At 51.3% G+C, this 143,856-nt stretch overlaps 1 protein-coding gene across 1 annotated transcript; it reads left to right on the top strand.

Annotated features, from left to right (window-relative positions):
• Positions 1 to 61,564: 61,564 nt before the first annotated feature.
• LOC147737568 (uncharacterized) lies at positions 61,565 to 118,478 on the top strand. Its single transcript, XM_086936481.1, has 2 exons — positions 61,565 to 61,639; positions 114,725 to 118,478. Exon 2 carries the CDS (start codon positions 115,643 to 115,645, stop codon positions 116,963 to 116,965), a length of 1,323 nt encoding a protein of 440 aa, XP_086792607.1. The 5' UTR covers positions 61,565 to 61,639; positions 114,725 to 115,642; the 3' UTR covers positions 116,966 to 118,478.
• The last annotated feature ends 25,378 nt before the right edge of the window (positions 118,479 to 143,856 follow it).

Below are 143,856 nucleotides of genomic sequence, written 5' to 3'. Positions count from 1 at the left end.
CATGGTTGCTACAGGTTGTACCGTTTTCAACCAGTTTTATCATACTTTATTTCTCTGGTTATGGTGGTGATTTCTTTATTCCACTACTAGGAGTGTAACTATTATAAGATCAGAGGCCCTGATGAATGCCAAGGGATTAAATACCCATCAGGCAGAAACATGTTGGCCCATTTTTAGACAGATATTTGTCACTGTCTTTTTTGCACTGTTCTGGTTTTTTAATTAGGAGGCGTGTCTTGTCCGCAGAATAAAGTTGTTAGAAGGAGGACATTCCATCCTATTTTAAGTCACTAATTTTCCTGTTGCACTTGTCTACTTTGCCATCAAAAGATCAGTCATCATGGACGGTTTGTTTATTTTGGTGGACCAAATCCTAGAACAGCAATAAGGTGCGGTGTCTGTTGTCCCAATGATCAGGGGACCAGCCTAATATGCACCAGGGTTTGGCCAAATGATAGGACTGATCATTGAGTCTATTTGATGGAAACCCTATACTAACTGTTTTGGATTAATCAGCCATATACGAACAACCTATGATGTACCGGTCTCTTCTATGCATGTAGTGTTCACCCCTCTCTCTCTTCTTTCAGTAATACGCTCTCTCTATGTGATACATACACTCTGAGATCCTATGGACTCGGTTGCGACAGTGCAGCTTTAGAATTTAGCTGGTAGACCCCCTGTGTTTCGTGTGTTGTACATTTAGTAGGTGCTGGGGATAAAATCAGGTGTGGGTCTTTAAACTATATATCCCTTGGACCCTCTTTCTAACTGTTTTGGTTTTTGTCTGCCCATGGAGAAAGCCCTTCCTTTACACTCCCTTAATGTTGTCTTGGGACCCCCTCACATCCCTCCCTGAAGAATCCAGAACCAGAACTTTACTACCTGGTAACTATTATGTGCTACTTCGCCCATTGATGAAGAACTGTACGCAACAGATGCAGCATTTGCACCAGATCTCATGACAGGCAGCATCGTCAACCTCCTGCAACATGACACGCTGTGGACACCTCCGCTCTAGTGTCGCGTGGGATCTTGGCTGAGAAGAGAGAACTTATTTTAAATTTTCTTTTGGTCTGACATATTTCCACTCATAACTTTGGGCATGTTTGACCTGCAGAAAAGTGTCTGAGAATGTGGATTTTATCTAGATATGATCAAATCCCCAAAACTCACAATCACCATAAGTGTGGTAACATATTAGTATAATCGTGGCATTTGTCATGAGGCCAAAGCACTTTAGATGGAAAGGCCTCTCCGCCAATCTGATGGCTTCTTTGCCTTTCCTTTGACGGCAAAGCCCCACTGCCAGCATCCTTAGGAAGCAGTGACGGTCTACAGGGACTTTGATGAGTTTCAGAAGGTGTGGCTGAGCGAGACACAACATGGCAGGAAGGAAGTTTGGAGAGCTGTTCTCTCTGGCTTCTGTCCCAGCCTGTGTGGGTCTTCCTTCATACATCTAGAAATCCAGCTCGCCCCATCTGATGGCTCCAGTCCAGGACCTCCACGCGCGTCCCGCGCGCAGGAGGACCTCAGATGCGACACGCCGGCACTGTTGTTCACACACCAACACAATTGTAAGTCAATCCGTAAATAGGTTCTCATGGCTCTCTCTGCTGAGGCGGATTTGGATGGCTTCAGCTTCTTTGTCCTAGCAGTGCCTTGACACCCTTGGGCAATTGTTAGCGCTCTATAAGTCATTCATTCATCCACACTGGACTGTAGTTGACTGATTGAGGCAAAAAGGAGTTAACATTCAATTGAACAGACTAACATTCGTGTCACGAAGTCACAATAATGTCAATGAGATAAAAAAAACTAAAGATCAGTTCGGTTTTCGAAATAAGTTCAGCCTTTGAAGCAGAAGGCATGAAACAAATGCAATCACAAAAATACAAAAGGTACAAATAATTTCGATGTTCTTTAAGGAAACTCCAATTCTCTTCATTTATTATGACTGAGCAGAGCTATAAGTCCAAATAGAATTGAGATCACTGGTAATCATCTGCTCTGAGCTCTGAATTAGGACAGGGCTGGTTCCAAGCCTGGGTCTGTAAAAGGATTTGGAAAGTATGGGACGATTTGGAAGGTGTGAGCACTGCGGAACCTTCTGTCGACGTATTCCAAAGGGGCAAAAAGTGTTAGCACAAAGCCTCACCCAGAGAGGGATAAAGAAAGCAGAGCGGTCTGTACCTCTCAAAGTCCAAAGGGAATCTAACCAAGATATTTGAAACAACGTGAGATTTAGATGCTTTTATCTCGATCACGCCACCGCCATCCAATGAGAAAGCAGTGTTCAGGTGCTTTGCAACATGGCTCCCAATTCCCAAGGTTTCAGCTCAGACAGCAGTTCTCAGCCTTGAACAACACGTCACTCCTGGTACAGGCTGAACAGGAGGCTCGCTTGCAGCATGTTGGACATGTTCTGGGCAAAACGTCTTTCCCAACCATGCTGTCACCTCCTAATTCCTACTGACGAACCCACAAGAAAGCACCTGCAAAGCAAACGTTACTGCAAGGAAAAGTGAGAAAAAACAACTTCAAGTTAAATAAAATGCAGGCCTAGTTAGGCTAACGTTAACATGATCACAAAATGTGTTATATAGCTCCAGGCACTCAACATTATACACAATATAGTATAACACTCTTGTCAGTGTCCAATGTCTTTTATTCAGACATTAAATCTCCTCTCTTTACTCCACATATGTTATTGTCTTCTGTATTTGAATTTCTTCTTTATTCATACAGCACCATGGATCATGTCATAAGTTTCTTCACTTAACAACACCACAGATTCTGCCCATGGATCATGCCAACACGTGTTTCGTCCGTCATTATTAGAATTCGGACTTCATCAGGGCTTTCAACAGTTGATTATTCATCAGGCTTAACCACAGGCTTGCATATTAGGCAGTCCTTAAATATTATTTGTCCCACAATCAGTCTCAAAAGTCTGTATCAACACGGCTCAATAATAAGGTATAGTCAACCTCAAGTGTGAGAGGTTCTTAACAGAGTTAAGTCGCACAGTGCATATATCGTCAAGTACACGTAAATAAGGCACTTCTGTGATGTGTAAGGGTGGGGCCTAAATACTGCTGCTGCGGGTTCGAGAAGTATAGCTTCGGAATGTTGCATGTGACAGGAAGGCTTGTGTCAATGGAAATAATGCGGAATATTGCGGCACTTCTGGTTCACAAATTAGATCATCCACTGACATACCAGGTCACTTTAAACAAAGTCTTTATGTTACGTGTAAGACCGCGTGTTAGCCTGGCCCTCCCCTGGTACACTTGACACTTGGCACATGAATATTTTGGTACAGTTGTGTGACACGGGTCAGAGTGCCAGAGTCTGGTGTCTTTGCGCTGAGACAGATCACTAGGACTTTAAGGCACCATCTAGGGCTGTATGGAGGTCACACGGCTCAGTGCATCTCTCTGGGGCCGCCATCTCGCAGTGCATGGCAGCCATCTTGCAGTGCATGGCCGCCATCTTGCCGTGCATGGCCGCCATCTTGCCGTGCATGGCCGCCATCTTGCCGTGCATGGCCGCCATCTTGCAGTACATGACAGCCATCTTCCAGTGCATGGCTGCTAGCACTGCACCGGCTCCCACTTGCACACATCGTGTAACCCTCAGCACAGTGTCCACCAGGGGTGGGCTGGACACAAGCACTGACTCCGCTGGTGACCCGTTGTGTGCGACTCCCATGGGTTAGGACAGGACAGCTCACAGACTGACGGACAAGGGGCTGTTTCTGGCGGTTCAAGGTCCCAGAGGTTGAGATGACAGAGTGAGCCCTGCTGCCCTGTGAATGGGCTACAGATTCCGCCTGGGGGGTTCAGACGAGGCACGAAAGCTGCTGCCTGCAAAGCCCCCACCATGTGCTAATATGTGTGCTGTGTAATTTCTGAGCAAACTATGGGCAATCTTGCGTAGTAGTGATAGAATTGTGTTTTGCGACACTGCATTTCTTTATTTTGCCAGGATCAAAGGTCTGGGTGATTGGCTATTCTTACATCTCGAGAGTGACATGGTGGGCAGAGAGCAGGAAATGGAGGCATGTATTTTTTTTCACTGAGATAATCTGGTTGGGGTTCCCAGGCATGCACTGGCGCAGCTCGCTGAAGAAGCTACTGCCCAGACTAGAGGGAGGCGAATCCCTTCCCAACATTCTGGTCATACACTTGAGAGGCAATGACTTGACTTTCATAGGTAGGAAGAGCCTGCTGCAAGAGATGAAATCCTCCATGTGTAAGTTGAGCAACCAATTGGGGGCATCGGAATTATGGTGGGCTGAGATTACTCTGCGTTTAGTTGGCAAGGGGCCTGGTTGTCTGAGGACTTGGGAATCTTGGGTAGGAGAGTAAACAGTGCCATGTGCAAATTCACTGAACAGAGGGGTTTTGGTTTTTATCAGGCACGTCTTTTGCATGCCAAGTCCACTGGGTGTTTTGATGAGGATGGGTTCCACCTGTCTAAAGTGGGCATGGGCCTGTTTTTGTTGGACCTGGGTCATGCCCTAGAATCAACTGGGTGTAAGTAGGAATGCCTGCCTTGGTGGAGGGCCCTGGGTGTGATGGGGGCCACAGCCAGATCTGTGGCGGAGTTGCAGGGCGATCCAGAGGCTGAATGGTACATCGTGTACCCTCTTCAAGAGCACAACTAGGGTGCAAATGCCAAATAGCCCCAGGAAGTCCCTATGGCAGGACCCTGGAGGAACGACGGCACCCCATTAGTCCTGCAGGCGGTTGTAAACCTGAGCAACCGGGGGCTTGCCTGGATACTTCTGCCCCCTCAAGGGGTGTGAGCAAATGGGTGGACTGATGGTCCACGGGATGTAAGGGGTAATCCCCCTAAATGGTGAGCACTAATTGGTTAGGCCCACGGTGCAATTTGGCTCATCAAGTGGGCAGGGCAGCTTAGGGATGTCACTTCTGCCTGCCCATATTTTACTATGCAAATAAACCTGCAGTAATATTTTCTCCAAAAAACAATGGGTCTTGTGTGTTCTTTATTATGATCTTGCTGTGTTTGCAAGAGGGGTATGTTGCTGATATTGGCACTATGAGACTGCCCGAGGCCCACGCAGGGGCCCCCCTGTATGGGCGGCCACCTTATTGCCACATGAAGGCACATAGCCAGCCGGGCTAGTGTTTGCATGTTTCGCATAATTTCCGGTGCACCAGGGGGCGGGAAGCCCGGTATATCTACATGTCCCGCCCACCTGGGGATCCTTTTTCACTAAGGTTGCACGCCGTTTCCCTCCCTACCTCTTACACGACGTACCAGTGGTAAGGTGGCAAGTGTTGGTAAGCTGTTAAAGTGTTATTTTAGGTTGCAGGCAAAGTTACGGGATGATCCAGAGGCCGAATGGTACATCGGGGTACCCTCCTCAAGAGCACAACAAGGGTGCACATGCCAAATAGCCCCAGTAAGTCCTTATGGCAGTACCCTGGAGGAACAACGGTGCACCGTTAGTCCTGCAGGCGGTTGTAAACCTGAGCAACCGGGGGCTTGCCTGGATACGTCTGGCCCCTCAAGGGGTGTTAGTAAATGGGTGGTCTGGTGGTCCACGTGATGTAAGGGGAAATCCCCCTAAATGGTGAGCACCAATTGGTTAGGGCCACAGTGAAATTTGGCTCATCAAGTGGACAGGGCCACTTAAGGGTGTCCCTGCTGCCTGCCCTTGGATTGCCTGAAAATGAAGCCACTATGTTGGCATATATTTTATTATGCAAATAAACCTGCAGCAATATTTTCTCCAACAAACAATGTGTCTTTTGTGTTCTTAATTATGATCTTGCTGTGTTTGCAGGAGGGGTATGTTGCTGATATTGGACTATGAATGAGTGGAGTTTCTGACTCAAGTGTTCAGATGAGGTGAGCGAGCTGCTGCCTGCAAAGCCCCTTCTCGGGTGGGCGTGTGCCCAGGCTGCAACGAGTCTGACATCACTCTGAGAGGTGCAGAGAATGCCTTTTGTTGGAGTGCAGCTGAAATCCACTACTGCCTTCATAACATCTGGGACGTGAAGTTTCAGCAACAGTTCTGCATCCACCATGAACATAATGTGTATTTGTAAAGTTCATGTTCACCCAAGGGTATCTGGGCGATGAATAATAGATGTTTATTGCTACCGCTCATTTTATCCAGCTCAGAAGAATGAAAGGCTGAGTGGACCCACTGGGATTTAAACCTGTAGCCATGAGGTCGAACACATGCCCCTACAGCGGACGCATTATTCCAATAAGCCACCGGACCCGGCATGAACGAACATCTTTCTCAGAGTGTAACCATGTTGGAAGATTAACCCAGGACCACTAAAGATCAAAAGGTGCTGAGGGATGCTGATTGACCAAATAAAGTCCAATTGCCCCAAACTCTAATAACTCAGCTCAAATGTAAATTTTTATAAAATGGTGGAGACAGCAGACTCTTCCGCCTGGACGGGGTCATGCTGGCTACTGTCCTCAAAGTAGGTTTGAAGTTGTTCTTCCGCAGACTCGTCCACAGGATCCGCAGCATGGGGCAGATGTGATATTAGACAAACCATGCCCGCGCGCTCTGCCTGTAGCCTTGAAAGCGGTGCAGTGCCACACCTATAACCAGAGAAAGTTGGGAGATTGCCGCTTCCTTATTACACCAGCTCTCAGTGATGAGTCCTTGAGCGGCCAAGATATCTTTCAAAGTGTTGGAGGGTTTACCTTTGATCAGATTCATTAGATCAATAGAGCATTTAAAAGATAAGTTGCAGGCAATTATTGTAGCAAAACATTTTTGGGTGGTTGTGTTCCACTGCAGGGCTCCTTAAAATGTATGTAATACACCTATCAGTCTCCAAGGTACCGACTGTCAAAAGAAGAGTCTGAGGATCACAATTCCTGGATTTCTCTCTCTTACTGGCCTAGAGAACCAATGTGCTGAACCGGAAGAGCGCTGGCCCGGCGGCTCGATGCAGCAGTGAAGACGCAGAGAGTAAAGCGCTACATGGGGCAAGCCAAGGGTCTCCGTAAACCGCCCATAGCAAGGCGCTGGGATTGAATTGTAATTGCATTTATATAGCGCTTACTGTCCCTGACAAAGCATTCAAGCGCTTTCCTCCAGGCCGCACCCTGCTCAGAGCCCGGGGTTAGCAGGTTGGCCAGTGGGGTTGGTTCCTGGGATTACTCGTGGCCGCTCATGGAGACCATTCCGTGCCTTCACTCCGGCTTCTTTGGGGTGTGGTTAGGGATTTAGGTATGATCGTTAGTGGGAGAAGGCATCTGTGAGTTTACGGAAATGTTTGGTAAGGTTAATAAATGTCCTAATAACCTACAGGAGAGGAGGTAGTGCTGGGTTGCAAGGGTGTCCCTTTTCACAAAAAAGGAGGGTAAGTGAACTTAAAAATTTGTTGTGTGCAATTTTCAGAAATACATTCATAGAGATTAAGGCAAACATGCATGTGACTTAAAGAAGGTTGTTCTCAGTGAGAAGAGGCGTGCAGAGGACCGAAAGGGGAGATGGAGTATTTAAAAAGAATAAGGACAGATAACGTTTATTTATTTATTTATTTTTTGTTTTTTGTTTTCATTTCAAAAACCTTTATTGTATATTAAAAGCACGATACATCAATGCCATGAGTCCAGGCAGCTGTGTGGCAAGCATTATACAGATTATGGCCATCTTCCCATGCTCAGGATCTGACATGAGGCAACAAATTGTACAGAAAGTAATTGACATTAACTTCAACCTCCCCGATGAACATTAACCCCAATAAGTCACTAGAATATGCATTTCCAAAGTAAGAAGTAAGTCCAGAATCCAATGCAGATCAGTGAAATGAAAACGATCACAGCTGTTGTCAAAAGATCTAGCTGGCGAGACATACATCCTGAAACAATAAGACCCATGTGAGGTCGGTGTGTGGGTATTTAACATTATAAAAACATCACATTGTATACACAGGGGGGGGCGTCCCCCCATTCGGTTGAGCTGATGATAGTCCAGGTGCAGACATCCGCTAGAAGACTACGACGCACCGGCGTCTCCAGTAGATAATTCCACATGCCCCTCACCACCCCCCTCCTGTTGACGAAGTAGGAAAGACATAAGGGGGGCCCAGACGTCTTTAGTCTTGGATCGTAAAGGCAGTAATCTTACATGATTATGCCGAATTACTGCCTACACGTCTGAGCATCCCCAGCACACTCAGGGTGAAAATTTCAAAAACACAGTTGATGGACAGAATGTAGAACAATGTCATACATGGCTTGGTAGTTCGGACTGGACTGTTGCCATGAGGCACAGGGTCAGAGCTGATTTGCATATAGCCAGTGTCTAACCCAGGGTGGTGTGGAGTGCAAAAAACGATGGATTTAGGCCCAGATCCTTGTACTGGGGTGAATGTATGACATAGTTCTACATTCTGTCCATCAACTGTGTTTTTTGCTATCTAGATATCCCAACACATGTCTGTGCTGTCTGGGGTCGTTTAGGCATCGTACGTTCAAGGTGATAAGCTTAATGTGCTGGAGTGTCCTGTCCTCGCCCGGGAAGACCATAGCTATACATGTGCATTATCTCTAGTCATGAGCATTTGGAGTGTGCAACAAAAGACAGTAATGGATTCTGTGATTCAAAGTAAAAGTGCGGCATAAATACAATAATTGCATCGGTATGCAGTGTGATATGACTTGTAGTGATCCCTCCCTCCCCCCACCCACACCGGCTTCCCCAACTTGCCGGGTAGCATTTTCCCTCCCCTGAAACTGTAACTTAACAGATTAACAGTAGATTCTCAATTAGGTAGTAGTGAAGGGGTAGCAGGGGTTCGCCCTATCTCAAGGGAAGAGTCACTAGGGGCAATCGACCCGCCCATACATCTCCCTACTTTTACCCACTGGTAACCCAGCCTACAGCTGAGAACACGAGTGTGGGACGGAGATGGATGTCTGAGCAATATATTGAGCGCAAAAAAAGAAAAGGCAAACAGTATAGCATTCTTATACATCACCAGCAGTTCAGAATGTGGGATCAGAGTCCACGAAGCCAAAACCTCCACAGGGATCAGTCCAAGCTAGAAGGTTCAGTCCGGTCGAGAGAGAGGAGAGGGCGATCTGTAGCGACCACTGGGAGCCGCCGCGTCATAGTTCACCTGTTTATGCCGTTTAAGGTAGTCCTCGGCCTGCGGCGGGGAACCAAAGAAGTGTTGCTTTCCATGGTGCATGATCTTGAGCTTGGCCGAGTAGAGCATGGCATACGGTATGTCCAAAGATTGCATCTTCTTCTTGACAACTGCAAATTTGCGGCGCGCTTCCTGTACCGAAGCGGTAAAGTCAGAGTAAAAGGATAGCGAAGTATTTTCGTAAGAGACATGCCAGCCACAGAACTGTGTCCCTGTTGCGGTAATTTAGGAACCTGGCGATGATGGGTCTTGGTGGGGCGCCAGGGGGGGGGGCGCAAGAGAACAGTGCGCCCTCTCCACCGTAAGGTGAGCAGGGAAGGAGTCCCTGCCAAAAAGGTCGACTAGGAGTTTCTCTATGAAGTCCTCCATACGCCCTGTATTGGTTGACTCCTCAGGGCCCAAAATTTGCACGTTGTTTCTTCGCGACCTGGCTTCGAGGCCCTCATTTTTTTCCGCGATGATTTTGAGTAACTTGTCCATTTGGGTGACTTGGCATCCAGTATTAGTGGCAGTGTCCTCCAGACCAGAAACACGACTCTCCGCCTCCTTCTGTAGAAAAAGGTAGGGCTAGGACCTTTCTCAAGATTTGCCCGGCGCTAACCGCCCTTGTACCATTCAAGTTTACCAAGCAATGAGGCAGGCGCCGGAGACCAGAAGGCAGGAAACAGAAGTTTATTCCGACGGAGCAGAACACATCAGATCAGACAACAAGGTATCATGTCGAGGTGCTCTAACAGCCTCTCGGAGGCCTGGCCTCTTATACACTGGTTTATGGCATGTGACCTTCCTCTAATACAATCAGATCTTTGTAAGGCAAGAAAAAGACATCCCCGTAATCCTAGTGCTAATCCCACCCCCATATACCTTCACAATAGAGGTCCTCAACCTGCTGATAAGAGGAGGGGGCCATCACGCAGCTGAGTGTTCCGTCGAGTCTTAGGATGTGTGCGCCTGATCATATCACAGGGGGTGGGGAGGCCTGGATCAATAGAGGGTCCTTTGAAGGAGAGCGACCTCATACAATAAAGGGCAGTAAATGATATCTCCCGGCTTAGGCAATGGCCTCGGACCTGTGTGGACAGTCGGACACGGGGTGAGGGGCTATCAATGGAGTGGTATTCATGCCGCGTGGACAATCCAGTGCAGGAGGGAGGTTTGTCAACAGAGGGGCATTCATGGGAGGAGAGGAGGTGTTGGTCAGGCGCTAGCGTGACTCCCAAGGACAGGGTCATGCAGAAGGGTCCTGCTCGTAAGGAGGAGGAGGGAGGGGGAGCCAGGGTGCGCGGAGGATGCTTGCTGGGTCAGAGGGACGTGCTGGCGATCGATCGTGGACAGGGAGACCATGATACCTAAAATGGCTGCCATGCACGTAATACATGGGTGACCTAGAATAGCTGCCGTGCATGTAGTACATAGGTGACAAGCTGGCGCAGATGATGTTTAGATCGCAAGTCAAAATTCCACAGTCCTCCCTTTTAACATATCTCGCCAACTTGTCAGTTTGAATTTATTCCCATAAGGCCACGTATTTCTACTTCATAGAGGGGACTCATGTGCTCGTTTCGGAAGTCCAAAGTCTTTGGGCACATACAGTTAGAAACAAGGCCGCACAAAGGTGGCAGACATTGGATACCTAAACAACACCCACATAAGATCACAACAGGTATCAACACAAAGGAAAACAACTTCCAACCCCAATTCTTCAAAGTGTCCCAAAACCAGTTCCCAAGCGACCATCCTTCTTGTTCTTGGTGAACCTCTGAGGAAAGTCTGTGGAGGTGTTCAATGGCTTTGTAGACTGAAGGCGAGTTGTCAGGCACGTATGTGCAGCAGCTGGATCCGATGATGCGGCATGCTCCTCCTCGGTCGGCTAGGACCACGTCTAGGACAAGTCTATTTTGGAGGGTCACGAGGCGGACCGCCTGAAGTTCCGCAGTGTTGTTGGCGAGGATACCGGCAGTGATGTTGATCGTTGTTTCTACTGCCTGGGTCAGGTGCCGGATAGCACGGCTGTTTGCCATTGGGCCCCACAGAGGAACAAGTCCCTTTGCTGCATCTAGGAACTGTGCTCCGGTGGAGTCGGCTTGCCCAAGGTCGTCTGCACGCCTCTGCCTGTGATGGTTGGCAGGGGCTACATATGTGGGTGGGAGAACGAAGGCAATGTAACAGGTACCCTTCCAACCCTTCGGGAGCCAGGTGTAGGCCTTGGTGCCACACACAAAGTACATGTTTGGAGAAGCAACAAAGGAAGGAGGGTCAGCTGAGTCCAATGTTCTGGTGGTCTGGCAGGCGCTGTGACCCACCAGCTGCGTTCCATGGCCTTCGAGACACACAAGACCTGTGACATTGATGACAGACAGAGCCACAGTCAGTGTTGCGGTAGTTTGTTTTTGTAGATGAGAAAAGGTGGTCCTGGCTGGATTGTGGAGCACCTGTACTTCGACTCGTTCTTTGGCTGGAATGTTTTTGATGAAGGTGGCGCCTGTGAGCGCAGGACACAGGGCAGCAGGAGTCTTTCCGGTTCTGTTCAGCCAGAACCCAGAGTAGAAGTGTGACACTGTCCGGCCAGAGGTGGCGTTATCCTTGTGGCTCTCTTGCATGAGGACCAGCCAGGCGAGGCAAGAGCCGTGAACTGAGAAGGGTGAAGGGATGAAGGGAATAGAGTGTCCGGTGGCATGCGGGAGCAACCCGCAGATCCAACAGTTCGTAGCATTGGCAGCAATGTTGTGTTGGTGCAACAGTTGCACAAAGGAATTGTTCCAGAATTCCCTGCGCCTTTCTCGGAGCTGAGGCGACAGAGAGATTAGGTGATGCTCTTTCAGGGGGGTCGGCTGCACAGTAGGTAGCAATGCCTCATGAGCCGGTGTGCTTTCCTCCAGAATCCAGAAGGAGGTCATGAGGAGGAGGCAGAAGAGGAAGACAATGAAGAGTGCGATTGTCTTTGATTTGTGCAAGTTGTCAGTCTTTGGATTTCTATACTGGGCATTTCCTGTTGCTTCCATCATCTTCTTATCTGGCGCTTCCATCATCTTCTTATCTGGCGCTTCCATCACCTTCAAGGGAGCTCGGTAGCGGGCAGAACCACAGACTTCGTTTAGCTTCTCTCCCGGCAACCTTTGATTGTGTTTAGGTCACCGTTCTGAGATTTAACTTAGTCCGTGGCCTACTTAGCCGAAACTCCCCCCTTTCGACGCAGGAAATACCCTTCTCTGGACGGCACAGTGGGATCGGAGAATTTTGCAAGTTCGAGTGCCCCAGTATCGGGATAACAGTCCAATATCGGTCGGTCTTTGCTCAGGAGCTCTTCTTGGGTGCTGACGTTTTCTGTCGTGGCCAGGTTTGCAGAGACTTTTCGGCAATGATGCGCATGCAGCCAATGCCTCTTCCCCTCCACTCGGAGCGCCGTTCGGGTGGTGATCAGCACTTGCCAGGGGCCCGTCCACCGAGGTTCCAGACTCTTGGTTCGCTGGAAATTTCGTATCAGCACGAAATCTCCCGGTTGGATGTCATGGCCGGGGCCCCTGGAAGCATCGGGGATAGCCTGCTGCACCTGTTGATGGATGACAGACAACGTTTTAGTTAACTTGCACAAATAATCAGATAGTAGGACGTCCGGGACGTCATGTATGGAGGTCGGTTTGGGAGCAGTCCAGAGATTCATCGGACGCCCAAACACGACCTCGTAGGGGGTTAAATGGTGCTTGGTGGGAGTGGAGCGCATTGATAACAAGGCCAGTGGGAGGGCATCCGGCCAGTTAAGTCCAGTGGTGGCCACTATTTTTGCCAGTTTCAGCTTCAGGGTGGCATTATGGCGTTCCACTAGACCAGCGGATTGGGGGTGGAAGACCGCATGAAATCGTTGCTTCACCCCCAACCCTTTTAGGATTAATTGGATAACCTCAGCTATGAAGTGGGGGCCGTTGTCGCTCCACAAAATTCGACAAAGGCCATAGCGAGGGAAGAATTCCTTCAGTAGTACTTTGGCAGTAGTCATGGCAGTGTTGTCACGGGTTGGATAGGCTTCCACCCATTTGCTGAAGGCACACACAATGACTAGTACATACTTCAGGTTTTGGCATCTCTCTAGTTGGATGTAATCCATCTGAAGGACCTCAAAGGGGTGATTGGGGGTCCCGAACCCTCCCCGGGGTACTACAGTCCCTTTCCCGGGGTTGTGTTGCAGACAGATGAGGCACTGCTGAACTAGGCGTCTGGCTGAGTCGGGGATTTTGTCATTGTGCCAGACTTTGGAAATGAGTTCGATCATGGGTGCAGATCCTATGTGTGCGGGGGAGTGAGCCATTGTCAGTATGGGAATCAGATATGAGTCGGGCAGCAACCATTTGTTTGCATCTTTTGTTCGCCAGCAACCCTCTTCGTCCTTCAAACCCACCCTTGCCCAATTAGTCAATTCGTGAGGGGTGCTGGCCGACTGTATGTCTCTGATCATTTCCCTTGTGTCACTCCATTTTTCTGCTTGTGACCTAGTCACATATATGCGTGTCACTGTCCTATTCTCAGCTGTGGTTCGTGCAGTGATGTCGGCTAATGCATTCCCTTGTCCGACTAAGTCTGTCACTCTTTTGTGTGCCTGACATTTGATCACCGCTAATCGTTTGGGGAGGAGAACTGCCTCAATCAGAGCGGACACTAAATCTCCGTGGAGGATTGGGGTGCCGTGGGACGTCAGGAATCCCCTCTCCCTCCACAGGAGCCCAAAATGGTGGACCACCCCGAAGGCATACTGGCTGTCCGTATATACGTTCGCGGTGGTCCCTGCGGCTATGATGCATGCTCGGGTGAGGGCTATCAGCTCCGCTGCCTGGGCAGATCGTTGTGTGATGCAGGCTGTCTCAACTACTGTTTGGGCTGTCGTCACTGCATAGGCAGCTGAAGTGGTGCCATCTGGGAGTTTGATGCATGAGCCGTCTACCCATAGCTCTCCATCGGGGTCAGGAAAAGCAGTGTCTCGGAGGTCAACCCTACTCCTAGTCTGTTCGTCTGTGAGGGTCACACAGTCGTGTATGGGAGGAACGTCGGGGTCGTTTTCAGGCAGGGGTAACAATGTGGCAGGATTCAAAGTCGTGCATCTCTTAAGTGTGATGTGGGGTGCAAGCAGAGTCAACTCGTACCCTGTCAGTCGTGCGCTAGTCAGGTGTTGGGTCTTTGTCTGCTTCAAAAGGGTGTCAACTGCATGGGGCACTAATACAGTGAGGGAGTTGGAAAGTACGATTCCCTCGCTCTGACGGATGGAGACAGCAGCGGCAGCTACTGCTCGAAGGCAGGCAGGTAAGGCTCTGGCTACAGGATCAAGAGTGGCGGAGAAGTAGGCACAAGGGCGCTGCTTAGGGCCAATCGATTGAGTCAGGACAGACAATGCGCATCCCTCCCTTTCGTGGGTGAAGAGGGAGAAGGGTTTGGAGTAATCCGGCGTTCCGAGGACGGGTGCTGAGCAGAGTGCATCCCGTAATTCCTTAAAGGAGGCTTGACACTCGGTGGTCCAAGGAAGCGGGGAGGGGACATCTTTGGTCAGCAGGGCAAGTAATGGTTTCACAATGAGGCTGTAATTAGGCAACCACTGTCTGCAAAAAGAGGTTAGGCCAACCAAAGAGCGGACCTGCTTTTGCGTTTTTGGGATGGGGGTGTCTAGGATAGTTTGGATTCGGTCAGGGGTAAGTTTCCTCCCTTCCTTGGACAGAAGATGGCCTAGGTAAGTTACTTGTGGCTGGCAGAACTGTAGTTTCTTTTTGGAGACTTTATGGCCATTTTCTGCAAGGAAGTGTAGGAGTTGGACGGTGGCTGTCGTTGCAAGCGGGGTGGTGTCGGCCGCCAAAAGGATATCATCGACATATTGGATCAACACCACTCCCTCTGGTAGCTGGAAGGCATCCAGCTGTCTTTTGAGAGCCTGGCTGTAAATGCTGGGACTTTCAGTGTACCCCTGGGGAGCTCTACAGAATCGGTACGAGCGAGATTTTAAAGTGAAGCCGAAAAGATAACGGCTGTCTGGATGGATGGGGATAGAGAAAAATGCGTTTTTAAGGTCGATAACAGAGAAGGTGGTGGCAGTGGACGGGATGAGGGTCAGAATGGTGGTGATATCAGAGACCACAGGATATTGGGGTACAACCACTTTGTTAATCTCTCGTAAGTCGATGATGAAGCGGTACGCTTTCTCATCTCCTTCACCTTGTTTCTTAACAATAGGTAGGATTGGGCTGTTGCAGACGTTGCTAACCACTTCTTCAACCACTCCTGCATCTACCAGAGACTGAATGATCGCTACCAGTGCCTTCTCACCCTCTGGGGATATCCGATATTGCGGGAGTTTCGGGAGCATAGCGTCCTGTCGTACAGTTATGTGGATAGGGTCAATCATCATTCGCCCCACATCAGAGTCATTTTTGGCCCACAGGTACGGAGGCAGGGTGTCAAGCAGGGACAGGTCAGCGTTAGTTATGCAGCACATGTGTCGTGGGGGACGGGATCTGGCCATGTCTGGGTTGTCGTACAGGATGACTCGTATTCCATCTGGGGAACACCTAATGGTAGCTCGAAAATGCTTCAGTAAGTCAATGCCCATAATGGCGTCAGGGGAGTTGGAGGAGAGTAGAAATGTCGCGTCAGCAGTGTTGCTTTCTAGGTCAAAGGTAATAGGCACGGACAGGGGGTTAGTGGAGGGCGTCCCATCGAAACCTATCAACGTTATGTGTGAGCCAGACAAGGGTGCCCTTGGAATCAGTCGTTTTGATAACACACTACGTGTCGCCCCAGTGTCTACCAAGAATGGAGACTCTGTACCCAAGACCTTAGCGGTGACATAAGGACCTTGCTGGTCAACACAGAGCTCGACTGGATCCCTCCCTTGCCCCTGGCAGTCCTATGCAAAATCAGGGGCATTTTCACCTTCGGATAGCTGATATTGATTCTGTCGGGGACGGTCAAATGTATTCAGTCTTCCTGATCTGTCATTGTTAGTGTCGTTGGAGTTCCCTCGTCCCTGTACTCTATTCCTCGGACCACCTGCCACATCCCTGGAATCCCTATTTCTATTCATCTCTAGCAAAACCGGACACTGGGTTTTCCAATGGCCGAACCCTTTGCAGAAGGCGCATTGGTCATTGCTAATATCTCTCCGTCCAGTGTGAGATGTCGGGGTGTGATCCTTAGGAGGTAGATCTCTGGGGGCGTTTGATTGGTAGTTCCCCCTTTGATGTTCCCGTCCTAGAGCTATACCCTGTATCTGGGCTATCATTACCCTTTCCTTCAAATCTTTCTTCTTTTTCTCGGACGCCCTATCATTCTCATTCTTTTGGTGCTCGTAATACTGAGCCATCTGAAGGATAGCTGCGGGTTTGGAGGCCCCCCAACTACTCTCACTTGTCTGTAGTTTTTGGGAGACTTCTTGAGTTAGCCCTTTTACATAATTTTGCACAAACAGGTGCTGTCCGGTTGCGGTGGTCATGTCCTGGCCACTGTAGTCGGAGAACACTGTCTCAAATCGGGAGAAGTATTCTGACACATCTTCCTGGGGTTTCTGTCGACAGGCCGTGACTATCGACCAGTCTACTTTTCTTTCCGGGACCAGTGTTTTTAATTTCTGAACTATTTTATCTGGGAGTTCCAGTATGTCCTTCACTGGTTTACTCCCTGGCTCTCGCTGTCTGTCTAGTTTACCGAGTTGGTCCCAGGTATGTCCAAACAGATCCGCGTGGTCAGCCTTCCGGATTTGCTTCCACACGTCAGCTGGCAGACATAGCCCAAAGAACAAGTCAATATCTGCTATAGTCATTATTGTTGAACCCAAGGCTGTACCCAATTCGGTATAAAATGCTGTCGGGTTCTTTCTTAAGTCGGGCAGGGTTTGCTTAAAGGTTAGGATATCTTGTCGGTCCCATGGTTGGTATACCCAATTGTACACAACCCTTCCCTTTGCATTTTCATTATTAATATCATCGCTCGTTCCCTGGCCCCGTGGCGGGATCCAGTAAGGAGCCGCTTCTCTGATAGGCATCATAGTATTGGCTACTTCTGCCAACCTTGCTTCAGGGACCGTAACCTTGGCTTCTGGTTTCTGTTCCGTGAGGTGGCGGAGGACCTCAAGCATTTGCATGAAGAGCTCCGTCGCCTCACGTTCAGTCCCATCTCCAACATCAATTTTCCTATACAGCGTTGTTAATTTAGCGGGTCCCTTACTCTGATACCTATCTTCATACGCGTTCAGGGTGTAGTAGCTGAATCGCAAGATGAAATGCCGTCTGTGACTGTCGGCATGTGAATTATATACGCTCATTGTATAATCTTCGCTCTCCCTTCGTTCTACTAATGTCTTTGCTATTTTGTCGATCCCATCCCGCTCATCTTTGCTCAACCTATTTAGTCTGGCCGGTGATTGTTTGCTAGACTCGGGGTCGTCTGATGAGGTTGTTAATGTGGCCGGTGCAAAGGCCGTGAGGGCTGGTGCACTAGCGCTGAGATCGCTTTCGCTCACACTCGGAGCGTGGAAGCTTTGTCGGCAGGGGGCATATGGAGGGGGCATGTAGATGGTTGGGGGACCTAGTAGTAGCTCGTCGTTCGCTCGTTGTTTGGAGGGCAATTCAGGGTAGAGCGCAGAGGGGGTCCTAACAGGACATTGGCCTGTCGACCCTGATTCTTGGTTTTGCATAGTTTCCTTTCTTTCTTTTATTTCTTCTTCTAGTTGCTTTGCGGCTAGGTGGGCTGCCTTTCGTAATTCTTTCCCTATTTTTGCTTCTTCTCTTTTCTTTCGTTGTTCCGTTTCTTTGCGCCACATGCCGATACTGTCGAGCATAGTGGGCGTGGTCTTATTCTTCTGGAGCGCTATTTCTAATGTTTTTATTTTATTTTCGTCAAAGGAACCTATCAGTGGCCACTGACTTTCAAGGTTCTTTTTCGTATATTTATGCCATAGTTTAGTGTAAGCTATAGCGACTAGTCCATACTTAGTGAACATGTCCTTATTAGGGGTGCCCTCCAGTGGAGCTGGATGGTTCATCTCTAATAAGCGGTCCGGGCTAAACAGGCTACCAACCAGTGGGGAGAAGACAGGCATGACGGATTACAACGGGGACAAAAGTCTGCACTACCTATCTTATCACGGCGGACAAAGACTAGACAGAATATTTCTATTCTACGTTGTTTGGAGGCCGTGAATACCTCAAAAGAACCAATACCGAATAATCGGCCAATCAAACAATCCAGTGGGGAGAATAAGTGGGCACGAAAAATTATCGCTACCCACCCTTTCTCTACCTGCAAAGAGAGGCCTTGTTCTTCCCTGTTTGCAGACAAAGAATCTCCAGACAATAATCCACGATCGATAGTTCGGGAAACAGTGGGGGAGGAAGATAGGTACGACGGATTACAATGGGGACAAAAGTCTGCGTTACCTATCCTTCACTGCTTGCAAAGAGAGAGCCTGTTTGTTTTTCCCCGTTTGCAGACAGTGAATCTCCAGAGGGTTTCAACAAAGCGTAATACTAGTATTATCCAAAAACAATTTCCTCAATTCGTCGTGTTTACACGACCTTACCCGGACCGCATGGACGGTTTCCTGTCCTCTGGATCCAGCGCCCGATCGTCCTCTCGCCTTCGTGTTGTTCGCGGCACTCCTGATGGTTCCCAGTCAGGACCGTAGATCACTCGAGAGAGGTCTGTTCAGAACTAGTGAAGGTCGGATGATCGGCTGTCAGACGAGGGTCTATCGGACACGAGCTCTTCCCGATCGTTGCAGTCGTTCACTCTGTCATCGGGACCTCTCCCACTGGATCCACGTGTCACTGATGGGCCCCACGCTTTGGGACGCCAATTGTAGAAAAAGGTAGGGCTAGGACCTTTCTCAAGATTTGCCCGGCGCTAACCGCCCTTGTACCATTCAAGTTTACCAAGCAATGAGGCAGGCGCCGGAGACCAGAAGGCAGGAAACAGAAGTTTATTCCGACGGAGCAGAACACATCAGATCAGACAACAAGGTATCATGTCGAGGTGCTCTAACAGCCTCTCGGAGGCCTGGCCTCTTATACACTGGTTTATGGCATGTGACCTTCCTCTAATACAATCAGATCTTTGTAAGGCAAGAAAAAGACATCCCCGTAATCCTAGTGCTAATCCCACCCCCATATACCTTCACAATAGAGGTCCTCAACCTGCTGATAAGAGGAGGGGGCCATCACGCAGCTGAGTGTTCCGTCGAGTCTTAGGATGTGTGCGCCTGATCATATCACAGGGGGTGGGGAGGCCTGGATCAATAGAGGGTCCTTTGAAGGAGAGCGACCTCATACAATAAAGGGCAGTAAATGATATCTCCCGGCTTAGGCAATGGCCTCGGACCTGTGTGGACAGTCGGACACGGGGTGAGGGGCTATCAATGGAGTGGTATTCATGCCGCGTGGACAATCCAGTGCAGGAGGGAGGTTTGTCAACAGAGGGGCATTCATGGGAGGAGAGGAGGTGTTGGTCAGGCGCTAGCGTGACTCCCAAGGACAGGGTCATGCAGAAGGGTCCTGCTCGTAAGGAGGAGGAGGGAGGGGGAGCCAGGGTGCGCGGAGGATGCTTGCTGGGTCAGAGGGACGTGCTGGCGATCGATCGTGGACAGGGAGACCATGATACCTAAAATGGCTGCCATGCACGTAATACATGGGTGACCTAGAATAGCTGCCGTGCATGTAGTACATAGGTGACAAGCTGGCGCAGATGATGTTTAGATCGCAAGTCAAAATTCCACACTTCAAGCGAGTATCATGCTGGCCAAGTTTCGCCTCCACAGTGTCCATTCCCGAGTTAAGCACGTCAATTTTGGTATCGATCGAGGTGAGGCTTTGTTTCATGCCCAGTAGGAGCAACTTCCAGTCTTCATCGGGTGGGGCCGTGGCACCAGAGGCGGTCAGCGCCGTTGATTGGGTTTCGGAGTTCTTGCGGGCCTCGTAGGGCAGTTTGGATTGCCTGGAGTCCGGCCGCCCCATGGTGTTGGTTCAAATAGGGGGTACCCCGGGTGGCAGTGCAGCGTCAATGGGAGTACGATGAAATAGGGGTAGCAGGGGAGTAGAGTGTGGCAGAGTGGGGGGAAAGTTAACAGCGCAGGTAAGGGATAAGTCAGCTTCGGGGCCCCAAGGTGTAAGTGCTGATCACCGGCGTTCATAGTAGCTGATTGTGGTTCATGAAGCACTGCCGCACAGGGCGCCGAAGAGTCCAATGGACAGTATCTGTGTCCCTTGGATAGGGGGGAGGGGGTGCAGGGTGATGACCAGACTTATGTTGCCAGCAATGCCGGGAAAGTGAAGCGCTGTAGGCCCTCTTGTCGCATAGAGTCTAGCGCGAGACAGCAAGGATCAATGGCATCTCTTATGATGGGATTGGGCGTGGGACGGCAGAGAGTCACATCCCATCTGGAGCAGCGGTGCCGCTCGTGAGTCTTCTAGGCAGCACCGGCCGAGCGGGAGGAAGGGGATGTATGGCAGCGTGTATGGAGCGCATCAGAGGAGAGGAACCAGGCCAGGGAGTGATGTAGAGGCCGGTTCAAACGGCCCGTTGACAGAGCGGTGAAAGTGTAAGTGGTAGTCTCCAGCCGATATCGTTAGCTGCCCTCCACCCATTAGAACTGCCCCAAGGGGCGGCGTTGTGGTGCACCCAGGCTCCACCAGCCCAGGCGAAAGCGGCAGGTACAGGCCAGTGAGGGGGGGCGGATGTGCAGCGAAAATGCCCCCGGCGTCACAGACACGTATGTACCTTATCCTCCAGCGGTCAGATAGGGTGAAGGGCTCCCCGCTTTGCGTGGCGGGCGCTGGTTGCAGGCTGCCGGGGAGCGCGATGAGAAGGGCCCAGGCTCCGGCCCTGAAGTGCGTCACCGGCCTCGCGTAGGCCCGGGCACAGCAGGGGTTCCTTGCACGGTGCAGCGGGGATTAGGCAGTTGCCGGCAAATGTCTCACCTCGGCTCCAGGCTTGCGGCTGTTGGTTCTGGGCAGCGGTTCAGGCGCCCAGCCCATATCGATGCGGCCCCCTGTCCCGGCAGAGTCCATGTAGGCCCCAATGCCGCTGAGTAGATTTCGAAGCTCGCCCAGGCACGAGCTCGTGCGAAAGGCAGCAGGGACCGTAGAGGGGTAGAGTCAGCTGGATCATGGTGCGTACCACCCTTTTCTGAATCGTTTTGTCCACCATAAGCGTGGAAGGGTATGCTCAGACATGAGTCCCTTGCTCACTGCACCATCAGGATTCAAGCAAGCCGGGCCGAAGACGGCTGTAATGCCAGAAACCGGTCCCCGGAAGCTTGTTTCCTTTCCAGTAAAAGAATTGGCTTGGTAGTTTGGTCTGCCCTGTTCCCATGATGCACTGGGCCAGGGACAGACTAATTTGCATGTAGCCAGGTTCTGAGCTGGGATGGTGCAGTGAGCTAAAAAACGGTGATGGATCAAGCCCTGATCTGTTGACTGGGTAGGAGTGTTCTGCTTAATTCAGATACTCTGTCCATCACCACCCCCTTTTCTGAATCGTTTTGTCCACCATAAGCGTGGAAGGGTATGCTCAGACATGAGTCCCTTGCTCACTGCACCATCAGGATTCAAGCAAGCCGGGCCGAACACGGCTGTAATGCCAGAAACCGGTCCCCGGAAGCTTGTTTCCTTTACAGTAAAAGAATTGGCTTGGTAGTTTGGTCTGCCCTGTTCCCATGATGCACTGGGCCAGGGACAGACTAATTTGCATGTAGCCAGGTTCTGAGCTGGGATGGTGTAGTGAGCTAAAAAACGGTGATGGATAAAGCCCTGATCTGTTGACTGGGTAGGAGTGTTCTGCTTAATTCAGATACAGATACTCTGTCCATCACCACCCCCTTTTCTGAATCGTTTTGTCCACCATAAGCATGGAAGGGTATGCTCAGACATGAGTCCCTTGCTCACTGCACCATCAGGATTCAAGCAAGCCGGCCCGAAGACGGCTGTAATGCCAGAAACCGGTCCCCGGAAGCTTGTTTCCTTTCCAGTAAAAGAATTGGCTTGGTAGTTTGGTCTGCCCTGTTCCCATGATGCACTGGGCCAGGGACAGACTAATTTGCATACAGCCAGGTTCTGAGCTGGGATGGTGCAGTGAGCTAAAAAACGGTGATGGATCAAGCCCTAATCTGTTGACTGGGTAGGAGTGTTCTGCTTAATTCAGATACTCTGTCCATCACCACCCCTTTTCTGAATCGTTTTGTCCACCATTAGCGTGGAAGGGTATGCTCAGACATGAGTCCCTTGCTCACTGCACCATCAGGATTCAAGCAAGCCGGGCCGAAGATGGCTGTAATGCCAGAAACCAGTCCCCGGAAGCTTGTTTCCTTTCCAGTAAAAGAATTGGCTTGGTAGTTTGGTCTGCCCTATTCCCATGATGCACTGGGCCAGGGACAGGCTAATTTGCATGTAGCCAGGTTCTGAGCTGGGATGGTGCAGTGAGCTAAAAAACGGTGATGGATCAAGCCCTGATCTGTTGACTGGGTAGGAGTGTTCTGCTTAATTCAGATTTTCTGTCCATCACCACCCCCTTTTCTGAATCGTTTTGTCCACCATAAGCGTGGAAGGGTATGCTCAGACATGAGTCTCTTGCTCACTGCACCATCAGGATTCAAGCAAGCCGGGCCGAAGACGGCTGTAATGCCAGAAACCGGTCCCCGGAAGCTTGTTTCCTTTCCAGTAAAATAATTGGCTTGGTAGTTTGGTCTGCCCTGTTCCCATGATGCACTGGGCCAGGGACAGACTAATTCGCATGTAGCCAGGTTCTGAGCTGGGATGGTGCAGTGAGCTAAAAAAACGGTGATGGATCAAGCCCTGATCTGTTGACTGGGTAGGAGTGTTCTGCTTAATTCAGATACTCTGTCCATCACCACCCCGTTTTCTGAATCGTTTTGTCCACCATAAGCGTGGAAGGGTATGCTCAGACATGAGTCCCTTCCTCACTGCACCATCAGGATTCAAGCAAGCCGGGCCGAAGACGGCTGTAATGCCAGAAACCGGTCCCCGGAAGCTTGTTTCCTTTCCAGTAAAAGAATTGGCTTGGTAGTTTGGTCTGCCCTGTTCCCATAATGCACTGGGCCAGCGACAGACTAATTTGCATGTAGCCAGGTTCTGAGCTGGGATGGTGCAGTGAGCTAAAAACGATGATGGATCAAGCCCTGATCTGTTGACTGGGTAGGAGTGTTCTGCTTAATTCAGATACTCTGTCCATCACCACCCCCTTTTCTGAATCGTTTTGTCCACCATAAGCGTGGAAGGGTATGCTCAGACATGAGTCCCTTGCTCACTGCACCATCAGGATTCAAGCAAGCCGGCCCGAAGACGGCTGTAATGCCAGAAACCGGTCCCCGGAAGCTTGTTTCCTTTCCAGTAAAAGAATTGGCTTGGTAGTTTGGTCTGCCCTGTTCCCATGATGCACTGGGCCAGGGACAGACTAATTTGCATACAGCCAGGTTCTGAGCTGGGATGGTGCAGTGAGCTAAAAAACCGTGATGGATCAAGCCCTGATCTGTTGACTGGGTAGGAGTGTTCTGCTTAATTCAGATACTCTGTCTATCACCACCCCCTTTTCTGAATCGTTTTGTCCACCATTAGCGTGGAAGGGTATGCTCAGACATGAGTCCCTTGCTCACTGCACCATCAGGATTCAAGCAAGCCGGGCCGAAGACGGCTGTAATGCCAGAAACCGGTCCCTGGAAGCTTGTTTCCTTTCCAGTAAAAGAATTGGCTTGGTAGTTTGGTCTGCCCTATTCCCATGATGCACTGGGCCAGGGACAGGCTAATTTGCATGTAGCCAGGTTCTGAGCTGGGATGGTGCAGTGAGCTAAAAAACGGTGATGGATCAAGCCCTGATCTGTTGACTGGGTAGGAGTGTTCTGCTTGATTCAGATACTCTGTCCATCACCACCCCGTTTTCTGAATCGTTTTGTCCACCATAAGCGTGGAAGGGTATGCTCAGACATGAATCCCTTGCTCACTGCACCATCAGGATTCAAGCAAGCCGGGCCGAAGACGGCTGTAATGCCAGAAACCGGTCCCCGGAAGCTTGTTTCCTTTCCAGTAAAAGAATTGGCTTGGTAGTTTGGTCTGCCCTGTTCCCATAATGCACTGGGCCAGGGACAGACTAATTTGCATGTAGCCAGGTTCTGAGCTGGGATGGTGCAGTGAGCTAAAAACGGTGATGGATCAAGCCCTGATCTGTTGACTGGGTAGGAGTGTTCTGCTTAATTCAGATACTCTGTCCATCACCACCCCCTTTTCTGAATCGTTTTGTCCACCATAAGCGTGGAAGGGTATGCTCAGACATGAGTCCCTTGCTCACTGCACCATCAGGATTCAAGCAAGCCGGGCCGAACACGGCTGTAATGCCAGAAACCGGTCCCCGGAAGCTTGTTTCCTTTACAGTAAAAGAATTGGCTTGGTAGTTTGGTCTGCCCTGTTCCCATGATGCACTGGGCCAGGGACAGACTAATTTGCATGTAGCCAGGTTCTGAGCTGGGATGGTGTAGTGAGCTAAAAAACGGTGATGGATAAAGCCCTGATCTGTTGACTGGGTAGGAGTGTTCTGCTTAATTCAGATACAGATACTCTGTCCATCACCACCCCCTTTTCTGAATCGTTTTGTCCACCATAAGCATGGAAGGGTATGCTCAGACATGAGTCCCTTGCTCACTGCACCATCAGGATTCAAGCAAGCCGGCCCGAAGACGGCTGTAATGCCAGAAACCGGTCCCCGGAAGCTTGTTTCCTTTCCAGTAAAAGAATTGGCTTGGTAGTTTGGTCTGCCCTGTTCCCATGATGCACTGGGCCAGGGACAGACTAATTTGCATACAGCCAGGTTCTGAGCTGGGATGGTGCAGTGAGCTAAAAAACGGTGATGGATCAAGCCCTAATCTGTTGACTGGGTAGGAGTGTTCTGCTTAATTCAGATACTCTGTCCATCACCACCCCTTTTCTGAATCGTTTTGTCCACCATTAGCGTGGAAGGGTATGCTCAGACATGAGTCCCTTGCTCACTGCACCATCAGGATTCAAGCAAGCCGGGCCGAAGATGGCTGTAATGCCAGAAACCAGTCCCCGGAAGCTTGTTTCCTTTCCAGTAAAAGAATTGGCTTGGTAGTTTGGTCTGCCCTATTCCCATGATGCACTGGGCCAGGGACAGGCTAATTTGCATGTAGCCAGGTTCTGAGCTGGGATGGTGCAGTGAGCTAAAAAACGGTGATGGATCAAGCCCTGATCTGTTGACTGGGTAGGAGTGTTCTGCTTAATTCAGATTTTCTGTCCATCACCACCCCCTTTTCTGAATCGTTTTGTCCACCATAAGCGTGGAAGGGTATGCTCAGACATGAGTCTCTTGCTCACTGCACCATCAGGATTCAAGCAAGCCGGGCCGAAGACGGCTGTAATGCCAGAAACCGGTCCCCGGAAGCTTGTTTCCTTTCCAGTAAAATAATTGGCTTGGTAGTTTGGTCTGCCCTGTTCCCATGATGCACTGGGCCAGGGACAGACTAATTCGCATGTAGCCAGGTTCTGAGCTGGGATGGTGCAGTGAGCTAAAAAAACGGTGATGGATCAAGCCCTGATCTGTTGACTGGGTAGGAGTGTTCTGCTTAATTCAGATACTCTGTCCATCACCACCCCGTTTTCTGAATCGTTTTGTCCACCATAAGCGTGGAAGGGTATGCTCAGACATGAGTCCCTTCCTCACTGCACCATCAGGATTCAAGCAAGCCGGGCCGAAGACGGCTGTAATGCCAGAAACCGGTCCCCGGAAGCTTGTTTCCTTTCCAGTAAAAGAATTGGCTTGGTAGTTTGGTCTGCCCTGTTCCCATAATGCACTGGGCCAGCGACAGACTAATTTGCATGTAGCCAGGTTCTGAGCTGGGATGGTGCAGTGAGCTAAAAACGATGATGGATCAAGCCCTGATCTGTTGACTGGGTAGGAGTGTTCTGCTTAATTCAGATACTCTGTCCATCACCACCCCCTTTTCTGAATCGTTTTGTCCACCATAAGCGTGGAAGGGTATGCTCAGACATGAGTCCCTTGCTCACTGCACCATCAGGATTCAAGCAAGCCGGCCCGAAGACGGCTGTAATGCCAGAAACCGGTCCCCGGAAGCTTGTTTCCTTTCCAGTAAAAGAATTGGCTTGGTAGTTTGGTCTGCCCTGTTCCCATGATGCACTGGGCCAGGGACAGACTAATTTGCATACAGCCAGGTTCTGAGCTGGGATGGTGCAGTGAGCTAAAAAACGGTGATGGATCAAGCCCTGATCTGTTGACTGGGTAGGAGTGTTCTGCTTAATTCAGATACTCTGTCTATCACCACCCCCTTTTCTGAATCGTTTTGTCCACCATTAGCGTGGAAGGGTATGCTCAGACATGAGTCCCTTGCTCACTGCACCATCAGGATTCAAGCAAGCCGGGCCGAAGACGGCTGTAATGCCAGAAACCGGTCCCTGGAAGCTTGTTTCCTTTCCAGTAAAAGAATTGGCTTGGTAGTTTGGTCTGCCCTATTCCCATGATGCACTGGGCCAGGGACAGGCTAATTTGCATGTAGCCAGGTTCTGAGCTGGGATGGTGCAGTGAGCTAAAAAACGGTGATGGATCAAGCCCTGATCTGTTGACTGGGTAGGAGTGTTCTGCTTGATTCAGATACTCTGTCCATCACCACCCCGTTTTCTGAATCGTTTTGTCCACCATAAGCGTGGAAGGGTATGCTCAGACATGAATCCCTTGCTCACTGCACCATCAGGATTCAAGCAAGCCGGGCCGAAGACGGCTGTAATGCCAGAAACCGGTCCCCGGAAGCTTGTTTCCTTTCCAGTAAAAGAATTGGCTTGGTAGTTTGGTCTGCCCTGTTCCCATAATGCACTGGGCCAGGGACAGACTAATTTGCATGTAGCCAGGTTCTGAGCTGGGATGGTGCAGTGAGCTAAAAACGGTGATGGATCAAGCCCTGATCTGTTGACTGGGTAGGAGTGTTCTGCTTAATTCAGATACTCTGTCCATCAACACCCCCTTTTCTGAATCGTTTTGTCCACCATAAGCGTGGAAGGGTATGCTCAGACATGAGTCCCTTGCTCACTGCACCATCAGGATTCAAGCAAGCCGGCCCGAAGACGGCTGTAATGCCAGAAACCGGTCCCCGGAAGCTTGTTTCCTTTCCAGTAAAAGAATTGGCTTGGTAGTTTGGTCTGCCCTGTTCCCATGATGCACTTGGCCAGGGACAGACTAATTTGCATGTAGCCAGGTTCTGAGCTGGGATGGTACAGTGAGCTAAAAAACGGTGATGGATCAAGCCCTGATCTGTTGACTGGGTAGGAGTGTTCTGCTTAATTCAGATACTCTGTCCATCACCACCCCCTTTTCTGAATCGTTTTGTCCACCATTAGCGTGGAAGGGTATGCTCAGACATGAGTCACTTGCTCACTGCACCATCAGGATTCAAGCAAGCCGGGCCGATGACGGCTGTAATGCCAGAAACCGGTCCCCGGAAGCATGTTTCCTTTCCAGTAAAAGAATTGGCTTGGTAGTTTGGTCTGCCCTGTTCCCATGATGCACTGGGCCAGGGACAGACTAATTTGCATGTAGCCAGGTTCTGAGCTGGGATGGTGCAGTGAGCTAAAAAACGGTGATGGATCAAGCCCTGATCTGTTGACTGGGTAGGAGTGTTCTGCTTAATTCAGATACTCTGTCCATCATCACACCCTTTTCTGAATCATTTTGTCCACCATAAGCGTGGAAGGGTATGCTCAGACATGAGTCCCTTGCTCACTGCACCATCAGGATTCAAGCAAGCCGGGCCGAAGACGGCTGTAATGCCAGAAACCGGTCCCCGGAAGCATGTTTCCTTTCCAGTAAAAGAATTGGCTTGGTAGTTTGGTCTGCCCTGTTCCCATGATGCACTGGGCCAGGGACAGACTAATTTGCATGTAGCCAGGTTCTGAGCTGGGATGGTGCAGTGAGCTAAAAAACGGTGATGGATCAAGCCCTGATCTGTTGACTGGGTAGGAGTGTTCTGCTTAATTCAGATACTCTGTCCATCATCACACCCTTTTCTGAATCATTTTGTCCACCATAAGCGTGGAAGGGTATGCTCAGACATGAGTCCCTTGCTCACTGCACCATCAGGATTCAAGCAAGCCGGGCCGAAGACGGCTGTAATGCCAGAATCCGGTCCCCGGAAGCTTGTTTCCTTTCCAGTAAAAGAATTGGCTTGGTAGTTTGGTCTGCCCTGTTCCCATGATGCACTGGGCCAGGGACAGACTAATTTGCATGTAGCCAGGTTCTGAGCTGGGATGGTGCAGTGAGCTAAAAAACGGTGATGGATCAAGCCCTGATCTGTTGACTGGGTAGGAGTGTTCTGCTTAATTCAGATACTCTGTTCATCACCACTCCCTTTTCTGAATCGTTTTGTCCACCATAAGCGTGGAAGGGTATGCTCAGACATGAGTCCCTTGCTCACTGCACCATCAGGATTCAAGCAAGCCGGGCCGAACACGGCTGTAATGCCAGAAACCGGTCCCCGGAAGCTTGTTTCCTTTACAGTAAAAGAATTGGCTTGGTAGTTTGGTCTGCCCTGTTCCCATGATGCACTGGGCCAGGGACAGACTAATTTGCATACAGCCAGGTTCTGAGCTGGGATGGTGCAGTGAGCTAAAAAACGGTGATGGATCAAGCCCTGATCTGTTGACTGGGTAGGAGTGTTCTGCTTAATTCAGATACTCTGTCCATCACCACCCCCTTTTCTGAATCGTTTTGTCCACCATTAGCGTGGAAGGGTATGCTCAGACATGAGTCCCTTGCTCACTGCACCATCAGGATTCAAGCAAGCCGGGCCGAAGACGGCTGTAATGCCAGAAACCGGTCCCCGGAAGCATGTTTCCTTTCCAGTAAAAGAATTGGCTTGGTAGTTTGGTCTGCCCTGTTCCCATGATGCACTGGGCCAGGGACAGACTAATTTGCATGTAGCCAGGTTCTGAGCTGGGATGGTGCAGTGAGCTAAAAAACGGTGATGGATCAAGCCCTGATCTGTTGACTGGGTAGGAGTGTTCTGCTTAATTCAGATACTCTGTCCATCATCACACCCTTTTCTGAATCATTTTGTCCACCATAAGCGTGGAAGGGTATGCTCAGACATGAGTCCCTTGCTCACTGCACCATCAGGATTCAAGCAAGCCGGGCCGAAGACGGCTGTAATGCCAGAATCCGGTCCCCGGAAGCTTGTTTCCTTTCCAGTAAAAGAATTGGCTTGGTAGTTTGGTCTGCCCTGTTCCCATGATGCACTGGGCCAGGGACAGACTAATTTGCATGTAGCCAGGTTCTGAGCTGGGATGGTGCAGTGAGCTAAAAAACGGTGATGGATCAAGCCCTGATCTGTTGACTGGGTAGGAGTGTTCTGCTTAATTCAGATACTCTGTTCATCACCACTCCCTTTTCTGAATCGTTTTGTCCACCATAAGCGTGGAAGGGTATGCTCAGACATGAGTCCCTTGCTCACTGCACCATCAGGATTCAAGCAAGCCGGGCCGAACACGGCTGTAATGCCAGAAACCGGTCCCCGGAAGCTTGTTTCCTTTACAGTAAAAGAATTGGCTTGGTAGTTTGGTCTGCCCTGTTCCCATGATGCACTGGGCCAGGGACAGACTAATTTGCATACAGCCAGGTTCTGAGCTGGGATGGTGCAGTGAGCTAAAAAACGGTGATGGATCAAGCCCTGATCTGTTGACTGGGTAGGAGTGTTCTGCTTAATTCAGATACTCTGTCCATCACCACCCCCTTTTCTGAATCGTTTTGTCCACCATTAGCGTGGAAGGGTATGCTCAGACATGAGTCCCTTGCTCACTGCACCATCAGGATTCAAGCAAGCTGGGCCGAAGACGGCTGTAATGCCAGAAACCAGTCCCCGGAAGCTTGTTTCCTTTCCAGTAAAAGAATTGGCTTGGTAGTTTGGTCTGCCCTATTCCCATGATGCACTGGGCCAGGGACAGGCTAATTTGCATGTAGCCAGGTTCTGAGCTGGGATGGTGCAGTGAGCTAAAAAACGGTGATGGATCAAGCCCTGATCTGTTGACTGGGTAGGAGTGTTCTGCTTAATTCAGATACTCTGTCCATCACCACCCCCTTTTCTGAATCGTTTTGTCCACCATAAGCGTGGAAGGGTATGCTCAGACATGAGTCCCTTGCTCACTGCACCATCAGGATTCAAGCAAGCCGGGCCGAAGACGGCTGTAATGCCAGAAACCGGTCCCCGGAAGCTTGTTTCCTTTCCAGTAAAAGAATTGGCTTGGTAGTTTGGTCTGCCCTGTTCCCATGATGCACTGGGCCAGGGACAGACTAATTCGCATGTAGCCAGGTTCTGAGCTGGGATGGTGCAGTGAGCTAAAAAAACGGTGATGGATCAAGCCCTGATCTGTTGACTGGGTAGGAGTGTTCTGCTTAATTCAGATACTCTGTCCATCACCACCCCGTTTTCTGAATCGTTTTGTCCACCATAAGCGTGGAAGGGTATGCTCAGACATGAGTCCCTTGCTCACTGCACCATCAGGATTCAAGCAAGCCGGGCCGAAGACGACTGTAATGCCAGAAACCGGTCCCCGGAAGCTTGTTTCCTTTCCAGTAAAAGAATTGGCTTGGTAGTTTGGTCTGCCCTGTTCAAATAATGCACTGGGCCAGGGACAGACTAATTTGCATGTAGCCAGGTTCTGAGGAGGGATGGTGCAGTGAGCTAAAAACGGTGATGGATCAAGCCCTGATCTGTTGACTGGGTAGGAGTGTTCTGCTTAATTCAGATACTCTGTCCATCACCACCCCCTTTTCTGAATCGATTTGTCCACCATAAGCGTGGAAGGGTATGCTCAGACATGAGTCCCTTGCTCACTGCACCATCAGGATTCAAGCAAGCCGGCCCGAAGATGGCTGTAATGCCAGAAACCGGTCCCCGGAAGCTTGTTTCCTTTCCAGTAAAAGAATTGGCTTGGTAGTTTGGTCTGCCCTGTTCCCATGATGCACTGGGCCAGGGACAGACTAATTTGCATACAGCCAGGTTCTGAGCTGGGATGGTGCAGTGAGCTAAAAAACGGTGATGGATCAAGCCCTGATCTGTTGACTGGGTAGGAGTGTTCTGCTTAATTCAGATACTCTGTCCATCACCACCCCCTTTTCTGAATCGTTTTGTCCACCATTAGCGTGGAAGGGTATGCTCAGACATGAGTCCCTTGCTCACTGCACCATCAGGATTCAAGCAAGCCGGGCCGAAGACGGCTGTAATGCCAGAAACCGGTCCCCGGAAGCTTGTTTCCTTTCCAGTAAAAGAATTGCCTTGGTAGTTTGGTCTGCCCTATTCCCATGATGCACTGGGCCAGGGACAGGCTAATTTGCATGTAGCCAGGTTCTGAGCTGGGATGGTGCAGTGAGCTAAAAAACGGTGATGGATCAAGCCCTGATCTGTTGACTGGGTAGGAGTGTTCTGCTTAATTCAGATACTCTGTCCATCACCACCCCGTTTTCTGAATCGTTTTGTCCACCATAAGCGTGGAAGGGTATGCTCAGACATGAGTCCCTTGCTCACTGCACCATCAGGATTCAAGCAAGCCGGGCCGAAGACGGCTGTAATGCCAGAAACCGGTCCCCGGAAGCTTGTTTCCTTTCCAGTAAAAGAATTGGCTTGGTAGTTTGGTCTGCCCTGTTCCCATAATGCACTGGGCCAGGGACAGACTAATTTGCATGTAGCCAGGTTCTGAGCTGGGATGGTGCAGTGAGCTAAAAACGGTGATGGATCAAGCCCTGATCTGTTGACTGGGTAGGAGTGTTCTGCTTAATTCAGATACTCTGTCCATCAACACCCCCTTTTCTGAATCGTTTTGTCCACCATAAGCGTGGAAGGGTATGCTCAGACATGAGTCCCTTGCTCACTGATCCATCAGGATTCAAGCAAGCCGGCCCGAAGACGGCTGTAATGCCAGAAACCGGTCCCCGGAAGCTTGTTTCCTTTCCAGTAAAAGAATTGGCTTGGTAGTTTGGTCTGCCCTGTTCCCATGATGCACTTGGCCAGGGACAGACTAATTTGCATGTAGCCAGGTTCTGAGCTGGGATGGTGCAGTGAGCTAAAAAACGGTGATGGATCAAGCCCTGATCTGTTGACTGGGTAGGAGTGTTCTGCTTAATTCAGATACTCTGTCCATCACCACCCCCTTTTCTGAATCGTTTTGTCCACCATTAGCGTGCAAGGGTATGCTCAGACATGAGTCACTTGCTCACTGCACCATCAGGATTCAAGCAAGCCGGGCCGAAGACAGCTGTAATGCCAGAAACCGGTCCCCGGAAGCTTGTTTCCTTTCCAGTAAAAGAATTGGCTTGGTAGTTTGGTCTGCCCTGTTCCCATGATGCACTGGGCCAGGGACAGACTAATTTGCATGTGGCCAGGTTCTGAGCTGGGATGGTGCAGTGAGCTAAAAAACGGTGATGGATCAAGCCCTGATCTGTTGACTGGGTAGGAGTGTTCTGCTTAATTCAGATACTCTGTCCATCATCACACCCTTTTCTGAATCTTTTTGTCCACCATAAGCGTGGAAGGGTATGCTCAGACATGAGTCCCTTGCTCACTGCACCATCAGGATTCAAGCAAGCCGGGCCGAAGACGGCTGTAATGCCAGAAACCGGTCCCCGGAAGCTTGTTTCCTTTCCAGTAAAAGAATTGGCTTGGTAGTTTGGTCTGCCCTGTTCCCATGATGCACTGGGCCAGGGACAGACTAATTTGCATGTAGCCAGGTTCTGAGCTGGGATGGTGCAGTGAGCTAAAAAACGGTGATGGATCAAGCCCTGATCTGTTGACTGGGTAGGAGTGTTCTGCTTAATTCAGATACTCTGTCCATCACCACCCCCTTTTCTGAATCGTTTTGTCCACCATAAGCGTGGAAGGGTATGCTCAGACATGAGTCCCTTGCCCACTGCACCATCAGGATTCAAGCAAGCCGGGCCGAAGACGGCTGTAATGCCAGAAACCGGTCCCCGGAAGCTTGTTTCCTTTCCAGTAAAAGAATTGGCTTGGTAGTTTGGTCTGCCCTGTTCCCATGATGCACTGGGCCAGGGACAGACTAATTCGCATGTAGCCAGGTTCTGAGCTGGGATGGTGCAGTGAGCTAAAAAAACGGTGATGGATCAAGCCCTGATCTGTTGACTGGGTAGGAGTGTTCTGCTTAATTCAGATACTCTGTCCATCACCACCCCGTTTTCTGAATCGTTTTGTCCACCATAAGCGTGGAAGGGTATGCTCAGACATGAGTCCCTTGCTCCCTGCACCATCAGGATTCAAGCAAGCCGGGCTGAAGACGGCTGTAATGCCAGAAACCGGTCCCCGGAAGCTTGTTTCCTTTCCAGTAAAAGAATTGGCTTGGTAGTTTGGTCTGCCCTGTTCCCATAATGCACTGGGCCAGGGACAGACTAATTTGCATGTAGCCAGGTTCTGAGCTGGGATGGTGCAGTGAGCTAAAAACGGTGATGGATCAAGCCCTGATCTGTTGACTGGGTAGGAGTGTTCTGCTTAATTCAGATACTCTGTCCATCACCACCCCGTTTTCTGAATCGTTTTGTCCACCATAAGCGTGGAAGGGTATGCTCAGACATGAGTCCCTTGCTCACTGCACCATCAGGATTCAAGCAAGCCGGGCCGAACACGGCTGTAATGCCAGAAACCGGTCCCCGGAAGCTTGTTTCCTTTACAGTAAAAGAATTGGCTTGGTAGTTTGGTCTGCCCTGTTCCCATGATGCACTGGGCCAGGGACAGACTAATTTGCATGTAGCCAGGTTCTGAGCTGGGATGGTGTAGTGAGCTAAAAAACGGTGATGGATAAAGCCCTGATCTGTTGACTGGGTAGGAGTGTTCTGCTTAATTCAGATACAGATACTCTGTCCATCACCACCCCCTTTTCTGAATCGTTTTGTCCACCATAAGCGTGGAAGGGTATGCTCAGACATGAGTCCCTTGCTCACTGCACCATCAGGATTCAAGCAAGCCGGCCCGAAGACGGCTGTAATGCCAGAAACCGGTCCCCGGAAGCTTGTTTCCTTTCCAGTAAAAGAATTGGCTTGGTAGTTTGGTCTGCCCTGTTCCCATGATGCACTGGGCCAGGGACAGACTAATTTGCATACAGCCAGGTTCTGAGCTGGGATGGTGCAGTGAGCTAAAAAACGGTGATGGATCAAGCCCTGATCTGTTGACTGGGTAGGAGTGTTCTGCTTAATTCAGATACTCTGTCCATCACCACCCCCTTTTCTGAATCGTTTTGTCCACCATTAGCGTGGAAGGGTATGCTCAGACATGAGTCCCTTGCTCACTGCACCATCAGGATTCAAGCAAGCCGGGCCGAAGACGGCTGTAATGCCAGAAACCAGTCCCCGGAAGCTTGTTTCCTTTCCAGTAAAAGAATTGGCTTGGTAGTTTGGTCTGCCCTATTCCCATGATGCACTGGGCCAGGGACAGGCTAATTTGCATGTAGCCAGGTTCTGAGCTGGGATGGTGCAGTGAGCTAAAAAACGGTGATGGATCAAGCCCTGATCTGTTGACTGGGTAGGAGTGTTCTGCTTAATTCAGATACTCTGTCCATCACCACCCCCTTTTCTGAATCGTTTTGTCCACCATAAGCGTGGAAGGGTATGCTCAGACATGAGTCCCTTGCTCACTGCACCATCAGGATTCAAGCAAGCCGGGCCGAAGACGGCTGTAATGCCAGAAACCGGTCCCCGGAAGCTTGTTTCCTTTCCAGTAAAAGAATTGGCTTGGCAGTTTGGTCTGCCCTGTTCCCATGTTGCACTGGGCCAGGGACAGACTAATTCGCATGTAGCCAGGTTCTGAGCTGGGATGGTGCAGTGAGCTAAAAAAACGGTGATGGATCAAGCCCTGATCTGTTGACTGGGTAGGAGTGTTCTGCTTAATTCAGATACTCTGTCCATCACCACCCCCTTTTCTGAATCGTTTTGTCCACCATTAGCGTGGAAGGGTATGCTCAGACATGAGTCCCTTGCTCACTGCACCATCAGGATTCAAGCAAGCCGGGCCGAAGACGGCTGTAATGCCAGAAACCGGTCCCCGGAAGCTTGTTTCCTTTCCAGTAAAAGAATTGGCTTGGTAGTTTGGTCTGCCCTATTCCCATGATGCACTGGGCCAGGGACAGGCTAATTTGCATGTAGCCAGGTTCTGAGCTGGGATGGTGCAGTGAGCTAAAAAACGGTGATGGATCAAGCCCTGATCTGTTGACTGGGTAGGAGTGTTCTGCTTAATTCAGATACTCTGTCCATCACCACCCCGTTTTCTGAATCGTTTTGTCCACCATAAGCGTGAAAGGGTATGCTCAGACATGAGTCCCTTGCTCACTGCACCATCAGGATTCATGCAAGCTGGGCCGAAGACGGCTGTAATGCCAGAAACCGGTCCCCGGAAGCTTGTTTCCTTTCCAGTAAAAGAATTGGCTTGGTAGTTTGGTCTGCCCTGTTCCCATGATGCACTGGGCCAGGGACAGACTAATTTGCATGTGGCCAGGTTCTGAGCTGGGATGGTGCAGTGAGCTAAAAAACGGTGATGGATCAAGCCCTGATCTGTTGACTGGGTAGGAGTGTTCTGCTTAATTCAGATACTCTGTCCATCATCACACCCTTTTCTGAATCTTTTTGTCCACCATAAGCGTGGAAGGGTATGCTCAGACATGAGTCCCTTGCTCACTGCACCATCAGGATTCAAGCAAGCCGGGCCGAAGACGGCTGTAATGCCAGAAACCGGTCCCCGGAAGCTTGTTTCCTTTCCAGTAAAAGAATTGGCTTGGTAGTTTGGTCTGCCCTGTTCCCATGATGCACTGGGCCAGGGACAGACTAATTTGCATGTAGCCAGGTTCTGAGCTGGGATGGTGCAGTGAGCTAAAAAACGGTGATGGATCAAGCCCTGATCTGTTGACTGGGTAGGAGTGTTCTGCTTAATTCAGATACTCTGTCCATCACCACCCCCTTTTCTGAATCGTTTTGTCCACCATAAGCGTGGAAGGGTATGCTCAGACATGAGTCCCTTGCCCACTGCACCATCAGGATTCAAGCAAGCCGGGCCGAAGACGGCTGTAATGCCAGAAACCGGTCCCCGGAAGCTTGTTTCCTTTCCAGTAAAAGAATTGGCTTGGTAGTTTGGTCTGCCCTGTTCCCATGATGCACTGGGCCAGGGACAGACTAATTCGCATGTAGCCAGGTTATGAGCTGGGATGGTGCAGTGAGCTAAAAAAACGGTGATGGATCAAGCCCTGATCTGTTGACTGGGTAGGAGTGTTCTGCTTAATTCAGATACTCTGTCCATCACCACCCCGTTTTCTGAATCGTTTTGTCCACCATAAGCGTGGAAGGGTTTGCTCAGACATGAGTCCCTTGCTCCCTGCACCATCAGGATTCAAGCAAGCCGGGCCGAAGACGGCTGTAATGCCAGAAACCGGTCCCCGGAAGCTTGTTTCCTTTCCAGTAAAAGAATTGGCTTGGTAGTTTGGTCTGCCCTGTTCCCATAATGCACTGGGCCAGGGACAGACTAATTTGCATGTAGCCAGGTTCTGAGCTGGGATGGTGCAGTGAGCTAAAAACGGTGATGGATCAAGCCCTGATCTGTTGACTGGGTAGGAGTGTTCTGCTTAATTCAGATACTCTGTCCATCACCACCCCGTTTTCTGAATCGTTTTGTCCACCATAAGCGTGGAAGGGTATGCTCAGACATGAGTCCCTTGCTCACTGCACCATCAGGATTCAAGCAAGCCGGGCCGAACACGGCTGTAATGCCAGAAACCGGTCCCCGGAAGCTTGTTTCCTTTACAGTAAAAGAATTGGCTTGGTAGTTTGGTCTGCCCTGTTCCCATGATGCACTGGGCCAGGGACAGACTAATTTGCATGTAGCCAGGTTCTGAGCTGGGATGGTGTAGTGAGCTAAAAAACGGTGATGGATAAAGCCCTGATCTGTTGACTGGGTAGGAGTGTTCTGCTTAATTCAGATACAGATACTCTGTCCATCACCACCCCCTTTTCTGAATCGTTTTGTCCACCATAAGCGTGGAAGGGTATGCTCAGACATGAGTCCCTTGCTCACTGCACCATCAGGATTCAAGCAAGCCGGCCCGAAGACGGCTGTAATGCCAGAAACCGGTCCCGGGAAGCTTGTTTCCTTTCCAGTAAAAGAATTGGCTTGGTAGTTTGGTCTGCCCTGTTCCCATGATGCACTGGGCCAGGGACAGACTAATTTGCATACAGCCAGGTTCTGAGCTGGGATGGTGCAGTGAGCTAAAAAACGGTGATGGATCAAGCCCTGATCTGTTGACTGGGTAGGAGTGTTCTGCTTAATTCAGATACTCTGTCCATCACCACCCCCTTTTCTGAATCGTTTTGTCCACCATTAGCGTGGAAGGGTATGCTCAGACATGAGTCCCTTGCTCACTGCACCATCAGGATTCAAGCAAGCCGGGCGGAAGACGGCTGTAATGCCAGAAACCAGTCCCCGGAAGCTTGTTTCCTTTCCAGTAAAAGAATTGGCTTGGTAGTTTGGTCTGCCCTATTCCCATGATGCACTGGGCCAGGGACAGGCTAATTTGCATGTAGCCAGGTTCTGAGCTGGGATGGTGCAGTGAGCTAAAAAACGGTGATGGATCAAGCCCTGATCTGTTGACTGGGTAGGAGTGTTCTGCTTAATTCAGATACTCTGTCCATCACCACCCCCTTTTCTGAATCGTTTTGTCCACCATAAGCGTGGAAGGGTATGCTCAGACATGAGTCCCTTGCTCACTGCACCATCAGGATTCAAGCAAGCCGGGCCGAAGACGGCTGTAATGCCAGAAACCGGTCCCCGGAAGCTTGTTTCCTTTCCAGTAAAAGAATTGGCTTGGCAGTTTGGTCTGCCCTGTTCCCATGTTGCACTGGGCCAGGGACAGACTAATTCGCATGTAGCCAGGTTCTGAGCTGGGATGGTGCAGTGAGCTAAAAAAACGGTGATGGATCAAGCCCTGATCTGTTGACTGGGTAGGAGTGTTCTGCTTAATTCAGATACTCTGTCCATCACCACCCCCTTTTCTGAATCGTTTTGTCCACCATTAGCGTGGAAGGGTATGCTCAGACATGAGTCCCTTGCTCACTGCACCATCAGGATTCAAGCAAGCCGGGCCGAAGACGGCTGTAATGCCAGAAACCGGTCCCCGGAAGCTTGTTTCCTTTCCAGTAAAAGAATTGGCTTGGTAGTTTGGTATGCCCTATTCCCATGATGCACTGGGCCAGGGACAGGCTAATTTGCATGTAGCCAGGTTCTGAGCTGGGATGGTGCAGTGAGCTAAAAAACGGTGATGGATCAAGCCCTGATCTGTTGACTGGGTAGGAGTGTTCTGCTTAATTCAGATACTCTGTCCATCACCACCCCGTTTTCTGAATCGTTTTGTCCACCATAAGCGTGAAAGGGTATGCTCAGACATGAGTCCCTTGCTCACTGCACCATCAGGATTCATGCAAGCTGGGCCGAAGACGGCTGTAATGCCAGAAACCGGTCCCCGGAAGCTTGTTTCCTTTCCAGTAAAAGAATTGGCTTGGTAGTTTGGTCTGCCCTGTTCCCATAATGCACTGGGCCAGGGACAGACTAATTTGCATGTAGCCAGGTTCTGAGCTGGGATGGTGCAGTGAGCTAAAAACGGTGATGGATCAAGCCCTGATCTGTTGACTGGGTAGGAGTGTTCTGCTTAATTCAGATACTCTGTCCATCAACACCCCCTTTTCTGAATCGTTTTGTCCACCATAAGCGTGGAAGGGTATGCTCAGACATGAGTCCCTTGCTCACTGCACCATCAGGATTCAAGCAAGCCGGCCCGAAGACGGCTGTAATGCCAGAAACCGGTCCCCGGAAGCTTGTTTCCTTTCCAGTAAAAGAATTGGCTTGGTAGTTTGGTCTGCCCTGTTCCCATGATGCACTTGGCCAGGGACAGACTAATTTGCATGTAGCCAGGTTCTGAGCTGGGATGGTGCAGTGAGCTAAAAAACGGTGATGGATCAAGCCCTGATCTGTTGACTGGGTAGGAGTGTTCTGCTTAATTCAGATACTCTGTCCATCACCACCCTTTTTTCTGAATCGTTTTGTCCACCATTAGCGTGGAAGGGTATGCTCAGACATGAGTCACTTGCTCACTGCACCATCAGGATTCAAGCAAGCCGGGCCGAAGACGGCTGTAATGCCAGAAACCGGTCCCCGGAAGCTTGTTTCCTTTCCAGTAAAAGAATTGGCTTGGTAGTTTGGTCTGCCCTGTTCCCATGATGCACTGGGCCAGGGACAGACTAATTTGCATGTAGCCAGGTTCTGAGCTGGGATGGTGCAGTGAGCTAAAAAACGGTGATGGATCAAGCCCTGATCTGTTGACTGGGTAGGAGTGTTCTGCTTAATTCAGATACTCTGTCCATCATCACACCCTTTTCTGAATCTTTTTGTCCACCATAAGCGTGGAAGGGTATGCTCAGACATGAGTCCCTTGCTCACTGCACCATCAGGATTCAAGCAAGCCGGGCCGAAGACGGCTGTAATGCCAGAAACCGGTCCCCGGAAGCTTGTTTCCTTTCCAGTAAAAGAATTGGCTTGGTAGTTTGGTCTGCCCTGTTCCCATGATGCACTGGGCCAGGGACAGACTAATTTGCATGTAGCCAGGTTCTGAGCTGGGATGGTGCAGTGAGCTAAAAACGGTGATGGATCAAGCCCTGATCTGTTGACTGGGTAGGAGTGTTCTGCTTAATTCAGATACTCTGTCCATCACCACCCCCTTTTCTGAATCGTTTTGTCCACCATAAGCGTGGAAGGGTATGCTCAGACATGAGTCCCTTGCTCACTGCACCATCAGGATTCAAGCAAGCCGGGCCGAAGACGGCTGTAATGCCAGAAACCGGTCCCCGGAAGCTTGTTTCCTTTCCAGTAAAAGAATTGGCTTGGTAGTTTGGTCTGCCCTGTTCCCATGATGCACTGGGCCAGGGACAGACTAATTTGCATGTAGCTAGGTTATGAGCTGGAATGGTGTAGTGAGCTAAAAAACGGTGATGGATCAAGCCCTGATCTGTTGACTGGGTAGGAGTGTTCTGCTTAATTCAGATACTCTGTCCATCACCACCCCGTTTTCTGAATCGTTTTGTCCACCATAAGCGTGAAAGGGTATGCTCAGACATGAGTCCCTTGCTCACTGCACCATCAGGATTCAAGCAAGCCGGGCCGAAGACGGCTGTAATGCCAGAAACCGGTCCCCGGAAGCTTGTTTCCTTTCCAGTAAAAGAATTGGCTTGGTAGTTTGGTCTGCCCTGTTCCCATAATGCACTGGGCCAGGGACAGACTAATTTGCATGTAGCCAGGTTCTGAGCTGGGATGGTGCAGTGAGCTAAAAACGGTGATGGATCAAGCCCTGATCTGTTGACTGGGTAGGAGTGTTCTGCTTAATTCAGATACTCTGTCCATCACCACCCCCTTTTCTGAATCGTTTTGTCCACCATAAGCGTGGAAGGGTATGCTCAGACATGAGTCCCTTGCTCACTGCACCATCAGGATTCAAGCAAGCCGGGCCGAAGACGGCTGTAATGCCAGAAACCGGTCCCCGGAAGCTTGTTTCCTTTCCAGTAAAATAATTGGCTTGGTAGTTTGGTCTGCCCTGTTCCCATGATGCACTGGGCCAGGGACAGACTAATTTGCATGTAGCTAGGTTATGAGCTGGAATGGTGTAGTGAGCTAAAAAACGGTGATGGATCAAGCCCTGATCTGTTGACTGGGTAGGAGTGTTCTGCTTAATTCAGATACAGATACTCTGTCCATCAACACCCCCTTTTCTGAATCGTTTTGTCCACCATAAGCGTGGAAGGGTATGCTCAGACATGAGTCCCTTGCTCACTGCACCATCAGGATTCAAGCAAGCCGGTCAATGATGTAATAAAAGATGTCATTTGTGATGTAATAAGTAGGGTTATTAGCAGTGCATGCTGTGGGTACCCCTCGGCATAACTGATCCTTTGGATTTATGGCAAAGCCCCACTGGATGGGGCTCCCAGGGCTGAAATGGGCAGTCGAGCAACCCTTCTCCCCATTAAATTGAGGCTGGGCCTAGGGGATGGAGTTCCTGGGGCTAGGAATGGCCCTGGACGGGGGCCACTTGCCCACAGATCCTGTGGGGCGGTGGACCCTGGGGATGAAATCAGCCCCTCTGAAATGGCATGGGGAGGAGTGCTGCGTGCCCTCTCCCCCATGATTTCTACTTCATGCAGGCCTGAGGGATGGGGTCCCCATTGTTAAAATTGGCCCCTCCACTTCAGTTTGGGTGTCTGGGCCTGGTGAGATGGCAGTCCCCGGGGCCAAAATCGGTCGAGGGAGGGGGCTGCTTGCGATTATGAAGATAATTATCCCCCTGGAACCTGGCCCACCTTGGGGGTATTATAAAAAACAAGTGCACGAGTCCCCACTTGTTTTTTATTTATTTTGCTGAATTAAAAATGTTTTTGGCCCCTGTGGACCCAACCACTAGACAGGGTCAGGGTATTTCAACTCTGCCACCTTTATTTTGGTGACAGCCAGTCAGATCTCATTTAGAGATCTCTGGGACCCGCAGACCCTCCGCGTCCCTAGCGATCTACATATCTTTTTTCTGTAATAACTCAAAAGCTACTGAACAGATTTACACCAAATTTCAAAAAGGGCTCTTTCTGGACCAAGAGCTAGCTTTCCGACAAATTTGGTGTCATTTTAATATCTCTGTAACCTTTTTTTGTGTGAATTTCTGAGGTTTTTCAAATTCTTTTTCCTAACTATAACTTCCCTGTAACCTTTGTGTTTTTTCAGGCAATTCATATGTTTTCTTAACTAGTAGTCTCTTCTGTAGAGTGTTGGAGAAAGCGGGCGAGGCCTCCGACCAGCTCTCAGCAATTGCGCTATGTGGGACATACTGTAGGTAACAGGATGAGTTCTTGGCCCCCAAAGACTCTCAGCATACAAGGGGACTTCATCCTCCAAACAGTGGTGCGCCAGGAGGCGTTTGCAGAGTGGTGGAGAAAGGAGGCGGAGCCGTCTACCAGTCTTCTACCAGCTCGCAGCAATCCCACTGTGTGAGACTTACTGGAGGTAAAACGAGAGGTTCTTAGCACCAAAAGACCCTCAGCATCCAAGGGGATTTCATCCCCCAACCAGGAGTGTGCCAGGAGGTGTGATTGCAAAGTGGCGGAGAAAGGGGCATGGCCTCTGAAGATCTCTTTGCAATTTCGCAGAGTGGAACTTACTGGCGGTACCAGGAGGGCTTGTTTGGCCCCAAGGACCCTCAACAGCCAAGGGGACTTCATCCCGCAACCAGGAGTGCATCAGGTGGCACTTTGGCAGAGTGTTAGTGAAATAGGGCGCAGCCTCCATCAACTTGCCTGGCCATCTTTTTTATTTTTATTTTATTGAAGGAGAGGAGCCCGCTCAGCCCCCATTTGATGGGCCACACCAAAACTTTCCAGACACAAGTGGACGTAATTGTTGATTTTTGTTAGGGAAATTTCATGAAGATTTGTCAACCGGCACCAAAGATATAGGCAAGTCATAAAACACTTTTCATAGGTCCTAACTATATCTACCTTCTGATGACTGTCAATAGGTAGGTAGGTATATAAAATAAGTATTACCAAGTATTGGTCACCACCAAGTAGTTATATGTGGGACTGCTAATAACTTTGGCACTGTTTTCAGAACCTTCACAAAACTTTACAAAAAAAAGTCCATCCACCTCAGCTCCTTATTGGAAGGTTTCAGGGTGATCCGTCAAGGGGACGACCGAAAAAAAAGGTGGCCCCAAAACACAATCTCCCTATGCATTTTCCATAGACCTCTTTAAACAAGACTATAGCAAAAACCTATGAACGGAATTGCACCAAATTTGGTGGGAAGCTAGATCTTGGTCCAGAGAATGTGCTTTTTGTGATTTGGTGTAAATGCATTCGAAGTTTATTAAAAATTATGGATAAAAATTAATTGCATATTTAGGCAGTTGGTGTCCAGATATGCTCTGATTGGCCAATTTAACGGGCAGTAGTCAATCCTGATTGGTTGGTTTCATCCTGAACAATATTTTCAGGCAGTCATTACAAGATTCAGGGACATGGTTCTTTTGTCCTGTAAATGAATTAAAAAATATGTAATGGGGCTGCGTGGGCACACCCAAAGCCGACAGGGCTTGTGGGGGGATCCAATGGACCTCCCCCTTTTATTGGCTGGCCACGGCATGCTGTGGCAGCCGTTACAGGACTCTGGGACATCAAACCCATTGAAAGGCTTCATAGTGAATGGCAGGTTTTGAGGGTTACAAAAAGGAGCACTTATAAAGGGTGATAACAGTTGCAATATAAATCATTTGTTGGCGGTACCATACTAATTTTAGGAACTGTGATGAGTTCTAAGGTGATTTTACCCTCTGAAAAATGCTGACCTGCTGGTATTACATGAAGTGTTTTCAAGAAAACTGTTTTCTTCTGATTTTTTCACACAGGTGCTTGAGAAGCTTAAATGAGAGCATATTTTCTTAAGAACAACTGGTGCGCTAGCAATCTTACTTATGACAAAAGTGTGGCACACCTGAAGCCATCTTGATTGAATCAAAATTCATTAAAACATTCTGATATGTGGACTGAAACATGCACTTTCAACACCAGAGGCAGACTGCCAGTTACCTCCCTGTTGGTGTGTGCACAGCTGAATGCCATCTTGATGGATTTGAAAACTGAAAGCATTTCCTACTGAGGATACTGCTGCAAATGAAACATTTCTGAGCTAACAAGATGGAAAGTTTCAATTCTCTTAAGGAGACTCAGGCGAGGATTATGCATATCTTTCTTCACTTTATTAACCCAGCAGCCTTCAAAGAGCATCTTAATAAAAAACAACATTAACAATATTTCCAATGAACCACCAGGTAAAGTGTCCCCAGAGCAACCATTGTCCAATCACATAACAGTGCGTTGTATATATGAATGTGTGTCGTCCCTTACTGTTCCTCTTCTTCACTGGAGGAAGTTAACCCTTAATGCATCCTGTACTCTGGTTTCTGATCGTTCATATGGAATTGAAAGGTCACCCTTGTTTTCCAGTTCTTTACAATGACTTCGCACACCAACAGTTTAATATTTGCATGGATTTATCCATTATCACTTCTGCCCCAAACAACTATGAATGACAAACATTAGACCAAGACGAAATTATGTTTTCAAAATCAATGAAACCATTCATCAGCATGACTTACTATCAAACGAATCATCTTAGGGAGGTCAAGGAGCTCTCTCCCGATGTCTCCACGTGCGATAATACCCGCCTCCGTGTACTTAATTGAATCAAAACTTTCCTTCTCATTAGCTAGGAAGTATTTTTTCTATAATAGGACCCGAGGCAAGGATTAACTTACCACCAAAGCTGCGGCATCCGAAATAGGTTTGAAGTAAAAGTTGATTCTGATGACCAGGCCGCAGCATTTATAATGTCTTCTAATCTACCACCTACTTGGATGGCCTTAGACGCCATGGCCCCACTCATGGAGTGGGTCCCAAACCTTTGTACATCGATTCCGGTTTCCGCCATGATCCACTTTACCCACCTGGTAAAGGTTGGAGAGGATACCACTTTGAGAGCTTCCTTCCAAGCACTCAGTAGATGTCTCTCACCTGCCGGTCTAATTTCTTCATCATATCCTCATATGCCTTAATGCTTCCTACCACACACAGTTATGGATTGTCACTAAAAGCATGTAGGATACCAACCTGGTATTCATCTTTGTCCACCTAGAGATGGTAAATGTAACAGCCTCTAGTGTGAAGACCTTAGCTGAAAAATCCAGTTCCCTCACATCTGAAATTCTCCTGCATAAAATTAGGTATAACAAGGTCCAGTTTTGCAGAAAGTTTCTTTCTGTTGGCCAGGCCCGATTGTGCCAGCTCTGCCCCAAAAATTAGACTATGATTAATCTCTGCCCCCATGGGATCCATATGTCTCTCCAAACACCAATGAAACCATCGTCTTCAAGCTGATCTGTTCCTCTGCCCATAGCTCATCTTGTTGGATGCAGTTTGCAGCGTCTTCTGAAAGGGGTTTGTCTTTCCAGCATAGCTGGAAATTCTCCAAGCATGAGGTTGAGATGGCCCTGCAAAACTAGCAGGTGGTGGCAACCCTGAGGACTTGTTAGGATCAAAGAGACTAAGGGTAACTCTATCGGGGATCCCATGTAAGTTCCATCGGTGTCGGGAACCATGCCTGTGACTTCCAGATCATTGTCACTAACACTATGAACATTTCTGCTGCCTGACCTGAGCCGTTACTCTGGGAAACTTCATGAAAGGTGAGAAGGCATAGGGCACTCGACCCGTCCTGGAGGAAAGCGTCCGGTGCTTTGGGATCTGAACAGCAGCTCATATACCGGGGTAACTAAAAACTCAGTCCAGATGCAAACAGATCCAAATCCCATGGACCCCATCTGTCCATGAAGACCAGGAAGTTACTTTGATACAGTTGGTGCTGACTGTGAAGTATCTGGAGTTCTAGTCCACCTCCGTATTCTGGATCCCTTGAAGGTGCTCCGCCATCACCAAGGTCTGTCTTTGCAGGCAGTAATGCCAGAAGTTCTTCGATAGTTCCGACAGGGCCCTCTAGTGAGTGCCTCACAAGCGGTGATGTACTGGTCTGCTGACGCTTTGTCCATCCCCAACAGGATGCAGCAGGAGATCTTGCCTCGGGTGAGGGATTTTCTTGAGAAGGATCGACCCAGGAGTTCCAGGTGGTTGACGTGTAACTTCAGTTCCTCCTTCATCCATCTGCCCCCCCCCGCTGCCCCCATGGAGACGTCACTGCGTCTGATTCCCCAGCCCCGACTGCTGGCGTCTGATTCTATGGCCATGTCCAGAGTGGCTCCATATATCACTCTGCCATTCCAGCCTCCATATGATCTATCCACCGCTGGAGTTCTGTCCTGGATCTGACTTCCCCGCCCCGACTGCTGGCCTCTGATTCTATGGCCATGTTCAGTGTGGCTCCAAATATCACTCTGCCATTCCAGCCTCCATATGATCTATCCACCGCTGGAGTTCTGTCCTGCGTCTGACTCCCCCGCCCCGACTGCTGGCCTCTGATGCGATAGCCATGTCCAGTGTGGCTCCAAATATCCCTCTGCCATTCCAAGCCTCCATATGATCTATCCACCGCTGGAGTTCTGTCCTGCGTCTGACTCCCCAGCCCCGACTGCTGACATCTGATTCTATGGCCATGTCCAGTGTGGCTCCAAATATCACTCTGCCATTCCAAGCCTCCATATGATCTAACCACCGATGGAGTTCTGTCCTGCGTCTGACTCCCCAGCCCCGACTGCTGGCATCTGATTCTATGGCCATGTCCAGTGTGGCTCCAAATATCACTCTGCCATTCCAAGCCTCCATATGATCTATCCACCGCTGGAGTTCTGTCCTGGATCTGACTCCCCCACCCCGACTGCTGGCATCTGATGCGATGGCCATGCCCAGTGTGGCTCCAAATATCACTCTACCATTCCAAGCCTCCATATGATCTATCCACCACTGGAGTTCTGTCCTGCGTCTGACTCCCCCGCCCCGACTGCTGGCATCTGATGCGATGGCCATGTCCAGAGTGGCTCCAAATATCACTCTGCCATTCCAAGCCTCCATATGATCTATCCACAGCCGGAGTTCTGCCCTGCGTCTGACTCCCCAGCACCGACTGCTGGCCTCTGATGCGATGGCCATGTCCAGAGTGGCTCCAAATATCACTCTGCCATTCCAAGCCTCCATATGATCTATCCACCACTGGAGTTCTGCCCTGCGTCTGACTCCCCAGCACCGACTGCTGGCATCTGATTCTATGGCCATGTCCAGTGTGGCTCCAAATATCACTCTGCCATTCCAAGCCTCCATATGATCTATCCACCGCTGGAGTTCTGCCCTGCGTCTGACTCCCCAGCACCGACTGCTGGCCTCTGATTCTATGGCCATGTCCAGTGTGGCTCCAAATATCCCTCTGCCATTCCAAGCCTCCATATGATCTATCCACCACTGGAGTTCTGCCCTGCGTCTGACTCCCCAGCACCGACTGCTGGCCTCTGATTCGATGGCCATGTCCAGAGTGGCTCCAAATATCACTCTGCCATTCCAAGCCTCCATATGATCTATCCACCGCTGGAGTTCTGTCCTGGATCTGACTCCCCAGCCTCGACTGCTGGCCTCTGATTCTATGGCCATGTCCAGTGTGGCTCCAAATATCACTCTGCCATTCCAAGCCTCCATATGATCTATCCACCACTGGAGTTCTGTCCTGGATCTGACTCCCCAGCCCCGACTGCTGGCATCTGATTCTATGGCCATGTCCAGTGTGGCTCCAAATATCACTCTGCCATTCCAAGCCTCCATATGATCTATCCACCGCTGGAGTTCTGTCCTGCGTCTGACTCCCCAGCCCCGACTGCTGGCATCTGATTCTATGGCCATGTCCAGTGTGGCTCCAATTATCACTCTGCCATTCCAAGCCTCCATATGATCTATCCACCGCTGGAGTTCTGTCCTGGATCTGACTCCCCAGCCCCGACTGCTGGCATCTGATTCTATGACCATGTCCAGAGTGGCTCCAAATATCACTCTGCCATTCCAAGCCTCCATATGATCTATCCACCGCTGGAGTTCTGTCCTGGATCTGACTCCCCCGCCCCGACTGCTGGCCTCTGATTCTATGGCCATGTCCAGTGTGGCTCCAAATATCACTCTGCCATTCCAAGCCTCCATATGATCTATCCACCGCTGGAGTTCTGTCCTGCGTCTGACTCCCCAGCCCCGGCTGCTGCCCTCTGATCCTATGACCATGTCCAGTGTGGCTCCAAATATCACTCCTCCATTCCAAGCCTCCATATGATCTTTCCACCGCTGGAGTTCTGCCCTGCGTCTGACTCCCCAGCCCCGACTGCTGGCCTCTGATTCTAAGGCCATGTCCAGTGTGGCTCCAAATATCACTCCTCCATTCCAAGCCTCCATATGATCTATCCACCTCTGGAGTTCTGTCCTGGATCTGACTCCCCAGCCCCGACTGCTGGCCTCTGATTCTATGGCCATGTCCAGTGTGGCTCCAAATATCACTCTGCCATTCCAAGCCTCCATATGATCTATCCACCGCTGGAGTTCTGCCCTGCGTCTGACTCCCCCGCCCCGACTGCTGGCATCTGATTCGATGGCCATGTCCAGAGTGGCTCCAAATATCACTCTGCCATTCCAAGCCTCCATATGATCTATCCACCGCTGGAGTTCTGTCCTGGATCTGACTCCCCAGCCCCGACTGCTGGCCTCTGATTCGATGGCCATGTCCAGTGTGGCTCCAAATATCACTCTGCCATTCCAAGCCTCCATATGATCTATCCACCGCTGGAGTTCTGTCCTGGATCTGACTCCCCCGCCCCGACTGCTGGCCTCTGATTCTATGGCCATGTCCAGTGTGGCTCCAAATATCACTCTGCCATTCCAAGCCTCCATATGATCTATCCACCGCTGGAGTTCTGCCCTGCGTCTGACTCCCCAGCCCCGACTGCTGGCCTCTGATTCTATGGCCATGTCCAGTGTGGCTCCAAATATCACTCTGCCATTCCAAGCCTCCATATGATCTATCCACCGCTGGAGTTCTGTCCTGCGTCTGACTCCCCCGCCCCGACTGCTGGCCTCTGATTCTATGGCCATGTCCAGTGTGGCTCCAAATATCACTCTGCCATTCCAAGCCTCCATATGATCTATCCACCGCTGGAGTTCTGTCCTGCGTCTGACTCCCCCGCCCGACTGCTGGCATCTGATTCTATGGCCATGTCCAGTGTGGCTCCAAATATCACTCCTCCATTCCAGCCTCCATATGATCTATCCACCGCTGGAGTTCTGTCCTGCGTCTGACTCCCCAGCCCCGACTGCTGGCATCTGATTCTATGGCCATGTCCAGTGTGGCTCCAAATATCACTCTGCCATTCCAAGCCTCCATATGATCTATCCACCGCTGGAGTTCTGTCCTGCGTCTGACTCCCCCGCCCCGACTGCTGGCATCTGATTCTATGGCCATGTCCAGTGTGGCTCCAAATATCACTCCTCCATTCCAAGCCTCCATATGATCTATCCACCACTGGAGTTCTGTCCTGGATCTGACTCCCCAGCCCCGACTGCTGGCCTCTGATTCTATGACCATGTCCAGAGTGGCTCCAAATATCACTCTGCCATTCCAAGCCTCCATATGATCTATCCACCGCTGGAGTTCTGTCCTGCGTCTGACTCCCCAGCCCCGACTGCTGGCATCTGATTCTATGGCCATGTCCAGTGTGGCTCCAAATATCACTCCTCCATTCCAAGCCTCCATATGATCTATCCACCTCTGGAGTTCTGTCACTGCGTCTGAGGTGGTGCAATCGTTCGGCGTGGAGCTTGTCTCCTACGCCGACGACACGCAACTTCTCATATCTTTGACCCAAGCCCCATCTAAGGAAGCTGATAACTTTAACGCCTGCATGACCAAACTGGCCACTTGGATGACTGAGCATTGTCTGAAACTTAATGGGACAAAAACGGAGGTCCTCATTATTGGAGGCAATGAGGTCAAATGGACGGCAGAGTGGTGGCCCAGTTGCCTGGGACCTCTGCCCTCTCCCACACGAGAGGCGAAGAATCTAGGCGTATGGGTTGACAATAAGCTGTCCTTTGACAGCCACATAAAGAAAACTGTAGGCAAATGTTTTGGGGTGATGAAAACGCTCAATCGCACCCTTGACCTGCTACCTATCAACTCCAGGCGTACCATGACGCAGGCACTGATAACGTCCCGTATAGATTACGGCAATGTGCTGCTCTTGGGTACATCGGAGAAAAACATTAAAAAACTACAGGTTTTACAAAACTCTGCAGCACGCCTGGTGTTAAGGCTTCCCCGCCGAGCCCCTTCAGGCCCTTCTCTAGTAGCCCTCCACTGGCTACCTATCAGTAAGAGGATTGTCTATAAAGCTATGCTCTGGTGCCATAAGATAATTCATCACAGAGCACCGGCCTATATGTCGGGTCTGGTATCTGTGTATGAACCCAACAGATCTCTCAGATCCAAAGGAATGGGTCTGCTCAGAACTGCCTGCCCCAAAAAAGCTAGAATGGGGGGCAGATCATTCCGCACCTTAGCGGCTAAGCACTGGAACCTCCTGCCTCTGGATATCAGGCTGGAGAGTAATGAATTCTCTTTTAGGAAGAAGTTGAAAACCTGCCTCTTTACAGTGTGAATGGTTTCTCTCTCTACTATTATACTCTCTCTCCACAGCCCGGGGACACGCCGGGAGGCGTCACCAGGCGCTTTACAAACTCCTTTAAACTAAACTCCCCAGCCCTGACTGCTGGCATCTGAGTCTATGGCCAAGTCCAGAGTGGCTCCAAATATCACTCTGCCATTCCAAGCCTCCATATGATCTATCCACCGCTGGAGTTCTGTCCTTGATCTGACTCCCCCACCCCGACTGCTGGCATCTGATTCTATGGCCATGTCCAGTGTGGCTCCAAATATCACTCCTCCATTCCAAGCCTCCATATGATCTATCCACCGCTGGAGTTCTGTCCTGCGTCTGACTCCCCAGCCCCGACTGCTGGCATCTGAGTCTATGGCCAAGTCCAGAGTGGCTCCAAATATCACTCTGCCATTCCAAGCCTCCATATGATCTATCCACCGCTGGAGTTCTGTCCTTGATCTGACTCCCCCACCCCGACTGCTGGCATCTGATTCTATGGCCATGTCCAGTGTGGCTCCAAATATCACTCCTCCATTCCAAGCCTCCATATGATCTATCCACCACTGGAGTTCTGTCCTGCGTCTGACTCCCCAGCCCCGACTGCTGGCCTCTGATGCTATGGCCATGTCCAGTGTGGCTCCAAATATCACTCTGCCATTCCAAGCCTCCATATGATCTATCCACCGCTGGAGTTCTGTCCTGGATCTGACTCCCCCGCCCCGACTGCTGGCCTCTGATGCTATGGCCATGTCCAGTGTGGCTCCAAATATCACTCTACCATTCCAAGCCTCCATATGATCTATCCACCTCTGGAGTTCTGTCCTGCGTCTGACTCCCCAGCCCCGACTGCTGGCCTCTGATTCTATGGCCATGTCCAGTGTGGCTCCAAATATCACTCTGCCATTCCAAGCCTCCATATGATCTATCCACCGCTGGAGTTCTGTCCTGGATCTGACTCCCCCGCCCCGACTGCTGGCATCTGATGCGATGGCCATGTCCAGTGTGGCTCCAAATATCACTCTGCCATGCCAAGCCTCCATATGATCTATCCACCACTGGAGTTCTGTCCTGCGTCTGACTCCCCAGCCCCGACTGCTGGCATCTGATGCGATGGCCATGTCCAGTGTGGCTCCAAATATCACTCTGCCATTCCAAGCCTCCATATGATCTATCCACCGCTGGAGTTCTGCCCTGCGTCTGACTCCCCCGCCCCGACTGCTGGCATCTGATTCGATGGCCATGTCCAGAGTGGCTCCAAATATCACTCTGCCATTCCAGCCTCCATATGATCTATCCACCGCTGGAGTTCTGCCCTGCGTCTGACTCCCCCGCCCCGACTGCTGGCATCTGATTCTATGGCCATGTCCAGTGTGGCTCCAAATATCACTCTGCCATTCCAAGCCTCCATATGATCTATCCACCGCTGGAGTTCTGCCCTGCGTCTGACTCCCCCGCCCCGACTGCTGTCATCTGATTCGATGGCCATGTCCAGAGTGGCTCCAAATATCACTCTGCCATTCCAGCCTCCATATGATCTATCCACCGCTGGAGTTCTGTCCTGGATTGGGTGACAGCGAAACCTGCTCTGAGTTTGTGAGGCCTTTCCTGAGGCGTGCTGCTTTTAGCCTCTGTGGCGACCTGACATGTAACGGGCCCGGGAAGACGGCCTGGATCGGCGATGATAGAAGACCCTTAATCCTGTCCAACTGGTTGAGAGAGATTCTGTCTCATCTCTTCCAGTAGGCGTTGGGAAGCTGAGGTAATGTCTATGGGAAACCCCAGTAAAGTGATCTTCCGGGATGTGTTCAACTCTGATTTCTGACCGTTGATTACAAAGCCCAAATCCTGTAGGAGTGCAATAGTCATTTTCAAATTTTGCATACTTTGGGAATGTAATTGATCCACCAGAAGTTTGTCATCCAAGTATAAGATCAGCCGGATTCCTTGCGTCCAAAGACCTCCTGTAGGAAAGTGCCTCTTTTAGATATGGTCACCCCCACTTTTTACCCACTGGTACTGATGCTCTTGGTTGGAAGTGCGCGGGGTTCCTGCTAACCAGGCCCCAGGCCCATTGCTCATTCCCTAAAAACTTCACCAATGTTAATTGCGATCCAGAACAACAGTCCCCTGAACACGCTAACAGTGTATCAATTATATCAATATCTGAATGCGAACTCTAATTAAAGTGTTCGACCCTCCGGGCACACTGTGAGTGACACTATGTCACAGTTCAATCGAATCTTTGTTTTATTAAAGAGAAATCAAATAATCCGAAAAGTAAACAAAAATTTGATTTTAGGTTGCTTCTTTCTTAATGTTTTATTTTTCAGTTCATATGTTGTAAATCACATATTTATCTTGAAATAACTTTTTTCGAAAAACAATGAGATTTTTATCCACATTATTTCCTTACCAATGCATTTCGTGCCAAATTGGCACTTCGTCAGGAGAATCTTGCAAAAATGATAGTGCATTTAATCAATAAGCGTAGTATAAGACATAGTTCATGTAGATTTATACTGAAGTTTGTTGGTTATATACCTGAATCGGATCCCTGCCCTAAAGATACATGTGTCGGGTAAATATTGTCAGAAAATAACTCCAAAAACTAATGGTGAAATAGTGCGAGAAAACAATCGTGTGAACTTAAAATATCCTGTGCAAAAATGCTGGAGGCAATTGCTTAACGGAATAATTGTGTATAGAACTTTCGATTTCGCTGCTTGCTTCTATGTCCCAGTAAGCTCCTGAAAGTTGTAATAGGCGCCATTGCGGCTGGGGTCTTGATATTGTGAACATAGACAAAGGCTTCAAAGTCGCACTTTGAAGCCTTTGTCTGGAGGCACATTACAAACTGTGGAAAATCCTTTACAAAGATTAAATCAAGCCTGTGCGCAACCACATCAACACGTTTTCAATTATATCAATAACTGTGTGACTAAAAGCTTGAGTCTTTGCTGAAACATGCGCTTCAGTTTATTCTCAACAGCCTTGTGGACAGAGACTTCTCCAGGGCTCAGAAACAAACAATAGTACAGAATTGGGAATGAAAGGTGTACAACAATAGCATCCAATGTCAGTTTCCCATTTTGACAGACTAACTTTGAAGGATCGGCTCGTGTTGCCTACTCGAGCCTGTGGAAACCCATGCTGCTGTCTTAAATGTGTCACCTCGGTTGATCAGTAACAAACTAGTGCATTTTGAGGAAAAATTATAATAACACTCATGGATAAAATAAACTTGTCCGGAGTTAAGGCATGCTTGTTCCTTGTGAGTTCAGTTGTGACATATGAACCTAGACAGTCAACAGGGACTTTGCTAAGGTGAATTCAACATAACGACACCCCCTTAATGTTGCCAGGTACTCGAAGGTATGTAATAAAAAACAAAATACCTATATTCAATGCGTGAAGATCCTAGGGGAAAAGAGATGCGTAAAAAAGAAAGAGCAATTATGCTAAGTATACAACCTCTGTAAAAGCAAGTTTATTGTGCTTAGGTGACCAAATCTGACCGGGAAACCACCTTAAATCCAGTTGTATTTCTGTGCCAAATGGGATTCAATAGGGTCCAATTTCAGACACACAGTTAAGACTGCACATATCTTGTGTCCAGAAATAATCCCTCCTATTCACATGATATGGATCCTGGATATGTTTCCCAATGAGAAGTCCCTGAGGATGGGTAAATAAAGGAAAACAGCCTAATTACATATAAGAATACACCCAAAGGAAAAATAGCTGGGGCATATTCTATATACTTTGAGAATATGGTAATGTTGCCCCATGTACCTTAAACGAGGCTTTAGTAATAGTGCAAGTTTATTCAGTCATGAATACACAAAATCTGTGGTGCATTGCACACACTCGGTGCAGGTTGTGTTGAAGAAAATAACCGGCAGCCATATCCTTGACGGTATTAATACGGGACCTTTCCCTAATAAAAAGGATGCTATTGTTGCATACCTTTTATTCCCAACTCTGTAGTATTGTTTGTTTCTTAGCCCTGGAGAAGTCGCTGCACACAACTGATCCCGGCTACTCACTACGGATGGGTAGGTCTGGGACCTGGATGGTGCGATCTACTATATTCTGCCTTACAACCCGAGGGAGCACTGACGTGGCCCAACTTTCTGAATGTAGAGGTTGGGTTTAGGAACCTGTACTGCACGTTCCTTTCAGCGCAAGGACGCATCTACACCTAACTAAAGGTACCACAGGTATACATGGCCCTTTCTTCCCTGAATCCTGTTTACTTTGCCTTATTTACACACTTCTTGGTCCTGACGAAGCGCCCTTGGATCCCTTATGGACCTACAAGAAGCGCAAAACATGTTGACCATTCTATCTTTTTAAAACACATTGACACGGATTCTGAGAGCAGCGGGAAGACACTTATCCCCCCTCCACATTTATTCTAAAGAGGAGCTCCAGCATTCCACTGCTGTTTAACCTTACCATTCGGACCCCTGAATAAAATTAGGTTCCAGGTACCGACTTGTGATTTTAACTCACTCACTCACTGTCCTAGGCCCACATACCCACATGCACAACTGCAGCGTCTACTTAAAAGATCTCTGATAAAGAGCCCTCTTGCGGGGCGCGTGGAGGACAGCAGCGCCACCCCCACGAGGAGCAACGCCCGATTATGAAGCATGACATCGCAAGGGTGTGTGAGGGCACTATATCTAACGGAGGAATTCCCCCATCACCCAAAGCAACCCAACTTTATTGAGATTGACCACTCTTGTATTTCATTTCCAACCAGAAAAGGTTGTGACTTTCTTTGACCGTAGGAACGGGTACCCCTAGTCTTCAATATGCTCTTGTTGCATACCTTTTATTCCCAATTGTTTTGCATTGTTTGTTTCTTAGCCCCGAAGAAGTCGCTGCACACAACTGTAAACGCAACGGAACACGTGTTGGGTAAGGCAGTTGTGAATAAACTGAAGCGCATGTTCCATCAAAGACTCAAGCTTTTGTCACACTGTTATTGATATATTTGAAACTCTGTTAGCGTGTGCAGGGGACTGATGCTCTGTTTTACCAGTGGATATCCACACGTTGGGGAGGAGGGTGTCTCTCCCTACCCTTATGCACCGTGATCCCCACTCCGTACTAGAGCATGCTTACCTGCGTATGGCCCAGGAGCGGCAATACCCTATAGAACCACCTACCAAGCAATTTCAATGTAATTGTAATCCAATAGACATGGACTGTGGCACCCCTGTAAGTCCCTGTAACTGATAACCCTAGTACCCAGGGCATAGGTACTAAAGAGGGTCCCTAAGGGCTGCAGCATGTATTATGCTACCCAAAGATTTTTCCCACCTCGCTGGACATGTCCTAAAATACACCAATACTGGTCCCCAGTCCACATCACATTAGGTGACATACTCTCCATGCAACTCTTACCCACCCCTGAAATCGCACTGTTGGGCTATGTGGCTAACTTCCCTCGGAAAGTCAGGAAGCTGACGGCACAGGGTTTCCTGTTAGCTAAGAGGGAGATTGCTTTGCTATGGGGCAGCAGAAGAGCTCCGTCTCTACAGGCATGGCTCCTAAGTTTAGCTTTTTGAAATGTCAATTGCGAGGAATACTTTACACTGGTCCCTAGCTCATTACATCCAATGGACATTTGGGGCCCATGCCAGGCAGATTGCCATTGCAGAATGCGTTAAATGGTGCAAGACGCCAAAAACACAACATTGACCACTCCCTGTGTACAATGTCCACATACACTGCCTGTGTTATATGTAAGTCACCCCTACAGCAGGCCTTGAGAGTCCAAAGGCAGGTTGAATTACATTACGTGTGGGGGACACCTGCATGAGAAGATATGCCCCTGCGATGCCTACTTTTATTGTTAGTCGTCACAAGTTTTCAGGAAGCCATTTTGAGGACATATACTGGGTACTGCTCTTTACGACTTACCCAGCTACATGACGGCTTCACTGAAAATACTGGTGTTTGGTATCAAAGACCTTGTGTTCATAAATCTGTACTGATGCTGGCATCAGATTTATTGGAACATGCACACAGAGGGCACCTTAGAGGTGCCCCCTGTACCTCTACCAGTTTCTTAGTCAGTTGGCTGACTGTTATCTTCCAGCCTGTCACCACAGACAGATTTCTGGCCAACTACCAGGTAGAGCCTGCGCTGTCAGAGAAGAATGCCTGCTCGGCAGTAGGCGTTATCACCAATTCTAGCAGGATGGCAAGCAATTTAGAATATTAAGACCATTGGTTTGAAAGCCTCTGCCCTCTTTGAATTGCAACGCCAGCTTCCCCCAGAGCTAGGGAATTCCACTCATTGCCCTAGGGCCTGTTTGGCATCCCTGTGGTGGAAAATGAGTTAGTCAGGAGGCGTGTTGCACCCAGAGGCTAGTCACACCCCTTAAGCAGGCTCCATGAACTGAACAGCCAGAGAAGGGCTTCACCATCTTGTTGTGGTGAAATAGGGACTTCTGGGTCAGGAATATGCCCACTCCTCAATGGACGCGGTCATGTTGTGGGTGTAGTTACCCTAGGGGTAGCTAGCCCATTGGCTTCTACCTTGTACTCTCCTAAACGCCCCTAAATTTAGTATTTAGGGGACTTCTCTACACTGGATCCTACTTCCTGGGAACTGAAGAAGGACAAAGAAGAGACGACACCGCGAGAACAAAGGACCTGCACAGAAACTGGCGAAACTCTGCCTTGCTGCTTGCTCCTTAACAATTGCAAAGACCTGACTCGCATCCTCCCCAAAACTTGGAGGGCTGCCCAGCACTTCGACAACCAGCTATCATCTCATGGCATCTGCAGGCACCAACCGTATCTATACGGTTCACCATGTTGCTGGCCATCGTGCCCACCGAGAAAGCATCACTTCAGGAGGCGGTCTTTGTGTCTCCAGGAGGTCGAAAAGGGGGTGGTGATGGACGGAGCATCTGAACCAATCAAACACTCACACCCAGTCAACGGATCTGGGTTTAATCCATCACCGTTCTTTAGCCCATTCTGCCACCCCAGTTCAGACATGGCCATATGCAAATCAGTCTGACCCTGTGCCTCATGGGAACAGTCCAGCCCGAACTGCCAAGCTATGCCTTCCCTGGACCAGATACAAGCTTCCTAGGACCTGAACTGGGGTGGCAGAGTGGGCTATAGAACAGTGATGGATTAAACCCAGATATTTTGACTGGGTGTGAGTGTTTGATTGGTTCAGATGCTCTGTCCATCACCACCCCCTTTTGTACCGCTTTGTTCGCCATAAGTTTGCAGGGTATGCTCAGACGGGAGTCCCTTGCTCACTTTGCCACTGGATTCAAGCAAGCCTGGCTGAAGATGGCTGTAATGCCAGAAACCGGTCCTAGGAAGCTTGTTGCCAGTCCAGGGAAGGCATGGCTTGGCAGTTCGGGCTGGACTGTTCCCATGAGACACAGGGTCAGACTGATTTGCATAATGGCCATGTCTGAACTGGGGTGGCAGAGTGGGCTAGAGAACGGTGATGGATCAAACCCAGATATGTTGACTGGGTGTGAGTGTTTGATTGGTTCAGATGCTCCGTCCATCACCACCCTCTTTTGTACCGTCCAGGAGGTAAGGCTCGTCTCTCAACTGAGTTTTGAGATGCCAGACCCTACAGGAGCTCTCCCTGCACCAATACCCTACGCACCAGGGCACTTGCACCATCCAAGGCGTCTTTTGTGTCCTGCCCAAACACCTGAGCCTTCCTGCACATCGAGGGACATCAGGACAGATGAGACCCATGACCAAAGTGGCCCTGTTGTTTTGTTTTCCTTACCTCTGCAGATCCATCAACAACCATGAGAGCCTCGAATACCAATGACCAGCCTGCCAAGACCCTCTGCACCCGAGCTCTGTGACTTCTGACTGTGTCCCCTTGGTCTAGGCACCGCATGACCTGAGCCCTCCTTCACGTTCACCTGGACTTGCCCCCAAGTCCCTCCTTGCAGCCCTTGTAGTGTAGTGCTTGAGGCCGCCATCCCGACCAGAACCTCTGCACCCAGACTCTCTGAATGGTGGTACTTTGGCCCTCAGCCCGAGCACCTTAAGTCCCAAAGAGCACCTCCGAACTCTGCCTCCAAATACCTGTTTGCTATCTCTTTCTTTCTCCCATAGGATAACACTGTTATGCTCGAGGCTCATGCTTCAAAACCGTTATTTGAGTATTTTTCTTTTGTCTTCTAAAATGATATTGTCGCTTGTTCCTAAGTTATTCCAAATATCTTGGTGTCTAAATTCTTGGTCTTGAATTTCATATTGAATGTGTGAAACATTTATTGACTATGTGTAGGATCCTTAGTGTATCATCTTATCCATTGCCCCTTTAATAGTGTGTTTCTCTTTTAATCTTATGTTCATTCTCAATGTGCACATGCATTTACTGTAAGGTTCTGTTATGGAATTGTTTATCTGTAAAAGACTTGTACTGGTTATTCTAGAGAGGAGCTTGGAGCTAAGAGCACTGTGCTGTTCTGCTAATAAATCAACCTCCTATTTTCCCTGGATTCTGCCTCAATTCTTTACACTATGTGTGAGTGGAACAAATGCATAACATGCTTCTCTGTTAAGCTGTAGCTGCTCGACCACACTCACACTAGTTGAGCACTTGGGATTATTAAAGTAAGTCTTGTAAACCAATAAGGGTCACCTGGACTTTTTGCATGGTGTGCCCTTACATTGGCATCACTACACAAAAGGCAGATTCGTGCACCTCCATCACCAGGCAAAGGAGCTTGGTAAAGTGCTACAGAGCGGATGAGAGGCTGAAGGGGAGACCTCGGAACTCTTAAATCTGTCCCCTCCAACCAAATTGGAGGACTTGGTGGTGAGGAGGGTATATAGGGACAGGAAGGTAAGCATTCTTTAAGGCAAGTCTCACAATCCAGTCCCCCGCCAGGAGGACATCTCGTAAAAGATGGATACACTCCATCTTGACGAGTCGATAGACTAGTTACTCGTTGAAGTCCCTCAGGTTTATGACCAGTCTGAACCCTTTGTCCTTTTTTCTTTACTAAGAATATGTTGCTAACAAACTATTTTGTATGTAATACAGACCTGCAAATTGTGGCTTTTCCAAAAAGGTCCATCAACTCGGAGTCTATCAGACTCATCTTCTCAGGTGAGAAGATCAGAGGTCTCAGACGTACCACCTGGGTTGGGGATCCATAGAACTCCAGGTGGTAGACAGAATCCATGGGTCTGAAGTGATTTTCCTCCAATTCTGAGCAAACCATAGGATTCTCCCCCTAGGTTTCGAGAGAGAGAAAGAAAGAATATTGTTTACCGATAAAGCCTCCTGGTGCACTGGTGTGTAGAGGCAGGCACTCACTGTGAGATGAGAGCTTATATGTGTGCTTCAGAGAGCTCAAGTGTTTGAGATTCTTAAGAGCCAAAATAAACTATCCTATTGATGACCTTACAGGAAGTGCCTTTGAAAATGTCAGAGAAAGAGACATTGGTGAAATTACAGGAATGATGGGTACACAGGTAACATCCAAATAATTATTACAGGCATCCAAATTAACATTACACGGAATGTATAATCTGTGCTGCCGTCAAGGTGAAATATTGAAAATGTAGAGTTATCAAAATGTAGGACAGTGGGTTTGCTGAACTCTATGAAGTTAATAGTGTCTCCCTCTTTAGTTGTAAACGGCTACTCCGCACACAGTGGAGTGCGAGCAAAGTCACATAAGGAGTACTAAGACCCCCCTCCCGTCTCCCAGTTATAAGATTCAGCTAGGTGTAAGTGAGACTTCAGCACGACCTCTAAATGTGTGAGTGTCACTCATGTTGAGTGAGACTTGAATGCTCTGATGTGTGTGCCTGTCGGATCTGATGTCACTTCCCAGACAACAAATGCAACTTGCTTGACAGTGCTACGAAGCCCTCCTGCACCCGCACATCGATGATCGGAGAGATGGTTACCACTTGGCCGGTCTTTTATCGGCATGGCCAGTATTTTAATTTTCCTGGCAGTACAAAAGTAGCTGGTATTGTTTCCTTCAATCAGTGTAAACTTAAAATATCAAATATAAGCAAAAATCACTTGTTCAATGTTTTCTAGAGCTGCCTTTATGAATCAAGACTGATAGTTAATGTAAACAAAGACAGCAAAACTGTCAATAATGAATACAAAAACTTTTACACAAAGTCTTATTGAAGAATAATATACGTGCCTTTGCAAAATCTTGAAACATGACCAAAAGGTGGTAACTCTAATAAGAGCCTGTATGAAGGAGTCTGACATTTGTTGGTGCTGGAATACCTTCTGTGACAGTCAAATCTGATTGTTCTATCTTATGAAGTTATTGAGACTGTAATCTACTTCTTTGTTTATTTTATAAGTGAACCTTTGAAGGGAGTGAGCAGGTAAACAAAGCAGACAAATGAAAAACGTAATTTGGTGCAGAGTCGGAAAGTTGTTTGAAACACACAGTCCTACCAAATATAAAAAATTACCCACAGAAACACGAAAAATAGAAAACATTGTCCAGTTTAATTCTAGCAGTTTCTTACATTTTCATATAATTAATGAAATTCAGGCTGTAATTTCCAATTCACTCTTAACCCCTTAAGTGCCGCTGACGGCCAATGGTCGTCAGCAGCGCTACCTCCCCAGTGCTGCGCACGACCATTGAACGTCCATTCAGCACTAGTTCTAATGGACAGCGCAGCACTGGGGAGAAATGTTTACACGCAGCTAAGGTGTTAAAGACTGGAGGCGGCGGTTCAGTCTGCGGCCACAAGAGGGCGCTCCTCGCCTGCCGATGAAACCCACTGAGCTGCACATTGGCTGAAAGGGAGAAGGGTTTCCTTTTCCGGGTCAGCGGCGGCAGAGACAGCACCAGCAGCGGGTATGACATCACTTCCGACCACTCCTGGGGTGTCCAGCCTGCTGCAGAGGAGGAAGGAGTCCTGTCTGTGTGTGCAGTTACCTCCATCTTCAGACCCTCACAGACCCCCCCACTCAGACCCCACATCTGCCCCCCCTCAGACCCCAGATCTGCCCCCCCAAGACCCCAGATCTGCCCCCCTCAGACCCCAGATCTGCCCGCCCCCTCAGACCCCAGATCTGCCCCTCCCCAGACCCCAGATCTGCCCTCCGGCCCCCCAGGGGGAGGAGAGAGCCTGGACACGTCTGCACAGGTTTCTGCTCTGGTAGGAGATTGTCAGCACCTTCTGCTGTGTTCATAGAAATAGACTGAATAATCCTGGAGGGAATCTCTGCAGGAGCCGGGCTGAGCTGGACTCTTCTATCCGGGGGCCCCTAGGGCTGAGCTGGGCTCTTCTATCCGGGGGCCCCTGGGGCTGAGTTGGGCTCTTCTATCCGGGGGACCCTGGGGATGAGCTGGGCTCTTCTATCCGGGGGCCCCTGGAACTGAGCTGGGCCCTTCAATTCGGGGGCCCTGGGGTTGAGCTGGTCTCTTCTATCTGGGGGTCCTGGGGCTGAGCTGGGCCCTTCTATCCGGGAGCCCTGGGGCTGAGCTGGCCTCTTCTATACGGGGGCCCCTGGGGCTGAACTGGGCTCTTCTATCTTGGGGCCCCTGGCGCTGAGCTGGGCTCTTCTATCCAGGGGTCCTGGGGCTGAGCTGGGCTCTTCTATCTGGGGGCCCCTGGGGCTGAGCAGGGCTCTTCTATCCAGGGGCCCCTGGGGCAGAGCTGGGCTCTTCTTTCCGGTGGACCCTAGGGCTGAGCTGGGCTCTTGTATCTGGGGGCCCTGGAGCAGGGTTCTTCTATCTGGTGGCCCCTGGGGCTGAGCCGGTCTCTTCTATCCGGGGGCCTCTGGGGCTGAGCTGGGCTCTTCTATCTGGGGTCCCCTGGGGCGGAGCTGGGCCCCTCTATCCAGGGGCCCTTGGGGCTGAGCTGGGGTCTTCTATCCAGGACCCCTGGGGCTGAGCCGGGCTCTTCTATCCAGGACCCCTGGGGCTGAGCTGGGCTCTTCTATTTGGGGGCCCCTGGGGCGGAGCTGAGCTGGGCTCTTCTATCTGGTGCCCCTGGGGCGGAGCTGGGCTCTTCTATCCAGGGGCCCTTTGGGCTGAGCTGGCCTCTTCTATCCAGGACCACTGGGGTTGAGCAGGGCTCTTCTATCCGGGGCCCCTGGGGCTGAGCTGGGCTCTTCTATTCGGAGGCCCCTGGGGCTGAGTTGGGCTCTTCTATCCGGGACCCCTGGGGCTGAGCTGGGCTCTTCTATCCAGGGCCCTGGGGCTGAGCTGGGCTCTTCTATCTGGGGCCCCTAGGGCTGAGCTGGGTTCTTCTATCCGGGGGCCCCTGGGGCTGAGCTGGGCCCTTCTATCCGGGTGCCCCTGGGGCTGAGCAGGGCTCTTCTATCCGGGGCCCCTGGGGCTGAGCTGGGCTCTTCTATTCGGAGGCCCCTGGGGCTGAGTTGGGCTCTTCTATCCAGGACCCCTGGGGCTGAGCTGGGCTCTTCTATCCAGGGCCCTGGGGCTGAGCTGGGCTCTTCTATCTGGGGCCCCTAGGGCTGAGCTGGGTTCTTCTATCCGGGGGCCCCTGGGGCTGAGCTGGGCCCTTCTATCCGGGTGCCCCTGGGGCTGAGATGGACTCTTCTATCTGGGGCCCCTGGGGCTGAGCTGGGTTCTTCTATCCGGGGGCCCCTGGGGCTGAGCTGGGTTCTTCTATCAGGGGGCCACTGGGGCTGAGCTGGGCCCTTCTATCCGCAGGCCCCTGGGGCTGAGCTGGACTCTTCTATCTGAGGCCCTGGGGCTGAGCTGGGCTCTTCTTTCCGGGGGCCCCTCGGGCTGAGCTGGGCCCTTCTATCCCGGAGCCCTGGGGCTGAGCTGGCCTCTTCTATACGGGGGCCCCTGGGGCTGAACTGGGCTCTTCTATCTTGGGGCCCCTGGCGCTGAGCTGGGCTCTTCTATCCAGGGGTCCTGGGGCTGAGCTGGGCTCTTCTATCTGGGGGCCCCTGGGGCTGAGCAGGGCTCTTCTATCCAGGAGAGCTGGGCTCTTCTTTCCGGTGGACCCTAGGGCTGAGCTGGGCTCTTGTATCTGGGGGCCCTGGAGCAGGGTTCTTCTATCTGGTGGCCCCTGGGGCTGAGCCGGTCTCTTCTATCCGGGGGCCTCTGGGGCTGAGCTGGGCTCTTCTATCTGGGGTCCCCTGGGGCGGAGCTGGGCCCCTCTATCCAGGGGCCCTTGGGGCTGAGCTGGGGTCTTCTATCCAGGACCCCTGGGGCTGAGCCGGGCTCTTCTATCCAGGACCCCTGGGGCTGAGCTGGGCTCTTCTATTTGGGGGCCCCTGGGGCGGAGCTGAGCTGGGCTCTTCTATCTGGTGCCCCTGGGGCGGAGCTGGGCTCTTCTATCCAGGGGCCCTTGGGGCTGAGCTGGCCTCTTCTATCCAGGACCACTGGGGTTGAGCAGGGCTCTTCTATCCGGGGCCCCTGGGGCTGAGCTGGGCTCTTCTATTCGGAGGCCCCTGGGGCTGAGTTGGGCTCTTCTATCCGGGACCCCTGGGGCTGAGCTGGGCTCTTCTATCCAGGGCCCTGGGGCTGAGCTGGGCTCTTCTATCTGGGGCCCCTAGGGCTGAGCTGGGTTCTTCTATCCGGGGACCCTGGGGCTGAGCTGGGCCCTTCTATCCGGGTGCCCCTGGGGCTGAGCAGGGCTCTTCTATCCGGGGCCCCTGGGGCTGAGCTGGACTCTTCTATTCGGAGGCCCCTGGGGCTGAGTTGGGCTCTTCTATCCGGGACCCCTGGGGCTGAGCTGAGCACTTCTATCCAGGGCCCTGGGGCTGAGCTGGGCTCTTCTATCTGGGGCCCCTAGGGCTGAGCTGGGTTCTTCTATCCGGGGGCCCCTGGGGCTGAGCTGGGCCCTTCTATCCGGGTGCCCCTGGGGCTGAGATGGACTCTTCTATCTGGGGCCCCTGGGGCTGAGCTGGGTTCTTCTATCCGGGGGCCCCTGGGGCTGAGCTGGGTTCTTCTATCAGGGGTCCACTGGGGCTGAGCTGGGCCCTTCTATCCGCAGGCCCCTGGGGCTGAGCTGGACTCTTCTATCTGAGGCCCTGGGGCTGAGCTGGGCTCTTCTTTCCGGGGGCCCCTCGGGCTGAGCTGGGCCCTTCTATCCGGGAGCCCTGGGGCTGAGCTGGCCTCTTCTATACGGGGGCCCCTGGGGCTGAACTGGGCTCTTCTATCTTGGGGCCCCTGGCGCTGAGCTGGGCTCTTCTATCCAGGGGTCCTGGGGCTGAGCTGGGCTCTTCTATCTGGGGGCCCCTGGGGCTGAGCAGGGCTCTTCTATCCAGGGGCCCCTGGGGCAGAGCTGGGCTCTTCTTTCCGGTGGACCCTAGGGCTGAGCTGGGCTCTTGTATCTGGGGGCCCTGGAGCAGGGTTCTTCTATCTGGTGGCCCCTGGGGCTGAGCCGGTCTCTTCTATCCGGGGGCCTCTGGGGCTGAGCTGGGCTCTTCTATCTGGGGTCCCCTGGGGCGGAGCTGGGCCCCTCTATCCAGGGGCCCTTGGGGCTGAGCTGGGGTCTTCTATCCAGGACCCCTGGGGCTGAGCCGGGCTCTTCTATCCAGGACCCCTGGGGCTGAGCTGGGCTCTTCTATTTGGGGGCCCCTGGGGCGGAGCTGAGCTGGGCTCTTCTATCTGGTGCCCCTGGGGCGGAGCTGGGCTCTTCTATCCAGGGGCCCTTGGGGCTGAGCTGGCCTCTTCTATCCAGGACCACTGGGGCTGAGCAGGGCTCTTCTATCCGGGGCCCCTGGGGCTGAGCTGGGCTCTTCTATTCGGAGGCCCCTGGGGCTGAGTTGGGCTCTTCTATCCGGGACCCCTGGGGCTGAGCTGGGCTCTTCTATCCAGGGCCCTGGGGCTGAGCTGGGCTCTTCTATCTGGGGCCCCTAGGGCTGAGCTGGGTTCTTCTATCCGGGGACCCTGGGGCTGAGCTGGGCCCTTCTATCCCGGTGCCCCTGGGGCTGAGCAGGGCTCTTCTATCCGGGGCCCCTGGGGCTGAGCTGGGCTCTTCTATTCGGAGGCCCCTGGGGCTGAGTTGGGCTCTTCTATCCGGGACCCCTGGGGCTGAGCTGAGCACTTCTATCCAGGGCCCTGGGGCTGAGCTGGGCTCTTCTATCTGGGGCCCCTAGGGCTGAGCTGGGTTCTTCTATCCGGGGGCCCCTGGGGCTGAGCTGGGCCCTTCTATCCGGGTGCCCCTGGGGCTGAGCAGGGCTCTTCTATCCGGGGCCCCTGGGGCTGAGCTGGGCTCTTCTATTCGGAGGCCCCTGGGGCTGAGTTGGGCTCTTCTATCCGGGACCCCTGGGGCTGAGCTGGGCTCTTCTATCCAGGGCCCTGGGGCTGAGCTGGGCTCTTCTATCTGGGGCCCCTAGGGCTGAGCTGGGTTCTTCTATCCGGGGGCCCCTGGGGCTGAGCTGGGCCCTTCTATCCGGGTGCCCCTGGGGCTGAGATGGACTCTTCTATCTGGGGCCCCTGGGGCTGAGCTGGGTTCTTCTATCAGGGGGCCCCTGGGGCTGAGCTGGGTTCTTCTATCAGGGGGCCACTGGGGCTGAGCTGGGCCCTTCTATCCGCAGGCCCCTGGGGCTGAGCTGGACTCTTCTATCTGAGGCCCTGGGGCTGAGCTGGGCTCTTCTTTCCGGGGGCCCCTCGGGCTGAGCTGGGCCCTTCTATCCAGGGTCCCCTGGGGCTGAGCTGGGCCCTTCTATCCGGGGGCCCCTGGGGCTGAGATGAACTGTTCTATGTGGGGGCCTCTGGGGGGCTGAGCTAGGCTCTTCTATCCAGGGGCCCATTGGGGCTGAGCTGGGCTCATCTATCCAGGGGCCCCTGGGGCTGAGCTGGGCTCTTCAATCAGGGGTCCCTGGGGCTTAGCTGGGCTCTTCTATCCGGGTGCCCTGGGGCTGAGCTGGGTTTTTCTATCCAGGGGCCCCTGGGGCTGAGCTGGGCTCTTCTATCCAGGGGCCCCTGGGGCTGAGCTGGGCTCTTCAATCAGGGATCCCTGGGGCTGAGTTGGGCTCTTCTAACTGGGGGCCCTGGGGCTGAGCTGGGCTCTTTTATTTGGGGGCCCCTGGGGCGGAGCTGGGCTCCTCTATTTAGGGGCCCTTGAGGCTGAGCTGGGCTCTTCTATCCAGGACCCCTGGGGCTGAGCTGGGCTCTTCTATCCAGGGCCCTGGGGCTGAGCTGGGCTCTTCTATCTGGGGCCCCTAGGGCTGAGCTGGGTTCTTCTATCCGGGGGCCCCTGGGGCTGAGCTGGGCCCTTCTATCCGGGTGCCCCTGGGGCTGAGATGGACTCTTCTATCTGGGGCCCCTGGGGCTGAGCTGGGTTCTTCTATCCGGGGGCCCCTGGGGCTGAGCTGGGTTCTTCTATCAGGGGGCCACTGGGGCTGAGCTGGACCCTTCTATCCGCAGGCCCCTGGGGCTGAGCTGGACTCTTCTATCTGAGGCCCTGGGGCTGAGCTGGGCTCTTCTTTCCGGGGGCCCCTCGGGCTGAGCTGGGCCCTTCTATCCAGGGTCCCCTGGGGCTGAGCTGGGCCCTTCTATCCGGGGGCCCCTGGGGCTGAGATGGACTGTTCTATGTGGGGGCCTCTGGGGGGCTGAGCTAGGCTCTTCTATCCAGGGGCCCATTGGGGCTGAGCTGGGCTCATCTATCCAGGGGCCCCTGGGGCTGAGCTGGGCTCTTCAATCAGGGGTCCCTGGGGCTTAGCTGGGCTCTTCTATCCGGGTGCCCTGGGGCTGAGCTGGGTTCTTTTATCCAGGGGCCCCTGGGGCTGAGCTGGGCTCTTCTATCCAGGGGCCCCTGGGGCTGAGCTGGGCTCTTCAATCAGGGATCCCTGGGGCTGAGTTGGGCTCTTCTAACTGGGGGCCCTGGGGCTGAGCTGGGCTCTTTTATTTGGGGGCCCCTGGGGCGGAGCTGGGCTCCTCTATTTAGGGGCCCTTGAGGCTGAGCTGGGCTCTTCTATCCAGGACCCCTGGGGCTGAGCTGGGCTTTTCTATTTGGGGGCCCCTGGGGCGGAGCTGGGCTCCTCTATCCAGGGGCCCTTGGGGCTGAGCTGGGCTCTTCTTTCGGGGGGGCCGTGGGGCTGAGCTGGGCTCTTCTATCCGGGGGCCTCTGGGGCTGAGCTGGGCTCTTCTATCTGGTGCCCCTGGGGCGGAGCTGGGCTCTTCTATCCAGGGGCCCTTGGGGCTGAGCTGTCCTCTTCTATCCAGGACCACTGGGGCTGAGCAGGGCTCTTCTATCCAGGGGCCCCTGGGGCAGAGCTGGGCTCTTCTTTCCGGTGGACCCTAGGGCTGAGCTGGGCTCTTGTATCTGGGGGCCCTGGAGCAGGGTTCTTCTATCTGGTGGCCCCTGGGGCTGAGCCGGTCTCTTCTATCCGGGGGCCTCTGGGGCTGAGCTGGGCTCTTCTATCTGGGGTCCCCTGGGGCGGAGCTGGGCCCCTCTATCCAGGGGCCCTTGGGGCTGAGCTGGGGTCTTCTATCCAGGACCCCTGGGGCTGAGCCGGGCTCTTCTATCCAGGACCCCTGGGGCTGAGCTGGGCTCTTCTATTTGGGGGCCCCTGGGGCGGAGCTGAGCTGGGCTCTTCTATCTGGTGCCCCTGGGGCGGAGCTGGGCTCTTCTATCCAGGGGCCCTTGGGGCTGAGCTGGCCTCTTCTATCCAGGACCACTGGGGTTGAGCAGGGCTCTTCTATCCGGGGCCCCTGGGGCTGAGCTGGGCTCTTCTATTCGGAGGCCCCTGGGGCTGAGTTGGGCTCTTCTATCCGGGACCCCTGGGGCTGAGCTGGGCTCTTCTATCCAGGGCCCTGGGGCTGAGCTGGGCTCTTCTATCTGGGGCCCCTAGGGCTGAGCTGGGTTCTTCTATCCGGGGACCCTGGGGCTGAGCTGGGCCCTTCTATCCGGGTGCCCCTGGGGCTGAGCAGGGCTCTTCTATCCGGGGCCCCTGGGGCTGAGCTGGACTCTTCTATTCGGAGGCCCCTGGGGCTGAGTTGGGCTCTTCTATCCGGGACCCCTGGGGCTGAGCTGAGCACTTCTATCCAGGGCCCTGGGGCTGAGCTGGGCTCTTCTATCTGGGGCCCCTAGGGCTGAGCTGGGTTCTTCTATCCGGGGGCCCCTGGGGCTGAGCTGGGCCCTTCTATCCGGGTGCCCCTGGGGCTGAGATGGACTCTTCTATCTGGGGCCCCTGGGGCTGAGCTGGGTTCTTCTATCCGGGGGCCCCTGGGGCTGAGCTGGGTTCTTCTATCAGGGGTCCACTGGGGCTGAGCTGGGCCCTTCTATCCGCAGGCCCCTGGGGCTGAGCTGGACTCTTCTATCTGAGGCCCTGGGGCTGAGCTGGGCTCTTCTTTCCGGGGGCCCCTCGGGCTGAGCTGGGCCCTTCTATCCGGGAGCCCTGGGGCTGAGCTGGCCTCTTCTATACGGGGGCCCCTGGGGCTGAACTGGGCTCTTCTATCTTGGGGCCCCTGGCGCTGAGCTGGGCTCTTCTATCCAGGGGTCCTGGGGCTGAGCTGGGCTCTTCTATCTGAGGGCCCCTGGGGCTGAGCAGGGCTCTTCTATCCAGGGGCCCTTGGGGCAGAGCTGGGCTCTTCTTTCCGGTGGACCCTAGGGCTGAGCTGGGCTCTTGTATCTGGGGGCCCTGGAGCAGGGTTCTTCTATCTGGTGGCCCCTGGGGCTGAGCCGGTCTCTTCTATCCGGGGGCCTCTGGGGCTGAGCTGGGCTCTTCTATCTGGGGTCCCCTGGGGCGGAGCTGGGCCCCTCTATCCAGGGGCCCTTGGGGCTGAGCTGGGGTCTTCTATCCAGGACCCCTGGGGCTGAGCCGGGCTCTTCTATCCAGGACCCCTGGGGCTGAGCTGGGCTCTTCTATTTGGGGGCCCCTGGGGCGGAGCTGAGCTGGGCTCTTCTATCTGGTGCCCCTGGGGCGGAGCTGGGCTCTTCTATCCAGGGGCCCTTGGGGCTGAGCTGGCCTCTTCTATCCAGGACCACTGGGGCTGAGCAGGGCTCTTCTATCCGGGGCCCCTGGGGCTGAGCTGGGCTCTTCTATTCGGAGGCCCCTGGGGCTGAGTTGGGCTCTTCTATCCGGGACCCCTGGGGCTGAGCTGGGCTCTTCTATCCAGGGCCCTGGGGCTGAGCTGGGCTCTTCTATCTGGGGCCCCTAGGGCTGAGCTGGGTTCTTCTATCCGGGGACCCTGGGGCTGAGCTGGGCCCTTCTATCCCGGTGCCCCTGGGGCTGAGCAGGGCTCTTCTATCCGGGGCCCCTGGGGCTGAGCTGGGCTCTTCTATTCGGAGGCCCCTGGGGCTGAGTTGGGCTCTTCTATCCGGGACCCCTGGGGCTGAGCTGAGCACTTCTATCCAGGGCCCTGGGGCTGAGCTGGGCTCTTCTATCTGGGGCCCCTAGGGCTGAGCTGGGTTCTTCTATCCGGGGGCCCCTGGGGCTGAGCTGGGCCCTTCTATCCGGGTGCCCCTGGGGCTGAGCAGGGCTCTTCTATCCGGGGCCCCTGGGGCTGAGCTGGGCTCTTCTATTCGGAGGCCCCTGGGGCTGAGTTGGGCTCTTCTATCCAGGACCCCTGGGGCTGAGCTGGGCTCTTCTATCCAGGGCCCTGGGGCTGAGCTGGGCTCTTCTATCTGGGGCCCCTAGGGCTGAGCTGGGTTCTTCTATCCGGGGGCCCCTGGGGCTGAGCTGGGCCCTTCTATCCGGGTGCCCCTGGGGCTGAGATGGACTCTTCTATCTGGGGCCCCTGGGGCTGAGCTGGGTTCTTCTATCAGGGGGCCCCTGGGGCTGAGCTGGGTTCTTCTATCAGGGGGCCACTGGGGCTGAGCTGGGCCCTTCTATCCGCAGGCCCCTGGGGCTGAGCTGGACTCTTCTATCTGAGGCCCTGGGGCTGAGCTGGGCTCTTCTTTCCGGGGGCCCCTCGGGCTGAGCTGGGCCCTTCTATCCAGGGTCCCCTGGGGCTGAGCTGGGCCCTTCTATCCGGGGGCCCCTGGGGCTGAGATGAACTGTTCTATGTGGGGGCCTCTGGGGGGCTGAGCTAGGCTCTTCTATCCAGGGGCCCATTGGGGCTGAGCTGGGCTCATCTATCCAGGGGCCCCTGGGGCTGAGCTGGGCTCTTCAATCAGGGGTCCCTGGGGCTTAGCTGGGCTCTTCTATCCGGGTTCCCTGGGGCTGAGCTGGGTTTTTCTATCCAGGGGCCCCTGGGGCTGAGCTGGGCTCTTCTATCCAGGGGCCCCTGGGGCTGAGCTGGGCTCTTCAATCAGGGATCCCTGGGGCTGAGTTGGGCTCTTCTAACTGGGGGCCCTGGGGCTGAGCTGGGCTCTTTTATTTGGGGGCCCCTGGGGCGGAGCTGGGCTCCTCTATTTAGGGGCCCTTGAGGCTGAGCTGGGCTCTTCTATCCAGGACCCCTGGGGCTGAGCTGGGCTCTTCTATCCAGGGCCCTGGGGCTGAGCTGGGCTCTTCTATCTGGGGCCCCTAGGGCTGAGCTGGGTTCTTCTATCCGGGGGCCCCTGGGGCTGAGCTGGGCCCTTCTATCCGGGTGCCCCTGGGGCTGAGATGGACTCTTCTATCTGGGGCCCCTGGGGCTGAGCTGGGTTCTTCTATCCGGGGGCCCCTGGGGCTGAGCTGGGTTCTTCTATCAGGGGGCCACTGGGGCTGAGCTGGACCCTTCTATCCGCAGGCCCCTGGGGCTGAGCTGGACTCTTCTATCTGAGGCCCTGGGGCTGAGCTGGGCTCTTCTTTCCGGGGGCCCCTCGGGCTGAGCTGGGCCCTTCTATCCAGGGTCCCCTGGGGCTGAGCTGGGCCCTTCTATCCGGGGGCCCCTGGGGCTGAGATGGACTGTTCTATGTGGGGGCCTCTGGGGGGCTGAGCTAGGCTCTTCTATCCAGGGGCCCATTGGGGCTGAGCTGGGCTCATCTATCCAGGGGCCCCTGGGGCTGAGCTGGGCTCTTCAATCAGGGGTCCCTGGGGCTTAGCTGGGCTCTTCTATCCGGGTGCCCTGGGGCTGAGCTGGGTTCTTTTATCCAGGGGCCCCTGGGGCTGAGCTGGGCTCTTCTATCCAGGGGCCCCTGGGGCTGAGCTGGGCTCTTCAATCAGGGATCCCTGGGGCTGAGTTGGGCTCTTCTAACTGGGGGCCCTGGGGCTGAGCTGGGCTCTTTTATTTGGGGGCCCCTGGGGCGGAGCTGGGCTCCTCTATTTAGGGGCCCTTGAGGCTGAGCTGGGCTCTTCTATCCAGGACCCCTGGGGCTGAGCTGGGCTTTTCTATTTGGGGGCCCCTGGGGCGGAGCTGGGCTCCTCTATCCAGGGGCCCTTGGGGCTGAGCTGGGCTCTTCTTTCGGGGGGGCCGTGGGGCTGAGCTGGGCTCTTCTATCCGGGGGCCTCTGGGGCTGAGCTGGGCTCTTCTATCTGGTGCCCCTGGGGCGGAGCTGGGCTCTTCTATCCAGGGGCCCTTGGGGCTGAGCTGTCCTCTTCTATCCAGGACCACTGGGGCTGAGCAGGGCTCTTCTATCCAGGGGCCCCTGGGGCAGAGCTGGGCTCTTCTTTCCGGTGGACCCTAGGGCTGAGCTGGGCTCTTGTATCTGGGGGCCCTGGAGCAGGGTTCTTCTATCTGGTGGCCCCTGGGGCTGAGCCGGTCTCTTCTATCCGGGGGCCTCTGGGGCTGAGCTGGGCTCTTCTATCTGGGGTCCCCTGGGGCGGAGCTGGGCCCCTCTATCCAGGGGCCCTTGGGGCTGAGCTGGGGTCTTCTATCCAGGACCCCTGGGGCTGAGCCGGGCTCTTCTATCCAGGACCCCTGGGGCTGAGCTGGGCTCTTCTATTTGGGGGCCCCTGGGGCGGAGCTGAGCTGGGCTCTTCTATCTGGTGCCCCTGGGGCGGAGCTGGGCTCTTCTATCCAGGGGCCCTTGGGGCTGAGCTGGCCTCTTCTATCCAGGACCACTGGGGTTGAGCAGGGCTCTTCTATCCGGGGCCCCTGGGGCTGAGCTGGGCTCTTCTATTCGGAGGCCCCTGGGGCTGAGTTGGGCTCTTCTATCCGGGACCCCTGGGGCTGAGCTGGGCTCTTCTATCCAGGGCCCTGGGGCTGAGCTGGGCTCTTCTATCTGGGGCCCCTAGGGCTGAGCTGGGTTCTTCTATCCAGGACCCCTGGGGCTGAGCTGGGCTTTTCTATTTGGGGGCCCCTGGGGCGGAGCTGGGCTCCTCTATCCAGGGGCCCTTGGGGCTGAGCTGGGCTCTTCTTTCGGGGGGGCCGTGGGGCTGAGCTGGGCTCTTCTATCCGGGGGCCTCTGGGGCTGAGCTGGGCTCTTCTATCTGGTGCCCCTGGGGCGGAGCTGGGCTCTTCTATCCAGGGGCCCTTGGGGCTGAGCTGTCCTCTTCTATCCAGGACCACTGGGGCTGAGCAGGGCTCTTCTATCCGGGGCCCCTGGGGCTGAGCTGGGCTCTCCTATTCAGAGGCTCCTGGGGCTGAGCTGGGCTCTTCTATCCGGGACCCCCGGGGCTGAGCTGGGCTCTTCTATCTAGGGCCCTGGGGCTGAGCTGGGCTCTTCTATCTGGGGCCCCTAGGGCTGAGCTGGGTTCTTCTATCCGGGGGCCCCTGGGGCTGAGCTGGGCCCTTCTATCCGGGTGCCCCTGGGGCTGAGCTGGACTCTTCTATCTGGGCCCCTGGGGCTGAGCTGGGTTCCTCTATCTGGGGGCCCCTGGGGCTGAGCTGGGTTCTTCTATCCGGGGGCCCCTGGGGCTGAGCTGGGCCCTTCTATCCGGGGGCCCCTGGGGCTGAGCTGGGACCTTCTATCCGGGGTGCCCTGGGGCTGAGCTGGACCCTTCTATCCGGGGGCCCCTGGAGCTGAGCTGGGCCCTTCTATACGGGGGCCCCTGGGGCTGAACTGGGCTCTTCTATCTTGGGGCCCCTGGCGCTGAGCTGGGCTCTTCTATCCAGGGGTCCTGGGGCTGAGCTGGGCTCTTCTATCTGGGGGCCCCTGGGGCTGAGCAGGGCTCTTCTATCCAGGGGCCCCTGGGGCAGAGCTGGGCTCTTCTTTCCGGTGGACCCTAGGGCTGAGCTGGGCTCTTGTATCTGGGGGCCCTGGAGCAGGGTTCTTCTATCTGGTGGCCCCTGGGGCTGAGCCGGTCTCTTCTATCCGGGGGCCTCTGGGGCTGAGCTGGGCTCTTCTATCTGGGGTCCCCTGGGGCGGAGCTGGGCCCCTCTATCCAGGGGCCCTTGGGGCTGAGCTGGGGTCTTCTATCCAGGACCCCTGGGGCTGAGCCGGGCTCTTCTATCCAGGACCCCTGGGGCTGAGCTGGGCTCTTCTATTTGGGGGCCCCTGGGGCGGAGCTGAGCTGGGCTCTTCTATCTGGTGCCCCTGGGGCGGAGCTGGGCTCTTCTATCCAGGGGCCCTTGGGGCTGAGCTGGCCTCTTCTATCCAGGACCACTGGGGCTGAGCAGGGCTCTTCTATCCGGGGCCCCTGGGGCTGAGCTGGGCTCTTCTATTCGGAGGCCCCTGGGGCTGAGTTGGGCTCTTCTATCCGGGACCCCTGGGGCTGAGCTGGGCTCTTCTATCCAGGGCCCTGGGGCTGAGCTGGGCTCTTCTATCTGGGGCCCCTAGGGCTGAGCTGGGTTCTTCTATCCGGGGGCCCCTGGGGCTGAGCTGGGCCCTTCTATCCGGGTGCCCCTGGGGCTGAGCAGGGCTCTTCTATCCGGGGCCCCTGGGGCTGAGCTGGGCTCTTCTATTCGGAGGCCCCTGGGGCTGAGTTGGGCTCTTCTATCCGGGACCCCTGGGGCTGAGCTGGGCTCTTCTATCCAGGGCCCTGGGGCTGAGCTGGGCTCTTCTATCTGGGGCCCCTAGGGCTGAGCTGGGTTCTTCTATCCGGGGGCCCCTGGGGCTGAGCTGGGCCCTTCTATCCGGGTGCCCCTGGGGCTGAGATGGACTCTTCTATCTGGGGCCCCTGGGGCTGAGCTGGGTTCTTCTATCCGGGGGCCCCTGGGGCTGAGCTGGGTTCTTCTATCAGGGGGCCACTGGGGCTGAGCTGGGCCCTTCTATCCGCAGGCCCCTGGGGCTGAGCTGAACTCTTCTATCTGAGGCCCTGGGGCTGAGCTGGGCTCTTCTTTCCGGGGGCCCCTCGGGCTGAGCTGGGCCCTTCTATCCAGGGTCCCCTGGGGCTGAGCTGGGCCCTTCTATCCGGGGGCCCCTGGGCTGAGATGGACTGTTCTATGTGGGGGCCTCTGGGGGGCTGAGCTAGGCTCTTCTATCCAGGGGCCCATTGGGGCTGAGCTGGGCTCATCTATCCAGGGGCCCCTGGGGCTGAGCTGGGCTCTTCAATCAGGGGTCCCTGGGGCTTAGCTGGGCTCTTCTATCCGGGTGCCCTGGGGCTGAGCTGGGTTTTTCTATCCAGGGGCCCCTGGGGCTGAGCTGGGCTCTTCTATCCAGGGGCCCCTGGGGCTGAGCTGGGCTCTTCAATCAGGGATCCCTGGGGCTGAGTTGGGCTCTTCTAACTGGGGGCCCTGGGGCTGAGCTGGGCTCTTTTATTTGGGGGCCCCTGGGGCGGAGCTGGGCTCCTCTATTTAGGGGCCCTTGAGGCTGAGCTGGGCTCTTCTATCCAGGACCCCTGGGGCTGAGCTGGGCTCTTCTATCCAGGGCCCTGGGGCTGAGCTGGGCTCTTCTATCTGGGGCCCCTAGGGCTGAGCTGGGTTCTTCTATCCGGGGGCCCCTGGGGCTGAGCTGGGCCCTTCTATCCGGGTGCCCCTGGGGCTGAGATGGACTCTTCTATCTGGGGCCCCTGGGGCTGAGCTGGGTTCTTCTATCCGGGGGCCCCTGGGGCTGAGCTGGGTTCTTCTATCAGGGGGCCACTGGGGCTGAGCTGGACCCTTCTATCCGCAGGCCCCTGGGGCTGAGCTGGACTCTTCTATCTGAGGCCCTGGGGCTGAGCTGGGCTCTTCTTTCCGGGGGCCCCTCGGGCTGAGCTGGGCCCTTCTATCCAGGGTCCCCTGGGGCTGAGCTGGGCCCTTCTATCCGGGGGCCCCTGGGGCTGAGATGGACTGTTCTATGTGGGGGCCTCTGGGGGGCTGAGCTAGGCTCTTCTATCCAGGGGCCCATTGGGGCTGAGCTGGGCTCATCTATCCAGGGGCCCCTGGGGCTGAGCTGGGCTCTTCAATCAGGGGTCCCTGGGGCTTATCTGGGCTCTTCTATCCGGTTGCCCTGGGGCTGAGCTGGGTTCTTTTATCCAGGGGCCCCTGGGGCTGAGCTGGGCTCTTCTATCCAGGGGCCCCTGGGGCTGAGCTGGGCTCTTCAATCAGGGATCCCTGGGGCTGAGTTGGGCTCTTCTAACTGGGGGCCCTGGGGCTGAGCTGGGCTCTTTTATTTGGGGGCCACTGGGGCTGAGCTGGGCCCTTCTATCCGCAGGCCCCTGGGGCTGAGCTGAACTCTTCTATCTGAGGCCCTGGGGCTGAGCTGGGCTCTTCTTTCCGGGGGCCCCTCGGGCTGAGCTGGGCCCTTCTATCCAGGGTCCCCTGGGGCTGAGCTGGGCCCTTCTATCCGGGGGCCCCTGGGCTGAGATGGACTGTTCTATGTGGGGGCCTCTGGGGGGCTGAGCTAGGCTCTTCTATCCAGGGGCCCATTGGGGCTGAGCTGGGCTCATCTATCCAGGGGCCCCTGGGGCTGAGCTGGGCTCTTCAATCAGGGGTCCCTGGGGCTTAGCTGGGCTCTTCTATCCGGGTGCCCTGGGGCTGAGCTGGGTTTTTCTATCCAGGGGCCCCTGGGGCTGAGCTGGGCTCTTCTATCCAGGGGCCCCTGGGGCTGAGCTGGGCTCTTCAATCAGGGATCCCTGGGGCTGAGTTGGGCTCTTCTAACTGGGGGCCCTGGGGCTGAGCTGGGCTCTTTTATTTGGGGGCCCCTGGGGCGGAGCTGGGCTCCTCTATTTAGGGGCCCTTGAGGCTGAGCTGGGCTCTTCTATCCAGGACCCCTGGGGCTGAGCTGGGCTCTTCTATCCAGGGCCCTGGGGCTGAGCTGGGCTCTTCTATCTGGGGCCCCTAGGGCTGAGCTGGGTTCTTCTATCCGGGGGCCCCTGGGGCTGAGCTGGGCCCTTCTATCCGGGTGCCCCTGGGGCTGAGATGGACTCTTCTATCTGGGGCCCCTGGGGCTGAGCTGGGTTCTTCTATCCGGGGGCCCCTGGGGCTGAGCTGGGTTCTTCTATCAGGGGGCCACTGGGGCTGAGCTGGACCCTTCTATCCGCAGGCCCCTGGGGCTGAGCTGGACTCTTCTATCTGAGGCCCTGGGGCTGAGCTGGGCTCTTCTTTCCGGGGGCCCCTCGGGCTGAGCTGGGCCCTTCTATCCAGGGTCCCCTGGGGCTGAGCTGGGCCCTTCTATCCGGGGGCCCCTGGGGCTGAGATGGACTGTTCTATGTGGGGGCCTCTGGGGGGCTGAGCTAGGCTCTTCTATCCAGGGGCCCATTGGGGCTGAGCTGGGCTCATCTATCCAGGGGCCCCTGGGGCTGAGCTGGGCTCTTCAATCAGGGGTCCCTGGGGCTTAGCTGGGCTCTTCTATCCGGTTGCCCTGGGGCTGAGCTGGGTTCTTTTATCCAGGGGCCCCTGGGGCTGAGCTGGGCTCTTCTATCCAGGGGCCCCTGGGGCTGAGCTGGGCTCTTCAATCAGGGATCCCTGGGGCTGAGTTGGGCTCTTCTAACTGGGGGCCCTGGGGCTGAGCTGGGCTCTTTTATTTGGGGGCCCCTGGGGCGGAGCTGGGCTCCTCTATTTAGGGGCCCTTGAGGCTGAGCTGGGCTCTTCTATCCAGGACCCCTGGGGCTGAGCTGGGCTTTTCTATTTGGGGGCCCCTGGGGCGGAGCTGGGCTCCTCTATCCAGGGGCCCTTGGGGCTGAGCTGGGCTCTTCTTTCGGGGGGGTAGTGGGGCTGAGCTGGGCTCTTCTATCCGGGGGCCTCTGGGGCTGAGCTGGGCTCTTCTATCTGGTGCCCCTGGGGCGGAGCTGGGCTCTTCTATCCAGGGGCCCTTGGGGCTGAGCTGTCCTCTTCTATCCAGGACCACTGGGGCTGAGCAGGGCTCTTCTATCCGGGGCCCCTGGGGCTGAGCTGGGCTCTCCTATTCAGAGGCTCCTGGGGCTGAGCTGGGCTCTTCTATCCGGGACCCCCGGGGCTGAGCTGGGCTCTTCTATCTAGGGCCCTGGGGCTGAGCTGGGCTCTTCTATCTGGGGCCCCTAGGGCTGAGCTGGGTTCTTCTATCCGGGGGCCCCTGGGGCTGAGCTGGGCCCTTCTATCCGGGTGCCCCTGGGGCTGAGCTGGACTCTTCTATCTGGGCCCCTGGGGCTGAGCTGGGTTCCTCTATCTGGGGGCCCCTGGGGCTGAGCTGGGTTCTTCTATCCGGGGGCCCCTGGGGCTGAGCTGGGCCCTTCTATCCGGGGGCCCCTGGGGCTGAGCTGGGACCTTCTATCCGGGGTGCCCTGGGGCTGAGCTGGACCCTTCTATCCGGGGGCCCCTGGAGCTGAGCTGGGCCCTTCTATACGGGGGCCCCTGGGGCTGAACTGGGCTCTTCTATCTTGGGGCCCCTGGCGCTGAGCTGGGCTCTTCTATCCAGGGGTCCTGGGGCTGAGCTGGGCTCTTCTATCTGGGGGCCCCTGGGGCTGAGCAGGGCTCTTCTATCCAGGGGCCCCTGGGGCAGAGCTGGGCTCTTCTTTCCGGTGGACCCTAGGGCTGAGCTGGGCTCTTGTATCTGGGGGCCCTGGAGCAGGGTTCTTCTATCTGGTGGCCCCTGGGGCTGAGCCGGTCTCTTCTATCCGGGGGCCTCTGGGGCTGAGCTGGGCTCTTCTATCTGGGGTCCCCTGGGGCGGAGCTGGGCCCCTCTATCCAGGGGCCCTTGGGGCTGAGCTGGGGTCTTCTATCCAGGACCCCTGGGGCTGAGCCGGGCTCTTCTATCCAGGACCCCTGGGGCTGAGCTGGGCTCTTCTATTTGGGGGCCCCTGGGGCGGAGCTGAGCTGGGCTCTTCTATCTGGTGCCCCTGGGGCGGAGCTGGGCTCTTCTATCCAGGGGCCCTTGGTGCTGAGCTGGCCTCTTCTATCCAGGACCACTGGGGCTGAGCAGGGCTCTTCTATCCGGGGCCCCTGGGGCTGAGCTGGGCTCTTCTATTCGGAGGCCCCTGGGGCTGAGTTGGGCTCTTCTATCCGGGACCCCTGGGGCTGAGCTGGGCTCTTCTATCCAGGGCCCTGGGGCTGAGCTGGGCTCTTCTATCTGGGGCCCCTAGGGCTGAGCTGGGTTCTTCTATCCGGGGGCCCCTGGGGCTGAGCTGGGCCCTTCTATCCGGGTGCCCCTGGGGCTGAGCAGGGCTCTTCTATCCGGGGCCCCTGGGGCTGAGCTGGGCTCTTCTATTCGGAGGCCCCTGGGGCTGAGTTGGGCTCTTCTATCCGGGACCCCTGGGGCTGAGCTGGGCTCTTCTATCCAGGGCCCTGGGGCTGAGCTGGGCTCTTCTATCTGGGGCCCCTAGGGCTGAGCTGGGTTCTTCTATCCGGGGGCCCCTGGGGCTGAGCTGGGCCCTTCTATCCGGGTGCCCCTGGGGCTGAGATGGACTCTTCTATCTGGGGCCCCTGGGGCTGAGCTGGGTTCTTCTATCCGGGGGCCCCTGGGGCTGAGCTGGGTTCTTCTATCAGGGGGCCACTGGGGCTGAGCTGGGCCCTTCTATCCGCAGGCCCCTGGGGCTGAGCTGAACTCTTCTATCTGAGGCCCTGGGGCTGAGCTGGGCTCTTCTTTCCGGGGGCCCCTCGGGCTGAGCTGGGCCCTTCTATCCAGGGTCCCCTGGGGCTGAGCTGAGCCCTTCTATCCGGGGGCCCCTGGGGCTGAGATGGACTGTTCTATGTGGGGGCCCCTGGGGCTGAGCTGAGTTCTTCTATCTGGCGGCCCCTGGGGCTGAGCTGAGCTGTTCTATCTGGGCGCCTCTGGGGGGCAGAGCTAGGCTCTTCTATCTAGGGCCCCTGGGGCTGAGCTGGGCTCTTCTATCCAGGGGCCCCTGGGGCTGAGCTGGGCTCTTCTATCCAGGGGGCCCTGGGGCTGAGCAGGGCTCTTCAATCAGGGGTCCCTGGGGCTGAGCTGGGCTCTTCTATCCGGGGGCCCTGGGGCTGAGCTGGGTTCTTCTATCCGGGGTCCCTGGGGCTGAGCTTGGCTCTTCTATCCGTGGCCCCTGTGGCTGAGCTGGGCTCTTCTATCCGGGGTCCCCTGGGGCTGAGCTTGGCTCTTCTATCTGTGGCCCCTAGGGCTGAGCTGGGCTCTTCTATCCGGGGCCCCTGGGGCTGAGCTGGGCTTGTCTATCCGGGGTCCCCTGGGGCTGAGCTTGGCTCTTCTATCCATGGCCCCTAGGGCTGAGCTGGGCTCTTCTATCCGAGGCCCCTGGGGCTAAGCTGGGCTCGTCTATCCGGGGGCCCTGGGGGTGTTTGTGGGCATCATGTGTGTTAAAGAAGGGGATCAGTGCACTGCATTTTACTGCACTATTAGGAATGTGTACTGTGGTGCATCTTGCAGCACTGTGAGGGATCTGTGCACTGTGGTGCATCTTGCTGCACTGTGAGGGATCTGTGCACTGTGGTGCATCTTGCTGCACTGTGAGGGATCTGTGCACTGCGGTGCATCTTACTGCATTGTGAGGAATCTGTGGACTGTTCACTCATTGTCATGACACCATCCACTGAGGGAGAAATCTGTGAGAGTCAAATCTGATTGTTCTGTCTTATGAAGTTATTGAGACTGTAATCTACTTCTTTGTTTATTTTATAAGTGAACCTTTGAAGGGAGTGAGCGGGTAAACAAAGCAGACAAATGAAAAACTTAATTTGGTGCAGAGTCGGAAAGTTGTTTGAATACACACAGTCCTACCAAATATAAAAAATTACCCACAGAAACACGAAAAATAGAAAACATTGTCCAGTTTAATTCTAGCACTTTCTTACATTTGCATATAATTAATGAAATTCAGGCTGTAATTTCCAATTCACTCTTAAAGACTGGAGGCGGCGGTTCCATCAGCGGCCACCTGAGGGCGCTCCTCGCCTACTAATGAAACCCACTGAGCTGCACATTGGCTGAAAGGGAGAAGGGTTTCCTCTTCCGGGTCAGCGGTGGCAGAGACAGCATCAGCAGCGGGGGTGACATCACTTCCGGCCTCTCCTGGTGTTTGCAGCCTGCAGCAGAGGAGGAAGGAGCCCTGTCTGTCTGTGCAGTTACCTTCATCTGCAGACCCCCCTCAAACCCCAGATTTACCATCCCCAGACCCCAGACCCACCCCTCCCCCCAGCCCTAGGAGGAGGAGAGAGCCTGGAGATGTCTGCACAGGTCTCTGCTCAGGTAGGAGATTGTCAGCACCTTCTGCTGTGTTTGTAGAAATAGACTGAATAATACTGGAGGGAATCTCTGCAGGAGCCGGGCTGAGCTGGGCTCTTCTATCTGGGGGCCCCTGGGGCTGAGCTGGGCCCTTCTATCCAGGGCCCCTGGGGCTGAGCTGGGCTCTTCTATCCGGAGGCCCCTGGGGCTGAGCTGGGCTCTTCTATCCGGGGGCCCTGGGGCTGAGCTGGGCTCTTCTATCTGGAGGTCCTGGGGCTGAGCAGGGCTCTTCTATCCGGGGCCCCTGGGGCTGAGCTGGGCTCTTCTATCCGTTGGCCCCTGGGGCTGAGCTGGGCTTTTCTATCTGGGGGCCCCTTGGGCTGAGCTGGGCTCTTCTATCTGGGGGCCCTGATGCTGAGCTGGGCCCTTCTATCCGGGGTCCTCAGGGGCTGAGCTGGGTTTTTCAATGTGGGGCCCCTGAGGCTGAGCGGGAGTCTTCTATCCTGGGCCCCTGGGGCTGAGCAGGGCTTTTCAATCCAGGGGCCCTGGGCTGAGCTGTGCTCCTCTATCCGGTGGCCCTGGGGACGAACTGGGCTCTTCTATCCGGGGCCCCTGGGGCTGAGCTGGGCTCTTCTATCCGAGTGCCTCTGGGGCTGAGCTGGGCTATTCTATCCGGGGCCCCTGGGGCTGAACTGGGCCCTTCTATCCGGGGCCCCTGGGGCTGGGCTGGGCTCTTCTATCCGAGTGCCTCTGGGGCTGAGCTGGGCTATTCTATCCGGGGGCCCTGGGGATGAGCTGGGCTCTTCTATCCGAGGGCCCTGGGGGGCTTTCCTTCCTGCCCTGGGGGTGTTTGTGGGCATCATTTGTGTTGAAGAGGGGATCTGTGCACTGCATCCTACTGCACTATGAATAATCTGTGAACACTGCACTGCATCTGACGGCATTATTAGAGGTCTGTGCACTGAATCTTACTGCACTGTGAGGAATCTGTGCATGCTGCTCTGCATACTACTGCACTATGAGAGGTCTGTGCACTGTATCTTACTGCACTTTGAGGAATCTGTGCACTGTGGTGCATCTTACTGCACTGTGAGGGATCTGTGCATGCTGCTCTGCATACTACTGCACTATGAGAGGTCTGTGCACTGTATCTTACTGCACTTTGAGGAATCTGTGCACTGTGGTGCATCTTACTGCACTGTGAGGGATCTGTGCATGCTGCTCTGCATACTACTGCACTATGAGAGGTCTGTGCACTGTATCTTACTGCACTTAGAGGAATCTGTGCACTGTGGTGCATCTTACTGCACTGTGAGGGATCTGTGCATGCTGCTCTGCAACTGACTGCACTATGAGTAATCTCTGCACAACATCCCTCTGCACAATGGAAATCACTGCATGCTGCACTGCATTTTACTGCATGAGGCATATGTGCTGCTACACTGCATCTTTACAACACTGTGAAGAATCTTTGCACTCTACACTGCATCTTACTGTAATGTGAGAAATCTGTCCACGCCGCCCTGCATCATACAACACTGTGAGAAATCTCTAACACTGCACTGTATATACTGCACTATGAGCAGTCTGTACATGCTGCACTGCATCTTACTGCACTATGAATTATCTATGCACACTGCATTGTTTCTTACTGTACTGTGAGGATTATATGCGCACTGCACTGCATCTTACTACACTGTGAGAAATATGTGCACACTGCATCTTACTACTATAAGAAAGCTGTGCACACGTCACTGCATCTTACAGCACTGTGAGGAAATTGTGCACACTGTACGGCATTTTACAGCACTATGAGAAGTCTGTGCCACTGCACTGTGAGAAGTCTGTGCACACTGCACTGCATTGTACTGCAATGAGTAATCTATGCACACTGCACTGCAGTTTAGTGTTGTATGAGAAATCTGTGCACAATGTGCTGCGTCTTATTCCACTATGAGAAATCTGTTCACACTGCATTGTAACGTAGTAAACTCTGAGAAACCTGTGAACGCTTCACCGCCTCTTACTGCACTATGAGGAATCTGTGCACACCACAGTGCACCTTACAGCACTATGAGGAATCGGAGTACTGCAATGCTATTTACTGCACTGTGAGAAATCTGTGCACACTGCACTGCACCTGACTGCATTATGAGGAGTCTGTGCAGTGCACTGCATCCTATTGCACTATGACAAGTCTATGTCAGTGCACTGCACTGTATCTAACTGCACTGTGTGAAATCTGTGCACACTACACTGCATCCTACTGCATTATGAGGAGTCTGTGCAGTGCACTGCATCCTATTGCACTATGACAAGTCTATGTCAGTGCACTGCTGTAGTGTAGTTCCTATATTCCCAATAGGCTCTGCGCATTGGAATAATATATCCTGCAGCTTAGACGTAGGACTGAGGTCGACTAGGTCTCTACCGAATATACTAAACTTAATTGTGTGTGCCAGCTAGCTCAGAGGTCACTAGAAACTTTCTCGAAAGTACAAGAAGGGATTAGTCTCTGACAACCATATAACATGACAACTTTGTTTCCCAAAAATAAGAAAACAATCTTCAGAGTCGCGGAAACAGTAGATAACTATTTTACTCAGTCAATCGTGCATGCTTCGTTTCACCAGAGTTGCAGAGAAATTAGAGAGACGGGCGTTTTCAATAAAAGGTATTTATTGAACAGTCTTCTATCTCAAGTATGAGAAATGTACTGCTACAATAGTAATGTTGGTTATAAAGTACAGGGCATATAATACGAACAGTATTATAAAGTAGTACTGTAAAAGCATGATACGGTTTCTTAAGCTATAAGTTGCCTAAAATATATAAAAAAAACATACAGTGATAAAAGAATGGCTAAAAGTACTCAACTGGTGCTTCTAAAATATGCCTACCCCGGTGTACCTGACCTAAGCCTAGCACGAGGGAAGAAATAAGTTTTAGGAGTAATTTTAAGTTTAGTATTCTTAGCCTGGAATCTGCAAGAGTCTAATCAAGAATTCTCTAAGGGTCTAATCAGCTCCGTACCTTGGTTTATAATGAATGAGGTCTTGTATCTCTCTCTCAGGACTCGATCTCCCAGATACCCACAAGGGTAAGCTGGAAACACTGGAGCTGGATTTCTCGGCAAGAGAAGAAACAGTGTCTCTCAGTGCGTCTGTTGGAGGGTCGGCTTCTTTCGGCACTTGCTGCTGCAGGGCGTCAGGCAAGTAGTTAGTCGATCTGCTCCAAAACCACTGTGTGTTAGTTTGGGCAAATGTAGGCATATTTATACCATGAAGGTGCCGAGTTTGACGCATGATTGGACTTAATAACGTCACTCAAAGGTTCAATTCCTAGAAAACTCCAGCATTTCTTGGATAACTTAATATTCAAGCAAGGGGATGTTCCTAGCTGCTGAAGGCGGGTTTTCCCAAGAAATCCTTGTGAATTCTTGGAACTTAGTGGAAGTAGCCTTGCCGTATTTGGGCTGTAAGGCTTAGGCCAAATATGGTAATGATTTCTATGCCTATATAAGGATAAGGTAAAGTATACCTATATAAGGGCATGAATCAGAAAATTACACTAGGTTCCTAGATTCGTTTATAACCCTGCACTGTATCTAACTGCACTGTGTGAAATCTGTGCGCACTGCACTGCACCTTGCTGCACTATAAGGAATCGGTGTCACTGCACTTCGTCTTTCCCCACTATGAGAAATCACTGAAGGGGTGGAGCTGGCTTCTTCTACCTGGGGACCTCTGGGAGGGTGAAGGGTCTTTCCTTCTGGCCCTGGGGACTTTTGTGGTCATTACGTGTGTTGAAGGGTGAATTTATGCACACTGCACTGCATCTTACTGCACTATGACAAACCTATGCACACTGCCCTGCATCTTACTGCACTATAAGAAACCTGTCACACTGCACTGCATCATACTGCACTATGAGAAACCTGTCACACTGCACTGCATCATACTCCACTACGAGAACCCTGTCACACTGCACTGCATCATACTTCACTATGAGAAATCTGTGCCACTGCACTGCATCTTACTGCACTATAAGAAACCTGTCACACTGCACTGCTTCTTACTGCCCTATAAGAAACCTGTCACACTGCACTGCATCTTACTGCACTATGAGAAACCTGTCACAATGCACTGCATCATACTCCACTATGAGAAATCTGTGCACACTGCACTGCACCTTACTGCACTATGAGAAACCTGTCACACTGCACTGCATCATACTCCACTATGAGAAATCTGTGCACACTGCCCTGCATCTTACTGCACTATAAGAAACCTGTCACACTACACTGCATCTTACTGCACTAGAGAAACCTCTCACACTGCACTGCATCATACTCCACTATGAGAAATCTGTGCACTCTGCCCTGCATCTTACTTCACTATAAGAAACCTGTCACACTGCACTGCATCTTACTGCACTATGAGAAACCTGTCACACTGCACTGCATTATACTCCACTATGAGAAATCTGTGCACACTGTACTGCATCTTACAGCACTATGAGAAGTCTGTGCCACTGCACTGTGAGAAATCTGTGCACACTGCACTGCATTGTACTGCAATGAGTAATCTATGCACATTGCACTGCAGTTAAGTGTTCTATGAGAAATCTGTGCACACTGTGCAACGTCTTATTCCACTCTGAGAAATCTGTTCACACTGCACTGTAACGTAGTACACTCTGAGAAACCTGTGAACGCTTCACCGCCTCTTACTGCACTATGAGGAATCTGTGCACACCACAGTGCACCTTACAGCACTAAGAGGAATTCGGAGTACTGCAATGCTATTTACTGCACTGTGAGAAATCTGTGCACACTGCACTGCATCTGACTGCATTATGAGGAGTCTGTGCAGTGCACTGCATCTTATTGCACTATGTCAAGTCTATGTCAGAGCACTGCACTGTATCTAACTGCACTGTGTGAAATCTGTGCACACTGCACTGCACCTTGCTGCACTATAAGGAATCGGTGTCACTGCACTTCGTCTTACCCCACTATGAGAAATCACTGAAGGGGTGGACTGAGCTGGCTTCTTCTACCTGGGGACCTCTGGGAGGGTGAAGGGGCTTTCCTTCCGGCCCTAGGGACTTTTTTGGTCATTATGTGTTTAAGGGTGAGTTTATGCAAACTGCACTGCATCTTACTGCACTATGAGAAACCTGTCACACTGCACTGCATCTTACTGCACTATGAGAAACCTGTCACACTGCACTGCGTCATACTCCACTATGAGAAATATGTGCACACTGCCCTGCATCTTACTGCACTATAAGCAACCTGTCACACTGCACTGCATCATACTGCACTATGAGAAACCTGTCACACTGCACTGCATCATACTCCACTATGAGAAATCTATGCACACTGCCCTGCATCTTACTGCACTATAAGCAACCTGTCACACTGCACTGCATCTTACTGCACTATGAGAAACCTGTCACACTGCACTGCATCATACTCCACTATGAGAAATCTGTGCACACTGCACTGCATCTTACTGCACTATGAGAAATCTGTGCACACTGCTCTGCATCGTACTGCACTGTGTGGAATCAGTGCATGCTGCACGGCTATTTGCACTATGAGCGATCTGTGCATGCGGCCATGCATTGTACTGCACTATGAGTAGTCTGTGCACCCTGCACTGTGAGAAATCGGTACACATTGCTCTGCTTTTTACTGCACTTTGAAGAAGAAGATGTCTATGAAAACGGCACTGCTTTTTACTACTTTGTGAGAAATTTGTGCTCAGCTTACTAATAATCTCTGAGAACCGAGAAAATCTGTACATTGCATTGATTTTCCTTGCTCTATGAGGGCTGTTGACAAGAAAGCTCATGTGCACACACCGCACTGCTTTTTATTACACTGTGAGGGGGGTTAAAATAAAAGAGGATATCTGTGCAGACTCCTCTGCCTTTGACTATTCTGTGCAGGGTATTTAGAGCCCATCTGTGGTCTGCAAATGGAATCACTTTTTACTACAGTCCGAGGGGCGTTTAAAAAAGAGAAAATGGGGGCGTGGCCTAGATGGCGGGCTGAGAGGACGCACTTGCCGAGAGCTCCCGAGCCCCTGGAAACCCTGCACCGCTCACCGCCGCTGATCTCCCCCAGATCGGGCGGCTAACGCACCTGGTGACCCCCGTGGTGGTGTAGAACAGTCGGTGAGCCCCAGTTGTCCTGCCGCGACGGTGGTTCTGCTCCGGTGCCGGCCGCATCGGTGACTGCCGTGAGACCTGCGGGAGGCCCGAAAGCCGCGAGGCCTCGGGGCTTGGTGTTCTGGCGCGGTGCTCCAGCGACTGCGGGCGGCCTGCCGGCAGGCCCGCGAACCGACGCCTAGACGGGTGCCAAAACAGCTTTCATCGGCGGAGCGGAGCTGAGTGGACGGTGGCCGCGGAGACGTAGCCGACCTACGGCAACTACGCAAGGCCGGGGATCGTGAAGGCCTGCCCCACGTGACTGCTCCGGTTCCCCCTTGGCCGCAACGGAGTAAGGCCATGCTTCCTACGTATTTGCACATCTTGGAGAACCGGCCCCGGTAGCCTCGCACCCTACGAGCCTACCCTTTGAATGTACGCCCTGCATGTGGACCAGCGACGGGGGTCGGCCTCGATTTCTCGAACTCTGGGCGTTGGCTCCATTGCCTGATTCGGGCGGCCATTTTGAGGAACACGGAGCGGCTGCCTGGCCTCGAGCGGGTCATCTAGCCTGTAGTGCTCCCTCACCAGTGACTGTGGGGCCGACCAGCTCCTGCTGCTCAACTGCCCCGGCCTGTGGAGCCTACCCGCCGAAGCTGTGGACATCGGCGATTCCCACCTCTCCGAGATGTCGAATGCCAGGGGGCAGAGGAGAGGCGATCGGACTTTGCCGGACATGTTGGGACGCGGCGCCCCGAGACAAGATAGGACCCACCCGCCCGAGCCCCCCGGCCAACTCTAGGGGCGCCAACGGCAGAGAGCCCCCAGTGACCCGATCGTTCCTGGAGTCCCTGTTTAGTTCCTTGAGGTAGGATTTTCAGACTTTGAAGCAGGAGGTGGCTGGAGAGGTTCGGGAAGTCCGAAGAGAAGTGGACTCCCTGGGGGAGCGAGTTAACACCGTGGAGGCGGCTGGTCATTCCAGGGACGAGGAGATCACCCACTTGCAGCAAGAGGTCCTGCGGCTGCGGGAACAACAGATCGAGTTACAGGCCCACGCCGAGGACCTGGAAAACCGGTCCAGGCGGAACAACATCAGGGTCCGGGGTGTTCCGTCCAACGAAGAGGGCGAGGACGTGGCCGCCTACTTGGGAGCCCTGTTCCGCGAAATCCTGGGGGAGTCCGAGGACTTCCAAATACGAAACGACAGAGCGCACAGGGTCGGCCGCCCTCGCAGGGCCTCAGCGCCCCCCCGGACATATTGGCCTTCTTGCCGGACTTCCCATTGAAAGAGCGGATTATCCGCGAGGCGCGGCGGCAGCAGCCTTTCCGCTACAGGGATCACCCAGTGGCTCTTTATCAGGACTTATCCACAATCACGTTACAGAAGAGGAAAACCTTTAAGATTGCCACGGACTTCCTCAGGGAGCACGAAACGCAGTATTCATGGGGGCACCCCTTCCGTTTGATTTTCCGGTGGAATGGAACATTGCCTCAGCTTCGGTCCCTCCAGGATGTCTGCGGAGTGTTGGGGATCACGTCTTCGGACACGGACACCCCGGCGCCTCGCCGCAGGCAAAGCACTCGAGACGGCTGGCAACAGATCGGGGAGAGGCGATCCCCACCGCCTGCGAGGCCTGACTCGCCCACGATCCGAGCAGACATGTCGAGCGCCATCCAGGAGGCCTCCAGGGCGACAATGAACGGCGATGTGGCCATGACGGCCTGAACTTACTCCGGGGGAGTCTACATTAGCTTTTCATCATTGCAGGTGCGGGGGTTCTAGGGGTGGGGGAGGCGGGAGTGCTGGTGGTGGTGGCTGGACGTCCACTTGATCGACTCTCCACGGCCTTGTCCGCTAGGGACCGGACTGGGACAATGACACCTTTTGAATGGTTCGGGGCGCGGGGGGAGGGAAGGGGAGTTGGCGGGGGAAGTTTCAGGTTGGGGGGTTTGCTGGGGGAGAGAGGTTGGGGGGAGTGTGGACCTGGGAATGCGGGGTCCTGGGGGGGAGGGGGGTGGGGGGGGGGGGTTCACACGGTTGGGGAGTTTTGGGGTTTGGGGTTTGGGGACTGTACTGTGCCGTTGGGAGGTTTGCTTTCTCTGTGCGATGGTGCCCCTTGCTGTGGTCTCTGAGTTTTGCCCGGTGGGCCTTGCCCGCCTTCATGTGCGTTTCTGGTGTTCCCCTCCTTGATGGCCCTTAAAGTTGTTACTCTGAATGTGAAAGGGCTGAATAATCCGGTCAAACGGCGGGCTATCCTGTCCCTGTTAGAGAACTCCCAGGCCGACATTTGCCTGCTGCAGGAGACCCACCTGCTGGCCAAGGACTGTCCCAGGCTGCGCACCCCTAAGTTCCCCACGCAACTCTTTTCTTCCTGTGCCTCTAAAACTGCAGGTGTGACGCTTCTGTTATCAAGAAGGTTCAAGGGGGAGGTTTTGCAGAAAGTGGCAGAGCGGAAGGGGAGACTCCTGGCATATAGGATCAAGGTGGGGGCTTGGTGTTTACTGTTGGCTCCATATACAGCCCCAATGACCATCAGGACCAATTTCTGCACAGGGCACTGGAAGATGTGGCATCCACTCCTGACAGGCACATTGTACTTGGGGGGGGACTTGAATGTGGTCTTTGATGCATCTCTGGACAGGTCGGTGCAGCGGCGCCACCAGGCGGGGGAGCTTTCGGGCTCGGTTCGCGCCCGGCTGGAGGAGCTTGATATGCACGACATGTGGCGCCGCCTCCACCCCGCGACTCGAGCATACTCCTATTTCTCCCACGCCCACAAGTCCTACGCGAGGCTGGATCATCTTCTAGTAACGGGCCCGATGTTCGAGCTGGCCTCGAGCGCCGACATGGGGGTCCTCTCTCTCTCCGACCATGCACCGGTGGAGGGCACCTTCTGTCTACCTCCAGTGGCTCGTTCGAGGGGGGTCTGGCGTCTCAGGGACACGTTACTGCACAGGCAATCGACGGTAAAACATCCGTGAGTCCATAGCGGACTTTCAGCGCGTAAACGACAACGACGACACTACACGTGCGACGCAATGGGCTGCCCTGAAAGCTGTGCTCCGTGGCGAATTTATCGCCATCTCCTCTGCGGAGAACAAAGATCGCCAGCTCAAACGGGACGAGCTTACTCGACAGGTGCGGGAGCTGGAACAGGTACATCACAGGACAGGTGCCCCCCGGGTCTGGAGACAACTGAAGGCCGCCAGGAAACTCCTGTCCGCTCTTGACACAGACAGAGCGGAGTACGCGGTGCTTCGCCTGAAGCACAAGTATTACACCGGCGGGGACAGGTGCGGCCGGCTCCTGGCACACAAGCTCAGGGTGCAACATCAACAGCACCGGGTGAAGGAGTTAGTTGCCCCCGCTGGGGGTTCGGTCACGGAGGACGGGCAGATCGCGGAAGTTTTCCGCAACTACTACGCCGACCTCTACGCTGGCGTGGCCCCCTCCGCACGAGCTGAAACAGATTATTTAGACTCGGTGTCACTCCCGTCGCTGACGCCGGATCAGGCTCAATATCTGGAGAGCGAGATCCGGATTGAGGAGGTGGTTACGGCGATCGCCCGGCTTAAGAATGGTAAGGCCCCGGGACCTGATGGTTTTATCCCTCTCTTCTACAAGACCTTCTGCCAGGAGCTCGCGCCTCTTTTGACGCGTCTTTTTAATACATTCTCGGAGCCGGGTGCCATCCCCCCGGAATTCCTTCAGGCTACGGTCTCTGTGATTCCAAAACCGGGCAAGGACCGGACTGCTTGCGGTTCCTACCGCCCAATCTCACTTCTGAACACAGACCTGAAGGTTTTCACTAGTATTCTGGCGGCACGTCTGGCGCTCCATCTCCCGGGTATGGTCGACCCGGATCAGGCCGGCTTTGTACCAGGCAGGCAGACTGTTGACAATACGAATAGAGTGACCCATATCTTGGAGAAGGCCTCGAGGATTCCCGGGGAACGCATGCTCCTCTCCATTGACGCGGAAAAGGCGTTTGATAGGGTGCACTGGCCTTATTTGGAGAAGGTCCTGGGCAAGTTTGGGGTCGGCGAGAAGTTCAGGCACCTGATTTTTAACTGCTACCGGTTCCCATCTGCGGAGGTCCGGGTGAACGGGTGCAGCTCTCGGCACTTCCCAATAGAGCGTGGTACCAGACAAGGGTGCCCACTGTCCCCTCTGCTCTTCGCTCTATATATGGAGCCGTTCGTGCAAAGGGTTCGCCAGAACCCCAACGTCATAGGAGTCCGGATGGGAGAGTTCCATCATGCTCTCAGTCTCTATGCGGACGATGTAATCCTGACACTCGACGACCCGCGGAGGTCCCTGCCTGCATGTATCGCAGAACTGGACCTCTTTGCGACGGTGGCGGGCTTCAAGGTGAACCTTGGAAAGTCTGCGGCCCTTGAAATATCGCTGACTAGCGCCACCAGAGCTGACCTGCAGAGGCTATTCCCCCTGAGCTGGTCTGGAGACCGGATTCCGTACTTGGGGATTCTTTTGGTACCCTCGCTCCCCGCGATGGTCACAGCCAACTACACAGCTCTGAGTGCGAAGATCAAGGAGGAATTGGCCCGTTGGGATAGGGGCACGTTGTCGCTGCTGGGCAGGGTAGCCGCAGTGAAGATGACCGTCCTGGCACAGGTCCTGTACCTGTTCAGGGCGCTCCCGCTTCAGCCCCCCAAAGGATGGTTTGCGGAGACTCAGTCGGCCATCGCCCGTTCTGTGTGGCAGAGCCGTAGGCCTAGGATCAAACGAACCATTGCCACGCTGGCGCCGGAGTCTGGGGGACTTGGGATAGCGGACCTACAGAAGTATTTTCAGGCCGCTCAATTGCGTTACTTGGTGGAGTGGAGCCGGTGGGAATCGGACAAACACCTTCTGTTTCAGGACTAGGTGGTAGAAGGTAGAACGCTACAAGAGGTGCCTTTCCTGAAGAGGGCCCACCGGCCCCCTAACCTCTATGCCTCTTTTGTGACGCGGGTCCCGCTTCGTGTGTGGGACTCTGTGGCCACCAAGCACGACCTCACTACTTTTCCCTCTCCCTTCACGCCACTGATTGGTAACCCGGACTTCGGCCCGGGTATGGAGCCTGGAGCCTATGACCACTGGCGGGCGGCCCGATGCTTCACTTTATTTCATCTATATGGCCCGGAGGGTGTTGTTCCCTTTCAGGACTTGCGTCGGGACTATGGCCTCCCCGAAACGGAACGCATGCGGTATATGCAGGCACGTCACTGGGCGCTACAGCCTCAGGTGCGCGCGACCCCAGACCGGACGATCACGGCGTACGAGCGCTGGCTCGTGACTCGCTCGTCGGACGCCAAGCTCATCTCTGACTTGTATAAGATGTTGCAGCCCCCCCCTTTCACATCTACAACCCGGGTAGGGAGCGGTGGGAACGGGAGCTTGGTCGAGTGCTGAGCCACACTGAATGGGACCACATCTCCTACCGAGCGCGTCACTCCGCCTATCACACCGGACTCACAGAGACCTTCACCAAAATCACAACCTATTGGTATCGCACTCCTGAGAAATTACATGACATGGACCGCTCGAAACCTGGGACATGCTGGCGCAACTGTGGTCAGACTGGCACACTTACTCATATGTTGTGGGATTGCCCCCTTCTGGCTCCTTACTGGGAAGAGGTCCTTAATGAGGTTGATAAATGCTTTGGGATAGAACTACCCCGCTTCCCTGCCTATATCCTACTGGGCTTGCCGAATGGGTTAATGTACCCTCTAAGGTCTAAAAGGGGCAGACAGACAGCGATAGCTCTGGGGTCAGCAGTACAGAACATACTCATACACTGGCGCACTACCACGCTTCCCACTGTTGTCGGCTGGCTGCACAGGTTGTGGCATGTCCTTGGCATGGAGAAACTGTCCCTAGTGGTGGCGGGGGAGGTGGACACTTTTGAGGAGCTGTGGGCACCCTTCCATAATTTGTTAAGTTCAGAATTCAAGGAAATCACTTGCCCTAGGTATCTTAGACTGCTGCGGCTGACACCGCCGCCAGATCCGCCTGATTAATCGGTCCAAGCCGGCAACTGGTGGTGGAGGGAGACAATAGGCTGCTACAGGGAGAGAGCGAGTGGTTGACGGCACAGTACAGGGGATGGGGGAGGGGGCTTGGGGGTTGGGGGGGCAGTTGGCTGGGTGCGGGGAGGGGTAGGGTTGTTCCCCCTTTTTCCTTTTTCCTTTTTTCCCCCTTTTGCTTTCACCCACAGGTGCGCTGGCTGTGAGATCCTGGCGCGACAGTGCCCAACGTACTGAAAGGACTGCCTTATGCATTTATTGTACCATGCGCACTGATACTGAGGGGCACCTGTGGTTATATGTTTGTTATGTTGTTTCCTTCCTTATCCTGCTTCAATAAAATACTTTAAACCTAAAAAAGAGAAAATCTGGGCACGCTGCACCGCTCTTTACTCTTCACTGGGAAAAAGCTGTCCATACTGCACTTCCTTCTACTACACTTAGGGGCACACAGCGCAGCCCAGCAAGCCACCTAGCTGCACTGCGTGATAGGAAAAGGGCAGGAATGTGCTGTATCTATCTGAGTGAGTGGATTTGTGAGTGGCTCTTTGGATGAGTCATTGGTTGTGTGAGTATTGGTAAGGGTCTGTGAATGGGTATGTGAGGGGTTATGTGGGGTTGGGATTGGGTGTATGAGAGGTTCTATGGGATAGGAGTGGGTGTGTAAGTATCTTTCTGTATGTTAATGTGAGTGGTTGTATTGGTGAGTGAATGGGAGCATGAGTGGCTGTATGGATGACTTAGTGGGTATGTAAGTGGCTGTATGAGTGAGTGGACTTGTGAGTGGCTCTTTGGATGAGTCCTTGGTTGTGTGAGTATTGGTTTGGGTCTGTGAATGGGTATGTGAGGGGTTATGTGGGGTTGGGATTGGGTCTATGATAGGTTCTATGGGGTAGGAGTGGGTGTGTGAGGGGTTCTGTGGATGTTGTCATTAGTGATGGCACTGACCATGTCATAAGTGATGCAATATGTGAGGTCATAAGCAGTGCATTGCAGAGGCATAAGTTGTAGTTAGCTCAGGTAACTATACCAGCTGAATTTCTATGGTTTGACCCAGTGAAATCTGAACCTAACTCTAACGTCCCTGTAACCTGTAGTTTTTTCAGTGAATATATATATGTATGCTCCACATGTATTCTGCCTTGCCTGTCACTCCTGAGAAAACAGCCACACCAATGCAGTAGTATTTTATCACTGGTATTTATTTGTAAAACAAAACTGGTGCGTTTCGATCTGACAAACTTTTTCACATAACCCGTTTTTCTCTATGTTCATTGCATTTATACAACGTGCAAAAACGCGTTCAAGTAAACATAAACAAAATACTTCACATTCTGTCATTCCTCCTCAACTCTTGGTCAACAAAAAATTTATCAATGACGAACAAAAGCAGTTATTTAGTAAACTAAGTTTTACCAATAATATTGACTTTAGCCACTATATATTAGGTATAGTACAGTTTCTATGACAGTTGTTCAGCTATGTTTGGCTTATTTCTGAATTATATTTTTATTTTGATAAACAATTACCTGTTAGAGTCTAGTGCACTAATTCAAAACTGACAAACAAATGCTGCTGTGCTTAAGGGTATAGTACCCAAATTAAACTAAATCGTACTTCCACCTCAATGAATAAATAAAGGTGTTGCCACATGGGAGATCGCCTTCTTTAGTCTCCTTAACGCTACTAGCAGATGTGCATGGAAGCTTCCAAATATTTATAAGTGAGAAAAAGAGCAATTTAGTATACCAACGTAACGTAAGTACAACCTAAGTACAGTCTTCTTTGTGTTGCATCGTGGAAAACTATTATAAGAGGAGAAAATAATATCGATGGTGAATGTGATATGTCTACAGAAAGAAATATATACATTTGTGACAATTAGAAATATCATCAAAAGTAAAGAAAAATGAGTTACACATAGGAGCTTCTAATTTACAAGTGTGTGTAAAGCTCTTCGCCCTGGTTCATACCATGTGGAGCGAGACTTACTGCTTCTAGTATGCACTTTCATTCTGCGTAATGCAGTAGTTCTGTTGCCACCCCAAGGGTGTTTCACAACAGTATCAATGCCAAACAATCTGGCTTTGGTCCAGTCTCCATCACGGTGTTCCCTGAAGTGTTGTGTTGTGCTGTGCTCATGTCTGCATTTGTGATGGCATGTCAACGTTCAAGTATACGCTTTTGTATGGGAAAGGTAGTCGACCTTATATACCATCTGTCACATGGGCAGATGATTACATATACTATATAGTCTGTTTCGCAACTGATTGGTTAGTGATAGAGTGTTTCTTCCTAATCCTGTCCAGGGTAATCTCATAGACGTTAGTGCTGAATTTACACGCCTTGCGGTGACTATATTTTCTGAAACCTTAACTCTCTTGCAACCAAGTTTGTCTGTTGCTTGTGAGATGGCTGTGTACTAACATGTCTTTTATGGAAAGATTTCTCTTAAAAGTGATGTTGGGTGTATTTGCCTATCTTCGTTCTCAAGGTGGTATCATGTGTTAGTATTGCCCATCTACTCTTTAAGATCTTGCATAAGTTGTTTGTTTGACTTGTAAACGTGGAGATAAATCGTTTCAGTTCTTTGTCAGGTTCCCTTGATATGTGTGGTCTTCCTTGTAAAAGTTCACATCTCGATTTTTCATCAGCCCTTATGCTAGCTTTTTAGCTTTTATAAAACTTTTCTTAGGATACTTTCTGGCACTAAAGCGATTTAGCGTGTCCAGTTTGGTTCTCCTACATCCTTCATTGGTGCTACTGTTTCTTTTGGCTCTCAGAAACTTACTATAGGGTATACTCCAGCAGTAGCTTGGTGGAAGATGGCTATCCGCAAGGAGGATCGAGCTGCCAGCAGTTTTCTTCCTATAGAGATCAGTCTGGAGTGTGCCATTTTTGAGTGAAACTTTGATATCAAGGAAATCCACTGTTTCCTGGCTGTAATTCGTGGTGAATCTCAGATTGATGTTGTTGTTATTGATGACAGATGAAAAGATTTTAAGGTCTTCCTCACTCCCTTCCCAAACGAGGAAGACGTTGTCAATATACCTGAGCCACACACTGATTTGATCAATGAATCTATTCTGATCTTGATTCCATAGGACATGCTCCTCCCACCAGCCCACCAAAAGATTGGAATAGCTGGGGCCGAAGCATGTCCCCATGGCTGTCCCTTGTATTTGCTTATAGAATGTATTTTCATCTGTGTGTGTTGTAGTACCTTAGCATCTCTCATTCTGAGAAAGTATTTACAGGCATTCATTCTATCTTGATGCCTAATACTAGTGTACAGACTTTCCACATCTAAGCACTCTAGCCAACATTCCTTGTCCCAACACCGATTATTGGATTTTTGGATGAAGTCTTGCGTATCTCTAATGTAGGAATCCAAATTCTGTGCATATGGCGCCAGAAAATGATCTACATAGATTGAGGTATTCTCAAAAATACTATTTTTTGAGGAAACAATGGGATGACCTGGTGGGTATAGTGCATCCTTATGCACCTTTGGTAACAGGTAGAGTGTGGGTATGGTAGGTGTTTCATTTTTTAGGGACTGTAGTTAATCCCAAATGAGTAGTTGGTGTTCATGCCACTCCAGTAGTCTTTCTTTATAGTGTGTAATTACATTTTGTAAATATTCCCTGTCAGTTCTAACGTAACAGGTGCTATACCTCACCTGTCTGAGTCCCTCTTTTACATAGTTCTCTCTACAAATTATCACTATGTTGCCCCCCTTGTCTGAGGGTTTAATGATTATTGTCTGATCTTTCTGTAACTCAGTGAATGTGTTCTATTGTCTCTTGTTCAAATTACTCAGTTTCAAGTGTTCTCTACTTAGTTTCAAAATGTCCTCCGCAACTGTGTCCGAGAATACGTCAATATTGTCTTGGGGAAGTTGGGGAATGGATCTAGATGGCATTCTAAAATTCGTCGCCTCAGTACCCCCTGTGTCGATACCAAGGATGTTGTTAATATGGTCAATATTAGTGGGATCTAGAGAGTCATTGGAATTACCAGATATGATTGTGGTCTCTTCCATTCCTTCTAAACTGTGTAGTGTTTGTAATGTCTCAAGGTCTCTTATTGTAAGTGCAGTACGGGGAGAAGTGGTTGTTGTTGTCACATCAATTGTTTCTCTGTTTGGATGTAATGCATGCATTTTGTACAATTTCAACTTCCTAACAAACTTAAATAAATCGATCCTTAATTGTGCATAATTTACTTGTGACGTAGGACAAAATGATAATCCAAGTTTAAAAGTCCCAATGTCCTCATGTGTGAATTGTGTTTTAGAGAGGTTTATTACTGTTGCTTTCTTCGATTGTACTGCCGTTACTTGTTCTTTCCATGCTGGCCCCGTATTCTCATGCCACTGTTTGTTTGTTTTCCTTCGTTGCCTGCTTCTGTGGTTTTCACTATTGTGCCCCTTCCTCTGCCTCTTTGTTTTGACTGAAATTAGTATTTGTTTTCTTTTTGTAGCATCTGAAGTTCCTCGGAGAAATAAATCTTTGGTGCCATCTTGTTTCTCAGTACGATCCGAGTTCAGAGCTCTGGTCCGTGCCTGATTCGGATACTCTCTCCTCCATTGCTCCCAGTGTTCTATCTTTAGCAATTTGTTGGCGGGCTTTATCAAAGTTTTTGGCAAATATCAGAATCCTTCCTGCTGCGTAATCAGTTCATCCCAAAGGAATTTATGTTTGCGCTCTATTACATCCTTTTCATGGGTCTTGAGGCGTTCTTCAATTGGCTTAAGTAGTTTCTTAACAGCTTCCTGATCTATTTCTTTCTCAAATTCATCCATTATGCCCTTGATTTTAGTTGTTAGTTCCGTATGCTCTATCCATGCACTCCTGAACAGGATTCTGAGCATTGTATTCGAGCATGCATTAGTATTTTCTGTCCAATCCTTCAGTAGCTCAGGTCCAGGATTTGCCAATGTGGAGATTATAAAGTTTTTCAGGCCTCTCGTTATCCTGTTTACATCAAGGTAATTTTGAAGTGATGTGGCTACTCACCATCGATTGATTTCCTTTGTCCTAATTTTTTCCAGTGTAATTCCTCGTTGTTTCAAAGTGCCGGTTGGGCCATCGGCATCACTTACATCGGCAGCGCCGTCTCCTCTCACAGCTGACTTAGATTTAAAGATTCTAAGAGCCGATGCTTCGCTTTCCTTTAAAATTTCATTCGCCCTGTGTATTCCGTATACTGCGTGGTGTAGGTGTAAATACCTAACACACCTTAGTCACTGCAGGTTAGATCCCTTCTATGTGTCGCCAGACCCCCGTGTGCGAGAAAATGCACGCAATGTATGTATGTATATATATATATATATATAACACTAGCTGTCACCAGTAGGTAGTTATAGTTAGGACCTTTTTTTGTTTTGCTAATAACTTTGGGTCCATTTGAAGAGTCTACAAACGTTTTAAAGCTACCATTCAATATAGCTACTGTCTGGAAAGCTTTGGGGTCATTCATCAGTAGAGGTCAAGAAAAAGGGTGGTCACTAATGCGTTTTCCACTTGCAATTTCCCATAGGGTTTTAGACATGACTACAGACTTACACCAAATTTGGCGGCAAGCTAGATCTTGGTCCAGAAAGATCTCTTTTTGTAATTTGGTGACAATCCATTGATTAGTTTTCAAGTAATTAAAAAGAAAAAGATTCAGCAGCATGACCGTCTCGCGGCAGCACCTTGCAGCTCTCTCCTCCATGGTCAGCCGACAGCCTTGCTTCAGCCCCTGGGCCCCCTCTACATGCTGAGCTGCATAGGAGCCCCCAGGTAATTGTCGCACTTTGCATCCGGGTCTGCATGTGCTTATGGCAGAGCACCAATAGGGCACTGGGGTTGGCACTCTCAAAAACCATGTGCTTATTGGGAAGTACTTGTTTATGGTGCATGTGAACAGAGGTGAAAGGGGCTTGCTGCTTTTAGGGTTTGCAGTGACATCTCTGCTCTGTTAGATCCACTGTCCGAGTGCAAAGTAAATCCCTGCATGGACAGGGTCAGCGAACTGACAGGAGCGCAGTGTACGCTTTCTAGCAACCAAACTGACAACGTGGGCCACATAGCGGTGCATGCTTATCCCTCAAACACAGAGGTTAGCATCCCACATTTAATCTTTTTGCTGACACACACAGCAACAAAATAATATACTGAGCAGTACATGTTTTCTAGGCATCTAGGATCTGGGTAGTCACACACAGTTGGCTGTGACATTTCTGCTATAACCAGCAGTAGCTACTTAATCATGCATGTATTACTAAACCATGTATTCTCTCAATATTTGTTTGATTGTTTGTTAAAAAATGTCAAGCTCATTTCATATACTGTACCCTTGTGCACACTGCAGTAGCTTGCATGCTCATGGTACTTTGCTGTAGTACACACTGCTGAGCAATACATGGTTCCTTGAGTGCAATTTAGCGCCGTGGCGAGTCATGCGTCCCTATACACCACTATTGTGACAACCCTGCTGAGCATTGCATGCTTCCAGTCAGATGCTCATGGCTGACCTTGCATACTTCTACGCACTGTAATGGGGCAATCACTGCTGAGCCAAACATGCTTTGTATACTGGGTAGTTGTGCACACTGCGGAACCACGCATGCTTCATCTTCATTTCATTTGTGCCCACACAGATGATCCATGAATAATTTCTCTACGGTACAATTGCACATGCGCACCCGCCCTCTGCTGCTCCTTTCGTGCTTCATACACTGGTGAGTTTTGCACCTTTCTTTACCAGGCATGCTTATGATACTGTGCAGTTGTGCACACTACTGAGCTGTGTGCTCAATGCACCCTTTAGCCAACTGTGAAACACTCTCTTGCCTTGCATGCTTCTTTTAAGGTGCAGTTGTGCAGTATATACCATAACAACAGTGGACAGGGAAAAGAATAGAGGAGGTGGCCTACTCATAGCCACAACTCCGGAAGTGAACATCACCTCTATGGAGTCCATTAGCACAAACAAAATGGAATTATGTATCTTTAAAATGGATGTTCTGTTGGGAGGAACATGGGGAGGAGCATTAGTGTACAGACCTCCAGGCCCCATATATGACTTTCCATATAAGTTATTGGAGTTTATTGCTCCACATGTATTAGCCTCTGACTCTTTCCTTCTGTTAGGTGATTTTAACTGTCATGCAGAACTATTACATGACCCTGACACGGATCAGTTAATCACAAGTTTCAGCACCTTGGAACTAGTTCAATTGGTAATTGGGCCTACTCATATTGCGGGTCATACACTTGACCTATTGTTAACAAACTCTACAATGTTTAAGGTTGAGTCTCCACTACCATTATTGTGGACGGGTCATTTTCTATTAAAATTTGTTATTCTAGATCCTACTATCAATGCGGTCCCCTGCAGGGCAGTAGTTTGGAGACGATCCTGGCATAAAGTCACCTTACCTCTTTTTACTACTACCTTCAGGTCAGCTCTACCCAGCACAATTGATAACATTGATCAATGTGCGATCTCCCTAGATAGAACAATAACCAATGCTTTGGACAAAATTGTTCCTCTCACCAGAGTTACAATTAAAGCCCGAGCCGCTCCTTGGTTCACTGAACAATTAAAGCTAGTGAAGCTCTCTTGCAAATGTAAATGTACATGAATTTATACAGCGCAAATCACCACTAGTTTCTAAGCGCTTGCTTAGGGAACCCGTCCTGGTATTCCCCTGTGAGATAACCCCGGCAGGGAATCCGCAAGGTGAAAGCCAGGCATCCCGCCGCGAGGGGCCGTTGTGGAGATTAAGCAAGCTATTGCCCAGAGTCGCAGAGTGTGAACCCATTAATCGAGTAGGCACCGGAGCGAGAATTGTCGAGTCCATGGACATGGACATATTAGGACTGAAGACCCCGCCAAGCCGGGAATTGAACCCTGGTCCCGGGCTGACCTCTGCTTCCAGGTCTGCCTCCTCTAACCAGTGAGCCACACTTCTCCACTGAGAAGGACTGCAGAGCGAAAATGGAGGAAAACTAAAGACCCAATAGATCATAAATTATATAAAGATGTTCACCATAAGTATATGGAAAACATAAGACAAACAAGAAAATTATTTCTCCTTAGCCGTATCGAGAAGGCAGCAAATTCAAACAAAGAGCTCTATCAAATTTTGAAGGAATTCTCTACCCCGCCTGTTCGGTCACAACTTTCTACCTCTCAGAACTGGATTTTAATTTTTTTTTAAAATATTTTTTATTAACATTTTTTCAATAAACTCACATTACATTATGATCTGCACAATTTGGCAACAGTGATGTTGTTGTTCAACCAGCGGACATGCCACCTGCACACGGCAGGGACACCAGGGGTTGTAGTCCACTTGTCTTTACTGTAATGCGATTTCGAAGGGAACTGGGAGGGATAAACTGGGGGTGCATTGCGGGGGTGGGGAGAGGTCAGGGAATGAGGATCGTGGAGGATGTCCGGGTCGTGTCAGCTACAATCTGTTACTGTGGTCTTGTATTGTTTGTAGGGGCTATCAGATGGACGAAGTCACTAGGTGCAGTAGAGAGTGCAACGCGCAGCGGTGTGTCCATATAACACATGATGGTTTCGGGTGTGGGGGTAGCGGTATACGTACTCAATTGCGAGGTCTGCACTGCCGGGACCGTAGGTCATGTTGAGAGGTGTTGGGATACGTGCACGTGTGTGATTGTTTAAACTGGTGGGATAGCATGGCCCACTCAAATGACATGGGGTGTTTTCGCAGTCCCTTTGCTTCCTCCTCCCTCAGGGTTTCCTCCTCTGCCTTTGCCCATTTCTGCACCGCTCCTACCCATGCCACCATGGGGGGGGCCCGATGTGGCTCGCCAGTTCATGGCGATGTTCGTTTTGGCTAGGAGCAAGGATAGAGCCGTGAGAGTGACTGCTTCCCAAGTGTGTAACGCTGTAAGTCCTGTGAGTGCTTTGATTGTGTCCAGAATTATAGACCAGTACTGTCGTAGAGTGGGGTATCTCCAAAACATATGTTGGAATTGCGCGTCTGATGAGTGACATCTGGGACAGAGGAACTGAGTGTCTGGGCAGAACCACTTTAGGCACACTGGTGTTTGATATGCTCTATGCAAGATATAGAACTGTATGTTTTTAAAGTGTGCATTTCTTGACACTTTCTTGGGGAATTCCAGTGCTCTACCCATTCCCTGTCGTGTAGCTGTCGCCCAAATTCGTCTTCCCAGGTTGCTCGAAGATTATGAAGTGGTCTGTTAGCGAGTTCTCTCATGGACTTATACAGCCAAGTAACCAGTGTCGGCCGATACCCATATATAGGATGGTGTGGATGACCGGGCGTGTTGACGGCTCACCAGCTGTAAGATCACAGTGTGGGCGATAATTGTCTATGAGCTATCGGTGTGTTAAAAACTGTCCCAGGGGGAGGTCATATTCCTCCATGAGCTGTTCGTAGGGACAAAGCTGCCCTCCCGTGAATAACGCTTCTGCCTCTGTTATCTCGCATTCCGTCCATGCACGGAGCGTGGTGAGTGTAAAATAAGTTTCCCGTTTGGGCCAGCCGACTAGTGGCAGCTGAGGGGAGTAACATGGGGTCCCCGCCGTTATTCGATGAATTCTTTGCATATACCAGTGGGCCAAGGACACTTGCAGTGGATACGTCCGTCGAGGTTTGATACCCAGAAACAGCAGACGACTAAGTTCGGGAATGGGGACTGGGCCTTGCACTGTGTATGTTTCCCCGGTATGCCTACCCGCCGTCCAGTACGACAGCCACTGGAGTTGTGCCGCCAGGAAATACGACTCGAAAGCTGGGGCGCCCAGACCCCCCGGCGTGGTGGGTAACTGCAGTTTGGTGAGAGCTATCCGGTGTCCGCTAGCCCCCCATATAAGTTTTCGGAGGAGCGAATCTAGTTCACGAATGAAAGTCCTGGGTGGAATAACTGGTAAATTCGTGAAATAGTATAGTAGCCGGGGAAGAATGATCACCTTGGCTATGGCTACTCGACCAATCTGGGCCATCGGGAGGCTCCTCCAGAAGCCCACCGACGATCTGATGCCGGCTAACACTTTACAGTAATTACCCTCATAAATGTCAGTGGGGGAGTGGTACAGACGGACACCGAGATAACGGGGAGTGCTCATGCTCCAGGGCAGACTGCGCACCCATTCGTATCTCCCGTGGCTCAACGGACGGGTGCAATGGGTAAATTGTGTTTACCTTGAGTTCAGATGCCTCCGCGAACTCCGTCAAGGCTGTCCATATGGGTGAAAGGTCCGCAGTTATATCTCAGATGTACATGAGGAGGATGTCCGCGTATAGGGAAACGCAGTGGACTGTGTCCGCTATGGGAATGCCCCATGTGGGCCTCTCCCGATGCAAACATATCGCCAGGGGCTCCACTGCCAGGGCGAAGATCAGGGGTGACAGGGGACAGCCCTGTCTAGTACCTCTCTCCACCCGGAATGGGGACGAGACGTATCAGCCTAGTCTGACACGAGATGTGAGGTTGGTGTAAAGGAGCAGCGTGTACTGCAGAAGAGTTGGACCTTTTCCTGCCTGTCGCAGGATGGCAAAGAGGTAAGGCCACGTGAGAGTATCAAAGGCCTTTTCAAGATCGAGAATTATACAGGCCGCGTGAGGGTACATGTCTCCCACCTGATTCTGGACATGAAACATCCGCCTTATGTTTTGGGACGTGTTCCTGCCGGGGACGAACCCCCACTGATCCAGATGGACCAGGGGTCATAGAATTTGTTCATATCTATCTGTCAGAATTTTCCCCAATATTTTACAGTCGGCAGAGAGGAGTGTGATGGGGCGGTAGGAAGACAATTGTTGTGGGTCTTGGTGTGGTTTGAGAAACGTCACTATGACAGATTCGCAAAGAGAGTTTAGCAGCTCCCTCCTCTCAAGTGCATCCGCAAACGTTTCCGTCAGACAAGGGACCAATAGGATGGAGAAGGTACTGTAGTATTCAAGAGGTAGACCGTCCAGTCCCGGTGCCTTGTTCCGGGCCAACGCACGGATCGCGCAGGAGACGTCTGCTGCTGATATTTTGGCACCCAGTGTGGTTTTGTCTGCTTCTGTGATGTGTGGGATCGGCAACGGGTCTGGAAAGTGGCTTATCCTGTCTAAGATGTGTTGGGGTGAAATAAATCACAGTGTAGTATTCTTGGAAAGCATTTAAAATGTCAATTTGGGAGCGCACTAGGTCACCCGAGGGATTTATTTCTACCTCTCATGACTGGACAGACTCTCTTTCAATTATTTGATGATAAGATCATGGCTATTCATAATTCCTTCCCTGCACAAGATATTAGCAATGACACAGGAAATGTTTCAGTAGCTGCCTTTGATCCCTCTCATATTTTGGAAGAATTCACCCAGTGTAGCTCTGAAGAAGTGACTAAAGGTTTCATAAAAGTTAAATCTGGTTCGCCTGCAGACCCTTTGCCACCGACCTTTTTCCAACTGTAGCTCCAGCCCTCACCAATCTATTCAACAAATCATTGTCTGTATCAGAATTTGACCCAAAATATGGAAAACTGCCAGAGTCAGGAATATATTAAAAAAATCTACTGCAGATCCAAAACTTCTTTCCAACTATCGTCCTATATCGTTGCTCCCTTATTTCAGTAAGATGCTTGAATCACTGGTTAATAAACAGCTCGTTGTCCATCTTGAAAGCATGGATTGCTTGACCCCTCACAAGCTGGCTTTAGGAAAGCCCACAGTACCAAAATAGCTTTGCTGGAGGTATCTGATAATATCAGGCTGGCACTAGAAAATGGACAGTCATCTATCCTCGTTCTGCTATACTTATCTGCAGCGTTCAACACCATCTCCCACAGCATTCTTGATCATCAGCTTTGGGAGATTGGTGTCAGGGGAAAGGCTTTACAGTGGCTCAAAAACTATCTAACCGATCGAACTACGATAGCACAGGTAGGAAATACCAGCCCCTGTAGTAGATCCGTCAGGATGGGAGTACCACAGGGCTCTATTTTGGGACCCACACTCTTTAACCTTTATGTGACCCCTCTGGCCAAAGAGAGTAGATCCCATGGCTTTGATGTTATGTTATGTTATGAGGGACACTCAGATCCTGGTCACTCTTGGTCCAGACCCATTGGAAACCAAGTCCTGTTTCAAAGATTGCATGTCTCATATTGATAAGTGGATGTGCACCAACCGCTTACAGTAGAATGGAGGAAAAACCGAGATAATGCTCTATGGCAAGGCTTATGAGCATTGGTCACCTGATTGGTGGCCCTCAAGTCTTGGCCTTTGTCCTACTCCAACAAAATCTGGGCTTTCAAATGGACAACACACTGTCAATGAAAGACCATGTTAATAAGAGAGTTGGCTCATGCGTAGCCTGCGCAAAGTTTCAAGTGGATTCCGACGGAGGCAAGAAAACCACTAGTCCAGGGACTAATTATTAGTCGTATTGACTATGGGAATGCCCTGCTATCTTCTACCAATGAAAACCTTCTCTCAAGGATGCAGGTTCTGCAGAACACAGCAGCAAGGCTGGTACTTAATCTTCCACCAAGATCTCCATCGACACCCAGTTTGAAGCGTTTACACTGGCTGCCTGTAAGAAAACGTATACACTTTAAGATTCTTTGCATGACGCATATGAATATGTACGTAAAAGGTCCAGATTTGTGGACCAAAAAGTTAAGCTGGTATCAACCTGGTAGAACTTTGAGATCCAGCAACCAAGCACTCCTCTCATCTCCCAGAATCCGTACCACCACATGTGGAGGGAAATCTTTCTCGTTCCTTGCTCCGTCTCTTTGGAACAAACTGTTCTTATATCTACGCACCACAAGTGATCATAACTCTTTTCGTAGGAATTTAAATACATTGCTGTTTGACATCTAACTGCACCAAATCAAGTTCTTCTCAGAGTCATCCACCAGCGCCATGAGACTTTCGAGTGATATGTGCGCTTAATAAATATTCTATCATTTGATTTGATAGTGTTAGGCCTTAAATGCTTAGTGTGAAAATAATGTTTGCATACATCTGAGCCATGCTTTCTTTTTTACACAGTACAATTGTACACACACTTTAGTGCCATATATGCTTTATATAGACTGCTGTGCTGCGGAGTATAAACAGTTACGCCTTTCATGCTTCCTGTATGGTGCAGTTCTGCACACTGTTAACTCCTAACTGGTTTGCTGTACAATGTAGTTGTGCACACTACAACACAGTACAATTGTGCACACTTGCGCTATCCTGCTTTCAACCCGTGTGCCAGTCACACACACACCAGACCACACCCCCCACACACATCTTGTATGGATCCAATACAGCGCAGTTGTGCACAAGACTGTTAAGCTATGCTTGCTGTGTTTGTATCCTCTACAGCGCAGTTGTGTGCACACAGAAGAGCTGTGCACGACATTTGCATAGCATAAGTTTGTGCACGCACGCACAGAAATCTCCTCTTATTCTTCCTACATAGAGTATATTTGTTTTTTATTTTTTTTATTTCACAAATGTTTATTGGTAGTTTCCAAAACAGAAACATACAGTAAAAAAACATAAGGGACAATAAGTAAATGAATGGAAAAATATCTGTATTGGGAGTGACAATCACAGAAAATCAGAGTAAATTAAGACTAAGACAACAATAAAGCAATAAATGGAAGCAGCATAGTAACAGTCATAAACATCATATATAGTATCTACACAAGGGTGATGGACACTGGTAATACAGACTTCAACGTTCCCTGGGAAGATTACCTGAAGCCGACAAGTACGTTACAGAGTAGGCTTGGTGGTAAGTATATGCGGTCATATGGGCATGAAGGTTGGGAAGTGTGAAAAATCATGGGGGTTTATGTACGCTAAAATAATTGTCAAGGGAAATCCATATTTGTCTATGAGGAGGGTGCCATGGGGTATTTTGGAGAGAGATATTATTAGCGCCTCTCAGGTTGGTGATCCAGTTTAGCCAACATTTAAAGGAGGCTTTACGCGTCTCCTTCCAGTTGTTCAGAATTATCTTCACAGCAACGGTGAACAAAAGGTCAATTAAGACCCTGTCATCATCTGAGAGCGAATCAGCTCTGGTAAAGCCCAGCACTAAGGTAGAAAACTCTTTGGTGGGGGAGAAGGAGAAAACTTTTGCAATGAATGCAAAGACTTTGTCCCAGAAGGCTGTAACACAGACACAGCTTAGTAAAAGGTGTTCAAGGTCACCATCTTTCTCGTTGCAGTTCCAGCATGTGGCATTGTCTCTAATATTGTGTGCAAAGAGACGCGCCGTTGTCCAAAAAGCTTTGTGGAGAAGCCAAAACTTCGTCTGGGAGAGTGTAGGGCTTATTTTGTGTCTCATGGTTGATTCCCAGGTTTTGGACCACTCCGCTTCTGAAATTGGTACCGAAGAGTATGATTCCCAGAACTGCCGAAGGTCTTTATTGAGATTGGAATGCTGTGGCCGTAGGATTTTGTAAAGCCTGGAGACCTGGTGGCCCAGCCTATTGAAGGCAGCTAGGGAGCTTGGGAGGGAGGGCGGCTTTTTGGACAGTTTTGCTTTGGAGTTTTCTGTTTTAATATTCCAAAAGTTGTAAAATTCTATTGCTTCTACATCATATTTGGTTTGGAGTTCTTTAAAAGAGAATGGGTAAGAATTACTAAACAGTTGGTGTGGGAAAAATATACTATTATTAATCCAGATCTAATTGTGTAGTGGTTTCCCTTTGTACATTATTAATTGACTGTGCCATAGCGACTCCCAGTCAGAGCACCTTATGTGGTTAGTCAGGAGTTTATAAATTTTTAGGAGGTCAAGTCTTGTATTTTTAAAAATGGATATTGAGCAACCGACCGTATTCATTTTAGCAGTAAGAATGGACGCTGGAGCAAGATTTTTGAAAAGGGCTTTCTCAACGTTTAGCCATCCAGGAATGTATTCAGCTGGTGGCGCGAGCCAGTAAGAGCCTTGTTTGGTAAGGAAGGCAATCTGGTATAGTTTAAAATCCGCTAGATTGACCCCACCCAAGGGTTTGTCGATGCGTAGCTTTTTTAGGCTAATTCTAGCCTTTTCCCTTTCCATAGGAATTTAGAAAGTAGAGTATCTAATTTGTGATGGAAGTACTGGGACAAGGTGAGAGGGAGCATTGTAATGAGATAATTCACTAAAGGGGAGATCATCATTTTAATGGCTTCGACCCTTCCCCATCAAGTTATAAAATGGGGGGACCAGCCATCCAGTTGTGATTTCATTTTGTCTAGAGTGATGGATTCATTGTGATGAAGTGTTTTGAGAAGGGAGATGCCGAATTCGATTCCCAGGTATTTAATAAAACCAGTTTTCCATATGAGGCCTGAGGCACCCAGCATTTCTCTGGTACCATAAACGTTTAGGAGCTTAACCTCTGACTTGTCACGGTTCAATTTGTACCCAGAGTGTAGCGAGTATCTTTCTATGGTAGTCATGAGAGATTTGATGGAGGTCTCTGGATTCTCTGTCGCCACTAGAATGTCGTCAGCATATGCAGCTAGTTTCACCTGTGTGTCCCCGAAGCTCACTCCCGCTATTTCTTTATTTTGTTTTATGCCTGATATGAGCGGTTCAAGGGCCAGGAGAAACAGGGCTGGAGAGAGGGGGCAGCCTTGCCTGGTGCCCTGTTGTAAACGAAATGAGTCCAAAAGGGAGCCATTGATGGCGATTCTAACAGACGGTGAAGAATAAAGGGCCATTACCATATTGATGTAGAAATTCCCTAAATTAAAGCCTAAATTAAAGGCTTTCATGCAGTGATGTAAGAAGGACCAAGATACTCTATCGAACGCTTTTTCAGCGTCAAGGGTTATGGCCAAAATTGGGGTGGGTATTATTTTGGCTTTCTAATGGATATGGCATAATAGTTTTGTGTTGTCATTGGACATACAATGTTTTAAAAATCCCACCGGGGAGTTACTGATTAATTTGGGGAGAATGGCATTAAGTCTACTCGCTAGAATTTTCGCATACATTTTGCAGTCCAGATTTCTAAGCGAAATGGGCTGAAAGTTTTTAGTTAGAAGGGTGCCTTTACCCTCCTTCGGGATAACAATTATAGTGGCTTCGCCCATTGATTCCGAAGCACTGCCAGAGGAGGCAATCGAGTTAAAAAGTTTTAAGAACATGGGGGAGAGCGACTTATCAAATGCTTTGTAGAAGCTTGCAGAAAACCCATCTGGACCGGGGGCTTTGTTGCTTTTAAGTGATTTAATAGAAGCCAGGATTTCTGTGTCTTTGATGGGGGACCCTATTGTAGAACTATCTTCATCAGAGAGTTTGGGGAGGTTCAGGGCATCTAGGTAATTAGTGCAAGCGACTGGGTCGAATGACATCTTGTTCTTGTAGAGGTCTTCATAAAAGGTCTTAAAGGTGTCAACAATTTTTTCTTGTTTGGTGTGTGTATTGTTAGCGGAGTCTTTGATTGATGAAATAGTGAGTAATTTTTGTCTGTGTTTGAGGTAGGACGCCAGAAGTTTTCCAGCTCTATTCCCTTCACATAGTTTCATGGCTTTGAACTTATTAACCCAAACACCGGCTCGTCTGCTTGCAATAGTGTTATATTCGTACTTCTTATTGATCAGTTGCTCTAAAACCAGTTTGTTATCAAGGTCAGTCGAGTGGGTGGTTTCTAGGATCTTGATGTCTTTTTCAAGCTTGTCTAGATCTACATTAAGTTTATTATTGGTCCTTGCTCTAATGCCAATAATCACCCCTCTAATTGTGACTTTCAGGGCGTCCCAGACTGTGGAGGTGTTCATATCAGGGGAATCATTCAGTGAGATGTATTCCTTTATGGCGTTTTCTATTTGTTGTTTGCTTTCAGGGTCCGATAGAATTTCCTCATTAAATCACCAGTGTTTTGGGGGTAAACTCGAATGGGAGCACGCAAGTTTGGCGCTAATGCAGGAGTGGTCAGAGATCAGCTTTGGAGCGATGTCTGTTTCCTCGATGAGGTAAGTGAAAGGGCTAGAGATTAAAATGTAGTCAATTCTGGAGTATGAATTATGTGGGGCTGAGTAGAAGGTATAGTCCCTCCCATCAGGATGTTGGAGGCGCCAAGAATCCTTTAGTACGAATTTGGTGCACAGGCAAGTGAGTGACTTGTGGGAGCGAGAAGGTTGGAACATGCATTTTGATTGTCGATCTAATAAAGGGTCCATTGGGAGATTGAAATTGCCGCCTACAATTAGGAGTTCATCTTGTGGGATGGTCTCTATGGCTAGGGAGACTGATTCCCAAAAGTCTGGGGCATCAGAGTTAGGACCGTATATGTTTACTACATAAATGGGATCTTCGTCCATTAACAGGTGGGTAATTAATAGTCTTGCATCTGTGTCGTGTGTGTGTGAGGTAACAGATAGGTTCGATTTTTTTGAGATTATGGTGATCACTCCTCCCTTCTTGTGGTTTGTCGAGGAGCAGAGTGTGTGGGAGATCCAGTTGAGGTTAATAAAGCTGATGCCCTCCTCTGAGAGCTTAATCTCTTGGAGCAGGATGATATCCCCTTTTGATTTAGATAGGTATCCAAAAACCTTCCGTCTTTTCACTGGGTAGTTGAGACCCTTGACATTCAATGAGACTACATTGAGATTTTCAGCTAAGAAATTGATTTTAACCATCTAAAGAGTTGTGGTCGCATAGAGAGCCGCCCTCTGTATACCAGTTGTTGCGCGGTATGAGACTACAATTTGAAGGGTTTGTGGTTTATCTCTAGTATGTGGGCATTGGTAAACGCATGACCTGTGTGATACTATAAAAGCGTTATCTTTCGCAACGTAAAAGAAACAGAAAACAAAGCAGCAACGTAAAAGAAACAGAAAACAAAGCAGAAGGAAACAACCAGTGTAGTATACAACCCCATTTTCAATCCCTCCCCACCCCTCTCCCCATCTCACCCTTGTCCCCCACATCCCTCCCTACCTCCCTCCCCGAATGTAAGAACTTAGGATGTAAGACAGCAGTACCGTCTATGGGCAGAACAGAGATATTAAATGAGAGACATTGGCTCTTCAGGCAAAACAAGATTAGAGGCCTATACTACATTAGACCCTGAACAAGTAACCAGGAGCATGGATGATAACAAGTTAAAGAGTGAATTATAGAACAGCATAACTTCATGCAAGAATCCTGCTGCCTGCATGCGTCACAACAGTCTGATAGTGGACCCTGCTGAGCCATGCATTCTTCAGAATTATTTGTGCTCTGATTGCTTAGTCATGCATGCCTCTTTAGGGTTTTTTGCTGACAGATTGCTGAGCCATGCATTCTTCAGATATATTTGTGCTCTAATTGCTGAGTCATGCATGCCTCTTTAGGGTTTTTGCTGATAGACTGCTGAGCCATGCATTCTTCAAATGTATTTGTGCTCTTATTGCTGAGTCATGCATGCCTCTTTAGGGTTTTTGCTGATAGACTGCTGAGCCATGCATCCTTCAGTGCCTGCAAGATACTGTACCGCGCTAGCATTTATACAGTGCTTGCACTGCTTTTGTTACAGTTTATCCCAGAGCGTTGCTCACACCGGGGCATGTCTCAGAGCATGGTTTGTTGTGTGCTCCTGGAAGCCTTCAGTGGTATCCAGGAGTAGATAACCACTTAGTGCTTTGATTCTTCTTGCGAGACCTAGTGTATGCAATAATAGTTATACATTAACAATAATAATAACGACAACTGAAATGATTGTAATAAATGGAACAACACAAAGAGAGCTCAGTTTGCATATCCTCACTTTCTCACAATGCTTTAAAGTGCTTTATTGCAGCCAACAAGACTGACATTTTTGTCACTGCCCCCATTTCTGTTCCTCATTATCTGTTCTTGCCTTCAATAGCTTGTTTATGCCTGGTGTTCTCCTGGTGTTCCTCCTTCACCCTCTTCACTTTTCCATTTTCCTGTTCATCTTGATGTCTCTCTAACGTTGTATGAAATAAAAAGGATTTATAGAGCGCAAACAAATGCCTAAAGGTGTCAATGAGCTGACAGCAGTTAGTCCTAAACAAGGAACCCTCACCTGGATCTCTCCCTCGAGGCAGACGGCCTCCAGGTGTTGTGTTTCCTGAGGCTCTGCTCCCCTGAACTAAGGGGTTAATGTTGTGACATCCACGCAGCAAGGGTCCACGTGAGGCCGCAGGAATAGGATCCAGTGGACACCAATACACCACCTAGTACAGATGGAAGCAGACGCAGAGGGGTACACCCACCTACCTGTGTGCCTCCTCTGTACATCATATGCCCCTATATGCACCTCCTCTGTTTATACCTCATAGGCACCTACCTCTGCATCTCCTCTGTTTATACCTTAAGAGCACCTGCCAGTGCACCTCCTCTCTTTATACCTCATAAGCACAACCTGTGCACCTCCTCTGTTTATACCTCATTAGCACCTACCTCTGCATCTCCTCTGTTTATACCTTAAGAGCACCTGCCAGTGCACCTCCTCTCTTTATACCTCATAAGCACCAACCTGTGCACCTTCTGTTTATACCTCATAAGCACCTACCTGTGCACCTCCTCTGTTTATACCTCATAAGCACCTACCTGTGCACCTCCTCTGTTTGTACCTCATAAGCATCTACCTGTGCGCCTCCTCTGTTTGTACCTCATAAGTACCTACCTGTGCATCTCCTCTGTTTATACCTCATTAGCACCTACCTGAGCTCCTCCTCTGTTTGTACTTCCTAAGCACCTACCTGTGCACCTTCTGTTTATACCTCATAAGCACCTACCTGTGCTCCTCCTCTGTTTGTACCTCATAAGCACCCGCCTGTGCGCCTCCTCTGTTTGGACCTCCCAGATAACCTTCTGAAACGAAGCTTGTGATCACCATACTACCAACCATGGCCTCTGCACTATCAGGCTATGACTATTATCTGACGTCTGCTGTGTGCATGCTTCTAGTGTGTAGAGTGAGTACACAAACAGAGGGGAGTAGGGAGCTGAAGGACATGGAATGAGGTACACCTGGATAAAAGAAATATGGGAATGGAGGAATGTGACCACCTGTGGACAACAGACACCTCCTCCCGCTCTACCAAAGCCCTGTTGAGTCACAAAGTAGCATCCTGGCCTTCAGACAGACAACAATAAGTTAAATATCATGGAAAACAGGAACATGGAAAGCAATTATTAATATGCACACATCTGTTGGATTGGGGGATATTTCAGTTAAATTATTGGTTGTGATGGATTCTCTATAAGGAATAAATGACTGATATCGTTGAATAATAAATGACATGATTTAATATTTCTTTGCTTTATCTGTGTGCCCAATATAAAGACGGGCCATTGGAATCAGCTCCTCATTCTGTTTTACAAAAAACCCTGGAAGGAGCTGCTGATTGAAACACAACCGGATCATAACTTTACCTACTTTAGGAAGAACTAAAGACTCACTTTTGTAAGTTGCCTTTCAGTTCAGAATCAGTCAATAGTTCAACGGAGATGGATATATATTACGCTGATAGAAAATCCACCTCAACTCGGGATAATGCTCCAGTCTTCCAGGTTAGAAGGATCCAGAAATGCTTGAGCCAGGAGGGCTGTAAAATGTGTTGACGGTGACTTAGGGCCTTACTACGAGTGTGGCGGTCTTCCAATGGGACTACCACAGCGGAGGTACCAGGCAGACTGCCAAGCCCATTGAGAGCCCGCCGCCGGATTATGACCTAATCCAGGCTGGGTGGCGGTGCAGCAGCGGTCTCGCGGCGGCTGTATTAGGCTCATTTGAGAGTATAAACAGCATATCACCACCTTAAGAGTACCTGCAGCACGTTCCTGCGCCATGTCATGCATGCCACACTGTGCAGGAACAAGGGTGCAATTCCATGGGGTGGCACAGCATGTGCCCCCCGAATGCAACCCCAGGAGCAGATTCGGCCGGGGCCCTGTGAGGGCCCCCTTACCTGCATGTCCTTTATCCTTTTCATGGTGGGGTCCCCGACATGAAAAGGGCGGTGGATATGCAGACCGTAATATGCTCAGCGATGTCGGCATCGGCACTGTCAACATATTCAGGGTGTTTGCAGACCGCCTCCACAGCGGGATCCTTGATCCTCGCGGGGTGGCGGCCTCGTGGGGGTCCCACCACCACACTCATAATACGACGGTCAGACCACCAGGATGGTGGCAGTTGGACCGCCACAGTGAGTGCGGCGATCATGAGGGCCGTCGCACTCGTAGTAAGGCCCTTAATGAGCTGCAAGGTAACTGGCAGGAGTTGGCATTTGAGCTGATCCAGTGTGAACATGAAAGCATTGTGGAAGACGGTGTCTGGAGTTACCGTTGTCATATATACTTCCTAAAAAGTTACCTTTGTCATGTATACTTCCTGAAGAGTTACCTTTGTTAGACACTTCCTAAAGAGTTACCTTTGTTATACACTTCCAAGTTACCTTGGTTAAATACTTCCTGAAGAGTTACCTTTGTTATACACTTCCTGAAGAGCTATCTTTGGTAGATACTTCCTGAAACTAAATTAACAGCAGCGCTTCCTGATTCCTCTCTTTTTCCACAATCTGTTCTGTTTAAATTAAATCTTGTCCATGTATATCTACGTAAAACTCTACCTGTAGCACGAGTTCTCTGTGGCTGCCCTTTCTTTAGTAAGTTACTCTGTCAATAATGGTAATTCACTGCCTTTTCAGAAGTAAATACAATGTGACATGTTCAACCACAGTTTTATTTAAATATCCATGTATGGTAAAATGTTCCTTACTAAATTTTAAATATGGTAGAGAAGAGATGTCTTATCCAGCTGGTTAAATATTGTGTATTCACATTCTTTACATTTGCATTTAGTAATATTGCATTTCTTTGCATCCGATAGAAAATAGGACTTAAAGGCACGGATTGATTATGAATAATGAAGATAACACATTAAACCTGAAAAAACTATCAAAAATAAGGAGCTCCATAAACATCAGTGCAATCAGAGGCAGAGGACAGATCCAGGAAGAAGCAGTCAAAGGCAATTCAGTGAGTGTACGTGTCTGAGCTCTGCACCTCGACACCCCAAGACGAAGAAATGACCTCTACAAAATTAAGGCAACAAAACTGACAAATCACCTGCTGTATAAATAAGCGTCCAACACCAGCTTTGATCATGAGGCCGGTATGAGAGTTGGAGGAAGGTCTCGTGTCTATTTTTGATCCATAGCTTGGAACAAAATCCCATTTCAGCGTTGATCTGTTAGCAATATGATAATGTTTAAAAAAGGTTGAAAAATTGGCTTTTTGTCCATGTTTGAAACAAACTGATTTACTTTCTTTTCTGACCTGTGCTTTGCCCCAGGACACTCTTTGGAGTAGCTGTACACATTGCAAGTCGATTCATTATCATGATGTTGCTAGAGCAGTGCTTCTCTATCTAAACTGGCAACAGACCACCATTCAGTGCTCTAGGTGTATTGCAAACTCTTCCTAGCCAAACCGCAGGCACCAGGGAAAAGCACAACGAAGTGGAGCCTAAAAACTGAAGGCTGAAGGAAAGGAGAGTTCTGCTCTCTAAAGTACAGAGTATTGTCCCAATTTGCACCTACCTGAACAAAGATTAAGCTTTACCCGCAAGCATGCGAAGCCATTATCCAATCTAAAGATGCAATCACCCACAAGGAAGCCTTACTGATATTATGAATGTGGCAGGTATTTAGTGAGTCTTGTATTTTAGTGTTAAATCGGAAATCAAGCGTCCAAAATATAACACGCATACAGGGAATGTGAAAATAACGCAAGTAGTTTATTAACTATGCTGACCCTTCAGGAAACACGGTCAGGAGAAAAATCGTGCAATTCCACTGAATATGTCAAGAACTTTAGCCAATTAGAAACCATAAAAGAGCATCAGCGAATACAAACAGGGGAAAAACCATACCACTGTACTGAATGTGTAAAGAGCTTCAGTCGGTTAACAGACCTCCATAGACATCAGATAATACACACAGGGGAAAAACCATACCATTGCACTGAATGTGTGAAGAGCTTCAGTCGGTTAACAGACCTCCATAGACATCAGAGAATACACACAGGGGAAAAACCATACCATTGCACTGAATGTGTGAAGAGCTTCAGTCAGTTATCACATCTCCAAACACATCAGCGAACACACACAGGGGAAAAACCATACCATTGTACTGAATGTGTGAAGAGCTTCAGTCAGTTATCACACCTCCAAAGACATCAGCGAATACACACAGGGGAAAAACAATACCTTTGCAATGAATGTGTAAAGAGCTTCAGTCAGTTATCCAACCTCCAAATACATCAGCGAATGCACACAGGGGAAAAACCATACCATTGCAAGGAATGTGTAAAGAGTTTCAGTCAATTATCAAGCCTCCATAGGCATCATAGAATACACACAGGGGAAAAACCATACCGTTGTAGTGAATGTGTGAAGAGCTTCTGTCGGTCACATGAACTCCTAATACATCAGCAAACACACACAGGGGAAAAACCATACCATTGCAAGGAATGTGTAAAGAGCTTCAGTCAAATTGCAAACCTCCACACACATCAGAGAATACACACAGGGGAAAAACCATACCATTGCAGTGAATGTGCCAAGAGTTTCAGTACGTTAGCAGAACTCCAAACACATCAGCGAACACACACAGGGGAAAAACCATACCATTGCAAGGAATGTGCAAAGAGCTTCAATCACATTTCACACCTCCACAGACATCAGAGAATACACACAGGGGAAAAACCATTCCATTGCAAGGAATGTGCAAAGAACTTCACTCAGATTTCACAGCTACACGTACATCAGAAAATACACACAGGGGAAAAACCATACCATTGCAGTGAATGTGTGAAGAGTTTCAGTACGTTAGCAGAACTCCAAATACATCAGCGAACACACACAGGGGAAAAACCATACCATTGCACTGAATGTGTAAAGAGCTTCAGTCACATTTCAAACCTCCGCAGACATCAGAGAATACACACAGGGGAAAAACCATACCATTGCAGTGAATGTGGCAGTAGTTTTACTTACTCTTCAGCATTAGGAAATCATCAGCGAGCTCACAAAGGGCAAACAAATCTTTTAAATGCCACAAATGCTTGAAAAGCTAAAGTCCATTATCAATCCTAAACAGGCATCAGCGAACACACACAGAAGAAAAGCCTTCAAGTGCAATGAATGTGTGAAGAAATGTAGTCAATTATCAAGCCTATGTAGACATCAGCTTGCATACACTCTGTAAATACTGTACAACTGTAGTGAGTGTAGAAGTACCTTTAGGAAATCTTTCGCATTAAGGATTCATCAGTTAATGCACACAGAGAAAAACCTTTCAGGTGCAAATGTGTGAATATCTTCTGTCAGTTATTAAACCTACGGATACATCAACTAACACACACAGAGTAAAAAAGAGCATTGCAATGAATGTCAGAAGTGATTTTGTCAATTGCAAACACACCTGGGGTAAACCTTACAATTGCACTAAAAGTGTGACGAGCTTTTGTCAATTTCTGATCCTACATAGCCTCAGCGAACACACACCTTCATTTAACTCACTTAGAAATATTCCTAGAGATGCAGTGAATTCAGAAAGAAATTACGAACATTAACAATAATATTGACTCATTTGAAGACATATACAGGAGCAGAACAGTGCAGTTATTGTGAGATGAAGGAATTACAGGAACAAATATATAATTATGTGGGTTATTCAAATACCAGATGAATGAAGAGTCGACTAGAAGAAATGAAGAAAACCAAAGATTTGTAGAATAATTAAAGTGTCTGTTCCCAGTGATTGTTCACTTCGGTACACATAGAAAAAAAAACGTGATATAACAGGAAATCTACTGGGAGACTAGCACAATGTGGAATAAAAGAAAAGAAGCACTGGTGGTTTTTATTTGGCGATGAAGAGTTGCAAAGAAAAACATCCAAGTGTTCCTGTCCATGCTACCTGTAAAAGTGTAGGGATGAATATGATTCTGCCTGTACACATTGCTATATTAGCATAAGTGAGTTAGTTGCGAAAACGCCATTTTGCTGCTTTTGCACACGACACTACATCTCTGTTTTTATAAAGACAAACTGCTTGCTTTTCCTTCACATGAGAACGATCTGTTTTTCACATCTCCAGACTCACACTGCGACCTCAAGTCTGCACAAAGTGTTCAAGGTTAAAATAACAATGTATGCTGTTGATGCAGGTTGATCGGCCCACGCTCTAAACACAACACAAACACAGCTGCTCATTTCTGAAACTCAGGTGCTTTTAATATTGCACTGCATGCATGAGTCTAGCACTTGGGAAAAACCTTTCAATCAACAAAGAGCTCTGCTGATCTGGGATGCGGTTCACTTCACCTGACTTTGGAGGTATGGGGTTCCCGGTTTTAACCTAGAGATCTTCTATTATTATAATACCTAGCACCTAGCAAGGGGAGGGTGGTACACAAGGCGCTATAGACCTGGTTCCACTATCATTATAATATGATTTCTCCCTCTGTATTTTATGGAATTGTAACAATGTTGATTGTATTGATTTTATGCATCTTTTTACTTGTTAGCAAATATACTGCATCTTAGAGCACGTAGTTGAAATAAACATTTTAAACTATACCGTGTCTCTGATTGCTCACGTTGTGGACATTTATGAGAATAAAAACAAAAGAGTGTTCTTGATTCCCACTATTCCTGAGAGGTCCCAAAGTCGCTTGTTCATTGGTAGCTTCGCTGTAGTACGGAGAATGAATGAGACACTGTTGCTAGTCGGATAGGGGTTCTGGGCACTGAGGTGGATTTTTGGTACACCACAATACACTGAGGTCCTGGTTTCCTGCGCATAGTTCTGTGCATGAGCAAAATTCCCGCAACATGGCGCCCAAAGTCTTGATTAGTGCTCGTATCTGTCCACAATACCCTCAACACCTTTTCCTGTTAACATGCGTGACGGATTAACCTACCTATATGAATGTGTTATAAGTTAATTCAAGCATGAGATTTATGAAAAGGTTCACATTTTGAATACTACCCTTTGTTGTACTGCAATTTATATAAATTGTTTTTCTTCTCTATGTCCTCATGGGTGATATTGACATAGCTCAGCATAGTTGGACAGCGCTCCGGCGTCATCTGACGCAGTTTGGAGTACCAGACGATGGTATGTCTGTTATCTTTGTGGTGAGTGCATATTCGGCGTTCTCCTTTGAGCTTTTCTACTCTTGGGTCACGTTTCCTGCAATAAATGCAGATGAGGATACATTTCATACATACACTCACACTGCGATTCCTGTGAACTATACTCCATATAGGACACAAGAGATTCCAGTTTCGCCATGGCAGCATCGTGTTTGGTTGTATGGCACCCTCCCCCACACCGTAACTCCGGGTCGGTTAGGTCGCTTGTCAATTCCTGGGGCAACTTGGCCAGTCTTAGCCGGGTTCACACCATATCCACGTTATCTCAATGCCCCGATTGACGACTTGTGTCAACTTTATACCTCTTTTGTTGGGGTACATAGGGCTTTGGTTCAATATGTTTCTTGCAGCGGAACAAGTTGGACCGGCCGGGATGTAGATTAGTCCATTCATGGTTAATTCGGTAATGGGCAAGCACCCTCAAACTAAGTACAATATGCTTTATTGTCTTGCTGAGAAATTTGACCAACTGGAAGCAGTGTTTCCTAATACCACTCCTGTGGAAAAACACAGGATTCTCACAATTAATTTGCAGAAAGACTTATTGCCAGAGTTAACAGATTGTGAGATTTGGGGTAAAGTATTTGCAGCAGAATATGCAAAGTATTTCTGCGCGCTGTCTATGAATGTCTTGCCCTCTGTGATCAAGCATGTTCCGGATGAGCACAGTGCGGATGCGGCTGTCGAGTTGAGAATGAGGCTCGTTGGAGTGTTTGACGTAGTTGCTGATCTCATCTTTTGTAATGTAAAGGGAGATGCAGTTAACTTTCAGGTGTCGAATGCTTTGCACCTTGTCCAAGACGACAACAAACCCCGAGCGTTACCATGAATTATTGCGGCGGCTTATAAGCCCATTGGCCACAATAGTTTGGGTGTTAAGCCTTTTGCTAAAACAGCAACTCAACCGCAGACTCAGATAGCAAAGTCTACTAAAGACAACCATCCAAATTTTCCAAAACAGAATTGGAAGAATAAAAATCAGGGGAAGCAGCAAAAGAAACAGGGGTCGCGTCCGGCGTCGCGATACCAGCGTCGCTCCGAAGCCGCCAATTCCTTTGTTGTGCACGGTGCAGCAGATTTAAGGCGCTGCCACCGTAACTGCACCCATTTCAGACACCATCTTGCTGGGGGGAAGGGTTGCTTCCAGTTGTTGGACGCCTCCCGCCCTCCCAGTATATTTAAGGGGCGTCACATACTATAGCTGTGATATTTGCCATATTCTCCCCTGAGGCGGAAGACTGGGGCTCTCAGCTCTTTTCTGTTCACTGCCTTACTGCACGCTCTTGAAATACGAGGTACGTGTTCTTTAAAATCTGTATATATTTTAACAGCTCTATTTTAAACGCTACCTCTTTACACTTCGGCACAAGACTAGCGTCGCTCCGAAGCCGCCAATTCCTTTGTTGTGCACGGCGCAGCCGATTTAAGGTGCTGCCACCATAACTGCACCCATTTCAGACACTATCGTGCTGGGAGGAAGGGTTGCGGTCCAGTTGTGGGACGCCTCCCGCCCTCCCAATATATTTAAGGGGCGTCACATACTATAGCTGTGATATATTCCATATTCTCCCTTGAGGCCGAAGCCGGGGGCTCTCAGCTCTTTTCTGTTCACTGCCATACTGCACGCTCTTGAAATACAAAGTACGTGTATTTTAAAATCTGTATATATTTTAACAGCTCTATTTTAAACGCTACCTCTTTGCACTTCGGCGCGAGACTAGCGTCGCTCCGAAGCCGCCAATTCCTTTGTTGTGCACGGCGCAGCCGATTTAAGGTGCTGCCACCGTAACTGCACCCATTTCAGACACCATCTTGCTGGGAGGAAGGGTTGCGGTCCAGTTGTTGGATGCCTCCCGCCCTCCCAGTATATTTAAGGCGCGTCACATACTATAGCTGTGATATTTTCCATATTCTCCCCTGAGGCGGAAGCCGGGGGCTCTCAGCTCTTTTCTGTTCACTGCCTTTCTGCACGCTCTTGAAATACGAAGTACGTGTATTTTAACATCTGTATATATTTTAACAGCTCTATTTTTAACGCTACCTCTTTGCACTTCGGCGCGAGACTAGTGTCGCTCCGAAGCCGACAATTCCTTTGTTGTGCACGGCGCAGCCGATTTAAGGCGCTGCCACCATAACTGCACCCATTTCAGACACCATCTTGCTGGGAGGAAGGGTTGCGGTCCAGTTGTTGGACGCCTCCCGCCCTCCCAGTATATTTAAGGGGCGTCACATAATATAGCTGTGATATTTGCCATATTCTCCCCTGAGGCGGAAGCCGGGGGCTCTCAGCTCTTTTCTGTTCACTGCCTTTCTGCACGCTCTTGAAATACGAAGTACGTGTATTTTAAAATCTGTTTATATTTTAACAGCTCTATTTTAAACGCTACCTCTTTGCACTTCGGCGCGAGACTAGCATCGCTCCGAAGCCGCCAATTCCTTTGTTGTGCACGGCGCAGCCGATTTAAGGCGCTGCCGCCATAACTGCACCCATTTCAGACATCTTGCTGGGAGGAAGGGTTGCGGTCCAGTTGTTGGACGCCTCCCACCCTCCTCTAAACCCGCCCCTTACATGTACAAAAACATTAACCCTCCCCATCAGCGGGCGGGCGCAGCGGGCGCGCCAAAGGCAAGCCCGTCTGCGCCCGTCCGCGCCTGGACCGGGCCCAGGGCCACCACCCCTGGTCCCCTTAACCCAGCGACTTGTACACTACTCTAATATTAAGCTGCTCGAGATGCGTCCTCACAATCACTGCGATTGTCGAAAGCTTGACCCAATATCCCTTCCCGGTCTTTTCACACAGTTCTGTCCTCATTGTATGGTTTCTATCCCCCTCGCCATTAAATCACCCTCCAGTGCTAACAAAAATACACATACCAGCATATCAATAGCACTTTCTAATGTACGCTCGCTCGGTAAACACCGACAGGATATAGCAGACTTGATAGAGGATAGGAATTTAGGTATATTATTCATGACCGAAACTTGGATGGACAATTCATCCGACCCAGACCTAGTGATTGCAGTCCCAAGAGGTTTCACAATCTATAGACACGATAGACAGCATAAAAAAGGGGGCGGAGTAGCGATTATCGCCCGTGACTCACTTAATGTGAGAATTACTGCCACCCCGTCATCCTCCTGCGAAGCTTTGCAATTCGCAATCATGCTATCCCCTTCCAACAACTTCAAAGGGATCCTCGTATACAGACCACCTGGATCACGACTTATCACAGATTTGAGTTCTATCCTGGAATCCCTGGCTCTGGAAGACTCTTTTACAGTTTTGGGTGATTTTAATTTTCACCTAGACAAACTAGAGGATAGGGATACTTTATCTCTTATCTCGGATATGAAGACATTTGGTCTTCCCCTTCTGGTTAACTCTCCTACGCATGACGGTGGCCATACACTGGATGGCATCTTCTCCAATCTGGAGGATATCCACATAAATCAAATCCTCCCTTTCACTTGGTCAGATCATTACGCCATCTTGGGCTCCATCATCATCCAGGAAACACTCACCGCTAAAGTATTCGCCAATTCCCGTCAACCGTTTAAAGCCTGGAATGACATAGATAGTCCTAGCCTGAAAACGCTACTTGGTAATTCCAACCCCATTTTTTCCGCAGACCCCAACATTGCCACCAAGCAATTCCACGACTGGCTGGGTACTGCCGCTAATTCACTGGTTCCCACTAAACAGGTGACCAGAAACAGACTCGCCCCCTCGGCACCTTGGTTCACTGAAGAACTAAGAACCCAGAAACAACTCTGCAGGAACAAGGAGAGGCATTGGCGGAAGGCCTATAGCAAAGACAACAGAATTAGCTACAAGGAGACGTTGGTCAAATATAAAACCATGATCAGTGAGGCTAAGAAAAAGTACTTTAGTGAATGGATAGAGCTAGCAAAAAACTCCTCTAAGGAACTTTACGATACCACCAAGCAGCTAGCTGGTTACTCCCCTGATCTGAACCCACCTCCCTCTCAATCTCTTTGCGATGCCCTGGCTACCTTCTTTTTCACGAAGGTCAATGACATCTTCTCGGCTTTCTCAAATAATACTAATACCCCCTCTATTACCCAAACCTCGACTTACTCTGCACCCAAGTTTACTCATTTTACAGATATCACCAACGCTCAAACTGCGGAAATCATCACCACGATCAAAACAGGCTCTGCACTTGATCCTTGTCCTTTTAAAATTCTTCCACCTATTATCGATGTGCTTATACCTGCCATTACTCTAATCTGCAACACCATGTTCAGATCAGGTATTTATCCAGACGCCCTAAAAAAACTCTCCTCAAACCATTACTAAAGAAGCCTCACCTTGATAAGGATGAATTGAAAAACTACCGGCCAATTGCAAGCCTTCCATTCCTGGCCAAAGTGGCCGAAAAAGCAATGAATTTACAACTATCTGCTTTCATAGAGGAACACCATCTACTCGATGATACTCAATTTGGGTTCCGCCGATTCCACGGTACAGAGACTGCGCTGATCAAAGCCGCAGATGACATCAGATCTGTTAGACCTGTCAGCCTTAGGGTGGTCTTTCCCCGTGATTTTTTTGCCCTTGCCTCATTTTTCCCACCTTCTTTTTGTTGGCCCTTAGGTCTTCGGGCACCTTTTCATAGCTAATCTGTGTTAGGGTGCAGGTGCTCTCTACTTCCAACATGGCTGCCACTGGCCCCTGCTACTACAGCGAGGTCTTTTTAGTGTAGCACCCTAGTTGCCAGGAGCAGGCTGGGTCCCCATACAATGTTGCAACACCAGCCACCCAGCCCCTGTCCATAGTTAGAGTGGGGAAGCTCCTGGAACCTTCCAGAAGAAAGGCGGACCTGACTGTTCCCGCCTTAGAGAGTGGTCACCTGACCTGGGCATATATAAGCAAGGGAGGGAACTTTTTCTAGTCAGTTGGGGCATCACTGACCTGGGGAACCCACGCAGGAGTTTTAGGCGGGAGAGCCTAGTGAGGAACCTATGCTACTGGCAGTGACAGGATTAAGGTGCTGCCTCTTAAGCTGGGTGAGGTGTCCAAAGCTAGCCCCCTGATCTGGCCCAGTGGTAGGGAACCCCAGGGCCCATCTGCAGTGACTGAGGAGTAATTCTTCAAGCCTTCAACTCATCACCCCCCCCCCTTCCACTTCAAGAAACAAGCAACTAAGGGCGCAGAACCATCCAAGCGCCAAGAAACCTGCTTCCTGGGACCAGGTACTGGACTGTGCTGCCCTGCGCATCCCCTGCCTACAACTGGGCCTACCTGTCTCCCCCTGACTGAACTGTGGGCCAAACGCTACAATTTGCTCCCATCCTGCCTGCCTTGAGCTAACTGCCCTCGAGACTCTAGCGCTGAAGCCCCCTGTGAGGCACTGGTATTCTAAAGCGCTTCTCCCCCTCAGGAATCATCTTGTCAGCGAGGCGCTGCATTTGCCCCCAAGCGCTCACCTGCTGTCCCCGAGCGCTGCGATAGCTTGTCGCTGTCTGCCGCTGTCCCGCCGGGCCTGGAGGCGCCAGTGGCCCCCTCCTTCTGCCCAGCCGAGACTGCCCCTCAGGCGCTGTTGCTCAGCGCACCAAATCACCGCCGCAGCCCACGGAAGCGATGTGATACCCCTTGGTGGCCCCCGGTACCAGAAGAGGGCCGCCGCAGTGTGGCCGGGCCCCACCCGACTAAGGTGAGGTCCCGTGGTGGCCCTCGGAGCCTGAGGAAGGCCGCCGCGTAGTCCAGTCAGGCCTCGTTAGGCCTGAAGCCAAGTCACTGCCTCCATCACTTGACGAGGGCGTTCGGCCTCGTCATTGGCCGCGCCCCGTCTCCCTGTGCCGCGATTGGTCCCGCGGCCCGGCCCACACTGCTCCCTCATTGGCCGTCACCGCGGGCCCCGCTGACACGGCTCGGCGGCCAAAGAGAGCTGCACTTCACTACGGAGGGGGCCGCTGAGCCTGAGAGCCCCCTCCGCTTGGCGCCCCAAAAGCTGGTCCAGCTTCGCCCCGGCGCCGGGGCTCCAGAACTGCCCCCGCGGCGCACAGGGCCGGAGCTCCTTTCCCCCCAAGCGGACACTTTGCAAGGGTCTCGTAGGGCCGAAGAACACAAGGTAACCCCCTGGGGAGGAGGGCGGTAGGCCGAGTGAGGCCCGATGTCGCCCCTCCCCCGGGGTTAGCTGAGACTGGGTCCTGTTGGCCCCCTTCTGAATGGGCCTCGAATATTTGGAGGCTGGAGGGTCAGACACTTTCCTCATTATATCGTAGTGCACCATATTTACAAGCCTGATATGTTCAAAGTGTACCGTATTTACAAGCCTGATATCTTTAAAGTGTACCATATTTACCAGCCTGTTAATGAGAGGGAGAGTCATTTCACTGTACTGAATTTTCTTGCAGAGGTGGACTTCCACAATATTCTGATGATCTGATCTGGGTCGCAAACCGATCTGTATTCACAAGAAGAAAGGCTTGTGGTTGATGACTAAAGGCTGAAGTTCCTTGTTAGACTGATAAGTACTTGCTGGAATGTTTTATTACTTTCTAGGAAAAGCGTCCATGAGAGGTTTGATGTGTTACTTAAACGCAATACTATAGTCGCTTCTTGTAGGATCCTCCTGGTTTATACAATTACCCCTTTGCCTGCCAAAGAGTCTGATGCGACAGGCGGGGTTAGTTAATGTTTCATTGCTTAGATGAGCTGGTTATTATTTTAATGAAAAGTTTTACTGAAATGCTTAATGAAATGTTCACCCATTTAGAGGAAATGCAATCTGAACGTGATTCATGAAATGTCTTAATGAAATGCTTATCTGAAATACTAATGAATTACTAATGCATCGCTCTATTTGAAAGCCTATATAAAAGATCTTGATTTCTTTCAAATACAACTACTGGTGTGGTCTCCATTATTGCGCCACTGTGTGTTTCATTGGATGTGTGTGTTAACTGGCTGCTTTACACGCAAGCCCCTGGCTGCCTTCCTGCTCGAGCCATGCTACCCCCCGGACAACTGGTGGTCCCAGTTCTTACATTGTTGGCGAGCGGTGGTATCCAGGAGGACCTGTAGCTACCTAACACCCTCCACTGGGACAGAGTGTACTGCAATTAATTGGACACCTGTCGTGCTTCAAGCAAACCCAAATGCCCACTACTGTCTAGCCTGCAGCAAAGTGTGTTGAACCAGCATTGTTGCCCACATCTTAGAATTTTTCTTCCAGGTTATCTAGGTCCTCACCTGACAGAATAGAGTTCCAGCTGGCTGACCTTGATAGGTACACTGTAGTGCAGTTAAGGGAGTTTTGTCAGGGGATGGTGGTGCCTGAGGGGACGAGAGCTGTAAAAGAAGAGCTCCGTACCGCCTTGAGGGCATGGGTAAGGGCCCACCCAGAGGAAGAAGAGGATGGGGAACAGGTCACACACGGGGAGGCGGACACTCAGGAAGACCCAGGCCTGCTCAACATTGACATGTCAGACAATATATTGCCAGGAAGATGTTCCGGGTCAGGAAGCAGTGTATCTAGGGAGAGTGTGTCACCGCAGGAGTACGAGGACAGGAGGGAGGAGAGACGATTGAAGTGGGAGCTTGCCAAGTTAGAGCACGGGAGGGAGAGAGAAAGGGAAGATAAGAATCTGGCTTTAGAGACAGAAAGGGAAGATAAGCAGTTTGCTTTGGAGAGAGAGAAATTAGCATTGGAGGAAAGGAAGCTGGCGCACGAGCTGCAGCTCAAGGAAATGGAGCTGCAAGCATTGCAGTTGAGTGCGCCAGGAAGTCCTAATGGTGGCAGCGTACCAGGAGCTCATCAGGAGCCCAGATTCTGGTTACCCAAGGAGGTGATAGCGAGCTACACCAAGGGGGATGACATTGCCAGGTGGTTGGAGGCGTATGAAGTGGCCTTGACTGCCCATGGGGTGCCTGAGAAACACTGGGGAGGTGATTTGTACCGGTATATACCTCCTGATGTCAGGGACTCCTGTAATTGGAGAAGGCAGACCAGTTTAGGTATTCCCCCATGAAGGAGGCACTTATCAAACATTTTGGCCTCACCCCTGAAAGGTATCACCAGAGGTTTCGTGGCAGCCATAAGCTGTCCACGCAGAATTGGGTGGATGTTTTTGAATATGCCCGAAAGGCTCTGGATGGTTGGGTGCGTGGCAGCGAGGTGCGTGATTTTGAGGGTCTGTATAACCTTTTTTTGAGAGAGCTCCTCTTGGATAAGTGTTTTCTGGAGTTGCGCCAGCATTTGGTGGACCCCAAGCTTACTGATTCCCGTGAGCTCGCGTAGGAGGCGGATATTTGGGTCAGCACCCGGGTGTCACACAAGGGCCCCGGTGGATATGGCCCGAAAGGCGGTCAGGGCGCCCCTCAGAAGAAAGAGGGTGGAGATAAAAGAACGGAGTTCTCACGAGGCCCACAAACTAGACAGTTTGGGAAAGGAGTAGGTACCCCACCTCAGAACCGTTCCCCAAAACCCACTTACCCTGACAAGTCAGCAGCCAAAAGTGGTCCGGTGCTATGAGTGCGGAGAGGTCGGACACTACAAGGGAGATCCCCAGTGTCGCAAACGACCCCCAACCCCTACTGGTGGCAAGAGTCCCGGGGTGGCTAGCGTAGTGCTTGGGTTGGAGCTGCCCCTAGATAGGGAAGGGGAGTGGACAGGCCTGACCCTGGTTTCACTTGGGGATAGAGAGATGGTCCCAGTGACGCCCTTACCATTGAATACTGCTAAGTACCAGCAGAGGGTGAAGGTCAATGGGGAGGAGGTGGACGCTCTGAGGGACACGGGAGCCAGTATGACCACTGTAGTGAGGCGGCTGGTGTCCCCTGAGCTGGTTGTTCCTGATGTGTATCATCTGGCCGTGTTGGCTGACGGCAGAATGAGCTACTATCCCATGGCTCAAGTTCCCTTTGAATGGGGAGGAGTGTCAGGCCCGTTGAGAGTTGCGATCAGCCCTGCCTTACCTGTGGACTGTCTGCTCGGTAATGACCTCGAACATACCGCCTGGAAAGAAGTGAAGTTTAAGGCCCACACTGAGATGCTGGGATTACCAGGGTGGACTTGCGTAGTCACCACAGCTGCTCGGCAAGAAGCTCAACCCGGGTTGGAGCCTGAAACAACGGCCCAACCCACTGTCGGTCCAGAGGAAAGTGTTGTGGAGGACACACCCCGTGTGATGGATGGGGAGCCCGCGGAGGTAACCCCGGAGTCCGTGGAGGTGGATGTCGTTCCCGTGGGGGACTTGCCGACCCTTGCCGAGTGGCATGTGGAAGGAGGTCCTACCCGGGAGGAATTCTGTTGGGTGCAGGAGTGCCCCACGCTTGAAGGCATGCGGCGACAGGCCAAAGCCCAAGCGATGAACAAGGAGACCGGCAACTATCACGTGTATTGGGAGGATGGCCTCCTGTACAGTGAACCAAGGGTTCCGGTGCATGGGTCCTCGAGGGCCTTAGTGGTCCCCCAGTGTTACCGGGCCTTTTTGATGGAACTGGCGCATGAGATACCTCTACCCGGACACCTGGGCCAGGTCAAGACCTTTGCGAGGCTAGTCCCACATTTTTATTGCCCTAGGATGAGAGTTGCCTCTGACCCCTATTGCAAGACCTGCAAGACTTGCCACGCCAGTGGCAAGACTGGGACCAAATTGAAGGCCCCATTGGAACCACTCCCAGTGGTCGGGACCCCTTTTGAGCGGGTCGGTATTGACATCGTTGGGCCGTTGGACCCTCCGACCTCTGCGGGACATCGGTTCAATCTGGTGTTAATGGACCACACCACTTGGTACCCGGAGGCCATCCCTCTGAGGACCGTTACTACACCTGTGGTGGCGCGGGCCCTGATGGGGATATTTACCCGAGTGGGATTCCCCAAGTTCGTGGTGTCGGACAGGGGCACAAATTTCATGTCGGCCTACATGCAGGCCATGTGGAAGGAATGCGGAGTGACCTATCGGTTCTCCACTCTTTACCACCCCCAGACTAACGGGCTCGTAGAGCGCTTCAACAAGACCTTGAAGGGGATGATCCGGAGTCTGCCAGAAGACCTGAGGTGGAAATGAGACATCCTCCTCCCTTGCTTGCTGTTCTCGTACCACGAGGTACCCCAGAAGGGAGTCAGGTTCAGCCCCTTTGAATTGCTCTATGGCCATCCCGTTAGGGGACCCCTCAGCCTGGTCAAGGAGGGTTGGGAGAAGACTTCGAAGAAGCTTCCCCATGATGTTGTCAGCTACATGCTGGCATTCCGCAGCCAGATGGCCAAGCTGTGGAATGAAGCCTCAGACAATCTGGAGACTAGTCAAGCCGTCATGAAGGAGTGGTATGACCACAACGCTCGGACGGTGGAGTTGGACACTGGACAGAAGGTGTGGGTCATGGAGCCTGGGGCGCTTAGTGCCCTCCAGGACCGGTGGACTGGTCCGTACGAGATTGTGGAGCGTCGACGCCAGACCACCTACGTCGTGGACTTGAAGACCCCCCGACAACCACACCGGGTACTCCACGTCAACCGCCTGAAGCCTCATCATAAGCGATCAGAGCTTGCTCTCCTCATGGTGACGGATGGGAGCGAGGAGGAGAAAAGTGAGCCTCTTCCTGACCTTCTAGCGGCTCAGGAGAAGGATGGTTCAGTGGAGGGAGTTGTCCTCTCCCTATCCTTGACCCCAGAACAAAAGAGGGACTGCCGCCAGGTATTGGCGCAGCAAGCCTCATTGTTCTCCCTCACGCCTGGAATCACACATCTGTGTACCCATGATGTGGACACAGGGGACAGTCCGCCAGTGAAAAACAAGTCTTACCGGCTGTCCGAGAAAGTGAGGAATAGCATCCAGGGTAAGGTGATCAAGATGCTGGAGCTGGGTGTGATCGAACCCTCCAGCAGCCCGTGGGCTAGTCCGGTTGTGTTGGTGCCGAAAGCAGCTCCACCGGGCACCACACCAGAACTTCAGTTCTGTGTGGATTATCGGAGGTTGAATTCTGTCACCAAGACAGATGCTCACCCGATACCACGGGCAGACGAGCTGATTGACCGGCTGGGAGCAGCCAAGTACCTCAGCACCATCGACTTGACATCGGGGTACTGGCAGATTGCCATGGCCGATGGAGCGAAGGAGTTCTCCACCCCCGAGGGTCACTTCCAATTTCGAGTGATGCCCTTCGGGCTCAAGAATGCTCCGGCCACTTTCCAGCGGTTGGTGAACCAGGTATTATCTGGCCTGAAGTCCTTCTCAGCAGCTTACCTGGATGACATAGCTGTCTTCAGTAGCACCTGGGAGGACCATCTGCAACATCTCCAGGAGGTGCTGCGGGCGTTACAACGTGCCGGCTTGACTATCAAAGCTAGCAAGTGCCAGATTGGACAGGGATCTGTCGTGCACCTGGGACAATTGGTGGGCGGAGGTAAGGTGCAACCCCTCCAGGCCAAAATTGAGACCATCATGGCCTGGGAGCCGCCCAAAACTCAGACTGAGGTCCGAGCTTTCCTCGGCCTCACTGGCTATTACCGCAGATTCGTCAAGGGATATGACACCATCGTGGCCCCCTTGACCGAGTTGATGTCCAAAAAGCAGCCACGACAGGTCATCTGGACGGCTGCTTGCCAGGAGGAATTTGAAACACTGAAGCGCGCGATGTGTACCGCTCCGGTGCTGGCCACTCCGGACTTCCAAAAAGAATTAATCGTGCAGACAGATGCCTCAGAGCATGGCGTAGGTGCCGTGCTATCGCAACTCAATGATGATGGCCAAGACCAACCTGGGGCCTTCATCTCCAGGAGACTCCTCCCTCGGGAACGGCGATGGAGTACCATCGAGTGAGAAGCCTTCGCTGTGGTCTGGGCTTTGAAGAAGTTGAGGCCATACCTTTTTGGCTCTCACTTCCTGGTTCATACCGACCACCGTCCCCTTCGCTGGCTCATGCAGATGAGAGGCGAAAACCCAAAGTTGCTAAGGTGGTCCATTTCCCTACAGGGGATGGACTTTAGGGTGGAACATCGGCCCGGAGCTGACCACACCAATGCTGACGGTCTCTCCCGGTTTTTCCGCCTTAGTGACGAGAACTCCCTAGAGGTTGGGTAGCTCTCCCCACTTTCAGCTGGGGGGGGGCGCATGTTAGACCTGTCAGCCTTAGGGTGGTCTTTCCCCGTGATTTTTTTGCCCTTGCCTCATTTTTCCCACCTTCTTTTTGTTGGCCCTTAGGTCTTCGGGCACCTTTTCATAGCTAATCTGTGTTAGGGTGCAGGTGCTCTCTACTTCCAACATGGCTGCCACTGGCCCCTGCTACTGCAGCGTGGTCTTTTTAGTGTAGCACCCTAGTTGCCAGGAGCAGGCTGGGTCCCCATACAATGTTGCAACACCAGCCACCCAGCCCCTGTCCATAGTTAGAGTGAGGAAGCTCCTGGAACCTTCCAGAAGAAAGGCGGACCTGACTTTTCCCGCCTTAGAGAGTGGTCACCTGACCTGGGCATATATAAGCAAGGGAGGGCATCACTGACCTGGGGAACCCACGCAGGAGTTTTAGGCGGGAGGTCCTAGTGAGGAACCTATGCTACTGGGAGTGACAGGATTAAGGTGCTGCCTCTGAAGCTGGGCGAGGTGTCCAAAGCTAGCCCCCTGATCTGGCCCAGTGGGAGGGAACCCCAGGGCCCATCTGCAGTGACTGAGGAGTAATTCTTCAAGCCTTCAACTCATCACCCCCCCCCTTCCACTTCAAGAAACAAGCAACTAAGGGCGCAGAACCATCCAAGCGCCAAGAAACCTGCTTCCTGGGTCCAGGTACTGGACTGTGCTGCCCTGCGCATCCCCTGCCTACAACTGGGCCTACCTGTCTCCCCCTGACTGAACTGTGGGCCAAGCGCTACAATTTGCTCCCATCCAGCCTGCCTTGAGCTAACTCAAGGCAGGCAGGATGGGAGCCTGCCTGCTCCCAGGCAGGCTCCCATCGGGGTTAGCTGAGACTGGGTCCTGCTCCCCCGGGGTTAGCTGAGACTGGGTCCTGTTGGCCCCCTTCTGAATGTGCCTCGAATATTTGGAGGCTGGAGGCTGGAGGGTCAGACACTTTCCTCATTATGGTAGCAAGGTGGATATCTGACTATGGTTACCCCCAAACTTTTTGCCTGGTGTTTAGCTGGTTTTTTACATAGTTGGCCTGAGATCCTGCTATTCAGGGCCCCAGGCTAATTGCTCTCTCCTTAAAATGGACTCCATGTACCTTGGGTGCATACACAATTGGAACTGGTTCACCTTATAGGCCCTGTAACAGTGTACCATAGGTACCCAGGGCATAGGTGTAGCCAAGGCCTACCAGGGGCTGCAGCATGTATTGTGCCACCTCTGGCCTGGCCTCCATATTTTGACACAACTGGCTGATCACTCAGCTGGGGTAAGTTGGTGTAATCACCTCTTGCTTAGATATAGTATCCCTATATCTAACCTTAACTGGACACATGTTAACCTATAAGCCATTCCTATGGAAGGCCCCTGCAATCCTGGGGGCAGAGTGCATGGTTTCATGTGAGATGGTGCTCTAGCATGAGCTGAGCCTGTCTGCTGCTGTCAGGAACAACTCCCTTAGCTGTTCCGGGATATTGCCATACCATATACTCTTAAGTGCATTATAATCCTCGCGGTTATTTGCTAACTTTGGTTTGGCTTTATCAAAACATGTCGAGTAAGGTGTCATACGATTTGGAATACTATCCCCTCGATAGTCAAGCCGTCATGAAGGAGTGGTATGACCACAACGCTCGGACGGTGGAGTTGGACACTGGACAGAAGGTGTGGGTCATGGAGCCTGGGGCGCTTAGTGCCCTCCAGGACCGGTGGACTGGTCCGTACGAGATTGTGGAGCGTCGACGCCAGACCACCTACGTCGTGGACTTGAAGACCCCCCGACAACCACACCGGGTACTCCACGTCAACCGCCTGAAGCCTCATCATGAGCGATCAGAGCTTGCTCTCCTCATGGTGACGGATGGGAGCGAGGAGGAGAAAAGTGAGCCTCTTCCTGACCTTCTAGCGGCTCAGGAGAAGGATGGTTCAGTGGAGGGAGTTGTCCTCTCCCTATCCTTGACCCCAGAACAAAAGAGGGACTGCCGCCAGGTATTGGCGCAGCAAGCCTCATTGTTCTCCCTCACGCCTGGAATCACACATCTGTGTACCCATGATGTGGACACAGGGGACAGTCCGCCAGTGAAAAACAAGTCTTACCGGCTGTCCGAGAAAGTGAGGAATAGCATCCAGGGTAAGGTGATCAAGATGCTGGAGCTGGGTGTGATCGAACCCTCCAGCAGCCCGTGGGCTAGTCCTGTTGTGTTGGTGCCGAAAGCAGCTCCACCGGGCACCACACCAGAACTTCAGTTCTGTGTGGATTATCGGAGGTTGAATTCTGTCACCAAGACAGATGCTCACCCGATACCACGGGCAGACGAGCTGATTGACCGGCTGGGAGCAGCCAAGTACCTCAGCACCATCGACTTGACATCGGGGTACTGGCAGATTGCCATGGCCGATGGAGCGAAGGAGTTCTCCACCCCCGAGGGTCACTTCCAATTTCGAGTGATGCCCTTCGGGCTCAAGAATGCTCCGGCCACTTTCCAGCGGTTGGTGAACCAGGTATTATCTGGCCTGAAGTCCTTCTCAGCAGCTTACCTGGATGACATAGCTGTCTTCAGTAGCACCTGGGAGGACCATCTGCAACATCTCCAGGAGGTGCTGCGGGCGTTACAACGTGCCGGCTTGACTATCAAAGCTAGCAAGTGCCAGATTGGACAGGGATCTGTCGTGCACCTGGGACAATTGGTGGGCGGAGGTAAGGTGCAACCCCTCCAGGCCAAAATTGAGACCATCATGGCCTGGGAGCCGCCCAAAACTCAGACTGAGGTCCGAGCTTTCCTCGGCCTCACTGGCTATTACCGCAGATTCGTCAAGGGATATGACACCATCGTGGCCCCCTTGACCGAGTTGATGTCCAAAAAGCAGCCACGACAGGTCATCTGGACGGCTGCTTGCCAGGAGGAATTTGAAACACTGAAGCGCGCGATGTGTACCGCTCCGGTGCTGGCCACTCCGGACTTCCAAAAAGAATTAATCGTGCAGACAGATGCCTCAGAGCATGGCGTAGGTGCCGTGCTATCGCAACTCAATGATGATGGCCAAGACCAACCTGGGGCCTTCATCTCCAGGAGACTCCTCCCTCGGGAACGGCGATGGAGTACCATCGAGTGAGAAGCCTTCGCTGTGGTCTGGGCTTTGAAGAAGTTGAGGCCATACCTTTTTGGCTCTCACTTCCTGGTTCATACCGACCACCGTCCCCTTCGCTGGCTCATGCAGATGAGAGGCGAAAACCCAAAGTTGCTAAGGTGGTCCATTTCCCTACAGGGGATGGACTTTAGGGTGGAACATCGGCCCGGAGCTGACCACACCAATGCTGACGGTCTCTCCCGGTTTTTCCGCCTTAGTGACGAGAACTCCCTAGAGGTTGGGTAGCTCTCCCCACTTTCAGCTGGGGGGGGGGGCGCATGTTAGACCTGTCAGCCTTAGGGTGGTCTTTCCCCGTGATTTTTTTGCCCTTGCCTCATTTTTCCCACCTTCTTTTTGTTGGCCCTTAGGTCTTCGGGCACCTTTTCATAGCTAATCTGTGTTAGGGTGCAGGTGCTCTCTACTTCCAACATGGCTGCCACTGGCCCCTGCTACTGCAGCGTGGTCTTTTTAGTGTAGCACCCTAGTTGCCAGGAGCAGGCTGGGTCCCCATACAATGTTGCAACACCAGCCACCCAGCCCCTGTCCATAGTTAGAGTGGGGAAGCTCCTGGAACCTTCCAGAAGAAAGGCGGACCTGACTTTTCCCGCCTTAGAGAGTGGTCACCTGACCTGGGCATATATAAGCAAGGGAGGGCATCACTGACCTGGGGAACCCACGCAGGAGTTTTAGGCGGGAGGTCCTAGTGAGGAACCTATGCTACTGGGAGTGACAGGATTAAGGTGCTGCCTCTGAAGCTGGGCGAGGTGTCCAAAGCTAGCCCCCTGATCTGGCCCAGTGGGAGGGAACCCCAGGGCCCATCTGCAGTGACTGAGGAGTAATTCTTCAAGCCTTCAACTCATCACCCCCCCCCCCCTTCCACTTCAAGAAACAAGCAACTAAGGGCGCAGAACCATCCAAGCGCCAAGAAACCTGCTTCCTGGGTCCAGGTACTGGACTGTGCTGCCCTGCGCATCCCCTGCCTACAACTGGGCCTACCTGTCTCCCCCTGACTGAACTGTGGGCCAAGCGCTACAATTTGCTCCCATCCTGCCTGCCTTGAGCTAACTCAAGGCAGGCAGGATGGGAGCCTGCCTGCTCCCAGGCAGGCTCCCATCGGGGTTAGCTGAGACTGGGTCCTGCTCCCCCGGGGTTAGCTGAGACTGGGTCCTGTTGGCCCCCTTCTGAATGTGCCTCGAATATTTGGAGGCTGGAGGCTGGAGGGTCAGACACTTTCCTCATTATGGTAGCAAGGTGGATATCTGACTATGGTTACCCCCAAACTTTTTGCCTGGTGTTTAGCTGGTTTTTTACATAGTTGGCCTGGGATCCTGCTATTCAGGGCCCCAGGCTAATTGCTCTCTCCTTAAAATGGACTCCATGTACCTTGGGTGCATACACAATTGGAACTGGTTCACCTTATAGGCCCTGTAACAGTGTACCATAGGTACCCAGGGCATAGGTGTAGCCAAGGCCTACCAGGGGCTGCAGCATGTATTGTGCCACCTCTGGCCTGGCCTCCATATTTTGACACAACTGGCTGATCACTCAGCTGGGGTAAGTTGGTGTAATCACCTCTTGCTTAGATATAGTATCCCTATATCTAACCTTAACTGGACACATGTTAACCTATAAGCCATTCCTATGGAAGGCCCCTGCAATCCTGGGGGCAGAGTGCATGGTTTCATGTGAGATGGTGCTCTAGCATGAGCTGAGCCTGTCTGCTGCTGTCAGGAACAACTCCCTTAGCTGTTCCGGGATATTGCCATACCATATACTCTTAAGTGCATTATAATCCTCGCGGTTATTTGCTAACTTTGGTTTGGCTTTATCAAAACATGTCGAGTAAGGTGTCATACGATTTGGAATACTATCCCCTCGACAGTTCTGTTGACGGGGATAGCATTCCACCCTTCTAGAGGGACACGACATGTACCTAGCCTTAACCCCGGTTAAAGTTAACCAGAGCCTCAGCATCACAAAATGGATGCTGCCACCACAGACACAAGTCTGACCTCCTGCTGCTGGGAGTCCTTCCAGCGAGGAGGGCTTGGAAAAAGGGTTTCCTGCCTTGGGAGGTGCGAACACCACCCCAGACAGGATTTTGTGTATTGGGTAGGACAGGGCTGAATAGATTGAGACATGCCCGGGGCACACAAGGTGTCCTCGTGCATAAGCCACTCCAAACCGGTCCTGGGACTTTCCAGACACAGGCCTGGCGAGGAGCTGGACAAAGGAAAGGGGGTGTAACCGCCCCCCTTCCTGGTCCCACCCAGAGGAGGGACCTAGCAGGTGATCCACCCCTCAGATTGGGAATAAGAGTGGGAGCAGTGCCATAGCACCTCGGATCATCCTGAAATCAACTTGCAACTAAGAAGACGACTGGACTTCGACATTCTGCTGCTCAGAAGACTGAAGAGTATCTCCCTTGTGGCCTAGGAGTGGCCACACTGTGAACACAGGTACCAACCAGCAACTCGACGTGTGCTTTGCCGTCGCCTCCCGCCAGAGCTCAAGCCCAGAGCCTGACAAGACCCAGACTCCCAGACTTCTCATAGCCCGATCCACAGTCCCTGCAAAGAAGGGACCCGTGGAGGCACCGAGAGACGTGGGACCGGACCTCTTGGAAGGCCCCCGATAAGCTGACTGCGCAGCAACCGAGGCATCCTCGACGTTGTGCTTTGAGGACTGAGAACCCCTACTACAGAGCAGCCCTTGCACTGAAGATCAGCCCCCCGGCTTCTCCACGATCTGCGTGGGGCCCTTTTGCATTGTGCCACTCGACGCGCCATCCCGGCCACTAGCCACGTGGTCAGCGGCCATCTTTGTGACGAAATCTACAAACTACACTGCGGGTCTGGTTGGTCCAGACTTGCCCTCGCTCCTGTTAAAAGGAGCACCCGCTCTGACCTTGCTGGTCCGAGTGATGAGCCTTTTTCTATTCCTGCATGGCTTGCATTAGCCAAGGCCTGTTTGCTCCAATCAAGTGGCCGACACCGCCAACAGCGAGAAGCCTGTGTGCGACAGCTCGTGATTGACTCCTGGACGTCCTCGACCTCTTCGTGTCCACGTGGCTGCAGAGAGAAGCTACACCTCAATGCCTGTTTGCACCCAACATCACCTGGTTCCATCCTGGTTCCACGGTAGTCACTGGCTAGTGACTTTGAACATTGTCCCCTCTGCTTTCAGGTCTTCACAACTTCAGATCCACCCTTGGATCCACCGGAACTCTTCACATCGAGCCGCCTGCAGCATCTTCAGCTCCAAGCACCATCGACCAGCGTGACGAAACCCGACACTACTTCGACCCTATGCACCCGCGTCCTGTGGGTGAGGTAACTCAGCAACTCCGGTGTTCCCACACTGGTACACACCTCTAGTGTCTGTGTCTTAAGTTTCCCTCCTCTAGGTAACTTGGAAGGTTCCTTTCTAACTAACTTTATAACTTTTACGCACCATAGACATTGCATTGGTGAGTGCGTGCACTTTAAACACTGCACCCAAGTCCCGCGGGCCTTTCCCGACTAAGTCACTGCTAGTCCCGATCAGCTCCAGTGATTCCCAAGGCCCTAGGCCTATTTCCTTTTCGATTGGTATCTCTTTTACCACTTTCTTAGTATATGGTTTAGGTGGTCCCTAGGGCTCATCCATATTGTGCAACTGTTGTGTATTTTAAACTGTCTTGTGTTTAATGCTTGTGCTTCTGTGCTCATAAAGAGTCCAGGGGATATTTGTAGTTAATAAATCTATATATATTTTCAATATATATATGTGTGGTGTCCTTTCATTTGGTATTCAAGGGGGTTGTATATGGTAAAACAGCTTGCTTCACATGCCTTTCAGAGTTTAGCCTAAGACTGCTTTGTCCACGCTACCACTAGGATAGCTGGTCTATAAGGTTGACTTATAACCAATCATCATAAGGGTTGCTTGGCATGGTACAAGATGATCACTAGAACTAGTGAGCATCATATACCAGGCCAACTTCTCACATTGGTGAGCAGCGGATTCGGATTTGAGCTTGCTGTTGTTTTACCATTACAATCTTTGAGATTATCATTTGAAAGATCATACAGGTACCTGCTAGGTACATATAAAACAATACTAGTATACTTAAGTTCTACTGAACTTAGTTGTTGTAGAGGATAGGGAGTAGCACACCCTGACTACAACTACTAGATATGTTTAGTAGGTAAACACCAGTGTAGGTAGACTGCAATATATCCACCCACACTAGAGCAATGTCTGGGGCAGAGGGTTCCACTGGGAATGTCTCTCTTGAGAGTGACCCTCCAAAGGCACCATCCGGATTTGCTATATTTTCCTTTAAGGAACTAAGACAGCTTTGTGTCTTAAGGGGTCTGAAGACAGGGCCATCCCCTACTACAGACCACCTTAGAGAGCTCTTAGACCAGTCTGAGGCTCTAAAGACCTCTAAAGCAGACCCCACAGGGAATGCTGAAGGAGGCACTCCCACTGAAGATGACAGTACTGAGACCACTGTCCCCATAATCCAGGTAGATGAGAATGACCAAGTCACTGGAGCTCCTCAGGCAGATGAGGAGGAGGAAGAAGAAGAGGAGACAGAAGGGGGGGAGCAGTGATTCTGATGATGGCAGAAATAGTCAGGTACTAGGCAGCAGGCTTAACCAGACTAACTTAAGTATATTTGGGACTGAAGCAAGGATGACCTTGCCCAGGCACCCAGGTGGACTTAACAAGGAGCATAGGAGGAGGAGGAATCACTCAGGTGACTCCAATACCTCCCAGGCTTCTAGAGGTTCTCATGGTCACTCCAGGAGGGAGCTGACTAGCCCTCAGAAAAGGAAACCTGAGGCCAAAATGAGAGAGGCTGAACCTAGGATCCAGAGACAAGAATTAGAAGTTGCCCTGTCCCAAGAGAAACTTGCTAGAGCAAGACAGCCTAGAGAGAGTGGGTTAATAGAACCCACTGGTGGCAGCACTATCCAGAAGGATAAAGACAGGTCTTTTGATACCAGAAACCTGAGTAAGATTGTGCCCCCCTACAAAGCTGGGGATGGTATCCACAAATGGATGACTGCACTTGAGAGAGCCTGCAGAGTACAGCAGATCCCTCAGGAGCATTGGGCAGCAATCTTGTGGCTCTCCTTTGAAGGTAGAGGCCGAGACAGACTCCTCACAGTTAGTGATGAGGATTCTAGAAACTACCTGGTCCTGAAGAGTGCTCTGATTGATGGGTTAGGCTTAACCACTGAACAGTACAGGTTAATGTTCAGAGATACCCAGAAGACACAGACTCAGGACTGGTCTGAATTTGTTGAATGTGCCACTAAGGCTCTGGAGGGCTGGTTGCTGGGAAGTAAGGTTACAGACTATACAGGATTGTATAATTTGATGATGAGAGAGCAAATCTTAAATAATTGTCAAAATCAGCTTCTACATCAGCACCTGGTTGACTCTGATCTGACCTCTCCACAAGAATTGGGTAAGAGGGCAGACAAATGGGTGCGAACCAGGATCAGGCCTAGGAACCAGGGTGGTGACCAAAAGAAAGAGACTACCAAGCCTCAAGAGAAGGGTGGGGATAAATCCAAAGAGAAGACTTCCCCCGGGCCCCAAAACTCCAATGGAAAGGGTGGGCCCCAGAACACTTCCTCTACAGAGAAAAAGCCTTACTGCCATGCCTGTATACAGGTTGGACATTATAAATCAGACAGCTGTTGTCCAAAGAATGGTAATAAGGAGAATATACCTCCAAGTAAAGCTCCAACACCTCCTGTCACTGTTAGCAGTGGTCCCCCCGGTGGTGGGAGCACCCCCAAGAATTTGGGTGGGTTTACTTTTGGGGGTCAGGTGGATTCTGGCCTAACCAGGTCCCCTAACTCAGATACTTACAGGAGCCCCTCATCAATGGTTTGAAAGTTGAGGCCTTTAGAGACACAGGGGCTAGCCTCACCATGGTGGCTGAATGTCTAGTCCCCTCAAGGCAACTTTTACCTGAAGCCAAATATCAGGTGACAAACATTGATGGCATAGTAACCAAACATCCCATGGCAGTAGTCAATCTTAGCTGGGGAGGTGTCACTGGCCCCAAGAGAGTGGCAGTGTCAGCAAACTTGCCTGTAGATTGCCTACTTGGTAATGATTTGGAAATCTCAGCCTGGGCTGAGGTTGAACAGTAAACCCATTCTAGAATGGTAAATCTCCATGGAAAGGTTAGTGGGGCTGTAATGGCTACAGCCCCAATCCAAGAAGTCCTTCATGAAAAGGTTGGGAGGGCTGAGCAAACCTCAGCCCCATCTTTAGCTAACTTCCCTCCTGAAAAGATTAGCAGAGCTGTGATGATAACAGCTCATACCCAAACTGAGTCTCCTCCTGAAAAGGTTGGTGGGGCTGTGATGGCCACAGCCCAAACTCAAACTGATACATGGGTAGTGAAGCCTTAAATGATGGATCACTCCACCCAAACTGAGAGCATGGAGGAGGAAGAGAAATCTCCCCCTCACCAGACATTAGGAAAGGATCAGCCTCCTCAGGGAACTGATCTTATCCCTGATGAAGGAACTGTCTCAGAGTTTGTTAGGCCTGGCCTGACAGAGCCCCTGATGGCAGTGGGCCCTTCTCAGGTGGGACCCAGTCTGGAGCAGGTAACCTGCCCCTCTCTACATTGCCTTACTCAGCCCAGGGCTGCAGAGGACAAGAAGGACAGTGAGCCCCAAAGGGCCCCCTGTCAAATAAAGTACCCCCATCAACAGATTAGGGGCACCGAAACTAGTAGCCCTAGTGAGGTGAAAACTTTAAAAACTCCTGAGGGAGCCCCATTAAACGTAGTTAGGGACCTCCCACAGATGGATTCTGTTGGGCACAGCCAAACCTGGGGCCCCAAGGCACCAAACCTGACCTGTCCATCCAGTAAGCCAAACAAAGGGACCCAGCCTCCAGCTTTAGGTAGCCAGAGGTTGACCCTGAGAGCACAGTGCAACTCAGTCAAAGAAAGAAAGGCACACATGGTGGAGAGTGATTGGAGGAAGTGGAGTCCTACAGAGGAATCTCACTTCAGTACTCCATCCCAACACCAGCCTTTAACTTTGCAAAGACACACCACAGGTAGAGATTCCCTATGGTGGAGACCCTCAGATACCCTTAGGGTGAGGGATTGCTTAGTGGACCATGAGACAGGGGGTTACCAAGCCAGAGCTGGTACTTCCTTATATGGCCACTTAGGCAATATAGGCTTACCTGGTCAAGGATAGCCTTATCTCCTTTTGTTTGGGGGAGGAGGGGGGTTGTGTAGGAAGGTGGATATCTGACTATGGTTACCCCCAAACTTTTTGCCTGGTGTTTAGCTGGTTTTTGACATAGTTGGCCTGGGATCCTGCTATTCAGGGCCCCAGGCTTATTGCTCTCTCCTTAAAATGGACTCCATGTACCTTAGGTGCATACACAATTGGAACTGGTTCACCTTGTAGGCCATGTAACAGTGTACCATAGGTACCCAGGGCATAGGTGTAGCTAAGGCCTACCAGGGCCTGCAGCATGTATTGTGCCACCTCTGGCCTGGCCTCCATATTTTGACACAACTGGCTGATCACTCAGCTGGGCTAAGTTGGTGTAATCACCTCTTGCTTAGATATAGTATCCCTATATCTAACCTTAACTGGACACATGTTAACCTATAAGCCATTCCTATGGAAGGCCCCTGCAATCCTGGGGGCAGAGTGCATGGTTTCATGTGAGATGGTGCTCTAGCATGAGCTGAGCCTGTCTGCAGCTGTCGGGAACAACTCCCTTAGCTTTTCCGGGATATTGCCATACCATATACTCTTAAGTGCATTATAATCCTCGCAGTTATTTGCTAACTTTGGTTTGGCTTTATCAAAACATGTCGAGTAAGGTGTCATACGATTTGGAATACTATCCCCTCGACAGTTCTGTCGACGGGGATAGCATTCCACCCTTCTAGAGGGACACGACATGTACCTAGCCTTAACCCCGGTTAAAGATAACCAGAGCCTCAGCATCACAAAATGGATGCTGCCACCACAGACACAAGTCTGACCTCCTGCTGCTGGGAGTCCTTCCAGCGAGGAGGGCTTGGACAAAGGGTTTCCTGCCTTGGGAGGTGCGAGCACCACCCCAGACAGGATTTTGTGTATTGGGTAGGACAGGGCTGAATAGATTGAGACATGCCCGGGGCACACAAGGTGTCCTCGTGCATAAACCATTCCAAACCGGTCCTGGGACTTTCCAGACCCAGGCCTGGCGAGGAGCTGGACAAAGGAAAGGGGGTGTAACCACCCCCCTTCCTGGTCCCACCCAGAGGAGGGACCTAGCAGGTGATCCACCCCTCAGATTGGGAATAAGAGTGGGAGCAGTGCCATAGCACCTCGGATCATCCTGAAATCAACTTGCAACTAAGAAGACGACTGGACTTCGACATTCTGCTGCTCAGAAGACTGAAGAGTATCTCCCTTGTGGCCTAGGAGTGGCCACCCTGTGAACACAGGTACCAACCAGCAACTCGACGTGTGCTTTGCCGCCACCTCCCGCCGGAGCCCGAGTCCAGAGCCTGACAAGACCCAGACTTCTCACAGCCCGATCCACAGTCCCTGCAAAGAAGGGACCTGTGGAGGCACCGAGAGACGTGGGACCAGACCTCTTGGAAGACCCCCAATAAGCTGACTGCGCAGCATCCGAGGCATCCTCGACGTTGTGCTTTGGGGACTGAGAACCCCTACTAGCGAGCAGCCCTTGCACCGAAGATCAGCCCCCCAGCTTCTCCACGATCTGCGTGGGGCCCTTTTGCATTGTGCCACTCGACGCGCCATCCCGGCCACTAGCCACGTGGTCAGCGGCCATCTTGGTGACGAAATCTACAAACTACACTGCGAGTCTGGTTGCTCCAGACTTGCCCTCGCTCCTGTAAAAAGGAGCACCCGCTCTGACCTTCCTGGTCCGAGTGATAAGCCTTTTTCTATTCCTGCATGGCTTGCATTAGCCAAGGCCTGTTTGCTCCAATCAAGTGGCCGACACCGCCAACAGCGAGAAGCCTGTGTGCGACAGCTCGTGATCAACACCTGGACGTCCTCGACCTCTTCATGTCCACGTGGCTGCAGAGAGAATCTACACCTCAACGCCTGTTTGCACCCGACATCACCTGGTTCCATCCTGGTTCCACGGTAGTCACTGGCTAGTGACTTTGAACATTGTCCCCTCTGCTTTCAGGTCTTCACAACTTCAGATCCACCGGAACTCTTCACATCGAGCGGCCTGCAGCATCTTCAGCTCCAAGCACCATCGACCAGCGTGACGAAACCCAACACTACTTCGACCCTATGCACCTGCGTCCTGTGGGTGAGGTAACTCAGCAACTCCGGTGTTCCCACACTGGTACACACCTCTAGTGTCTGTGTCTTAAGTTTCACTCCTCTAGGTCACTCGGAAGGTTCCTTTCTAACTAACTTTATAACTTTTACGCACCATAGACATTGCATTGGTGAGTGCGTGCACTTTAAACACTGCACCCGAGTCCTGCGGGCCTTTCCCGACTAAGTCACTGCTAGTCCCGATCAGCTCCAGTGATTCCCAAGGCCCTAGGCCTATT

This window comes from Lissotriton vulgaris, chromosome 1_1 (assembly GCF_964263255.1).
Source record: "Lissotriton vulgaris chromosome 1_1, aLisVul1.2, whole genome shotgun sequence".
NCBI lineage: Eukaryota > Metazoa > Chordata > Amphibia > Caudata > Salamandridae > Lissotriton > Lissotriton vulgaris.
The sequence above is the reverse complement of the archived record's forward strand: the minus strand, read 5'-3'. Positions and strand labels throughout refer to the sequence as shown.

Bases quoted from the DNA above. Each gene is read 5' to 3' on its own strand.
- LOC147737568 (XM_086936481.1), top strand. From the start codon at position 115,643: ATGCTGACCCTTCAGGAAACACGGTCAGGAGAAAAATCGTGCAATTCC.